At 46.1% G+C, this 144179-nt stretch overlaps 3 protein-coding genes and 2 pseudogenes across 3 annotated transcripts; 2 read left to right on the top strand and 3 right to left on the bottom strand.

The window, feature by feature from the left end:
- Window positions 1–13642: 13642 nt before the first annotated feature.
- On the bottom strand, window positions 13643–28516 carry LOC139273641 (gastrula zinc finger protein XlCGF8.2DB-like). The gene is made up of 2 exons (XM_070890647.1): window positions 28366–28516; window positions 13643–14675 (listed from the first exon to the last, which is right to left on the bottom strand). The coding sequence occupies exon 2, from the start codon at window positions 14357–14359 to the stop codon at window positions 13745–13747; it is 615 nt and encodes a 204-aa protein (XP_070746748.1). The 5' UTR covers window positions 14360–14675; window positions 28366–28516; the 3' UTR covers window positions 13643–13744.
- A 176-nt stretch (window positions 28517–28692) lies between these two features.
- Window positions 28693–35537, bottom strand: LOC139273623 (zinc finger protein 436-like). The gene is made up of 2 exons (XM_070890589.1): window positions 35486–35537; window positions 28693–30083 (listed from the first exon to the last, which is right to left on the bottom strand). The coding sequence occupies exon 2, from the start codon at window positions 29972–29974 to the stop codon at window positions 28940–28942; it is 1035 nt and encodes a 344-aa protein (XP_070746690.1). The 5' UTR covers window positions 29975–30083; window positions 35486–35537; the 3' UTR covers window positions 28693–28939.
- A 33187-nt stretch (window positions 35538–68724) lies between these two features.
- Window positions 68725–143087, top strand: LOC139274124 (zinc finger protein 84-like). Its single transcript, XM_070891167.1, has 3 exons — window positions 68725–68908; window positions 81636–82348; window positions 141266–143087. Exons 1-3 carry the CDS (start codon window positions 68725–68727, stop codon window positions 142043–142045), a joined length of 1677 nt encoding a protein of 558 aa, XP_070747268.1. The 3' UTR covers window positions 142046–143087.
- On the top strand, window positions 120386–120609 carry LOC139274338 (U2 spliceosomal RNA; annotated as a pseudogene).
- On the bottom strand, window positions 124862–125166 carry LOC139273613 (histone H4-like; annotated as a pseudogene).
- Window positions 143088–144179: the final 1092 nt, after the last annotated feature.

The raw sequence follows: 144179 nt of genomic DNA, 5'->3' as shown, positions 1-144179 counted from the left end.
GTCATATCTCCCAGAAACCTTGCTTTTTCCTAGAATATAGGGGGCACAGTTCTGATCCACATTAGTGCCAATATCAAGTAAATAAAAACATTGAGCTACAGATTAGCATGTTTAAATGTTAAAAGGATTCGATAGGTTAGATATGGAGAAACTATTTTATCATGAAGGGAAATAATCTTAAAATTAGAGGTAGGCCATTTAGGAGGGAAATCAGGAAACACTTTTTCATATAAAAGGCTGTAAAAAAAAACTGGAATTATCTCCCCAAAAGGCTGTGAATGCTGGGATAATTGGAGCTTTCAAGACTGAGATCGATAATATTGTTAGTTAATGGTATCCAGGGATATAGAGATAGAGATGGGTCCTGTGGAAAGATCCATGGATATAGAGATAGAGAGGGACCCTGTGGAAAGATCCATGGATATAGAGAGAGAGGGGTCCTGTGGAAAGATCCAGGGATATAGAGATAGAGAGGGGTCCTGTGGAATGATCCAGGGATATAGAGATAGAGAGGGGTCCTGTGGAAAGATCCATGGATATAGAGATAGAGAGGGGTCCTGTGGAAAGATCCATGGATATAGAGATAGAGAGGGACCCTGTGGAAGGATCCAGGGATATAGAGATAGAGAGGGGCCCTGTGGAAGGAGGGAGGAAGGAGGACAGTAGGAGTATGTTTGAGATTGTGTGTATGTATTGGCACATGTGGCAGAGCCTGGTCTCCAGTTGTCTTGGATCCCCTTACCACTGGACCAAGACCTTGCTCCGTCCAGTCCGTGTGGTGGCTGGTGTGCAACGGCCAGCTCACATTAAAATAATTCAGGCACAGGCATTTTAAAATGTTTAAACCGTTTAAAATGAGTTCATTGGTCACCTGGGTGCTCATCTTTGGTCTGGAAGCAAGTCATCATCGACCCCGAGGGACTGCTTATGATGATGATTTTCTGAGGAATGAAACATTACTGAGCCCCATGTTATGGGATGAAGTGCTAGACAAGTAAAGGCCCAGTGTCTGGGTGTGAATCTAATAATAACCTCAGGGACCGTATAGGTGCGATAACCAGACGGGCTTGTGGTTATAGTCTGGTCACAGATGGACAAAACTCCCGGAATTAACAGGAGTTCAGGAGACGGTCAATGGATAGGTCCAAACAATCCCATTCCCTGAATTTAAGCCATTGTCAGTTGGAACAGACTCCAGAAGATCGCCTGTGAAGCCACTGTACTTCTATTCTGCAGACTGAGGGAATTATCACAATCTATGTTCTTGTGAGCTTGATTACCTGATGTCCAAAACCCTTGGACCCTGGATCATTCAAGTCAACCTCAGTGTGTGGAAAGGGATTCACTGGGGTATCTCACCTGCTGACGCACCAGAATTTCCACATCATGACTGCAGTGGTTCAATTGCATTATTTCCAGTGCTTTTAAACACATCCAGGACTGAACACATTCAGGCAACTGGGGCTTGTTAATGTTAAGAGTCCCCAATAAGTGGGCTGGATTTAAAGATTCTTCCATGTTCTCTCTGTGCTAGTGTGCAGAGAGGAGCTGATGTTACAGAATCAGAGCACAGTAGGATGCCTTTCGGCCCATCATGCTAATGCCAGCTCTCTGAAAGAGCTACGCAATTAGTCCCGCTCCCCTGCTCTTTCCCCACAGCCCCGCAAATTTCTGCTTTCAACTATATATCCAATTCCCTTTTGAAAGTTAATATTGAATCTGCTTCTGCCAACCATTCAGGCAGTGCATTCCAAAACATAAAAACTCACTGCGTAAAAACTGTCTCTTCATTCCCCCTCTGGATTCTTTTGCCAATTATCTAAAATCTGTGTCTTCTCATTACCAGCCATCCTTCCACTGACAATATTTTCTCCTTGTTTGCTCTAAAAAAAAAAAAGCACCTCTATCACATCTCCACTTAACCGTCTCTGCTCCAAGATACATTGCCATTGTTCTGTGAATTCCTACAGCCTGAGGAATGGGACATGCTATCTTTGTGAGCAACGAGTGTCAGCATCCAGCAATCTCTGGTCAGGGACTGTTTTTTTAAACTGCCTCATGATCATTGTATAGAAATTTACGGCACGGAAGGAGGCCATTCAGCCCATCATGTCCGTGCCGGCCGACAAGCAGTTATCCAGCCTAATCCCACTTTCCAGCTCTTGGTCCATATTACTGCACTTCAAGTGCACATCCAAGTACTATTTAGAAGTGGAGAGGGTTTCTGCCTCTACCACCCTTTCAGGCAGTGAGTTCCAGACCCCCACCATCCTCTGGGTGAAAACACTTCCCCTCATAACTCCTCTAAACCTCCTACCAATTACTTTAAATCTATGCCCCCTGGTTGTTGACGCCTCTGCTAAGGGAAATAGGTCCTTCCTATCCACTCTATCTAGGCCCCTCATAATTTTATACACCTCAATAAGGTCTCCCCTCAGCCTCCTCTGTTCCAAAGAAAACAACCCCAGCCTATCCAATCTTTCCTCGTAGCTAAAATTCTGCAGTCCAGGCAACATCCTCAGAAATCTCCTCTGTACCCTATCTAGTGCAATCACATCGTTCCTGTAATGTGGTGACCAGAACTGCACACAGTACTCTAGCTGTGGCCTAACTAGTGTTTTATACAGTTCAAGTGTAACCTCCCTGGCTCTTGTATGCTACCTTGGCTAATAAAAGCAAGTACCCTGTATGCCTTATCTATCTGTCCTGCTACCTTCAGGGATTTGTGGACATGCCCTCCAAAGTCCCTCTACGCTTCTCAGTGTCCTACCATTTATTATGTATTTCCTTGCCTTGTTAGCCTTCCCCAAATGCATCACCTCACACTTCTCTGGATTGAATTCCATTTGCCACTGTTCTGCCCACCTGACCAGTCCATTGATACCTTCCTGCAGTCTACAACGCTCTTTTTCATTATCAACCACACAGCCAATTTTTTGTATCATCTGCAAACTTCTTAATCATACCCCCTACATTCAATTCTAAATCATTGATATATACCACAAAAAGCAAGGTTCCAGTACTGAGCTTTGCGGAACCCCACTGGAAACAGCCTTCCAGTCACAAAAACACCCATCAATCATTACCCTCTGCTTCCTGCCTCTGAGCCAATTTTGGATCCAACTTGACACTTTGCCCTGGATCTGACGAGCTTTTACTTCCATGACCAGTCAGCCATGTGGGACCTTATCAAAAGCCTTGCTGAAATCTACATAGACTACATCAAATGCACTGCACTCATTGACCCTGTCTCTGTCTCTGTCTTGTGGTTAATTCCAGGAACACTATTCCAGAGTCATTCTGGAATGTAAAAATAAACTCCGGCTTCTATTGTCCATGGCTAACCATCTTCTTAAACCACTCTCCTCAGTCTCCACCCTCTCCTCCGACAATGTGAGAGGAGCTCATGGCCTTCTTTGTCTCAAAGATTGAGACCATCCGTTCAGCCGCCTCTGCCACTTCCCTTCCTCCCCCTAGCCCACTGGGCCAAACTTCCTCTGAACTTCCCTCCTACCCTAGCCCTAAACTCATATCTTTTTCTAGTTTCTCTCCAATTTCCCCTCATGACTTCTCCACGCTCATCTTGTCCATGAGACCCACTTCCTGCTGCCTCGACCCTATTCCCACCAATATGCTGACTACCCAACTTCCTTTTCTGGCTCCCATGTCCGCTGCCATTGTTAATGGTTCTCTCCCCTCACGTACAGTCCCCTTTTCCCTCACATCTGTCATCACCCCGCTCCACAAAAAAACAACCCTTGACTCCTCCATTCTTGCAAACTACCACCCCATCTCCAACCTTCCATTCCTCTCCAAAGATCGTCAACATGTTGTCACCTCCCAAACCATTCCCATCTTTCCTGCAACTCCATGTTTGAATCCATCAAATTAGGTTTCCAACCCTGCCATAGTACTGAAACAGCTCTCATCAAAGTCACAACTGACATTGTTTGTGACTGTGACTAAGGTAAACTATCCCTTCTCATCCTTCTTGACTTGTCTGCAGCCTTTGATACGGTTGACCACTGCATCCTCCTCCAATGCCTCTCCACCATCATCCTGCTGGGTGGATGTGCACTCGCCTGGTTCCATTCTTATCTAATTGTAGCCAGAGAATCACCTGCAATGGCTTCTCTTCAGAGTCAGGTGACAAGTAGCAGAATGGATAGCTCGCTGGCTTCAAGACAGAAAGCAGAGAGTAGGGGTAAAGGGTAGCTATCCACAGTGGGAGAAGGTGGGCAGTGGTGTTACACAAGGATCAGTGCTGGGACCACATGTTCGCAATTTACATTAACAATTTAGACTTTGGAATCAAAAACACAATTTCTAAATTTGCGGATGACACCAAATTGGGAGCAATAGTCAATACTGGGGATGCCTGCAACAAATTAGAGGAGGACATTAATAAACTTGCAGAATGGGAATATAATTGGTAAATGTAGTTCAACACAGATAACTGTGAGGTATTACATTTTGGTGGGAAGAATAGGGAGGTCACTTATTACTGGAAGGGAGCGAGTCTGGGTGAGGTAGAGGAACAAAGAGATCTCAGAGTACAAATACACCAATCACTAAAAGTTACGACACAGGTTAGCAAGGCCATAAAAAGGCAAACTGAGCACTCGGGTTTATTTCTAGAGGTATAGAGTTGAAATGTAGGGAAGTTATGCTGAACCTGTTTTGAACCTTGGTCAGACCACACTTAGAATACTGTATACAGTTCTGGTCACCATATAAAAAGGATATAGAGGCATTGGAGAGGGTGCAGAAAAGATTTACAAGGATGATACAAGAAATGTGAGGGTATACATATCAGGAAAGGATGAACAGGCTGGGTCTCTTTTCTATTGAAAAAGGCCAAGGAGTGACCTAATAGAGGTCTTTTAAATTATGAAAGGTTTTGATAGAGTGGTCAGAGAGAGAATGTTTCTACTACTGGGGAAGAGCATAACTAGAGGCTATCAATATAAGATAGTCAACAAGAAATCCAATAGGGAATTCAGAAGAAACTTCTTTACCCAAAGAGTGGTGAGAATGTGGAACTCACTACCACAGGGAGTGGTTGAAGTGAATAGTATAGATACATTTAAGGAGAGACGAGACAAGCATATGAGGGAGAAGGGAATCGAGGGTTATGCAGATAGATTTAGATGAGGAAAGATGGGAGGATTCTCGAGTGGAGCATTAACGCTGCCGGGTCTAGTGGGGCCAAATGACCTGCTTCTGTGTCGTATATCCGATGTAATCCTATGTAATTCCTGCTCCCGCATCGTTACCTATGGTGTCCCCCAAGGATCTATCCTTGGCCCCCTAATTCTCATTTATATACTGCCCCTTGGTGATATTATCCAAAACCAAACAACAATTTCCATATGTACACTGATGACATCCAGCTCTACCTCACTACCACTTCTCTCAATCCCTCCATGGCCTCTAAATTGGCAGATTGCTTGTCCTGGATGAGCACAAATTTTCTCCAATTAAATATTGGGAAGACCAAAGCCATTGTTTTCGGTCCCCGTCACAAACTCCGTTCCCTAGCCACTGACTCCATCCCTCTCCCTGGCATCTGTCTGAGGCTGAACCACACTGTTCGCAACCTTGGTGCCATACTTATCCCCGAAATGAGCTTCCGACCACATATCCGCAGTCTAACTAGGACTGCCTATTTCCATCTCTGTAACATCGCCCGTCTCCGCCTTCTTCAGCTCATCCGCTGCTGAACCCTACATGCATGCTTTTGGTACCTCAGGACTTGACTATTCCAATTCACTCTTGGCTGGCCTCCCACTTTCTGCCCAACGTAAACTTGTGGTCATCCAAAACTCGGCTGCCCATGTCCGAACTCGCACCAAGTCCCATTCACCTATCTCCCCTGTGCTCGCTGACCGACATTGGCTCCCGGTTAAACAACACCTTGATTTCAAAATTCTCCTCATTTTCAAATCTCTCCATGGCCTCGCCCCTCCCTATCTTTGTAATCTCCTCCAGCCCCACAACCTCCTGAGATGTCTCTGCTCCTCTAATTCTGCCCTTTTGAGCATCCCTGATTATAATCACTCAACCATTGGTGGCCGTGCCTTCAGCTGCCTGGGCCCTAAGCTCTGGAACTCCCTCCCTAAACCTCTGCTTCTCTACCTCTCTTTCCTGCTTTAAGATGCTTCTTAAAACCTACATCAAATATCCTAATTTCTCCTTGTGTGGCTCAGTGTCAAATTGTTTGTGTTGCAATACTCCTGTAAAATGCCTTGGGACAATTTACTACATTGAAGGCACTATATAAATACAAGTTGTTGTTGTTAAAGGGACAGTGGGATTGTGATACATCTTGATTTCAGTGCAGAGAGGAGGGAGAGCAATTTTGGGCAAAACATAAAGAAAATGTAAGATTGAAAATTGTGTATTCTGAAATTCTCTCCTGCACTTACAGTCATTAGTAATGTCAGGGCATTACATGGAGAGGACGTGCAGAAGGGAAGATTGAAGCAAAGATCACGTCAAGATCTGACAGAGTCAGGGCCTGAATATTGTCGGCATATGGAAGTGGAAAGCAGCAATCTGAGAACGGACAAACCTTACGCGTGATCCCTTTGTGGACACTCCTTCAGCCGACCATCCAGCCTGGGGAGACACAAGTGCAGCCGTACTGTGGAGAGACCCCATCAATGTGGGGACTGTGGGACGAGAGTAAACTCTGTGTCTCAGCTAAAAACTTATCAACACAGTTACACCAGAAAATGGCCATTCATCTGCTCCGTGTGTGTGAAGGGATTTAACCACTCGTGGAAACTGCTGAGACACCAGTGAGTTCACACCGGGGAGAGACCGTTCGCCTGCTCTCACTGTGAGAAGAGGTTTACACAGTCTTACAATCTGTTGTCACACGAGTTGGTTCACAGCGAGGAGAGACCTTTTCAATGCTCTGACTGTGAGCAGAGCTTTAAATGGTCCAGCAACCCGATACAGCACCAGCGCTGTCACACTGGCCATTCATCTGCTCAGTGTGTGGGAAACGATTCACTCATTCATCCGCCCTGCTGGTACACCCTGCGAGTTCACACTGCAGAGAGGCCGTTCATCTGCTCAGTGTGTGGGAAGCGATTCACGTGTTCATCCGCCCTGCTGGTACACCAGCGAGTTCACACTGGGGAGAGGCCGTTCACCTACTCCGTGTGTGGAAAGCGATTCACTTGTTCATCCGCGCTGCTGATACACCAGCGAGTTCACACTGGGGAGAGGCTGTTCATCTGCTCAGTGTGTGGGAAGCGATTCACTTATTCATCCCCGCTGCTGGTACACCAGCGAATTCACACTGGGGAGAGGCCGTTCACCTGCTCAGTATGTGGGAAGCGATTACTCAGTCATTCAATCTGCTGACACACCAGCAGATTCACACCGGGGAGAGACCGTTCTCCTGCTCCGTGTGTGGGAGGGCATTCACTCATTTATCCTACCTGCATGTGCACCAGCGAGTTCACACTGACGAGAGACCCTATAAATGCCCCGAATGCAAGAGGAGCTTTAAAAGCACTGAGGAACTAAAGATGCATCAACCGGGAGAGGCCGTTCAGCTGCTCTCACTGCGGGAAGAGGTTTGGGAGGTCAGCGACCCTGGTGAGTTCACAGCGAGGAGGCACCGTTTAAATGTTCCGACAGTGAGAAGAGCTTCAGGAGCTCCAAAGACCGTTGACGAGAGCCCGTTCAAATCCTCTCATTGAGGTAAGACGTGTACACAATCATCTGGCCTTCTGAAACATGAGTGGCTTCACACCGGGGAGAGGCCGTTCCCCTGCGCCCTGAGTGAAAAGTGATTCACCAGTCCATCTGACCTGCTGAGACACCAGCGAGTTCACACTTCACTGCAGTGGTCTGATTCTGCAATTAATCACACCCAGGCCTGATCCATGCTAATTATGGTATTTTAGGGGGTTTGTTGATGCTGATAATAACCCAGAATAATTAGACTGGAGTTTAATATTCTGTATATACGTCTGTTGGAAGATAAATGCTCCTTTTATGCCGGAATTTCGTGCTAAACAATGAGAAAGTGGCTAACACTAGCATCATGGGTAAGCAAAGTTAGCCTGAGGTCGAACATGCAGCCAGTCTCGTGGCCCCACAAATGCTTTGCTGACACAAAAGCCTCGGGAAAACATGTTTCTGAACAAAGCGGCCAGAAGAGGAAGATCAGGTGAAGACAGAGACAGAGAGGTGATAGAAGGCACTGGAGAAAGAAAGGAGTGAACAGTCTGCAGCTTTGAGACAGTGGAAATAAGAGAGGGGTCTCTGAAGCAGCTGTGGTTCTACTGCCGTGTTCTCATGTTCACTGACCCGAGTTATACATAGACCCGAGTTATACACAGGAACAATTATATAAGTGGGGGGGGGGGGGTGGTTAAGGGGAATAAATTTGCGGATGCCACAAAATTGGGGGGGTGGGTGTAGGGAATAGTCAATACTGAGGATGACAGCAACACGCAACACATTACAAGAAGACTTTAATAAACTTGCAGAATGGACATATAATTGGTAAATGATTTCAATACAGATAAGTGTAAGATTTTGTTAAGAAAAATAAGGAGGTCACATATTGCATGGAAAATATGTATCTAAATGGGGTTGCAAAGCAAAGGGAACTTAAAAATACAAGTACACAAATCACTAAAAGTAGCGACGCAGGTTGATAAGGCCATAAAAAAGCAAACCAAGCACTAGGGTTTATTTATAGAGGGATAGAATTGAAAAGTAGAGAAGTAATGCTAAACTTGTATCGAACCTTCGTTGGAGCATGCTTGTGTATAATTCTGGTCAGCATATTATAAAAAGGTTTATAGAGGCATAGAGAGGGTGCAACAAAGATTTACAAGGATGATACCAGAAATGTGAGGTTATATTTATCAGTAAAGGATGAACAGGCTGAGTTTCTTTTTTCTTGAAAGGTGATAGCTGAGGGGGGGGTGACCGAATAGAGGTATTTTTAAATTATGAGAGGTTTTGATAGAGTAGATACAGAGAGAATGTTCCCACTTGTGGCAAAGGGCATAACTAGAGGCCATCAATATAAGATAGCCACCAAGAAATCCAATAGAGAATTTAGAAGTAACTTCATTACCCAAAGAATGGTGAAAATGTGGAACTCGCTACCACAGGGAGTGGTTTAAGCAAATAATATAGATGCATTTCAGGGGAGGCTAGACAAGACCATGAGGGAGAAGGGAATAGAGGATTATGCTGATAGTGTCAGATATCGAAGGATGGGAGGAGGTTCGAGTGGAGCATAAATGCCGGCATGGATTGGTTGGGCTGAAGGGCCTGTTTCTGTGCCGTATATTCTATGTAATTAGTTACCCATCATATTGGGAGAACGGAGCCCAGCTCCTTGACTCAGCCGAGGTTCTACCCGGGTCATGAGGGTGTAATCACTGACGGCTTGTGGTAGAGCAGGTGTCGTAGGATTGATGTCTAGCTAAGACTGTGATGCTTGGTTAAATTCGGATGGACGTTGGACAAATAAAGTTTTACACCCAACTGAAGTGTCTTTGTGAGTTTGTTGAATCAACTGACATGACACCTGGTGAGTGCGATAATGTCAAATCAGTCAGTTTTAAGAATAAAATTGTGCAGTGTTAAATTTATCCATTATAATAAACATTAAATTTAAGAAGCCTTTTTTTAAAGTTTGTTCATCTTTATTTCAGGTTCGCTGTTTCCCCATATGGGAGCCCCAATCTTTGTTTTGTTGTAACATTTTTCGAAAAAGTAAACATTTATAGAGCTTATCCACTTCTTTGTTCGTGTTGAGAATTCTGTGTTTTGATTGGCTGTTTCGGCAGCTTGTTGACATCACAGCAACTCGCGCTCGGGGATTCCCACTGCACTCTGTTGATTTGAATAACACGTCGGAAAACACGAACATCTCGACACAGAGATTGCCACATCTTTGTGGGAAGCTTACTTTGGGGCCGGGGGTGAAAGTATTTGCTTCACTGCTGACCACAAATTCCGGGCCATTATTAAACAGTTTTTGCAAAGTGACAGAGGCTGTCTCTGATACTGCAGGAAATGTGTATTTGAATAACTTATCAGGTGATGCTGATGTCCCTCTGGCCCTTTGAAAGGCCGTTCACTGTGGCTCCTCTCCCAGATTCCAGCCCCAGCTCTGTGTTCGCTGTGGCTCCTCTCCCAGATTCCAGCCCCAGCTCTGTGTTCGCTGTGGCCCCTCTCCCAGATACCAGCCCCAGCTCTGTGCTCACTGTGGCCTCTCTTAGATTCCAATCCCAGCTCTGTGCTCACTGTGGCCCCCTCTCCCAGATTCCAGCCCCAGCTCTGTGCTCACTGTGGCCCCTCTCCCAGATACCAGCCCCAGCTCTGTGCTCACTGTGGCCCCTCTCCCAGATTCCAGCCCCAGCTCTGTGCTCACTGTGGCCCCTCTCCCAGATACCAGCTCCAGCTCTGTGCTCACTGTGGCCCCTCTCCCAAATTCCAGTCCCAGCTCTCTGCTCACTGTGGCCCCTCTCCCAGATTCGAGCCCCAGCTCTGTGCTGCCTGTGGCCCCTCTCCCAGATTCCAGCCCCAGCTCTGTACTGCCTGTGGCCCCTCTCCCAGATTCCAGTCCCAGCTCTCCTCTCCCAGATTCGAGCCCCAGCTCTGTGCTCACTGTGGCCCCTCTCCCAGATTCGAGCCCCAGCTCTGTGCTCACTGTGGCCCCTCTCCAAGATTCCAGCCCCAGCTCTGAGCTCACTGTGGTCCCTCTCCCAGATTCCAGTCCCAGCTCTGTGCTCACTGTGGCCCCTCTCCCAGATTCCAGCCCCAGCTCTGTGCTCACTGTGGCCCCTCTCCCAGATTCCAGTCCCAGCTCTGGGCTCACTGTGGCCCCTCTCCCAGATTCCAGCCCCAGCTCTGTGCTCACTGTGGCCCCTCTCCCAGATTCCAGCCCCAGCTCTGGGCTCACTCAGCTGCTCTCACCTGGGGACAGCGCGTCACAATCGGCCCCCGCACACCTGAGCTGGGCACCAGGCCCCGCCCCCTTGCTGCGCCGCCATTGGTTGGAGGACCCGCCGTCAGCTCGCTCCGCCCATCTCTGCCGGGGCTCTTCCTATTGGTCCGAGCTCCCGTCAGTCAGGCCGAGCACACGTGGTGCTGGGCGGGCAGTTTGAGGCGGTTTGTTCTGGAACTTTCCTTCAGCAGGATGGTGTGATTGACGGATGGGACAAGGATCCCGCAGCCTCTGCTGTTCAGGCCTGAATCATTGGGCCGGTTAGCAGCTTATTGAGGGCCCGCGGCCGGGGGTTGAGAAGCTGCTGCGGTCCCGGGGGAACATCTTGTGGCGCCGCCCAGGTCCGTCAGTCTGGTCATCGGCGGCAACACCCGGGCTCGGCCCCGCCCACAACCAGGCTCAGCCCCGCCTCTCGCACACTCCGATTGGTTGGAGGACCAACTGCCCGCTCGATCCTCCAGCCCCGCCCCCGCTCTTTCTATTGGTCCGGAGCTGCTGTCAATCACCCGGGCAATGTGAGCTGAGCATGCGCGGTGGGGCGGCTGTGTCTGAGGCAGCAGGTGAGAGATGGGCGGAGGGAGGGAACGGGTTAATAAACCCCGTGGGGCCGGCCGCGGACTTCACACACACCGAGTGCGTGCACAGGCCCCGCCCATCCAAGAGACAACATTCCGCATTATCCGCTTCACACACACCCGCTGTGGGCCTCAGGCCCCGAACAACAACCTGCGGTTCCGGCTCAGGGAGGTTGGTTGCTAGGCACTGCAGTGATGTCATAAAGCAGGGCCATTCAGCCCAGCGGGTCCTCTCCTTGTCCCTTTAAAGGTGGAGAGCTGGGACATCCTGTCTCAACACACATCCCCCTGTTCATACTGAGAATCCCCGGGGAAGGGCCAGGGCCCAGAGTGTGTAACACAACTAAGGGGGAAAGAGGAGGCGAGACGGTGCAGTGTGGGAAATGAGGGAGGAGTCTGCTCATTCCCAGGGGCAGATCGGACAAAGTGCTTTGAGTGGTGTGTCCAGCAATGAAAGTGAAACCAAACCAGAGGGAACAAATAAAAATGCAATCCAAGGGAAGCGGGAAGAAACCACAACCAGCCCAAAAGTGGGACTAATCGCCCCAAGGTCACTCAAGACAGTTAGCAACTGCTCCTAGTGACTGTGTGGCTGCAGGACTCGGCTTCACTCCAGTGTTTAATGGCACAGAGTGCTGGCCTCACACCCAGGGGGTCAATGCGTTAGAATTCCAGGGGCAGTGAGAACATGCTTGGAAATATCCCAGAGAACATAAGAAATAGGAGCAGGAGTAGGCCATTTGGCCCCTTGAGCCTGCTCCGCCATTCAATAAGATCATGGCTGATGGGATCCTGGCCTCAACTCCACTTCCCTGCCCGCTCCCCAAAGCCCTTGACTCCGTTCTCCTTCAAAAATCTGTATCACCACCTTAAATATGTTCAAAGACCCATCCTACACAGCTCTCTGGGGTAGAGAATTCCAAAGATTCACCAACCTCAGAGAAGAAATTCCTCCTAATTTCTGTTTTAAATGGGCAACCCCTTATTCTGAAACTATGGCCCCTCGGTTCCCCCATGAGGGGAAACATCCTCTCTCATCTACCCTGTCAGGAGCAGTGAAAGCTCAATGGGCCCCAGCATATGCTCATCGCAAAACCCCGGGAAAGGAAAAAGTCAGCTCTGAAGCCAGTTTGCTGCTCCTTCTGCCCAGCACTGCCTGCACCCCCAGCACACGGAGGGGGAATTTTAGCCTCAGTATTACAGGTTTCATTTACAGGCTGGTGAGAGGAATAGTTCATACTGACACCGAGCTGTGTGTTTGGTTCAGTCTGTATATGACTGATGGGCTCTTTTAAATTTGAGTGGTCATGTATTCGAATTCCCCGTAACTCTAATGGTGGATATAAAAGAGAGATGTGTTCAAATCAAAGAGTCTCCTTGGAGATTCTCAGAGAAGGAACAGGTCAGCTTGAAATGCTGAAAAAGAGAACATTTTTTATAAGTTTTCAATCAGCAGTTTTTGACCAATATTGACTCCCACAGGGACAGAGAATTCTACAATAAGGAACTGGTCACGATTTGAAAGGTATTAAAGGATTCGAGGGGCTCTTACATTTGGGCTCTTTATTTTGTTCACTCGAGGAGTTAGACAACAGACTTCCTGCTGTCAATAAGGAGTTGGATTATTGGGCCGTGATGTATTTACTTGTTCATATTTTGTTAAATACATTTGCTGAGTGGATTTAAATTCAAGACGAGGTTTGCAGGCATGCTGCTCTATTCACACAGCGAAGGTGAGAGAGATGCTGTGAGGCACACGCTAAGTCCAGTAGCTGAACATGATTAACAAACTGTGTTTTGTGTTTAGTGATCCCGGGCATGTTACCGAGACCGTCCCTGGATACCAAGGCAAGGAGAGGCACTCTGGAAGGTAGGGGGAGCTGGGACTTGTCCCTGAGAGTAACGAACAGGTTTGAGAACTGAAATAATGTAGAGTTAGAATTGAAAAAAGGCCCAAAATAGAGCAGTCAGAAATAGGACATCAATTAATCTCCTCTTATCTTGGAGACATTAAATATCGACACACTGTTTTATTTGAAATATCAAAATATTAAACAACAGCCCAGTTACAGGGGTCATTATCAGCAGAAACAAACCCCAATTGTCAGAATGAACATGGTTCAGCCGGGATGTGCTTAACATCAGCAATAACAGTAGACTCCCACCCCTGCAGTCACTTGTGAACATGCTGGTGTGTCAGCAGGATGGATGAATGAGTGAATCCCTTCCCACACTCAGAGCAGGTGAACGGCCTCTTCCCAGTGTGAATTTGCTGGTGAGTAAGAAGTCTGGATGACTGAGTGAATCGCTTCCCACACTCCAAACAGGTGAATAGGCTCTCCCTGGTGTGAACTTGCTGGTGTGTTAGGTTAAATGAACTAGTGGATCCCTTCCCACACTCAGAGCAGGTCAACGGTCTCTTCCCATTGTGAACTTGCTGGTGTGTCAGCAGGGTTGATGATGAAGGGAATCCCTTTCCACACATGGAGCAAGTGAATGGGCTCGCTCCAGTGTGAACTTGTTGGTGTGTCAGAAGGTTGGATGACTGAGTGAAATGCTTCCCACAGTCAGAGCAGATGAACGGCCTCTCCCCAGTGTGAACTCGCTGGTGCCTCAGCAGATGGGATGACCGAGTGAATCCCTTCCCACAAATGGGGCAGGTGAATGGCCTCTCCCCGGTGTGACTGCATCGATGAGTTTCCAGCTCAGACGGGTAACTGAATCCTTTTCCACAGTCCCCACATTTCCACGGTTTCTCCATGGTGCAGGTGTCCTTGTGACTCTCCATGGTTGGATGATCAGTTGAAGCCTCGTCCACACACACAACACGTGTAATGGTTTCTCCGTGCTGTGAATGGTGCAATGTTTTTTCAGGTTGTGTAACTGGTTAAAGCTCCTTCCAGTCAGTGCACTGGAACACTCACGCGGATGTGTGTGTCTCAGTGCTTTTCCAGTCATGCCGATTTGTGAAATATTATCTCAAAGACAGAACAAGCAAATAATTCTCCTGCCACATTCAAAGGCCTGAGGAATCAAGTAACTGTCAGATCTTGACGTGATGTTTGGTTTCTGTTTCCAGTCTGAAAATCTCCCCTTCTAATATCCTGTAAAAGGAGATTACAGAACTCATCACTAAGTATAGAACAGACAATTCTAGATTCTATGGAACATTCTTTCCTCTCTTGTTCCCCCAAAGCTGTAAATCCCCATCCGACTCTTTCCCTCCTCCCTGTGCTGAAAGCCAAACACATCGCACGTCTCAAGACAGTTTGTCCTCCGCTCCCAGTTTTCACCACCAACTCTGGCTGGGTGCAGTTCTACACTCACTGGTTCCCCTCCCTCTCCTTCCCTGAAGGCGCTGACTCTGGCTGGGTTCAGTTCTACACTCACTGGTTCCCCTCCCCTGAAGGTGCTGACTCTGGCTTGGTTCAGTTCTACACTCACTGGTTCTCCTCCCCTGAAGGTGCTGATTCTGGCTGGGTTCAGTTCTACACTCACTGGTTCCTCTCCCTCTCCTCCCCTGAAGGTGCTGATTCTGGCTGGGTTCAGTTCTACACTCACTGGTTCCCCTCCCTCCCCCTCCCTGAAGGTGCTGACTCTGGCAGGTTTCAGTTCTACACTCACTGTCACCTGAAATATAAAAGAAAATAATGGAAATACTCAGGCAACATCTGTAGAGATAGAAATAGAGTTAGCGTATCAGGTCACTTTCCTTTCATCAGAACTGGAAAATAGGAGGGGTCGGCCCTCCGGCCTCTCGAGCCTGCTCCACCATTCAATAAGATCATGGCTGATCATCAACCTCAACTCCACTTTCCCGCCCCATCTCCCTATCTCTTGATTCCCCAAGACTCCAAAAATCTATCTATCTCAGTCTTGAATATAAGTTTTAAGTAAGTGCAGAGGCAGGGAAAGAGGGGAGGAAAAACAGGAGTGATTAAATGACAAAAGGGATGATGCAGCAAGGCAAAAGGAGATGGTGATGGGACAAGAAACAAAAGATGGGTCTGGAGGAGGTGTAAATGGAGATCATTACCAACAGCTGCTGTACTAAACAATGGGAGCGGTGGTTATGGTGAAATTGTGGAACTCAATGTTGAGTCCGGAAGGTGAAATTCTGTGCCTCGAGCGTTATTAGAACAGTGGAGGAGGCCGAGGAGAGAGAGGTCAGAGTGGGAGTGGTCCGGAGAATTTCAATAACAAGCGATCAGAAACTCAGAGTCACGCTTGCGACTGAACGGAGGTGTTCTGCGATGCGATCATCCAATCTGCATTTGGTCTCTCCAATGTAGAGGACACTGCATCGTGAGCAGCGAATACAGTATACTAAATTCAAAGTAGTACAATAAATCGTTGTTTCACCTGGAAGGAGTGTCTGTGGCCCTGGACGGTGGGAAGGGAGGAGGTGAAAGGGCAGGTGTTGTATTTCCTATTTTAATGTAGGAAATGTGGCAGTTAATTTGTGCACAGAAAGCTCCCACAAACAGCAATGAACAGATAACGTATTTTCGTGATGTTGATTGAGGGATATATATTGGCCAGGACGCCGAGGTAACTCCCCTGCTCTTCTTCGATATAGTTCCATGGGATCTTTTAAATCCACTCGAGTTGCAGCCGGGTTCTCGGTTTAACGTCGCATCACAAGAGACGACATCTGACAGTGCAGTGCTCCCTCAGTGCTGCACTGGAGTGCCAGCCTGGACTTTTGTGCTCAAGTCTCTGGAGTGGGACTTGAGCAGTTCAGAGAACAGGGTGATCTAAATCTGGGCCCACCTGTTACAATTCTATGGGCTGTAAACCATCTCCCCGGCAATTACCAGCACCTTCAGAAGAGATGCTGAGAAAGCCCCTGTGTGCAGAGTGAGAACAAAATCAATGAGTCAATGATTTTCTCTCCCGCCCACTCTTTGTTGCTTTACAAATATGGACAAAGAAGTTCCTTTGAACCATCCCAATTTATAACTATATTACATAAGATGTGAAATCAGTTATTTTCTGTAAAATTCTTTTTTGATCAGTTTTCATAAAAATCCTCCACATATATTGCATATGACAGGGGACAAGAGAGAGAGGGAAACCAGTCTCTATTTCTCCTTCATTTACAGACCCTCCCTGGCCTGTCACCATTTCTCCTTCATTTACAGGCACCCCCTGACCACTCCATGTTTCTGCTTCATTTGCAGACGCTCCCTGACGAGTCGCCGCTTTGTGGATCTTTCTGTTGTGGCTTTCAACAAGGTGGGGCAAACATTGCAATGTTTGGTAGTGAAATGGATTAGTTCAGGACAGACAGCAGGGATTATTTGAGGAAATAACACAGTGCAGTGAGAAAGGAAATGCAGTGGATGTTGTGTAGATGGATTGTCAAAAGGTGTTTGATAAGGTGCCGGACAGGAGGCTTGTTCATCAAATTAAGGCTCATGTTATTAAAGGGAGTGGGGCAGCATGGAGAGGAAGTTGGGTATAGGACAGAAAACAGAGAATAGTGGTTAATGGATGCTCTTCAGATCCAAGAAATGTAAACAGTGGTGTCCCCATGGTCAGTGTTGCTCTGCTCAATATAGAGAAATGATTTGGGCTTGGGTATATGGGGCACACGATCAAAATCTCCAGAGGAGACCAAAAAAGGGCCCATGGCCAACTGAAAGGACTGTACATAGTTTCAGTGTGAATACACAGGTTAGTAAATGGGGCAGGTAGATGTCAGCTGAAATGTAACAGAGAGAAATGTGAGGTGATACATTTTGGGACAAGGAAATTTTAAGAAAAGTACATTAAATGGTAAAAATGTAAAAGCAGTAGAGAAGCAGAATAGGAAAGAGGTGTTAGATTCAAGCTAATGCCTTGTCCTGTTAATTAGCAAGTCCAGTGTCAGAAACTATTACCTTAGCAAATAAATGTAAGATGAGCAGATTCTCTGTCCTCCACCGTAACTTATATTGACCCATCAATCAGAGTAAACATGCAAGTCCCGCGTGCCCACAGTAACTGACACAAGGTCAGCCCGCTGGATGGAACCTCGGGCGCCGAGAGCTTGATCTCCGGTGTCTCCAGTCCTGACTGTCCCCTTACATCAGTCTCCCCTCACTTTTATACACTGCAGTGATCCACCTCTGGCACCTGACTCTTCTGTGTCTTCTCTGCTGGGTTTGGGCAGGAAGCTGGGAAAAGACAGCTGGAACTTCTCTAATCTGTGATTTACAAGGACACTTTCCCTGGTTCCCAGCAGTTACTTTTCTTCAGTAATTTTCTCATTATCTCTAAACTACCCTGCCTGCTGATAGTTGTTATTTCTTATAGTTTCACAATTATAGGGATAAACATCACACATTATAAATCTAATCTATTGTGACACTCACTCTGGTTTCAGCTTGCATTGTGGTTACTGACAGACAAACCCTGTTCATTCCCCTGATCTGATTACAGATTCCAACAGTGGATTCAGTGAATGGAATGTCTTATCAGTGTTGCCATGGCAACCTGTCTGCACCAAATCGATTGTCGAGTTTCTAACTCAGACTAAACTTCTCTTTCACGCTATACACATTATATCAGCCAGTTTATGTCATAGAATCCATAGAAATTTACAGCACGGAGGGAGGCCATTTCGGCCCATCGTGTCCATACCGGCCGACCAAGAGCTATCCAGCCTAATCCCATCTTCCAGCTCTAGGTCCGTAGCCCTGCAGGTTACGGCACTTCAAGTGCACATCCAAGTATTTTTAAATGTGGTGAGGGTTTGTGCCTCTACCACCTTTTCAGGCAGTGAGTTCCAGACTCCCACCACCCTTTGGGTAAATACATTTTCCCTCATGTCTCCTCTATACCTCCATCCAATTACTTTAAATCTAGACCCTCTGGTTGTTGACCCCTCTGCCAAGGGAAACAGGTCTTTCCTATCTACTCTATCCAGGCCCCTCATAATCTTATACACTTCAATCAGGTCTCCCCTCAGCCTCCTCTGTTCTAAAGAAAACAGACCTAGACTATCCAATCTTTCCTCATAGCCAAAGTTCTACAGACCAGGCAACATTCTTGTAAATCTCCTCTACACCCTTTCCAGTGCAATCACATCTTTCCTGTAATATGGTGACCAGAACTGCACACAGTACTCCAGCTGCGGCCTAACCAGTGTTTTATGCAGTTCAAGCATAATGTCCTTGGCTCTTATATTCCATGCCTCGACTAATAAAGGCAAATATTCCACATGCCTTCTTAGTCACCTTATCTACCTGGCCTGCTACCTTCAGGGATCTGTGAACCTACACTCCAAGGTCCATTTGTGCCTCTACACCTTTCAATGCCGTACCAGTTAATGTGTATTCCTTTGTCTTATTAGACCTCCCCAAATGCATTACCTCACACTTCTCCGGATTGAATTCCATTTGTCACTGTTCTTCAGCTTTCTTCATTATCAACTACACAGCCTATTTTAGTGTCATCTGCAAACTTCTTAATCATACCCCCAACATTTAGGTGCAAGTCATTGATACATACCATAAAAAGCAAGGGACCCTGCACTGAGCCCTGCAGAACCCCACTGGATACAGACTTCCAGTCACAAAACACCCATCAACCATTACCCTTTGCTTCCTTCCTCTGAGCCAATTTTGGATCCAACTTGCCCCTTTACCTTGGATCCCATGGGCTTTTACTTTCATAACCAATCTGCCATGTGGGACCTTATCAAAAGATTTGCTAAGATTAATTTGCACTACAATATACGCACTGATCTTATCGACCCTCCTGGTTACCTCCTTGAAAAATTCAATCAAGTTAGTCAGGCATGACCTTCCCTTAACAAATCCATGCTGACTGTCCTTGATTAATCCATGTCTTTCCAAATGAAGATTTATTCTTTCCGATTTTTTGCAATACTTTTCCCACCACTGAGGTTAGCGTACTGGCCTGTAATAACTCGGTCTATCCCTTTCTCCCTTCTTAAGCAAAGGTCTTGGTCGGCAGGTGCAGACACGATGGGCCGAAATGGCCTCCTTCCATACTGTACATTTTTTTGATTCTATGAAAAAGTCCCGTTCATTCCTACTCTGTTTTCTGTCCATTAACCAATCCTCAATCCATGCTAATATATTACCCTTAATCCCATGAGATGTATTTTAGCCATGTTATGTTAATATCTCTAAAACCTAGAAGGGCTTCAGATACACAAACCTTTAAAAGTGGGAGGACAAGTTGATGAAGTGGTTAAAAAGCACATGTGATCCTAAGTTTTATAAATAGGGGTGTGGAGTACAAAAGGGCAGAGGTCATGTAAACCTGTACTAATCATTGGTTCGACTGTAGTTCAAATATTGTGTCAGGTTTTGGGGATCTTACACCAGGAAGGATGTCGAGGCCATGGAGAGGGTGCAGAGAGATTCACTGAGACGATACCAGGGACAAGAGCCTTTAGTTATCAGGGGAGATTGGAGAAACTGGGGCTCTTTTCATTAGAACAAAGGAGAATTGGAGATCTGAGGGAGGTGGTCAGAATGTGATCAGGTAAATGAGGAAAAACTATTTCCACCAGTCGGTGAGTCAGTAACTCGAGGACATCAAATTCAAATCATCACCAAAAGGCTCAGACCCAGGGAGGAACTATCGAGCACACTGCACAACAATGTTCGAGACACTCACTGTCCCTCTGCATCTGTGTCCAGGTGATGGGTTTCTCTTATCTTTGGGTTAAATGATGTTCTCATAGAGGTGATGGATGTCAGTGCTGGGGAATGGGGTATTCTGAGATCATATTGTCTGCCTGAAGCACTCTGCAGTCAGCTACAGCATGGGTTAGATACAGAGTAAAGCTCCCTCTACACTGTCCCATCAGCCACTCCCAGGGCAGGTACAGCACGGGTTAGATACAGAGTAAAGCTCCCTCTACACTGTCCCATCAGCCACTCCCAGGGCAGGTACAGCACGGGTTAGATACAGAGTAAAGCTCCTTCTACACTGTCCCATCAAACACTGCCAGTCCACAATGAGCAGGGCTCAGTGAGGTTGGTTGCGAGGCACTGCAGTGATGTCATAAAGCAGGCCATTCAGCCCAGCTGGTCCTCTCCGTGTCCCTTTAAAGGTGGAGAGCTGGGACATCCTGTCTCAACACACATTCCCCCTCTTCATACTGAGAATCCCTGGGGAAGGCCCAAGGTCCAGAGTGTGGAACACATCCAGGGGGAAAGAGAGAGAAGGTGTGGTAAATCAAGGAGTAGGGACTGAGGGACACCAAGCTGAAGTTTTAGAGGAAGAGTGAGTTCAGTAGTTTAAGATCCAGGGAGAGAACAAGGCATATTGCACAAATTGCTACTATTTTACCCTTCTCTTCCTCTCCACCCCTGATGGTGCTGACTCTGGCTGGGTTCAGTACTACACTCACTGGTTCCTCTCCCTCTCCACCCCTAAAAGGTGCTGACTCTGGCTGGGTTCCATTCTGCACTCACCAATACATGACCCATGTGCCCAATTTCCCTGTATGAACCTCGACAGCGAGTGTCAACAGGCTATTCCACTGTCCTCACCTGAGGCCTCACACGTGTATTTTCCAGCAGGGTCACTGGACCCTCCTCCCAATGGCTCAGTGGGTAAAGGTAACGCCCAGTGTGACTGAATCATAGGAACGGGAGGGACCCAGGTTTAATCCTGTCTGCATATCCTCTCCTTCTAATCCCCTGTAAAAGCTGTTTACAAATATCATCATGAACATAGGAACAGGAAAAGACCATTCGGCCCCTTGAGCCTGTTCCGCCATTCAATTAAATCATGGCTGATCAGTATTTTAACTCCGTCTACCTGCCTTGGTTCCATCGCCCTTAATACCTTTGCCGAAGAAGAATCTATCAACCTCAGTTTTATAATTTTCAATTATCCCCCATCCTCAGTTTTATTGGGAACAGAGTTCTGGATTTCCACTACCCTTGAAGAACATATGAGGATAAGAAATCGGAGGAGTGGGCCATGCGGTCCCTCGAGCCTGCTCCGCCATTCAATAAGATCATGGCTGATCTTCTCCCTCAACTCCACTTTCCCTCACTATCCCCGTATCCCTTGATTCCTTTAGTGCCCAAAAATCTATCGATCTCAGCCCTGAATATACTCAATGACTGAGCATCCACAGTCCTCTGGAGTAGAGAATTCCAAAGATTCACATCCCTGAGTGAAGACATTTCTCATCTCAGTCCTAAATAGCCGACCCCTTATCCCAAGACTGTGACCCCTATTTCTAGACTCTCGAGCCAAGAGAAACAGCCTCTCAGCATTTGTGTGAGGAAGTGCTTCCTGACATCACCCCTGAATGGCCTAGCTCTGACTTGAAGGTTATTTCCCCTTGTTGTGGACTCCCTCACCACTCTTTGAGTGGTCTGCACAGTGCGGTCTTAAACGGAGTGTACTTAAACAGAATGGTTTATTTGGGAACTTGGAAAGAGTGGGAATTGGGAGAAGAGGGGGAAGGAGTTGCAGCTTTTTGCCCACACTGTTTGTAATGCTTTGTGTTACAGGTAGATATTTAATGTCATTATCCATTACTCAATGCAGATCAAGTAAGAAGTCAAAGAACTAAACTGTAAAATAAGTTACTTAAATACAAATGTAATAACATTTAATTAAATAGAACATGGTGATATAGGGCTGGCAGTGCAGGTGGTGTGTCACAAATGCAGCATGTGGGAGTTTGTGGGGAGCATTGTGATCCCGGACAAACACCTTTGCAGTAAGTGCATGCATCCTGAGGAGCTTCAGCTCAGAGTTGTTGAGCTGGAGTCTGAGGTGCAGACATTGTGGGGCATCAGGGAGGGGGGAGTTATCTGGATACTTTGAAAGGGAATGTAGTTGTGTTGGGGGACAGTATAGTCAGAGAGATAGATACTGTTCTCTGCAGACGCGACCGGAAGTTTCGAAGGTTGTGTTGCCTGCCCGGTGCCAGGGCTAAAGAATCTCCTCACAGCTGGAGAAGAACTTGGAGTGAGAAGGGGGGGATCCAGTTGTCGTGGTCCATGTAGGAACCAACAACATAGGTAGAACTAGAAATGAGGTTCTGCTGAAGGAGTCGGGGTCCAAATTAAAAAGCAGAACCTCAAAGGTAATAATCTCTGGATTGTTACGTGAGCCACGCGGCAATTGGTACAGGGATAAGCAGATTGGAAAGTTAAAAGTGTGACTCAAAGAGTGGTGTGGGAGGCAAGGGTTTTGCTTCATGGACACTGGCACCAGTACTAGGGAAAGACGGAGCTGTTCCATTGGGACAGGCCCTACTTAAAACGGGCTAGAGGCTAGAACCAGGGTCAAAGTCCGAGGTCCCATGGAGGGACAAAGCCGGTGTCAGCAGGATGGGGCCGACACGGAGCATCGACGAACCGCTGTCCAAATTCAGAGACAGGTGGAGCAGGCGAGTGAAGTCCAGAGGCTATTTGAGGGGCAGAGAGTTCGAGGAGGAATGTTGTTGCCATAGGAATCAGAGTCGGTGGCGGGAAAGGAAGCTGATGGCGAAACAGATGCAAGTTGGAGGTCACCGTAGGTCAATAAGAATATAAGAATTAGGAACAGGAGTAGGCCATCTAGACCCTTGAGCCTGCTCCGCCATTCAATAAGATAATGGCTGATCTGGCTGTGGACTCAGCTCCACTTACCCGCCCTCTCCCCATAACCCTTAATTCCCTTATTGGTTAAAAATCTATCGATCTGTGACTTGAAAACATTCAATGAGCTAGCCTCGACTGCTTCCTTGGGCAGAGAATTCCAGATTCACAACCCTCTGGGAAATTCCTTCTCAACTCGGTTTTAAATTGGCTCCCCCGTATTTTAAGGCTGTGCCCCCTAGTTCTCGTCTCCCCTACCAGTGGAAACAACCTCTCTGCCTCTATCTTGTCTATCCCTTTCATTATTTTAAACGTTTCTATAAGATCACCCCTCATCCTTCTGAACTCTAAGGAGTAAAGACCCAGTCTACTCAATCTATCATCATAAGGTAACCCCCTCATCTCCGGAATCAGCCTAGTGAATCGTCTCTATACCCCCTCCAAAGCTAGTATATCCTTCCTTAAGTAAGGTGACCAAAACTGCACGCAGTACTCCAGGTGCGGCCTCACCAATACCCTGTATAGTTGCAGCAGGACCTCTCTGCTTTTGTACTCCATTCCTCTCACAATGAAGGCTAACATTCTATTCACCTTCCTGATTACCTGCTGCACCTGCAAACTAATTTTTTGGGATTCATGCACAAGGACCCCCAGGTCCCTCTGCACCTCAGCATATTGTAATTTCTCCCCATTCAAATAATATTCCCTTTTACTGTTTTTTTCCCCCCCAAGGTGGATGACTTCACACTTTCCGACATTGTATTCCATCTGCCAAACCTTCGCCCATTCGCTTAACCTATCCAAATCTCTTTGCAGCCTCTCTGTGTCCTCTACACAACTCGCTTTCCCACTAATCTTAGTGTCATCTACAAATTTTGTTACACTACACTCTGTCCCCTCTTCCAGGTCATCTATGGATATTGCAAACAGTTGTGGTCCCAGCACCGATCCCTGTGGCACACCACTAACCACCGATTTCCAACCCGAAAAGGACCCATTTATCCCGACTCTCTGCTTTCTGTTCGCCAGCCAATTCTCTATCCATGCTAATACATTTCCTCTGACTCCGCATACCTCTATCTTCTGCAGTAACCTTTTGTGTGGCACCTTATCGAATGTCTTTTGGAAATCTAAATACACCACATCCATCGGTACACCTCTATCCACCATGCTCGTTATATCCTCAAAGAATTCTAGTAAATTAGTTAAACATGATTTCCCCTTCATGAATCCATGCTGCGTCTGCTTGATTGCACTATTCCTATCTAGATGTCCTGCTATTTCTTCCTTAATGATAGTTTCAAGCATTTTCCCCACTACAGATGTTAAACTAACCGGCCTATAGTTACCTGCCTTTTGTCTGCCCCCTTTTTTTAAACAGAGGCGTTACATTAGCTGCTTTCCAATCCGCTGGTACCTCCCCAGAGTCCAGAGAAGCGGCAGAGAAAATTAAAACCACAAGCCAGCGAGCAGCAAAGCTGGAAACCGGTAGAATGATCAGTTGAAGCCTCGTCCACACACAGAACACATGTATGGTTTCTCCCTGCTGTGAATGGTGCGATGTTTTTTTCAGGCTGTGTAACTGGTTAAAGCTCTTTCCACAGGCAGTGCACTGGAACACTCTCACACGGGTGTGTGTGTCTCGGTGCTTTTCCAGTCACACTGATGTTTGAAATCTGTTCCCACAGACAGAACAGAGAAACATTTCTCCTTCCACATTCAAAGGCTGATGATATTCAAGTCTTGAGAAATCGAATAACTACATCAGATCTTGACGTGATGTTTCATTTGAGTTTCCTGTCTGCAAATCTCACCTTCTAATACACTGTGAAAGGAGATTTCAAAACTCATCATTGAAAGTACAGGACAGAAATTCAGAATAGGCATATGTACTTTCCATGGAAGATTCTTTCCTTTCTTGTTCCCATAAAGCTGTAAATCCCTGTCCCACACATTGTCCCTCCTGCTGTGCTGAAATCCAAGCACATCGCACATCTCCTAGACTGTTTCTCCTCCACTCCCAGTTTTCACTACCAATTCTGGCTGGGTTCAGTTCTACAGTCACTGGTTCCCCTCCCTTTACTCCCCTGAAGGTGCTGACTCTGGTTGGGTTCAGTTCTACACTCACCAGTTTCTTTCCACTATGTGACCCATGTGCCCAATCTCCATGTGTGAACCTCGACAGTGATTGGTGTGCAAAATTAAAGCACATGGTATTGGGGGTAATGTGCTGACGTGGATAGAGAACTTGTTGGCAGACAGGAAGCAGAGAGTCGGGATGAATGGGTCCTTTTCAGAATGGCAGGCAGTGACTAGAGGAATGCCGCAGAGCTCGGTGCTGGGACCCCAGCTACTTACAATATACATTAATGATTTATATGAAGGAATTGAGTGTAATATCTCCAAGTTTGCAGATGACACTAAGCTGGGTGGCAGTATGAGCTGTGAGGAGGATACTAAGAGGCTGCAGGTTGACTTGGACAGGTTAGGTGAGTGGGGAAATGCATGGCAGATGCAGTATAATGTGGATAAATGTGAGGTTATCCACTTTGGGGGCAAAATCACGAAGGCAGAATATTATCTGAATGGCGGCAGATTAGGAAAAGGGGAGGTGCAACGAGACCTGGGTGTCATGGTACATACATCAGTCATTGAAAGTAGGCATGCAGGTACAGCAGGGCAGTGAAGGCGGCAAATGGTATTTTGACCTTCACAGCTAGGAGATTTGAGTATAGGAGCAGGGAGGTCTTACTGCAGTTGTACAGGTGAGGCCTCACCTGGAATATTGTGTTCAGTTTTGGTCTCCTAATCTGAGGAAGGACATTTTTGCTATTGAGTGCTGCGAAGGTTCTATTGTTGAGGCCAATTCACTAAATATATTCAAAAAGGAGTTAGATGAAGTCCTTACTACTAGGGGAATCAAGGGGTATGGTGAGAAAGCAGGAATGGGGTACTGAAGTTGCATGTTCAGCCATGAACTCATTGAATGGCGGTGCAGGCTAGAAGGGCCGAATGGCCTACTCCTACACCTATTTTCTATGTTTCTATGTTCACCTGGCTGATTCCGAGGATGGCAGGACTGACATATGAGGAGAGACTGGATTGACTGTGCCTGTATTCACTGGAGTTTAGAAGGATGAGAGGGGATCTCATAGAAACATATAAAGTTCTGACGGGACTGGACAGGTTAGATGCAGGAAGAATGTTCCCGATGTTGGGAAAGTCCAGAACCAGGAGACACAGTCTAAGGATAAGGGTAAGCCATTTAGGACTGAGATGAAGAGAAACTTCTTCACTCAGAGAGTTGTTAATCTGTGGAATTCCCTACTGCAGAGAATTGTTAATGCCAGTTCATTGGATATATTCAAGAGGGAGTTAGATATGGCCCTTACGGCCAAAGGGATCAAGGGGTATGGAGAGAAAGCAGGAAAGGGGTACTGAGGTGAATGATCAGCTATGATCTTATTGAATGTTCGAAAGACCGAATGGCCTACTCCTGCACCTAGCTTCTATGTTTCTATGTCCTCACCTGAGGCCTCACACGTGCATTTTCCAGCAGGGTCACTGGAGCCTCCTCCCAATGGGTAAAGGTAACACCCAGTGTGACTGAATCATAGGAACAGGAGGGGCCCAGGTTTAATCCTCCCCTTCTAATCCCCTGTAACAGCTGTTTACAAAAGTCATCACTGTGTAGGAACAGAGGAACAGAAAAAGGCCATTCAGCCCCTTGAGCCTGTTGTGCCATTCAGTTAGATCGTGGCTGATCAGTATTTTAACTCCATCTACCTGCCTTGGTTCCATCGCCCTTAATACCCTTGCCGAAGAATAATTTATCAATCTCAGTTTTGGAATTTTCAATTAGCCCCAGCCTCAATTTTATGGGGAACAGAGTTCCGGATTTCCACTACGCTGTAAGAGCATAAGAAATAGGAGCAAGAGTAGATCGTACGGCCCCTCTCGCCTGCCGCGCCTTTCAATAAGATCAAGGTTGATCTTGTACTTCAACTCCACTTTCCCCGTATCCCTGGATTCCTTCAGTGTCCAAACATCTATCGATCTCGGCCCTGAATACACTCAATGACTGAGCATCCACAGCTCTTTGGGGCAGAGAATTCCAAAGATTCACAACCCTTTGAGTGAAGACATTTCTCCACATCTCAGTCCTAAATGGCCGTATGTTATCCTGAGACTATGACCCCTAGTTCTAGACTCTCCAGACAAGAGAAACAGCCAATCAGCATTTGCGTGAGGAAGTGCTTCCTGACATTAGCCCTGAACGGCTGAGCTCTGATTTTAAGGTTGTGTCCCCTTTTTGTGGACTCCCTCACCAGAGGAAATAGTTTCTCTCCATCCACCCCATCAACTCCTTTAATCATCTTAAACACCTCAATTACATCACCCCTTAATCTTCTATATTTCTCATAATTTACAAACTTCATCACTAAGTACAGGATCATAGAATCACAGAAGTTTACAGCACTGAGAGGCCATTCAGCCCATCGTGTCCGTGTTGGCCGACAAAGAGCTATCCAGCCAAATCCCACTTTTCAGCTCTTGGTCCGTGGCCTTGTAGATCACGGCACTTCAAGTGCACATCCAAGTTCGTTTTAAATGCTACAAGGGTTTCTGCCTCTACCACTCTTTCAGGTAGTGGTCTCCAGACACCTACCACCTCTGGGTGAAGAGATCTCCCCTCTAAACCTCCTACCACTTTATAATCTACGCCCCCCTGGTTGTTGACCCTCTGCTGAGGGAAATAGGTCCTTCCTATCCACTCTATCTAGGCCCCTCATAATTTTATACACCTCAATTAGGTCTCCCCTCAGCCTCCTCTATTCCATAAAAAAAACCCAGCCTATCCCATCTTTCCTCATAGCTAAATTCTCCAGTCCAGGTAACATCCTCCTAAATCTCCTCTGTACCCTCTCTAGTGCAATGACATCTTTCTTATAATGTGGTGACCAGAACTGCACACAGTACTCTCGCTGTGACCTAAGTAGTGTTTTATACAGTTCAAGCATAACCTCCCTACTCTTGTATTCTGTGCCGCGGCTAATAAAGGCAAGTATTCTGCATGCCTTCTTAACCACCTTATCTACTTCCTGCGACCTTCAGAAATCTGTGGACATGCCCTCTAAGGTCCCTTTGTTCTTTTACACCTCATTGTCCTACGATTTATTGTGTATTCCCTTGCCTTGTTAGCCCTCCACAAATGCATTACCTCACACTTTTCCGATTGAGTTCCATTTGCCACTGTTCTGTCCACCTGACCAGTCCATTGATATCTTCCTGCAGTCTATAGCTTTCTTTTTCACTATCAACCACACAGTCAACTTTTGTATCATCTTCCTTGCATTGAAGTATATACTATTTATCATTGCCAAACCATGGAAGAGAGCGGCTGGGACACATTTCTGACACAGCTCAAGATTAACCCGCATGGCGACTTTGTTGTCGGCGATGATAGACGAGAAAGACCAAAGTGCCATTTGGCCCCCTCAGTGTGGCCCTGAAGGACTGTGTCCAGGCTGAAGTTCTGTTCCCACCGTACAATCCTCCCCCCAGATTGTCCTCTGAGTTCGCCAGGTGATGCTAAACACTCAGGTGGGAAAGACAAAAATCCACAGCAATGTGTGAAAAGCAAAGCTGATTTATTTCCCATTCATCCAGAATATTAAACTCCAGCCCAGTTATAGGAGTCATCAGCAGAAAAATAAACCAACTGTCAGAATGAACATGGTTCAGTCCGGGATGTGATTAACAGTAGCAAGAGCAGCAGAATCCCACCTCTGCAGTCACTTGTGAACTCGCTGGTGTTTCAGCAGGATCGAAGACTGAGTGAATCCCTTCCCACACTCTGAGCAGGTGAACGGCCTCTCCCCAGTGTGAATGCGCTGGTGTTCAGTGAGGAAGGATGACCGAGTGAATCCCTTCCCATACTCTGAGCAGGTGAACGGTCTCTCCCCAGTGTGAGTGCGCTGGTGTCTCAGAAGGTCGGATGACTGAACGAATCCCTTCCCACACTCGGAGCAGGTGAACAGCCTCTCTGCAGTGTGAACTCGCTGGTGTCTCAGAAGGTCGGATGACCGAATGAATCCCTTCCCACACACGGAGCACCTGAACGATCTCTCCCCAGTGTGAACACATTGATGGCAGCTCAGTTCCGCTGAACTTTTATAGCACTTCCTGCAGTCCGGGCATTTAAAAGGTCTCTCGTCAGTGTGAATACGCTGGTGTCTCAGAAGGTTGGATGACTGAGTGAATCCCATCCCACAATCAGAGCAGGTGAAGGGCCTCTCCACGGTGTGCACTCGGTGTTTCAGCAGGTCAGATGACCGAGTGAATCCCTTCCCACACTCCGAGCAGGTGAACGGCCTCTCCCCAGTGTGAACTCGCTGGTGTCTCAGCAGGCTACCTGACCGACTGAATCCTTTCCCACACACAGAGCAGGTGAACGGCCTCTCCCCAGTGTGAGTGCGCTGGTGTATAGCGAGTTTAGATGATCGACTGAACCCAGTCCCGCAGTGAGAGCACCTGAACGGTCTCTCCCCACTGTGAACACGTTGATGGTACGTCAGTTCCCCGGAATGTTTATAGCTCTTCCCACAGTCCGGACATTTAAAAAGTCTCTCGTCAGTGTGAACTCGCTGGTGTATCAGAAGGTGGGATGAACGAGCGAATCCCTTCCCACACTCGGAGCAGGTGAACGGCCTCTCCCCGGTGTGACTGCGCTTGTGTCTCAATAGGCCAGAGATTTGGCTGAAGCCTTGTCCACACAAAGAACATGTGTACACTTTCTCCCCATTGTCAACGGTGCTTTTTGCTTCCATATTGAGAGGCCAATGATATTCGGGTCCCGATGAATCGAGTGACGCTGTCAGATCTTGATGCGGTCTGCGATTTGAGTTTCCCGTCTGCAAATCCTCCCCTTCTAATACCCTGTAAAATTAATTTAAAACAGGAAAAAGGGAGTGTGAGAGAGAAAACAAAGAGGCAGATTAGTAATTTGAACTTAATGAGCCTGCTAATTTGTGGGGCTGGCACTAGAACAAAGTGACCATGAAAGCGACCGAATTGTCGTAAAAACCCAACTGGTTCACTAATGTCTGATTCTGGCTGGGTTCAGTTCTACACTCACTGGTTCTCCTCCCCTGAAGGTGCTGACTCTGGCTGGGTTCAGTTCTACACTCACCAGTTTCTCTCCAATATGTGACCCATGTGCCCAATGTCCACGTGTGAACCTCGACAGTGAGTGTCGACAAGCTATTCCCCTGTCCTCACCTGAGGCCTCACACGTGCATTTTCCAGCAGGGTCACTGGAGCCTCCTCCCAATGGCTCAGTGGGTAAAGGCACCGACCAGTGTGACTGAGTCACATTAACAGGAGGGGCCCAGGTTTAATCCCCTCAGCGTATCCTCTCCTTCTAAACCCCTGTAAAAGCTGTTTACAAAAGTCGTCACTGTAAGTAGGAACATAGAAACAGGAATAGGCCATTCGGCCCCTTGAGCCTGATCAATTGGCCCCCAGCCTCAGTTATATGGGAAACATCGAGTTCTGCATTTCCATTACCCTTTAAGAACACAAGAAATTGGAGCAGGATTAGGCCCATTGGCCCCTCGAGCCTGCTCCACCATTCAGTAATATCATGGCTGATCTTCTACCTCAACTCCACTCTGGTTTCTGACACTGAAAATTATTTCTCCTTATTAAGAGGGTTGGCGGGCTGGAGGAGATTACAGAGATAGGGAGGGGCAAGGCCTTGGAGGGTGTCATGTATGTAACCACAATGTAACACCACTGTATTACTGTATACACTCAACCTAGATGCACACCTTGACAAGGGGTGAACTTGTGGGAGACACTCCTTACCTGATCACACAGGTGTAAAAAGAGGGGTCCCACACAGGGTCATCATCTTTGGAGTCCTGCAAATAAAGAGAGCAGGTCACAGAGTGACCTTGTCCCCAGAATGTGCCTCGTGTGGTTTCATGCTGTAGAGTAAGGACTTTACATTGGCGACAAGAAACGGGAATTCACGTGAATGGCCACCGGTAGCACAGAGGAACGGTACTGTGCTGGGGAAGACTGGGACGATTCTGTCGAGAGGCTTCAGCAAAGCTTCATTACGAAAGAATGGCTAGATGATGCAGCGGCTGACAAGCGAAGGGCTCATCTTTTGACCGGCTGCGGACCAAAGACTTACATGCTCATGAAGGACTTACCAGCACCCGAAAAGCCGGCGGACAAAACCTTTGAAGAACTTACTGAATTGATCGGGGAGCACCTCAAACCGGCGAGTAGCACACATATAGCCTGACACAGATTCTACACCCACTGACGTCATGAAGGACAGAGCATACCGGACTTCGTAGCGGACCTCTGGCGTTTGGCCAGCCTCTAAGTTCACAGACGCCTGCACGGGGATTTGCTAAGGGATTTCTTTATCGAGGGCATCGGTCATGCGGGAATTTTCCACAAATTAATTGAGACCAAGGATTTGACCTTAGAAGCGGCGGCGTTGATGGCTCAAACTTTCATGGCGGGGGAGGAAGACACGAAAATAATATACGCGCGCAACTCTGCCTCTAACGCGGTGATGGATCAGGGAGTCAACATCATCAATGTGACTCAGGCAGGCAGGGGCAGTCCAACATTCCCCAGGCAGCAATAGACCCCAGAGTAGGACTGTAACAGAGACAATGGCAGGCTGAACGGACATTCACGCCATCACAGTGGACAATGTGGCTCGGGACGGGGCCATTGACACCCACTAATAGGGTACTTAAGAGCAGTCAAAGGGACAGTCAGCGAGGAATGCCTGGCCATAGTCCCTTTGTTCCCAACAATAGAAACTTTAACTCATGCTGGAGGTGTGGGGGAAAACACTCAGCTAGATCTTGCAGATTTCAACAGTTTGTCTGCAGGAACTGTAATCTCAGTGGCCATTTAGCTCAAATGTGCAGGAAGCCTGCAACCAGACTAATATATGAGGCGATGGACCAGGAGAGGGTTCTTTGAGGCAGGATGACTTTTGGGGCGAATCGATGGATGCCGAAGCTTAGCGGGTCCATGTGGCGAATATTCACAGCTCATACACCAGAACGCCATCAATGATGATGAGCATTTTATTAAACGGCATCCCTGTACGCATGGAGCTGGACACTGGGGCCAGCCTGTCACTCATGGGCGTTCAGCAATTTGAGAAGCTATGGCCACTTAAAGCCAACAGACCCAAATTAGCACATATAGACACAATTACGGACTTACACCAAAGAAATCATTCCGGTACTAGGCAGTGCAATGTTGGCTGTCACACCTAATGGGATAGTGAATCGGCTGCCGCTCTGGATTGTCCCGGGCAATGGTCCAGCACTGTTGGGGAGGAGCTGGTTAGCCGAGATGAACTGGAAATGGGGGGGATGTTCACGCAATGTCGTCTGTGGAGCGAAGTTCGTGCTCACAAGTCCTACAACAATTCGATTCACTATTCCAACCGGGCGTCGGGACTTTCAAAGGCACTAAGGTAGTGATACACATCACCCCAGACGCCAGGCCAGTGCACCACAAAGCCAGAGCGGTGCCATATGTGATGCGGGAAAAGATCGAGAGCGAATTGGACCGGTTGTTGAGAGAGGGCATCATCTCGCCTGTTGAATTCAGCGACTGGACGAGCCCCATCATGCCCGTCCTAAAAGAGGATGGCTCTGTCAGGATCTGTGGAGACTACAAGGCCACCATCAATCTGGTGTCCCTACAAGATCAATACCCGCTCCCGACAGCAGAGGACCTCTTCGCCACGCTGCAAGCTGTTCACCAAGTTTGACCTCACTTCAGCCTATATGACCAAGGAACTGGCCGACGAATCTAAACTACTGACCACCATCACCACGCACAAGGGACTGTTCGTTTATAACAGGTGCCCGTTTGGCATTAGATCAACGGCCGCAATTTTTCAATGATTCATGGAAAGTCTGCTTAAATCCATTCCTGGAATGATCGTATTCCAGGACGACATCCTCATCACGGATCGAGACACCGAGGAACATCTCCACAACCTGGAGGAGGTGCTATGCCGACTGGACCGGGTAGGCCTGCGACTCAAGAAGTCTAAATGTCTGTTCTTAGCTCCTGAGGTTGAGTTTCTGGGCACGAGGGTTGCTGCAGATGGGATTCGGCCCACCGAATCCAAAACAGAGGCGATTCGACGAGCACCCAGGCCCTGCAACACATCGGAGTTGCGTTCATTCCTGGGACTCGAACTATTTCGGGAACTTTCTGTCGAACTTGAGCATGTTGTTGGAGCCGCTACACGTGCTCCTGCATAAAGGTTGCGATTGGTTTTGGGGGGACTGTCAGGAACGGGCTTTTGATCAGGCGCGAAACCTACTTTGTTCAAACAAGTTGTTGACCCTGTACGACCCCTGTAAAAAAATTGGTTCTGACATGTGATGCATCGTCCTATGGGGTTGGGTGCGTGTTGCTGCAGGGCAATGCTGAGGGTCAACTACAACCTGTGGCTTATGCCTCCAGGTCGCTCTCTCAAGCAGAACGGGGATATGGGATGGTCGAGAAGGAAGCGCTTGCGTGTGTCTATGGTGTAAAAAAAATGCATCAGTACCTCTTTGGTAGGAAGTTTGAATTAGAGACGGACCACAAGCCATTAACATCCCTATTGTCAGACAGCAAGGCCACCAATGCCAACACATCAGCTCACATACAGCGATGGGCTCTCACGCTGGCTGCCTATGACTACTCCATCCGGCACCGGCCCAGCACTGAAAATTGCACTGACGCGCTCAGCAGGCTTCCACTGGCCACCACTGAGGGGACAGCGGAGCAAAGTGCCGAGATGGTCATGGCTGTCGATGCCTTTGACAGCGCAGGCTCCCCCATCACAGCCTGCCAGATCAAAATCTGGACAAACAGAGATCCCCTCCTATCCCTGATTAAGAAATGTGTCCTGACTGGGGATTGGGCGCCCGCACACGGAGCATGCCCTGAGGAGGTCAGACCGTTCCACAGACGGATGGATGAGCTCTCCATCCAAGCCGACTATGGGGCAGCCGGGTAGTTATGCCCCAGAAGGGCAGGGAGGCATTCATCAGGGAACTCCACAGCGAGCACCCAGGCATTGTGCTGATGAAGGCTATTGCCGGTCACACGTTTGGTGGCCTGGAACATTGTGTTCGCAGGCACACGTGTGCCCAGCCGGGCAATGCCCCCAGGGAGGCCCCGCCCAGCCCGTGGCCCTGGCCCACCAGGCCATGGTCAAGCATTCATGTTGACTATGCGGGCCCGTTCATGGGTAAGATGTTCCTTATTGTGGTAGATGCGTATTCGAAATGGTTCGAGTGCATCATTCTGAATTCATGCATGTCATCCACCACTGTGGAAAGCCTATATGCGATCTTTGCAACCCATGGCTTGCCGGACATCCTGGTTAGTGATAACGGACCATGTTTCACAAGCTACGAATTCCGAGAGTTTATGTCGGACAATGGCATCAACCACGTCAGGACTGCGCCGTTCAAGCCGGCCTCCAATGGCTAGGCGGAACGTGCGGTCCAAATCATTAAGCAAGGGTTGCTCAGGATTCAAGGACCCTCCCTACAATGCCGTCTGTCGCGCCTCCTGCTGGCCTATAGATCCCGTCCGCACTCGCTCACGGGGGTCCCGCCCGCAGAGCTACTAATGAAACGGACACAAAACTCAGCTGTCCCTCATTCACCCAGTCCTGACCGACATAGTTGAGGGCAAGCGCAAGTCTCAAAATGAGTACCATGACTGTAATTCGAGGGGGGAGGTGTATAGAAATAAATGATCCTGTATTCGTCCTCAATCACGCCATGGGGCCCAAATGGCTTGAGGGCACTGTAATTGACAAAGAGAGGAATATGGTCATCGTGGTAAAACTCAACAATGGTCAGATATGCCGTAAGCATCTGGACCAAGTAAAAAAAAATGTTCAGCACCGACACGGAGGAACCTGAAGAAGACCATGAGATGGGTTTCACAACACCGCCAGTGAACGAGCAACAAGAGCAATCAGAAGAATGCACAGTCCCTGCGGTCAGCCCGGAGAGGCCCGAATCACCACAGGTGACAGACACTCACGTCAGTGTCCAACAACCAGAGCCCCAACTGCAGCGCTCCACGAGTGAGCGTAGACCACCTGAAAGACTAGACCTATGATCCCAATATGACTTTGGGGGGGGGGGGGGGGGTGGCGGAGGTGATGTCATGTATGTAACCACAATGTAACACCACTGTATTACTGTATACATTCAACCTAGATGCACATCTTGACCACATGGAGTGAACTTGAGAGAGACACTCCTTACCTGATCACACAGGTATAAAAAGGGAGGTCCCACACAGGGTCATCGTCTTTGGAGTCCTGTAAATAAAGAGAGCAGATCACAGAGTGACCTTGTCCCCAGAATGTGCCTCATATGGTTTCATGCTGTAGAGTAAGGGCTTTACATTCTTTACACAGGGATTTGAACAAGAGGAGTATTTTAAAGGCTGAAGTCACCAGCCATCTCTCCCAATGCAGAGTGTGACTCACTACGAACAGGAAGGATTTTTGTTTAACTACTAAAGATGCATAATGAGGGGGAAATCAATCTCTGTACCTTTAACTAACAGCAACATGGAAAGAGGGAAATGAATGACCTTTAAACACCTGGTCCACTTGGCACCGAAGTTTCTGAAATTCATAATAGGAACTCCAGGGAAACAAAATAGCTGTGTTGATAAAGGATGGAATCACTGCAATAGTGAGAGACAACATTGGCTCAAATGATCAGGATGTTGAAACAGTTTGGGTGGAGATAAGGAATAATAAGGGGAAAAAGTCACTGGTGGCCGTAGTCTATAGGCCCCCTAACAGTAGCAACTCTGTTGGTCGGAGTATAAACCAATAGTGTGTGCTTGTAAAAAGGGAACAGCAATAACCATGGGTGATTATAACCTCCGTATTGATTGGACAAATCAAATTGGTCAGGGTAGCCTTAAGGAAGAGTTCATAGAGTGCATAAGGGACGGGTTCCTTGAGCAGTATGTAACGGAACCAACCGGAGGCTGGCTATCTTAGATCTAGTCCTGTGTAATGAGACAGGATTAATAAACAATCTCCTAGTAAAGGATCCCCTTGGAATGAGTGACCATAGCATGGTTGAATTTCAAATTCAGATGGAGGGTGAGAAAGTTGGATCTCAAACCAGCGTACGAAGTTTAAATAAAGGAGACTACAAAGGTATGAGGGCAGAGTTGCCTAAAGTGGACTGGGAAAATAGATTAAAGTGTCGGACGGTTGATGAACAGTGGTGTACATTTAAGGAGCTATTTCATAACTCTCAAGAAAAATATATTCCAGTGAGGAGGAAAGGGTTAAAAGGAAAAATAGCCATCTGTGGCTAACTAAAGAAATAAAGGATGGTATCCAATTAAAAACAAGGGCATGCAAAGTGGTCAAAACTAATGGGAGGACAGAAGATTGGGAAGCTTTTAAAAACCAGCAAAGAATGACAAAAAATGATTAAGAAAGGGAAGATAGACTATGAAAGTAAACTAGCTCGAAATATAAAAACAGATAGCAAAACTAAGACAGTAATAAAAATATAACAGAACCAACCCCTAAACAATAACTAAATTTTTTTTAATACATTTTTAAAAATTATTTAAATCAAAAAAATATTTATGAAAAGTAAGGGAAAATGAGATATACGGCAGAAAGGAAACAAACAAACCACTAAGAAATTAAAACATTCGACCCCGCCTAACAAAAAATCCCCACTCCAAACCATGGACATTCAACTAGGTGAGGCATCACATACTACACACTAACAAAGAGAAGGCGGACTCTACATTTTCACCTAACAGGTAGGACAACAGACCACACAGAGAGAACACATCAGAAGGAGAAAGAAGAACCAGAAGACCAGACAAAGCAAACAATTAACACCTGATCATTGAGAGAAACAAAGGTTTAAATAGTTCTTTTCCCTCCTCACAGCCCTTCTCGTTTTGACTGACCTAGTGGAAGGTAAGGAGCTCTAAATTCTCCATAACCTCTCACTGTACGTTTTTCGATCGAAAACTCGCGTGACTCTTGAACCCCCACCACACTAACCCCCCCCCCACCCCCGCACCCGTTTGCTTTTCCTGGCCTCAGATGAAGCCCGAGTAAATGTGAAACGTTAGGACTATAGACTACAATCAGCCACCTAGACGACGGATCGTGAAGGGAGTATAAATCCTCCCCCAAAAAATCCCCCTCTGACCTTTTTCTCCCCCCTCCCTGGTGGATTTCTCTCTCACTCTATCCAGATTTCAGATCCACGGTGCTGTCTTTAAAAAAACCTCTCATTTTTCTCCGCTTCTAAAAAAAATCTTTCCTGTACCAGCTCTAATTGTACTACTAACTAGAACTAAATAAGATAATTGTCTGCTGTGGTACCGTGATTTCTCTGTTCGCCCTTGTTGTCCCCCTGACCTCACCCACCCCCAACCGATAATTATTGCCGTCGAACCGTAGTGTACACATACAAAAATAAATTGAAAAACAAGAAAAAAATGCTTCCTAAATTCCCCACCCGCCCCACGTGGTCAGTCAACACGGCACGGATCCTGATCAACCCACCAAAACCATTCACAATTTAAGGCCCATAATCCCCCTTCCCCACCCTACAGCCCAGTCATTGATAATCCCCTTCCCCACCCTACAGCCCAATCATTCATAAAAAGAACCCTCACCTAAAAATAGTTACCACAATGTAATTTTTTTTATTATTAAATAATTAAATTAAAAATCCAAAAATAAAAGTCAGTCCACCAAAGTACAAAACTAAATCTCCCCAAAGAACGTAACAACGACTTAAAATCAACCCCCTAAAAAACCCAGAGACTGATCCCTTCACCGGGAACAACAGGACCTCTGCTCCAACCCGCCTCCCTCCCGAGCCACACAGAAATCCAGCCAAGGCTGATCATCAGCACTAGGCCCAAACACACAAACCACCGATTGACCCAAGACACTATCCCACCAATCACAACAATTAACCCCAGCCACCAACGCCCCCCCACCACTGCCCAAAACACGGTAACATCCCCCCTCCACTCTCAAAACATGGTAACACCACCCCCTGTGAATGTTTAAAAATGTATAGAGACATACAAGTTGAGAACGTGGGAATTGTATAGGGACAGTGTAAGCTAACAAAGAATTCATGGAGGAATAGCCATGACATCTCAGACTCGAGACTGCAAAATGTTACAACACTAACACATTTTGAAACAAAACCCACAGCTTGCAAAACAAACCTCAAGGTCGTACTAACTCACATTGCTAACCTGAAACATTAACAGTAAGAGAATAATGGGCCTTTGTGTAAAATCAGACCATTCTTAGATCGGCTTATGAGTGGACAAAGGGAAAGAGGGATCAAAGAGGATAGGCTGAACTAGGATGTCACTCATATTGTATCTTATCATTTTCCGAAAATGTATAACCGTCGTGCCTTTACAATGTAACATCACTTTGTCCGTAGGAAGTGAGTGCGATCTATCAGAGTTGCATTCCTTCTGTCTGATAAAGTCCCCGATCGGGATTTGCTTTTGAAATAAAAGCTTGCTTTGTTTAAAGCAGAATCGGTATTCGACTGTGATTTCGCTGTACCAGATTGAGGGAAAAGAATCCACATTTACACCCCCACTGCCCAAAACACGGTAACACCACCCCTCACTGCCGAAAACATGGTAACAACACCCCCCCCCCTCCGCCACTGCCCAAAACACGGTAACACCCACCCCTAAAAACTTAAGCACAACCCAAACAACCGATGAATGAAAACCAACCCTAAAACCCAACCCTGAACTGAACTTTGTACTGGTCCCACCTCTGGGGGTGGTGAGACCAGTACAAACCGGATGATCTGCACCTGGGCAGGACCGGAACCAATATCCTAGGGGGAGTGTTTGGTAGTGCTGTTGGGGAGGAGTTAAACTAATATGGCAGGGGGATGGGAACCTATGCAGGGAGACAGAGGGAAATAAAAAGGAGGCAGAAGCAAAATATAGAAAGGAGAAAAGTAAAAGTGGAGGGCAGAGAAAGCCAAGGCAAAAAACAAAAAGGGCTACATTACAGCAAAATTCGAAAGGGGCAAAGTGTGTTAAAAAAAACAAGCCTGAAGGCTCTGTGCCTCAATGCGAGGAGTTTTGGAATAAGGTGGATGAATTAACTGCACAGATAGCAGTTAACGGATATGATGTGATTGGCATCATGGAGACATGGCCCGAGGCAGGTGGACCAAGGCTGGGAACTCAACATCCAAGGGTATTCAGCATTGAGGAAGGATAGACAGAAAGGAAAAGGAGGCGGGGTGGCGTTGCTGGTTAAAGATGAAATCAATGCAATTGTAAGGAAGGACATTAGCCTGGATGATGTGGAATCGGTATGGGTGGAGCTGCGGAATTCCAAAGGGCAGAAAACGCTAGTGGGAGTTGTGTACAGACCACCAAATAGTAGTAGTGAGGTTGGGGACAGCATCAAAGAAGAAATAAGGGAGGTGTGCAATAAAGGTACAGCAGTAATCATGGGCGACTTTAATCTACACATTGATTGGGCTAACCTAACTGGTAGCAATGATGTGGAGGAGGATTTCCTGGAGTGTATTAGGGATGGTTTTCTAGACCAATATGTCGAGGACCAACCAGGGAGCTGGCCATCCTAGACTGGGTATTGTGTAATGAGAAGGGACTAATTAGCAATCTTGTTGTGCGAGGCCCCTTGGGGAAAAGTGACCATAATATGGTGGAATTCCTTATTAAGATGGAGAGTGACAAAGTTAATTCGGAAACTAGGGTCCTGAACTTAAGGAAAGGTAACTTCAACGGTATGAGGTGTGACGTGGCTAGAATAGACTGGCAAACGATACTTAAAGGGTTGACGGTGAATAAGCAATGGCAAACATTTAAAGATTACATGGATAAACGTCAGCAAATGTACATCCCTGTCTGGAGTAAAAATAAAACTGGGAAGGTGGCTCAACCATGGCTAACAAAGGAAATTAAGGGTGGTGTTAAAGCCAAGGAAGAGACATATAAATTGGCTAGAAAAAGTAACAAACCTGAGGATTGGGAGAAATTTAGAATTCAACAGAGGAGGACTAAGGGTTTAATTAAGAGGGGGAAAATAGAGTACGAGAGGAAGCTTGTAGGGAACATAAAAACTGATTGCAAAAGCTTCGATAAATATGTGAAGAGAAAAAGATTAGTAAAGACAAATGTAGGTCCCTTCCAGTCGGATTCAGGTGAAATTATAATGGGGAACAAAGAAATGGCAGACCAATTAAACCAATACTTTGGTTCTGTCTTCACTAAGGAAGATACAAATAACCTTCCGAAGGTAGTAGGGGTCAGTGGGTCTAATGAGAAGGAGGAACTGAAGGATATCCTTATTAGGCGGGAAATTGTGTTAGGGAAATTGATGGGATTGAAGGCCGATAAATCCCCGGGGCCTGATAGTCTGCATCCCAGGGTGCTCAAGGAAGTGGCCCTAGAAATAGTGGATGCATTGGTGATCATTTTCCAACAGTCTATTGACTCTGGATCAGTTCCCATGGACTGGAGGGTAGCTAATGTAACACCACTTTTTTTTAAAAAGGATGGAGAGAGAAAACGGGTAATTATAGACCAATTAGCTTGACATCAGTAGTGGGGAAAATGTTGGAATCGATCATTAAGGACGAAATAGCAGCGCATTTGGAAAGCGGTGACAGGATCGGATCAAGTCAGCATGGATTTATGAAAGGGAAATCATGCTTGACGAATCTTCTGGAATTTTTTGAGGATGTAACTAGCAGAGTGGACAAGGGAGAACCAGTGGATGTGGTGTATTTGGAATTTTCAGAAGGCTTTTGACAAGGTCCCGCACAAGAGATTGTTGTGCAAAATCAAAGCACATGGTATTGGGGGTAATATACTGACATGGATAAGGAACTGGTTGGCAGACAGGAAGCAGAGAGTCGGGATAAACGGATCTTTTTCAGAATGGCAGGCAGTGACTAGTGGAGAGCTGGGACCCCAGCTCTTTACAATATACATTAACGATTTGGATGAAGGAATAGAGTGTAATATCTCCAAGTTTGCAGATGACACTAAACTGGGTGGCGGTGTGAGCTGTGAGAAGGACGCTAAGAGGCTGCAGGGTGACTTGGACAGGTTAGGTGAGTGGGCAAATGCATGACAGATGCAGTATAATGTGGATAAATGTGGGATTATCCATTTTGGGGGCAAAAACACAAAGGCAGAATATTATCTGAATGGCGGCAGACTAGAAAAAGGGGAGGTGCAACGAGACCTGGGTGTCATGGTTCATCAGTCACTGGAAGTGGGCACGCAGGTACAGCAGGCGGTAAAGAAGGCTAATGGTATGTTGGCCTTCATAGCTAGGGGATTTGAATATAGAAGCAAGAAGGTCTTGCTGCAGTTGTACAGGGCCTTAGTGAGGCCTCACCTGGAATATTGTGTTCAGTTTTTGTCTCCTAGTCTGAGGAAGGACGTTTTTGCTACTGAGGGAGTGCAGCGAGGTTCACCAGACTGATTCCAGGGATGAGGAGAGACTGGATCAACTGGGCCTTTATTCACTGGAGTTTAGAAGGATGAGAGCGGATCTCATAGAAACATATAAGATTCTGACAGGACTGGACAGGTTAGATGCAGGAAGAATGTTCCCGATGTTGGGGAAGTCCAGAACCAGGGGACATAGTCTTAGGATAAGGGGTAGGCCATTTAGGACTGAGATGAGGAGAAACTTCTTCACTCAGAGAGTTGTTAACCTGTGGAATTCCCTGCCGCAGAGAGTTGTTGATGCCAGTTCACTGGATATATTCAAGAGGGAGTTAGATATGGCTCTTACGGTTCAGGGGATCAAGGGGTATAGGGAGAAAGCAGGAAAGGGCTACTGAAGGAATGATCAGCCATAATCTTATTGAATGTCGGTGCAGGCTCGAAGGGCCGAATGGCCTGCTCCTGCACCTATTTTTCTATGTTTCTATGTTTCTAAAACAGATCCCTACCCGGAAACATATTAACCAAATCGGAGCCCCAATACCAAACCCTAACCCAGAACCAGACAGCCAACCAACCCTAATCTAAAACATAACCCCACAAGGATTAGTCAAGACCCAAACACCACAAAACCTAAGCCGTCAGAGCCCAAGACCAAACCCAACACAGACCTAAAACCTAAAGATACTAAATTGCATCAGTGTCTAGAACGAAACACATATGCACAGCAAGGTAGGAATAATAAAATAAAAATCTTAACTTAGAAATGAGAGACAAAACACCAATCCCTAGAAAATCCAAGAATAAACCGCCCTCCCCCCCACCGACACACACACAATTCCAAAGGAACAACATGCCCCAGGGTCCAGAACGACACAGAGGCACAGGGATTATAACATAGAACACCAGAACATAAGGAACAAGAGATAACCCAAATAAAGGAAGTGATAAGACTAAGAACAAGAAAGATCGAGTAGCATAATTTCTAAAAAAACAGCTAAACCGATTTACAGGGGAGAGTAAGGAATACAAAACTCCAAGGGGACATTACCTCTCTGTCCATAACACCAAAAATCTAAAGGACAAGCCAATGGACAAGGGCAAGAAAGGCTGAGTAGTAAACTTCGAAAAGCGTGAGCTGATCAAAAGTGACAGTAAGGAATACAAAATTCCAAAGGGGTATTACCCCCTGTCCGAAACACCAAAAGCCGGGCGATGTTACGGAGGTGGTTTTAGTTATGCTAGAGAGGGAGAGAGATATGGACAGAGGGAAAGACAGAGGGAGACAGACATAGAGACAGAGACAGCAAGACAGATGGAGTGAGTGACAGAGAGAGAGAGAGAGAGAGAGAGAGAGCGACAGTGGGAGACTAGAGACAGACAGAGAGATAGATATAGGGAGACAGAAGGAGAGAGACAGCGGGAGACGAGAGAGACAGAGAGATAGATGTAGGAGAGAGATAGAGAGAGAGACAGCGAGGGAGAGGGGGAGCTCGACCAAGGGAGACAGTGAGATCAAAATAGAGGAAAAGAGACAGATGGAGATACACTGGGAGAGAGAGAGAGTGACTGACCGAGAGAGGCAGACAGACAGAGAGACTGACAGAGAGGGTAGGGGCGGGGACACAGCGAGACACTAAGTTGGGACCCATAGGATTGGGGGCAATATATTACACGGATTGACTGTCATTTTCAGGTTGTCAGGCTGTAACCAGTGGGGTACCGCAAGGATGGGTGCTTGGGCCTCAGCTATTCACAATCTGTATCAATAACTTAGATGAGGGGGCCGAGTGTGCTGTATCCAAGTTGACTGATGATACAAAGCTCGGTGGGAAAGTAATTTGTGAGGTTAATGCAAAGAGGCTGCAAAGGGACACAGACAGGTTAAAGTAGTGGCCAAGAACATGGCAGATGGAATGTAATGTGGAGAAATGTGAAGTTACCCACTTTGGTCAGCAAAATAGAAAAGCAGAGTATTTTTTAAATGGAGAGAGATTGGGAAATGTTGGTGTTCAGAGGGACCTGGGTGTCCTTGTACAAGAATCACAAAGTTAACATGCAGGTACAGCAAGCAATTAGGAAAGCAAATGGTATATTGGCCTTTACTACAAGAGGATTTACATATAAGAATAAAGATGTCCTACTGCAATTATATAGGGCCCTGGTGAGACCACACCTGGAGTATTGTGGACAGACTGTCTGGGGAGTCTAGAACTAGGACTCAGTCTCAGAATAAGGGGTCAGCCATTTAGGACTGAGATGAGGAGAAATTTCTTCACTCAAAGGATTGTGGCTCTTTGGAATGCTCTACCCCAGGGGGTCTTATGCTTTTTTGCTTTTATGTTCAAATGACTGGCAGAGACTGGGAGCGATACAGTTGAAGCAAGCGAGACAGAGAGAGGGAGACAGAGAGAGAGGGAGGCTGAGAGAGAGAGCGAGAATGAGGGAGACAGTGAGATCAAAATCAAAGAAAAGAGACAGATGGAGATACACTGGGAGAGGGAGCGAGACAGGGAGAGAAAGCAAGACACATTGTAGAGGAAACTGTTTGATCTCTGTTTCGCCGTACACTGTCCCATCAAACACTCCCAGTGCAGGTACAGTACAGATTAGATACAGATTTAAGCTCCCTCTACATTGTTGCTTCCAAGACTCCCGGGGGCAGATGCAGCCTGGGATAGATACAGATTTAAGCTCCCTCTACACTGTCCCATCAAACACTTCCAGGGCATGTACAGCAGAGGTTAGTCTCTGGGGCAGAGAATTCCACAGATTTACAACCCTCAGAAGAAATTTCTCCTCATCTCAGTTTTAAATGAGCGGCCCCTTATTTTCAGACTATGTCCCCTAGTTTTAGTTTCCCCCCCATGAGTGGAAATAATCTCTCGGCATCCACCTTGTCGAGTTCCCTCATTATAGAAACATAGAAACATAGAAAATAGGTGCAGGAGCAGGCCATTCAGCCCTTCTAGCCTGCACCGCCATTCAATGAGTTCATGGCTGAACATGAAACTTCAGTACCCCCTTCCTGCTTTCTCGCCATAACCCTTGATCCCCCGAGTAGTAAGGACTTCATCTAACTCCCTTTTGAATATATTTAGTGAATTGGCCTCAACTACTTTCTGTGGTAGAGAATTCCACAGGTTCACCACTCTCTGGGTGAAGAAGTTTCTCCTCATCTCGGTCCTAAATGGCTTACCCCTTATCCTCAGACTGTGACCCCTGGTTCTGGACTTCCCCAACATTGGGAACATTCTTTCTGCATCTAACCTGTCTAAACCCGTCAGAATTTTAAACGTTTCTATGAGGTCCCCTCTCATTCTTCTGAACTCCAGTGAATACAAGCCCAGTTGATCCAATCTTTCTTGATAGGTCAGTCCCGCCATCCCGGGAATCAGTCTGGTGAACCTTCGCTGCACTCCCTCAATAGCAAGAATGTCCTTCCTCAAGTTAGGAGACCAAAACTGTACACAATACTCCAGGTGTGGCCTCACCAAGGCCCTGTACAACTGTAGCAACACCTCCCTGCCCCTGTATTCAAATCCCCTCGCTATGAAGGCCAACATGCCATTTGCTTTCTTAACCGCCTGCTGTACCTGCATGCTAACCTTCAATGACTGATGTACCATGACACCCAGGTCTCGTTGCACCTTCCCTTTTCCTAATCTGTCACCATTCAGATAATAGTCTGTCTCTCTGTTTTTACCACCAAAGTGGATAACCTCACATTTATCCACATTATACTTCATCTGCCATGCAGTTGCCCACTCACCTAACCTATCCAAGTCGCTCTGCAGCCTAATAGCATCCTCCTCGCAGCTCACACTGCCACCCAACTTCGTATCATCCGCAAATTATCTTCTAAGTTTCAATAAGATCACCTCTCATTCTTCTGAACTCCAACGTGTATAGGCCCAACCTACTCAACCTATTCTCATGAGTCAACTCCCTCATCTCCAGAATCAACCTAGTGAACCTTCTCTGAACAGCCTCCAATGCAAGTATTTCCTTTCTTAGTTACAGAGACCAAAACATGTGAAGGTTAAAATCACCCATGATTATTGTCATTCCTTTTTTACAAGTCTCCATTATTTCTTGATTTATGCTCCATCCAATCGTGTAGCTACTGTTAGGGGGCCTACAGACTATGCCCACCAGCAACTTTTTCCCTTTATTATTCCTTATCACTACCCAAACTAATTCAACCTCTTGATACTCTGAGCCAATATCGTTTCTCACGAACGCACTGATCCCATCCTTTATTAACAATGCTACTCCACCTCCTTTTCCTTTCTGTCTGTCCTTCCGAATTGTCAAATACCCCTGAATATTGTGTTCCCAGTCCTGGTCACCTTGCAACCACGTCTCTGTAATGGCGATCAGATCATACCCATTTGTACCTATTTGTGCCGTCAACTCATCTATTTTGTTACGAATGCTACGTGAATTTAGACAAAGAGCTTTTAAATTTGTTTTTTTTACCCTTTTTCCTGCTTGTTTCCTCTGTCCTTCAAACTCACTTTCTACATGTTTGATGGAACTTTACTCTGAATCTAACCTGTGCTGTATCTGCCCTGGGAGTGTTTGATGGAACAGTGTAGAGGGAGCTTTACAAAATCTAGGCTGACACTCCAGCGCAGTGCTGAGGGAATGCCATTCTGTTAGAGGTGTCGTCTTTTAGATGAGACGTTAAACTGAGAGGTCGTGTCTGCTCTCTCAGGTGGATGTAAAAGATCCCGAGCTTGTTACTACAGTTGTACAGGGCCTTGGTGAGGCCACACCTGGAGTATTATGTACAGTTTTGGTCTCCTAACTTGAGGAAGAACATTCTTGCTATTGAGGGAGTGCAGCGAAGGTTCACCAGACTAATTCCCGGGATGGCAGGACTGACATATCAAGAAAGACTGGATCAACTGGGCTTGTATTCACTGGAGTTCAGAAGAATGAGAGGGGATCTCATAGAAACGTTTAAAATTCTGACGGGTTTAGACAGGTTAGATGCAGGAAGAATGTTCCCAATGTTGGGGAAGTCCAGAACCAGGGGTCACAGTCTAAGGATAACGGGTAAGCCATTTAGGACCGAGATGAGGAGAAACCTCTTCACCCAGAGAGTGGTGAACCTGTGGAATTCTCTACCACAGAAAGTTGTTGAGGCCAATTCACTAAATATATTCAAAAAGGAGTTAGATGAAGTCCTTACTACTTGGGGGATCAAGGGGTATGGCGAGAAAGCAGGAATGGGGTACTGAAGCTGCATGTTCAGCCATGAACTCATTGAATGGCGGTGCAGGCTCAAATGGCCTACTCCTGCACCTATTTTCTATGTTTTGGTTTCCTTACCTAAGGAAGGATATACTTGCCATAGAGGAAGTGCAACAAAGGTTCACCAGATGGATTCCTGGGATGGAGGGGGGATTGTCCTACACACTCAAGAGTTTAGAAAATGAGAGGTGATCTCCTTGAAACGTGTAAAATTCTCATAGGGCTTGACAGGGTACATGCAGAGAGCATGTTCCCCTTGGCTGTGGCATCTAGAACCAGGGGTCACAGTCTCAGAATAAGGGGTTGGCCATTTAGGACTGAGAAGAGGCAAAATTTCTTTACTCAGAGGGTGGTGATTCTTTGGAATTCTCTACCCCAGAGGGCTGTGGAGGCTCAATCTTTGAGTATATTCAAGACAGAGATGGGTAGATTTTCGGATAATAAGGGAATCAAGGGATATGGGGATTGGATGTGAAAGTGGAGTTGAAGTAGAAGATCAGCCATGATCTCATTGAATGGCAGAGCAGGCTCGAGGGACCGAATGGCCTTCCTGCCCCTATTTCTTATGTTTCCTTGCCCAATCTTTTGGTCATCTGTCCCAACATCTCCTGGGCTTCAGGATCCCAGTGACCAGCAGAGAAAGAACTTAGAATCATAGAATGGTTACAACACAAAAGACCATTCGGCCCATCAAGCCCATGTGGGCTCTCAGCTAGTCCCTCTCCCCTGCCTACAAACTTTATCTCTTCAGATATTTATCCAACTCCTTTTGAAAGAAAAGATTGAGTCTGCCTCCACCACCTTTTCAGGCCGTGCATTCCAGATCTTAACCACTCGCCGCATAAACAAAGTTTCTGTGTCGCTTTTGGTCCTTTTGCCATCACCTTAACTCTGTCCTCTGGTTCTCGACCTTTCAACCAATGGGAACAGTGTCTCTCTATATACTGTGTCCAGATCGCTCATGATTTTGAACATCTCTATCAAATCTCTCAATCGTCTCCGCTCCAATGAGAACAAGTATTCACATAACTGAAGTCCCCCATCCATGGAGTCATTCTCATAAATCTTTTCTGCACCCTCTCCAAGGCCTTCACATCCTAAAGTGCGTTGCCCAGAATTGGACACAATACTCCAGTTGGGGCTGAACCAGTGTTTTATACAGGTTCATCATAATTTCCACACTTTTGTACTCTACCTCTATTTATGAAGCTCAGGATCCTGTCAGCCTTTTTAACTGCTTTTTCCAGCTGCCCTGCCACCTTCAACAATTTTTGCATACATACCCCCAGGCCTCTCTGTTCATACAGCCCCTTTAGGATTGTACCATTTAGTTTATATTTTCTCTCATTCTTTCTACCAAAATGTATCACTTCACACTTTTCTGGGTTAAATTTCCCCTGCCACATGTCCACCCATTTTACCAGCCCATCTATATCTTCCAGAAGTTTATCACTCTCCTCGTCACTGTTCACTATACTTCCAAGTTTTGTGTCCTGTGCAAATTTTGAAATTGTGCCCCAAGTCATTAATATATATCAAGAAAAACAGTGGTCCTAGAACAGGACCCTGGCAAACACCACTGTATACCTTCCCCCAGTCCAAAAAACAACCATTCACCACTATTCTGTTTCCTGTCACTTAGACTCTTTTGTATCCATGCTGCCACTGTCCCTTTTATTCCATGGGCTTCAACTTTGCTGGCAAGCCTTTTATGTGGAATTTTGTTGAACACCTTTTGGAAACCCGTGTACACCACATCAACCGCATTACCCTCATCACCCTCATCAACCCTCTCGGTTACCTCATCAAAAAACTCAAATTAAGTTGGTTAATCACGATTTGCCTTCTAACAAATCTGTGCTGGTTTTCCTTAATTAATCCACACCTATCCAAGTGACTATATTAATTTTGTCTCTGATCGCTGTTTCTAAAAGCTTCCCCACTACTGAGGTTAATCTGACTGGCCTGGAGTTGCTGGGTTTAATTTTACACCTTTTTTGAACAATGGTGTAACATTTACAATTCTCCAGTCCTCTGGTACCACCCCCGTATCTATGGAGGTTTGGATTATGGCCAATATTTCTGCAATTTCCACCCTCAATTCCCTCGGCGTCCTAGGATGCATCCCATCCGCTCCTGGTGATTGATCTACTTTAAGTTCAGCCAGCCTTTTTAATACCTCTTCATCAATTTCTATCCATTCAAGTTTAAACCTGTAATGGAACAGTGGTCTGCCTTTAAAGAAGAAATAGTTGAGGTACAGTTGAGTGTATTCCACTCTCCACAACTTCCTCCTTCACTGTCTATGGCAGCATCCTCTTCCTTGGTGAAGACAGATGCAAAGTACTTATTTAGTACCTCAGCCATACCCTTTGCCTCCATGCATAGGTCTCCTTTTTGGTCCTTAATCAGCCCCACCCTTTTACTATTTATATGCCTAAAAAAGAACATAAGAAGTAGGAGCAGGAGTAGGCCCAACACCCCCTCGAGCCTGCTCCGCCATTCAATATCATGGCTGATCATCGACCTCAACTCTACTTTCCTGCCTGATCTCCATATTCCTTGATTCCACTAGACTCCAAAAATCTATATCTCAGCTTTGAATATATTCAGAGATTCAGCATCCACAGCCCTCTGGGACCGCAAATTCCAAAGATTCACAACCCTCTGAGTGAAGGAATTCCTCCTCATCTTGGTCTTAAATGGCCTACCCCTTATCCTGAGACTGTGCCCCCTAGTTCCAGACACTCCAGCCGGGGGAAACAACCTCTCAGCATCCACCCAGTCAATACCCTTCAGAATTTTGAATGTTTCAATGAGATCACCTCTCATTCTTCTAAACTCCAGACTTTTGGATTACCTTTGATGTTGGTTGCCATTCTATTCTCAAACCCTCTCTTTGCCCCTCTTATTTTCTTCTTCACTTCCCTTCTGATCTTTCTATAGCCTATTCTCAGATGTATTAGCAACCTCACATCTGTCATACATGCTCTTTTTCTGCTTGATCATGTTCTCTAGGTGTTTCGTCATCCGGGGAGCCTTGACTTTAGTTGCCCTACCTTTCCCACCAGTGGGAATGTACTCAACTGTACCTCAACTATTTCTTCTTTAAAGGCAGACCACTGTTTCATTACAGGTTTAAACTAGCTTGGCAGGAGGATGAGAACCTGAAAATAGATTCAGTAGGAGAGGAGTAAAGCTGTAGTTAGAAAGCAAAAATAAAGAAAGTGAGTTTGAAAGAGAGGAAACAAGCAGGAAAAAAGGGGTAAAAAAAACAAACTTAAAGGCACTTTGTCTAAATGCACGTAATATTTGTAACAAAATAGATGAGTTGACGGCACAAATTGAGACAAATGGGTACGATCTGATAGCCATGACAGAGACGTGGTTGCAAGGTGACCAGGACTGGGAATTAAATATTCAGGGGTACTTGACAATCCGGAAGGATAGACAGACAGGAAAAGGAGGTGGGGTACCTCTATTGGTAAAGGATGGAATCACTGCAATAGTAAACGATATTGGCTCAAATGATAAGGGTGTTGAAACAGTTTTGGTGGAGATAAGGAATAATAAGGGGAAAAAGTCACTGGTGGGCATAGTCTATAGGTCCCTTAACAGTAGCAACTCTGTTGGTCATGGCATAAACCAGGAAATAGTGGGGGTTTGTAAAAAGGGAACAGCAATAATCATGGGTGATTTTAACCTCAATATTGATTGGACAAATCAAATTGGTCAGGGTAGCCTTGAGGAGGAGTTCATACAGTGCATAAGGGACGTGTTCCTTGAACAGTATGTAATGGAACCAACCAGGAGGCAGGCTATCTTAGATCTGGTCCTATGTAATGAGACAGGATTAATAAACAATCTCCAAGTAAAGAATCCCCCTGGAATGAGTGATCATAACATGATTGAATTTCAAATTCAGAAGGAGGGTAAGAAAGTTGGATCTCTAACCAGCATACTAAACTTAAATAAAGGAGACTATGAAGGTATTTGGACTATGAAGCGCATTTGGAAAGCAGTGACAGGATCGGTCCAAGTCAACATGGATTTATGAAAGGGAAATCATGCTTGACAAATCTTCTGGAATTTTTTGAGGATGTAACTAATAGAGTGGACAAGGGAGAACCAGTGGATGTGGTGTATTTGGACTTTCAAAAGGCTTTTGACAAGGTCTCACACAAGAGATTGGTGTGCAAAATTAAAGCACATGGTATTGGGGGTAATGTACTGACGTGGATAGAGAACTGGTTGGAAAACAGGAAGCAGAGAGTCAGGATAAACGGGTCCTTTTCAGAATGGCAGGCAGTGACTAGTGGGGTTCAGTGCTGGGACCCCAGCTATTTACAATATACAATAATGATTTAGATGAAGGAATTGAGTGTAATATCTCCAAGTTTGCAGATGACACTAAACTGGGTGGCGGTGTGAGCTGTGAGGAGGATGCTAAGAGGCTGCAGAGTGACTTGGACAGGTTAGGGGAGTGGGCAAATGCATGGCAGATGCAGTATAATGTGGATAAATGTGAGGTTATCCACTTTGGGGGCAAAAACACGAGGGCAGAATATCATCTGAATGGCGGCAGATTTGGAAAAGGGGAGGTGCAACGAGACCTGGGTGTCATGGTACATCAGTCATTGAAAGTTGGCATGCAGGTACAGCAGGCGGTGAAGAAGGCAAATGGTATGTTGGACTTCATAGCTAGGGGTTTTGAGTATAGCAGCAGGGAGGTCTTACTGCAGTTGTACAGGGCCTTGGTGAGGCCTCACCTGGATTATTGTGTTCAGTTAAGGTCTCCTAATCTGAGGAAGGACGTTCTTGTTATTGAGGGAGTGCAGCGAAGGTTCACCAGACTGATTCCCGGGATGGCAGGACTGACATATGAGGAGAGACTGGATCGACTAGGCCTGTATTCACTGGAGTTTAGAAGGATGAGAGGGGATCTCGTAGAAACATTAAATTCTGATGGGACTGGACAGGTTAGATGCAGGAAGAATGTTCCCGATGTTGGGGAAGTCCAGAACTAGGGGACACAGTCTAAGGATAAGGGGTAAGCCATTTAGGACTGAGATGAGGAGAAACTTCTTCACTCAGAGTTGTTAACTTCTGGAATTCCCTACCGCAGAGAGTTGTTAATGCCAGTTCATTGGATATATTCAAGAGGGAGTTAGATATGGCCCTTATGGCTAAAGGTCTCAAGAGGTATGGAGAGAAAGCAGGAAAGGTGTACTGAGGTGGATAATCAGCTATGATCTTACTGAATGGTGGTGCAGGCTCGAAGGGCTGAATGGCCTACTCCTGCACCTATTTTCTATGTTTCTATGTATGAGGGCAGAGTTGGGTAAAGTGGACTGGGAAAATTGATTAAAGTTTAGGACGGTTGATGAACAGTGGTGTATATTTAAGGAGATATTTCACATCTCTCAAGAAAAATATATTCCAGTGAGGAGGAAAGGGTGTAAGAAAAAAGATAGCCATCCGTGGCTAACTAAAGAAATAAAGGACGGTATCCAATTAAAAACAAGAGCATACAAAGTGGCCAAAATTAGTGGGAGGACAGAAGACTGGGAAGCTTTTAAAAGTCAGCAAAGAACAATTAAAAAAATGATTAAGAAAGGGAAGATAGACTATGAAAGTAAACTAGCACAAAATATAAAAACAGATAGCAAGAGTTTCTATCGGTATATAAAAAGGAAAAGAGTGGCTAAAGTAAATGTTGGTCCCTTAGAGGACGAGACCGGGGAATTAGTAATGGGGAACATGGAGATGGCAGAAACTCTGAACAAATATTTTGTATCAGTCTTTACGGTAGAGGACAAAACAATATTCCAACAGTGGATAGTCAAGGGGCTATCGGGTGGGGAGGAACTTAACACAATCACAATAAGGAGGTGGTACTCAGTAAGATAATGGGACTAAAGGCAGAAAAATCCCTGGACCTCATGGCTTGCATCCTAGAGTCTTAAGAGAAGTAGCGGAAGGGATAGTGGATGCATTGGTTGTGATTTACCAAAAATTCCCTGGATTCTGGGGAGGTCCCAGCAGATTGGAAACTGCAAATGTGACGCCCCTATTTAAATAAGGAAGCAGACAAAAAGCAGGAAACTATCGACCAGTTAGCCTAACATCTGTGGTTGGGAAAATGTTGGAGTCCATTATTAAAGAAGCAGTAGCAGGACATTTGGATAAGCAAAATTCGGTCAGGTAGAGTCAGCATGGATTTATGAAGGGTAAGTCATGTTTGACAAATTTGCTGGAGTTCTTTGAGGATGTAATGAACAGGGTGGATAAAGGGGAACCAGTGGGTGTGGTGTATTTGGACTTCCAGAAGGCATTTGACAAGGTGCCACATAAAAGGTTACTGCACAAGATAAAAGTTCACGGGGTTGGAGGTAATATATTAGTATGGATAGAGGATTGGCTAACTAACAGAAGAGAGTTGGGATGAATGGTTCATTCTCTGGTTGGCAACCAGTAAGTAGTGGGGTGCCGCAGGGATCAGTGCTGGGACCCCAATTATTTACAATCTATATTAACGACTTGGAAAAAGGGACTGAGTGTAACATAGCCAAGTTTGCTGATGATACAAAGATGGGAAGAAAAGCAATCTGTGAGGAGGGCACAATAAAAATCTGCAAAAGGACAGACAGGCTAAGTGAGAGGGCAAAAATTTGACAGATGGAGTATAATGTTGGAAAGTGTGAGATCATGCACTTTGGCAGAAAAAAATCAAAGAGCAAGTTATTATTTAAATGGAGAAAGATTGCAAAGTGCTGCAGTACAGCGGGACCTGGGGGTACTTGTGTATGAAATACAAATGGATAGTATGCAGGTACAGCAAGTGATCAGGAAGGCCAATGGAATCTTGGCCTTTATTGCAAAGGGGATGGAGTATAAAAGCAGGGAAGTCTTGCTACAGCTATACAAGGTTTTGGTGAGGCCACACCTGGAATACTGCATGCTGTTTTGGCTTCCATATTTAAGAAAGGATATACTTGCTTTGGAGGCAGTTCAGAGAAGGTTCATTAGGTTGATTCCGGGGATGAGGGGGTTGCCTTATGAGGAACAGTTGAGTAGTTTGGGTCTCTACTCATTGGAGTTCAGAAGAATGAGAGGTGATCTTATTGAAATGTGTAAGATTATGAGGGAGCTTGACAAGGCAGATGCAGAGAGGATGTTTCCACTGATGGGGGAAGACAAGAACTATAGGGCATGATCTTAGAATAAGGGGCCACCCATTTAAAACAGAGATGAGGAGAAATTTCTTCTGAGGGTTGTAAATCTGTGGAATTCGCTACCTCAGAGAGCTGTGGAAGCTGGGACATTGAATAAATTTAAGACAGAAATGGACAATTTCTTAAATGATATGGGGTTACGGAGCTGAGTCGATGATCAGATCAGCCATGATCTTACTGAATGGCGGATCAGGTTCAAAGTGCCGTATGGCCTACTCCAGTTCCTATTTGTTCCGTTCTTATAACCGGTTCCAATGCCCCAGGAATCTAAAGCCCTTCCTCCTGCACCATCTCTCCAGCCACGCATTCATCTGCTCTATCCTCTCATTTTTGTACTCACTCGCGCGGGAGTAATTCGGAGAATAGAAACATAGAAATTTACAGCACAGAAGGAGACCATTTCAGCCCATCGTATCCGCACCAGCCGACAAAGAGCCGTATTTCCCTTGGTCAGCAATCTTAAAGGTTACATGTAAACCTATGAACAATGACGGAAAGGCAAAGTGCACCTAGGCCAACCAGTCCGCCTCACACCACTGCAACACCCCTTATACTGAAAACATCTACACTTCACCCCAACCCGAGCCATGTGATCTCCTGGGAGAGGCAAAAAACAGATAAAAACTCAGGCTAATTTTGGGAGAAAAAATCTGGGAAAATTCCTCTCTGACCCATCCAGGTGATCGAAACTAGTTCAGGAGATCACCCTGGCCGTATTCTATTCCCTGCAGTACTTACCATTATATCTGCATCGTCCAACAAAAGGTCAGTCTGTCTGATCCCAATTACCAGCTCTCGATCCATAACCCTGCAGGTTACTGCACTTCAAGTGCCCATCCAACCATCTCTTAAAAGTGGTGAGGGTTTCTGCATCCATCACTCTTCTAGGCAGCGAGTTCCAGATCCCCACAACCCTATGCGTAAAGAAGCCCCCCCCCCCCCTCAAATCTCCTTTAAATCTTCCACCAGCAACCTTAAAACAATGCCCCTCATAATAGATCCCATCGACCAGTGGAAATAGACCCTTACTATCCACTATGTCCAGGCCCCTCAATATTTTGTACACCTAATGAAGTCTCCTCTCAACCTCCTCTGTTCCAATGAGAACAAACCCAGCCTATCCAATCTGTCCTCATAACTAAGATTCTCCATTCCAGGCAGCATCCTCGTAAATCTCCTCTGCTCCCTCTCTAGTGCAATTACGTCCTTCCCATAATATGGTGGGCAGAACTGTACGCAGTACTCCAGATGTGGCCTAACCAAAGTAGTATACAATTTAAGCATAACCTCCCTTTTATATTCTATGCCTCGGCCAATAAAAGCAAAGATTCCGTATGCCGCCTTAACCACCTGGCCTGCTACTTTCAGGGATCTGTGGACAAGCACTCCAAGGTTCCTTTGTTCATCTACACTATTAAATGGCCTACCGTTTAATGTGTATGCCCGTTCCTTATTAGCCCTCCCAAAGTGCATCACCTCACACTTCACTGAATTAAATTCCATTTGTCACTGTCTGCCCACCTGACCAGTAGATTGATATCCTCCTGCAGCCCATGACTTTCCTCTTCATTATCAACCACACAGCCAATTTTATTGTTGTCTGCAAACTTCTTAATCATACTCCCTATATTCAAATCTAGATAATTGATATATACCACAAAAAGTAAGAGACCTAGTACTGAACCCTGTGGAACCCCACTGGAAACATCCTTCCAGTCACAAAAACATCCATCAATCATTACCCTTTGCTTCCTACCTCCAAGCCAATTTTGGATACAACTTGACACTTTGCCCTGTATCCCATGGGCTTTAACCTTCATGATCAGTCTACCATGTGGGACCTTATCAAAAGCCTTGCTAAAGTCCATATATACTACGTCGTATGCACTACCCTCATCAACTTTCTTGGTTACCTCCTCAAAAAAATTCAATCAGTTTAGTCAAACACAATCTTCCCTTAACAAATCCGTGCTGACTGTCCCTAATTAATAATTGCCTTTCCAAATGCAGATTTATCCTATCTTTCAGGATTTTTTCCAATAATTTTCCCACCACTGAGGTTAGGCTGACAGGCCTGTAATTACTCGGCCTATCCCTTTTTCCCTTCCGAGGTCCTTTTTTTATAAAAATCTCTTTTCTAACTCCCTAAAATCTGCCTATAGGACCTCATCCCTCTTTGTACCTATGTCGTTGGTACCAATATGGACCATGACCTCTGGCTGTTCACCCCTCAGAATGTTCTGCAGCCGCTCAGTGACATCCTTAACTCAGGCACCAGGGAGACAACACAACATCCTGGAGTCACGTATGCGGCCGCAGAAATGCCTGTTGGTTCCCCTAACTATCGAATCCCCTACCACTATTGCTCTCCCACTCTTCTTTACCCCCCCCCACCCCCCCGCCCCCTCAGTACAGCTGAGCCACCTGTGGTGCTGTGGATTTGGCTCTGGCTTTACTCCCCAGAGGAATCATCACCCTCACTGGTACTCAACAGAATATTGGTTGGAGAGTGAGATGCACTTAGGGAACACCTGCATGACCTGCCTATCTGATGGAATAAAAGCCCACAGACTCAATAACAGTCCGCAAGTCCCGTGTTTGCCCGGGGTAACTGGCCGCCATCTTGGACAGAGGGATCAGGGTGCCTGCGCGGCCATCTTGCTCGTGGCTTTCTCCCCGACAGGCTTGGGTTACAGCACCTCCACGGCCATCTTGGTACAGGAGCAGCGAGTGAGTGGGGCTTCAACGTCCCAGTGACCAGGAGAGAAAATCATTGCCTCATTGATTTTATTCTCACTTTGCACACAGTGGGTGAAGAACTGAACCCAACTAGAGCAAAGGGAGGGAGAAAACTGAGGATGGAGGAAATAAATGTTGGAGATGGTGTGATGGGTTTGGATTTCAGCACAGGGAGGAGGGAGAGTGTGTGGGATGGGGATTTACAGCTTTGGGGAAACAAGAGAGGAAAGAATGTTCCATAGCAATTAGAATTGTCTGTCCTCAATTTCTATCCTACACTTCCAGTGCTGACTTTTGTAAACCCATTTTACAGGATATTAGATGAGCATTTGCAGATGGGAAACTCGAACCAAACATGATGTCAAGATCTGACAGAGTCACTCCATTCATCAGGACTTGAATATTATTGGCCTTTCAAAGTAGGAGAAATGTTTGTTTGTTCTGTCTGTGGGAAAAGATTTCAAACATCAGTGTGACTGGAAAAGCACCGAGACACACAAACCCGAGTGAGTGTGTTCCAGTGCACTGACTCTGGAAAGAGCTTGAACCAGTTACACAGCCTGAAAAACCATTCACAGCAGGGAGAAACCGTACACATGTTCGGTGTGTGGACGAGGCTTTAACTGATCGTTTAACCTGGAGAGACACAAGGACACCCGCACCACAGAGAAACTGTGGGAATGTGGGGACTGCGGGAAGCGATTCAGATCCCCCTCCCGGCTGGAAACTCATCGGCGCATTCACACTGGGTAGAGGTCGTTCACCTGCCCCATGTGTGGGAAGGGATTCACTCGTTCATCCAACCTGCTGATACACCAGCAAATTCACAGTGGGGAGAGGCCGTTGATCTGCTCCATGTGTGGGAAGAGATTCACTCGTTCATCCCACCTTACTTCACACCAGCAAGTTCACACCAATAAGAGGCCATTTAAATGTTCTGATTGTGAAAAGAGCTTTAAAAGCAGAAATGATCTGATGAAACACCAACGAGTACACACCGGGGAGAGGCCATTCACCTGCTCTGAGAGTGGGAAGGGATTCACTCAGTTGTCCAACCTGCTGAGACACCAGCGAGTTCACAAGTGACTAAGGGGTTGGATTCTGCTGTTATTTTTGCCATTAATCACATCCAGGACTGAACCATGTTCACTCGGACCATTGGGGTTTGTTGCTGCTGATGTAATTAATCCTTATAACTGGGCTGGAGTTTAATTTTCTGGATATCACAGAATCATAGAATGGTTACAGCACAGAAGGAGGCCTTTCGGCCCATGCCGGCTCTCTGCAAGGGCACTTCAGCTAGTCCCCCGCCCTTACCTCGTAGCCCAGCTTCAGGGACTTATCCAATTCCCTTTTTGAAAGCGATGATTGCGTCTAGCTCCACCACCCTTGCAATCAGTGCTTTCCAGATCCTAACCACTCGCTGCACAAAGTTTTTTCTCATGTCGCCTTTGGTTCTTTTGTCAATTATCTTGAAGCTGTGTCCTCTGGTTCTCGACCCTTCCGCCAATCGGAACAGTTTCTCTCTACTCGGTCCAGACCCCTCATAATTTTGAACACCTCGATCAAATCCCCTCTCAACCTTCTGTTCTAAGAAGAACAACCCCAGCTTCACCAGTCTATCCATGTAACTGAAGTCCCTCATCCCTGGAATCATTCTTGTAAATCTTTTCTGCACCCTCTGTCAAACAACTGTTAAATAAATCAGCTTTGTTTCCTACATACAGTGAGTCGATTCCTTGATTTCTCCAAGAGGAGACTAATTGATGTCCTGTTACCGACTGTTCCATTTTTGAACCTTTTCTCCTTTGTTAAAGGAAGACTTGTATTTATAAAGTGCCTTTCACCACCTCAGGAATTCCCAAAGCCCTTTACAACCAATGAAGTAACTTTTAAATGCAGTTGCTGCTGTAGTGTCGGAGATGCAGCAACAAATTTGCACACAGCAGGCTCCCACACACAGCAATGTGATAATGACCAGATAATCTGTTTTAATGATGTTGGTCGAGCGATAAATGTTAGCCAGGACACCAGGGAAAATTCCCACTTACTTGGAAATAATGTCATGAGATATTTTACGCCCACTTGAGGGGTCAGATGGGGTTGAATGTCTCATGTGAAAGACGGCACCTCTGACAGTGCAGCGCTCCCCCTCTACTGTATTGGAATGTCGGCCTAAATTTTATGCTCCAGGCTCTGGAGGTGGACTTGAACCGACTGACTCAGAGACTAGTGTGCTACGCCTGAGCCACGACTAACAGCTCATTGCTCTGGAATATTTCAGTTCTCTTACCATCGGTTACTCTCCTGGACAAGTCCGAGCTTCCCATACCTTCCACAGTACCTCTCCCAGCCTCAGGATCCCGGGAAGGTATTGGTAACATACCTGTGTACCTGCCCTGGGAGTGTTTGATGGGACAGTGTAGGGAGATCTTTATTTTGTATTTAACCTGTGCTGTTCCTGCCCTGGGTGTGTTCAATGGGACAGTGTAGAGGGAAGCTTTCTCTGTATCGAACCCCTGCTGTACCTACACTGGGGTTTTTTTGAGACAGAGTAGAGGCATCTTTATTCTGTATTTAACCAGTGCAGTGTCTGCCCTGGGAGAGTGTAGAGGGGGCTTTACTCCATATCTAACCCGTGCTGTAGCGTCCCTGGGAATGTTTGATGGGACAGTGCAGAGGGAGCTTTACTCTGTATATAAATCATGCTGTACTAGCCCTGGGAGTGTTTGATGGGACAGTGTAGAGGGAGTTTTATTCTGTATCTAACCTGTTCAGTCCCTGCCCTGCGAGTGTTTACATAAGAACTCGGAGCAGGAGTAGGCCATTCGGCCCCTCGAGCCTGCTCTGCCATTCAATGAGATCATGGCTGATCTACCTTAACTCCACGTTCTTGCACTATCTCCATATCCATTGATTCGCTTAATATCCAAAAATCTAGCGATCTCTGCCTTGAATGTACTCAACAACTAAGCATCCACAGCCTTCGGTGTAGAGAATACCAGAGATTCACCAGTGAAAAAGTTTCTCCTCTTCTCTGTCCTAAATGGCTGACCCCTCATTCTGAGACTATGACCCTTTGGGTTCAAGACTACCCAGCAAGAGGAAAGATCCTCCCCCTGTATCTACCCTGTCAAGCCCTGTAAGAATTTTTTTATGTTTCAATGAAATCACACCTCATTCTTCTAAACTCTTGAGAATATATGCCTTGTCTACTCAATCTCTCCGCATAGGACAATCCCCCCCATCCCAGGAATCAGTCTGGTGAACCTGGCCGTGAATATGGGTTGAGGAATTCACATGGAGGCTTCATTTAAGGTTTCATTTCCCCTGAACAAAGTTTCCATCAGGGCCTCGATGCAATCATCCACGATAAGCTCATGGGTGGGAAGGGCCTTGTTTGCAAGCCAACGGACATTCTGGAGGGAGATGTGGAAGGGTTCGGTGATGGCTGCCCCACTATCTACGTCCACAGGGTCAGCGCTGGGGGCGGGGGGTGAAGGGGGAGTTGGACGGGGAGGAGATTGGCAAGATTAGCCCCCAGTGGCCCACTGGGTGGGAAGGTCGGCAAGAGAGTAGGATGGGACTGTTGGTCTTGCTGCTCCTGAGGAGGCAGCGATGAGTGTCTCGATGGGCCCTTTGGAGGATGCTGAGAGGGGCACCATGGGAAGCTGCAGGCTTGTTTAGGAGGGAGTCAAGCCTGGGACAGCGGCAGGAGAGTAGGAAGGTCAAAGAGTAATGAAGGATTGGGTAGGGATTTGGGAGGGCAGAGTATCCAAAAGAGAGGACATGAAAGGAGGTGCGACAATAGGAGAGCGCGGTCAGGCAGGGATAGAGAGAAAAGGAAAAGGGGAAAAAGTTGAAAAGTATTGAATGACTCTGCCCGAGCAGCAGCCAAAGTGCACACATGAATGGACACGGGAAAAGCTCAGGTTACATCGGCCTTGTTACATGTGATAATTAATGGGATACATATTTCCTGGCAGCAGGTTGGAGACAATAGTGGGGAGACCAGGGTCAAAGTCCGAGGTCCCATGGAGGGACAAAGCTGGTGTAAGTAGGATGGGGCCGGCAGGGAGCATTGCCAGACCGCTGTCCAAATTCAGAGACAGGTGTAGCAGGCGAGTGAAGTCCAGAGTTTGAGGAGGGAGGTTGTTACTGTAGGAACGAGAGTCGGTGGCGGGAAAGGAAGCTGATGGCGAAATAGACGCAAGTTGCAGGTCACTGTAGATCAAAGTGGTGGAGAAAAAGTAAAACCACAAGCCAGCGAGCAGCAAAGCTGGAAACCAGTAGAACGAGTCACCGGACAGCGAGTGAAACAGCTTAGTTATAGGCCAACAGCGCTGAAAAACCACTGGAACCAGTTCAGCAGACACACAGCCGCAGTATCAATTTTAAAACTTTTTTTTTTAGCAGCAAAGAGAGAGAGAGACGAAGCAGATAAATCTTACAATGTAGACCAGTTGTGGCCACGGCAGGGGGTGGTAAGAAAGGACTTAATTGATCAAGATAAGGTTCACACATAGTAAGGAAGACTCCACTTGGTAATAACTCTTGGAAGCAAGAGACAAGTTGAGATAACAGCAGAATGTCTCTGTGTCTTGTAGAAACAAGCAGGCAATTAGTAGCAACACACATGGTTAACTGAGGGACAAAAAAGGTATAAAGATAGACAAGTTCGGACAGTCCAGAGCAAGAATCCGGGAACAACACTCAACAGAAGCACAGACCAGGGAGCGACCCTTGAAGGAACAGTGTCAGGACCGGATTGATCACCCGGGATGTATTGGATAACAGTGTATTTTGAGTGGCAAGGAACACCTTTTGTAATGCTTTGTCTGCAGAGTTGAGTTAAGCAGAGTGTTGTACTTTTCAAGTATTAAACAAACATTAACGATACTGTCATTTGTCTAGTGTGTAATTTGATATTTAACTCAGGCACTACTAGTCACATGACTAGCGAAATTGCCATTTGCGCAACAGTGGAGAGCACTGGTTCATACAATCACAGGACAGAGAGTGGAGAGCATCAGTTCATACAATCACAGGACAGAGAGTGGAGAGCATCAGTTGATACAAATCACAGATCAGAAAGTGGAGAGCACCAGTTCATACAATCACAGGACAGAGAGTGGAGAGCATCAGTTCATACAATCACAGGACAGAGAGCGGAGAGCATCAGTTGATACAATCACAGGACAGAAGTTGGATCATTGGTCTTTGAAATGATTACTTCTCATTGTGCCTTTTGATCTACCCAAGAATTGATTTAATGATTTACTGAGACAGCTAGAGACTGATTTAACTTTTCAATTACTCAAGTTCTGATTTTAAGTTTACTTATAATTAATCTATATATGAATCAATTTTGTTTCAATATAATTGATCTTGATTATACTGAGAGTACTATCATAGAATCCCTATTCTAGTATTCCCTATTCACTGTGTAAACTGAGTTTTTCCTGTGTCTATTTGCTGCCGCTTCAGACCCGAGCCATTCCCTTCTATTTCCACTTCCTTCTCCCGCTTTTTCTTTTCTCTCTATCCCTCCCTGACCAATCTCTTCTGTCGTCATGTCGCCTTTCATCTCTCCTCTCTAGGAAAATCTGCCCTCCCAAATCCCTCCCCTAACCCTTCATTACTCTCCGACCTCCCTACTCTCCTGCCACCGTCCCAGGCTCGACTCCCTTTGAGACAAGCCTGCAGCTTCCCTCTGTGCCTCTCTTGGCATCCGCCGAAGGGCCCAACGTGGCTCTCGTCACTGTCTCCTCACGAGCAGCAACCCCAACTGTCCCATCCTCCTCTCACCGACCTTGCCACCCAGCTTGGGGAGGGGGGGGGGGTGGCTAACCTTGCCAATCTCCTCCCCGTCCAACTCACCCCTCCAATCCCTGACCCTGTGGATGCTAGCAGTGGATCAGCCATCACCGATTCTCTCTGCATCTCCTTGCAGAATGTCCGTTCACTTGCGGACAAGGCCCTTGTCATCCATGAGCTTATCGTGGATGATTGCATCGACATCATGGCCCTGACTGAAACTTGGCTGAGGGATGATGACACATTATCTTTAAATGAAGCCGCCCCTCCCTTCGGTGGTGTGGCTCTCATCATCAAATCCCACCTTGGTCTGTCCCCCTACTCCTCCGGCATTTTCTCCTCCTTTGAACATCTCACCTTATTCCACCCCTCTCACCTCATTTAAATTTCTCGTTCTCTATCGCCCTCCCAAGTAAGATTAAAATATTATCGCGGATATATCCTCACTGCTCTCCGCCCTCAGCACCAAGTGACTTCTCATCCTCGGTGATTTCAACCTCCATCTCAATTCAAGTGAACTCCTCAACCCATACTCACGGCCTCCCCCTTGACCTTGCCATTTCTCGTGGCCTCGATATTCCTACCGTGTCAATTACAGATAAGGCCATCTCTGACCATTTCCTTGTATCGCTCTCCACCCACATCCCCCGTCCCCCACCCAAATCTACTTCCTTCTGCATCCTCCCCGGGAAAATACTTTCTTCAAACTCTCTTACAACTGCACTTATCAACTCCAACTGTCCAGCCTTTGGCCCTCCTTTCACCATGACATTTCTGTAGCCACCGATCTGCTCACCCACACCCTCACTACCACCTTTGATGCCCTAGTCCCTGTTATTACTCTCTCTCTCACCCTGGCCATTCCCCCCGGTACAGCTCTTACCTTTGCTCCAAGTCCAAAGAGCGCAGACTTGAACAGATGTGGCAGACAAGTTGTTTAGCCATTCATCACGAGATCTGGCTCGACCACATAAAGCATTTTCAGGTCCTACTCTTGTCTGTAAAAACTGCTCACTGTTCCAGGATCATTCTGGAATGCAAAGCTAACCCCCAGCTACTATTCTCTACTGCTAACCGTCTCCTTAAACCCTTCTCCCCTGTCTCCACCACACTCACCTCCAACAAACTCATGGACTTCTTTGTCTCAAAGATTGAGACCATCCGATCATCTGCCTCTTCCAGTTCCCTTCCTTCCCCTCGCCCATGGGGGCAATGTTCCTCTGAGGTGCCCCCTTGCCCTAATTCTAAACTCGCATCTTTCTCTAGTTTCTCTCTGATCTCTCCACGCTCATCTTGTCCGTGAGACCCACTTCCTGCTCCCTTGACCCTATTCCCACTAAACTGATGACCACACAACTTCCTTTTCTAGCTCCCATGTTAGTTGACATTGTTAACGGTTCTCTCTCCTCAGGTACTGTCCCCTTCATGGTCTACAGAGCAGTAGTGAAAGCCGCCTTCCTATATGCTTCAGAGAATGGACCATGTACAGCAGGCACCTCAAAGCACTGGAGAAGGACCAATGCTGCCTCCGTAAGATCCTGCAAATCCATTGGCAGGAAAGGTGCACCAACGTCAGTGTTCTCGCTCAAGCCAACATCCCCAGCATTGAGGCATTGACCACACTCAATCAGCTCTAATGGATGGGCCACATTGTCCACATGCCCGATACTAGACTCCAAAACAAGTGCTCTACTCGGAGTTCCAACACGGCATGTGAGCCCCAGGTGGGCAGAGGAAACACTGCAAGGACACCCTCTGTGGAAGAAAGAATCTATGAATCTATGGCTTATGGTAAAGGGAAGGGTTAAATTCTGTTTTTGCTATATTTGAAGAAATAATAGGACTAGAACAACACCCACACTTTTTAGCCTTGAAACTTAGAAATGTAATTAAATGACTATCCGGTATTAAAAGGGAGTCTCCTGATATTCTGCTTATCAGACTGTGAACAGGGAGAAACTATGCCAGGACAGATAGAGTGTGTGCCTCCCGAGACGACCTTTGTACTCACGGAACTAATGAATAAGATTCCTTTTCTATTTCTGTATAAAGATAGGGACAATTTGCTTGTACAGGAGAGTTTTCTGCCTTGCTACGGTCCAAGCAGGCTCTCCGAGATATCTCGCTTTTTAAAAATAAAATTCTCTCGAAGCACGACTCTGAAAGCCTCCGCCTGAGTTAATTTAACTTAGAAATTTCCTCAAAACCTCCTTGAAAAAGTGCAACATCCCCATTGACAACTGGGAATCCCTGGCCCAACACTACTCAAAGTGGAGGAGAAACAACTGAAAAGGCGCCGAACACCTCGAGTCTCTTCGCCGGGAGCAAGCGGAGATCAAATGCCAACAGCAGAAGGAGCGCGCGGCAACCCAAGCACTCCACCCACCCGTCCCTTCAACCACTATCTGCCCCACCTGTGACAGAGACTGTAGGTCCCGCATTCGACTTCATTCACCTGAAAACTCATATTAATGTGGAAGCAAGTCATCCTCGACTCCGAGGGACTGCCTAAAAAGAACTGTCCCCCTCTCCTTCAAATCTGCTGTCATCACCCCTCTCCTCAAAAAAAAAATAGCTCTTGACTCCACTGTGTTTGTTAGCTTCCACCCCATCTCCAACTCCCTTTCCTCTCCAAAGTCCTTGAATGTGTTGCCTCCTCCCAAATTCATGCCCACCTTTCCCAGAATTCCATGTATGAATCCCTTCAATCTGGTTTCCGCCCTTGCCACAGTACTGAAACTTCTCTCATCAAAGTCACAAATTACATTCTTTGTAAATGTGACGAAGGTAAACTAACTCTCCTCATCCCCCTCAACCTGTCTGCAATCTTTGACACAGTTAACCACTCCATCCTTCTTCAACGCCTCTCCACCATCATCCAGCTGGGTGGACTGCACTCGCTTAGTTCCATTCCTATCTATCTAATCATAACCAGAAAATCTCCTGCAATGGCTTCTCTTCCCGCCCCCGCATCATTACCTCTGGTGTCCCCCAAAGATCTATCCTTGGTCCCCTCCGATCTCTCATCTATATGCTGCCTCTTGGCGATGTCATCCGAAACATAGAAAATAAGTGCAGGAGTAGGCCATTCAGTCCTTCGAGCCTGCACCTCCATTCAATAAGATCATGGCTGATCATTCCCTCATACCCCTTTCCTGCTTTCTCTCCATACCCCTTGATCCCCTTAGCCGTAAGGGCCATATCTAACTCCCTCTTGATATATCCAATGAACTGGCATCAACAACTCTCTGCGGCAGGGAATTCCACAGGTTAACAATCCTCTGAGTGAAGAAGTTTCTCCTCATCTCGATCCTAAATGGCTTACCCCTTATCCTTAGACTGTGACCCCTGGTTCTGGACTTCCCCAACATTGGAACATTCTTCCTGCATCTAACCTGTCCAGTCCCGTCAGAATTTTATATGTTTCTATGAGATCCCCTCTCATCCTTCTAAACTCCAGTGAATACAGGCCGAGTCAATCCAGTCTCTCCTCATATGTCAGTTCTGCCATTCCGGGAATCAGTCTGGTGAACCTTCGCTGCACTCCCTCAATAGAAAGAACGTCCTTCCTCAGATTAGGAGACCAAAACTGAAAACACGGAGTCAGGTTCCACATGTATGCTGATGACACCTAGCTCTACCTCTTCATCATTTCTCTCGACCCCTCCATGGTCTCTAAATTGTCAGACTGCTTGGCTGACATCCAGTACTGGATGAGCATAAATGTTCTGCAATTAAATATTGGGAAGACTGAATCCATTGTCTTTGGTCCACGCCACGAACTGCGTTCCCCAGCCACTGACTCCATCCCTTTCCCTAGCATCTACCTGAGGCTAAACCAGACAGTTCACAACCTAGGCATCATATTTGACCCTGAAATGAGCATATGGCCACATCCGCGGCATAACTAAATCCCATCTATTTCCACCTCCGTAACATTGCCCGCATCTGCCCTGCCTCAGCTCACCTCCTGCTGAAACTCTCATCCATGCCTTTGTTACCTCTACTTACCTTGACTACTCCAACGCACTTCTGAATGGCCTCCCACATTCTACCCTACGTAAACTTGAGGTAATCCACAACTCGACTGCCCGTGTCCTAACTCGCTCCAAGTCCCGATCACTGATCATCCATGTGCTCGCTGACCTACATTGGCTCCCGGTTAAGCAACGCCTCGATTTCAAAATTCACATCCTTGTTTACAAATCCCTCCATGGCCTCGCCCCTCCCAATCGCTTATCTCTTTCAGCCTCACAACGCCACGTGATATCTGTGTTCCTCAAACTCTGCCCTCTTGAGCATTCCTGATCAGAACTGTTCCACCATCGGTGTCCGGGCCTTCAGCTGCCTGGGCCCGAAACTCTGGAACTCCCTCCCTAAACCTCTCTGCCTCTGGACATTTCTTTCCTCCTTTAAAGACTTTGCTTAAAATCTACCTCTTTGACCAAGCTTTTGGTCATCTGCTGTAATTTGTTCTTATGTGCCTCGGTGTCAAATTTATTTGCTTTGTCTTGTAACACTGCAAGCACCTTGGGACATTTTACTATGTTAAAAGTGCTATAAAAATAAAGTTGTTGATGTTGTTGATAGCAATGGGAGCTCGTACAACCGGAGCTCCCATTATTATCAATGAGAATACTAGATGTTCATTGGTGGTCCAGGTCCACGTTATCCCAGGATATGAATATATACCTGGAAGACCATGTTCCTGTACATTGCACTGCGAAAATAGGACTCCGATCACAATCCTATGTTCCTCAGAGTCCACCAGTTAATTTTGATTAAAAAATTCCGGTCGGAGGCATTCGCCCGAAAGAAGCCTCCGACCGCAATTTCCTCCCCAAAGTATTTGTTTAATTTCTCTGCCATTTCCTTATTCCATATTATAATTTCTCCTGTCTCAGCCTGTAGGGGACCCACATTTACTTTTGCTAATCTTTTCCTTTTTAACAATACTATAGAAGCTTTTACAATCTGTTTTTATGTCTCTCGTTAGTTTACTCTCATTCTATTTTCCCATTTCAGTTTCTTGGTCCTCCTTTGCTGAATTCTAAAATGCTCCCAATCCCCAGACTTACTGCTCTTTTTGGCAACATTATAAGCCTCTTCCTTTGATCTACAACTATCTTTAACTTCTCTTGTTAGTCACAGTTGGACCACCTTTCCTGTGGGGTTTGTGTGCCTTAAAGGAATGTATGTTTGCTGTAAATTATGTATTAATTCTTTAATGCGAGGCATTGCTTATCTACTTTCATACCTCTTAATGTAGTTTCCTAATCTATCTTAGGTAACTCACCCCTCATAGCTAAAAAGTTTGCTTTGTTTAAATTTAAGACCCTAGTTTTGGATTTAATGAAATCACTTTCAAACTTAATGTAACATTCTATCATATTATGGTCATTCTTCCGTTACCAGAACATCCCATGTACAAATAAACAAGACTCACGGTTAAAAGTTGTTGCTGTTAATAATCACAAATCACTTTTTACAAATCACTCCATGGCCTCGCCCCTCCCGATCTCTGGAATCTGTTGCAGCCCACAAGATGTCTGCACTCCTCAAATTCTGCCCTTTTGACCATCCCTGATTATAATCGCTCCACCATCGGTGTCCGGCCCTTCAGCTGCCTGGGCCCCGAGCTCTGGAGCTCCCTCCCTAAGCCTCTCCGCCTCTTTCCTACTTTCAGATCCTCCTTAAAACCTACCTCTTTGACCCAGCTTTTGGTCATCTGCCGTAATTTCTTCGTTTGTAGCTCGATGTCAAATGTATGTGTTGTGTCCTGTAACACTGCTGTGAAGCGCCTTGGGACGTTTTACTACGTTAAAGGCGCTCTATAAAGAAAAGTTATTATTAATACTGCAGGAGTGAGGGATTCAGTGAGCTGGGAGTCCGGCGCAGGCGCACTGCGAGTGGTACCGCCCCTCAGCACCGACGCGACCAGGAACGTCGAGGGCGATATGGGCGGGGCTGTGACGTCACCCGCTCGGCGTGCGTTGAGGCGGCTTAACGGTTTTCAAATCAGGAGCCACGTGACCCCCGAGCTGCCCAGCGCGCCTTCAACACAGTGGGCGGGGCTCTGTGGCGCTGCCGACTCCTATTGGTGGGCGTGGCTGACAATCTGCTGCGTTCAGCCAATAGACGGTCCGGACTCTCTAAGGGTCATTAATTTATGCAGCGAAGGCGCTCCGTGGCGGCACTGCCCATGCTTGGTGCCGCCCTCTCCACCCCCAGTCCCCGGATGCCAAGCAGTTTGCTATAACCAGCAGTTGGACAATGTGGGGAACCGGGGGCCGCAGGGAACCGGACTGATGGTGGGTGGCTGGGGCCGGGGCAGAGCGCTCGGCCGGCGGGCAGGGAGGGTGCGGTGAGTCTGTGAGGGAAAACACCGGACTGAACACAGCCCCGGAGCTCAGGGTTTGGGGACATGCGGGAGATAGACTGAAACTTCCAGTGAGCTCAGACAGTGTGTAACCCGGGGGCCCAGTGAGCTCAGACAGTGTGTAACCCGGGGGCCCGGTGAGATCAGACAGTGTGTAACCCGGGGGCCCGGTGAGATCAGACAGTGTGTAACCCGGGGGCCCAGTGAGATCAGACAGTGTGTAACCCGGGGGCCCGGTGAGATCAGACAGTGTGTAACCCGGGGGCCCAGTGAGATCAGACAGTGTGTAACCCGGGGGCCCGGTGAGATCAGACAGTGTGTAACCCGGGGGCCCGGTGAGATCAGACAGTGTGTAACCCGGGGGCCCAGTGAGCTCAGACAGTGTGTAACCCGGGGGCCCAGTGAGATCAGACAGTGTGTAACCCGGGGGCCCAGTGAGCTCAGACAGTGTGTAACCCGGGGGCCCAGTGAGCTCAGACAGTGTGTAACCCGGGGGCCCAGTGAGATCAGACATTGTGTAACCCGGGGGCCCAGTGAGATCAGACAGTGTGTAACCCGGGGGCCCGGTGAGATCAGACAGTGTGTAACCCGGGGGCCCGGTGAGATCAGACAGTGTGTAACCCGGGGGCCCGGTGAGATCAGACAGTGTGTAACCCGGGATCCCGGTGAGATCAGACAGTGTCTAACCCGGGGGCCCGGAGAGATCAGACAGTGTGTAACGCGGGGAGGATGGGCCCAGTGAGATTAGTCAGTGTGTAACCCGGGGAGAATTCTGGTGATTTTCTGTAAGTCCAGACGGGCGGGACAGGAATCTGAAGAATAGGATAAAATCAAACAGAAATACTGGACATATACTTTTCTGAAACATTGGAAAAACACTTTACACTACATTCCACTTCACAACATTAATATTCTTCTAATTTTCTGCCCTGCCAGAATTAGATCTCCCGGTGAATGGCGGAGTGATTGAGAAAGTTCCACAGCTGGAAGGAAACAGGGATTGTGGACTGAGGAACAACAGCAGGTGAACCAGCACAGGATTGTGAGAGCACCAACCAGTGAGCCCCTTCCGATTGAAAGCGCTTCAATAGATCGACTGGGGAGGAAGGTAAGAGAAAGTGCCATTTACTCAGATACACACCGGTCCTGTAGACAGTACACACAGGTTACAAGGTAAGGCAGGAAATGAGACTGGGAGAGTCTGACCACCGAGCACAATTATCCAGCATGAGGCCGTGCAATGGGATGTGAAGTGAGATCACTTTCTGTCTCTAAACACACAGTCACAGTGAATCTTGTGTGTGTTTTAGAGTAAAGGGCTTTGATCTAAGAGGTGACTCCAGTTTGAGGCAGAGCCCAGCAGATGGACCCGTCTCTGTACATTCGGTGGGGCTGAACTCACACCGACACCATCAGATCTCAATGTTCAAATATTTCCCATCTGGTGAGAAAGCCATTGGAAAGATTGAACTGGAAGCATCATAGTCAATTCATTGATCACGATGCACAGACCAATCTGAAAGACCAGCACGGCCTATCACTGACAGAATCAGTTATTCATTCATGAACATTTGGAATTAACAGAAAATATATTGATAAGTACTACTATTGAAGCATTGATCACTCGAGGTATGTAGTATTCTAATAAAGTGAAACACAGATGAGGAGAGTTGCAATTTATTGATTGGCGTCGTACTTGACTCCGAGATAAGTTTCCGAACCCATATTCTCTCAATCACCAAGTACGTTTACTTCCAGCTCCATAACATCGCCGGTCTCTGCCCCTTCCTCAGCTCATCTGCTCAAACCCTCATCCATGCCTCTGTTACCACGACTTTGGACTATTCCATTGCTCTCCTGATCGGCCTCACACCTCGCACTCTCCGCAAACTTAAGCTTATCAAAAACACTCCTGACCGTATCCTTACTCAAGAACACAAGAAGTAGCAGCAGGTGTTGGCCATACGGCCCCTCCTGTCTGCTCCGCCATTCAGTAAGATCTCTATTCGATAGAGAATTTCAAAGATGCACAACTCTTAAGTGAAGAAATATCTCATCTCAGTCTTCAATGGCCGATCTCTTATCCTAATGCTAGGACCCCTAGTTTTAGACTATCCAGCCCGTGACAATTCTATGTTTCAATGATATCACCTTCCATTCTTCTAAACTCCAGAGAATATAGGCCTATTCTACTCAATCTGTCCTCAGCCCTCTCATCCCAACTTGTACCAATTTCCGTTCACCCATCACCCCTGTGCTCACTGAACTACATTGGCTCCTGCTCCATCGATTTCAAAATGCTCTTCCTTGTTTTGAAATCCATCAAGGACCTTGCCCCTCCCTATTGCTGTAACCTCCTCCAGCCCTACAACCCTCAGAGATCTTTGCATTCCTCCAATTCTAGCCTCTTGAGCAGTCCAATTTTCATCGATCCAATATTGGTGGCAATACCTTCAGCTGCCGAGGCCATAAGCTCTGGAATTCCCTCATTAAACCTCTGCACCTTCAAAATGCTCCTTAATACCTACCCTTTTGAACAAGCTTTTAATCCTGTGTTAATATTTCCTTACGTGACTGGGTGTCAAATTCTGTTTGCTAACGGTCCTGTGAAGTGCCTTGGGACATTTTACGATGTTTAAGGCACGATATTAATGCAATTTGTTGCTGATAACAGGCATGGGGAATTGCAATAGATTGATAACTGCAGAGGAAGAGGATTGTTATGTATTGCTAACAGCGTGAATTATTTTAATGTGAGATGGCCCTTGCACATTAGCTACCACACGAGCTTGGCAAAGCAAGGTCTTGGTCCAATGGCAAGGGGATCCAAGACGACTGGACACCAGGCTCTGCTGCATGTTTCCTCTGGCACTGACTCTCACTGGGGTACAGTTTCCTCTGACTCTCACTGGGGTACAGTTTCCTCTGGCACTGACTCTCACTGGGGTACAGTTTCCTCTGGCATTGTCCCTCACTGGGATACAGTTTCCTCTGGCTCTGACTCTCACTGGGGTACAGTTTCCTCTGACTCTCACTGGGATACAGTCTCCTCTGGCACTGACTCTCACGGGGGTACAGTTTCCTCTGGCACTGACTCTCACTGGGGTACAGTTTCCTCTGTCACTGAACTCACTGGAGTACAGTTTCCTCTGGCACAGATTTACTGTGTATCTAATTCGTGCTGCCCCTGCCCTGGGAGTGCTTGATGGGACAGTATAAAGGGAGCTTCGCTCTTTACCGAACCCGTGCTGTACCTATCATGGGATTGTTGGGACAGTGTAGAAAGAGATTTGCTCTGTATCTAACCCGTGCTCTGCCTGCCCTGTGAGCTTTGATGGGTCGCTGTAGGAGAAGCTTTCCTCTGAATCTAACCTGTACTCTACCTGTCCGAGTTGTATCTGATGGGACAGTGTAGAGGGAGGTTTACTCTGTATCTCATCATCATCATTGGCAGTCCCTTGGAACATAGGAAATAGGTGCAGGAGTAGGCCATTCGGCCCTTCGAGCCTGCAACATCATTCAATATGATCATGGCTGATCATGCAACTTCAGTACCCCATTCCTGCTTTCTCTCCATACCCCTTGATCCCTTTAGCCATAAGGGTAACATCTAACTCCCTTTTGAATATATCTAATGAACTGGCCTCAACAACTTTCTGTGGTGAAGAATTCCACAGGTTCACAATTCTCTGAGTGAAGAAGTTTCTGGTCCTAAATGGCTTAGCCCTTATCCTTTGACTGTGCTCCCTGGTTCTAGACTTCCCCAACATCGGGAACATTTTTCCTGCATCTAACCTGTCCAATCCCGTCAGAATGTTATATTTTTCTATGAGATCCCCTCTCATTCTTCTAAATTCCAGTGAATATAAGCCTAGTCGATCCAGTCTTTCTTCATATGTCAGTCCTGCCATCCCAGGAATCAGTCTGGTGAACCTTCACTGCACTCCCTCAATTGCAAGAATGTCCTTCCTCAGATTAGGAGACCAAAACTGTACACAATATTCAAGGTGTTGCCTCACCAAGGCCCTGTAGAACCGCAGTAAGACCTCCCTGCTCCTATACTCAAATCCTCTCGCTATGAAGGCCAACATGCCATTTACCACCTTCACCGCATACTGTACCTGCATGTCAACTTTCAATGACTGATGTACCATGACACCCAGGTCTCGTTGCACCTCCCCTTTTCCTAATCTGTCACCATTTAGATAATATCCTGCCTTCCTGTTTTTCCCAAGTGGATAACCTCACATTTATCTACATTATACTGCATCTGCCTTGCATTTGCCCACTCACCTAACCTGTCCAAGTCACCCTGCAGCCTCTTAACATCCTCCTCACAGCTCTCACTGCCACCCAGCTTAGTGTCATCTGCAAATGAGGATGACTTGCTTCCACGCCAAAAAAGGATGAGTTCACAGGTGCTTCAATGAAGGGCCTAATATTCCAGATCCTGAACTACATCCTGAAGGGTGGAAGATGCCTGTGCGTGGCTTTTTTTAACATGTGGTGGCCGTTGCACGCCAGCCACCACATGGGAAACTCAGTATCTAATCTGTGCTGTGCCTGCCCTGGCATTGTTTGATGGGATAGTGTAGAGGGAGTTTTACTCTGTATTTATCCAAAGCTGTACCTGCCCTGGGAGTGTCTGATAGGACAGTGTAGATGGAGGTTTACTCTGTATCTAACCTGTACTGTACCTGCCTTGGGAGTGTTTGACGGGACAGTGTAAATTGGGCTTTATGCTGTATCTAACGTGTACTGTACCTGCCTTGGAAGTATTTGATGGGACAGTGTCGAGGGAACTTTACGCTGTATCTAACCCGTGCTATACCTGTCCTGTGAGTGTTTGATGGGACAGTGCAGAGGGAGCTTTACTCTGTACCTAACCCGTGTTGTACCTGCACTGGGAGTGTTTGATGGGATAATGTAGAGAGAGGTTTACTGTGTATCTAACCTGTGCTAACCTAGCAAGTTGTGAGGAGGACGCAAAGAATCTACAAACAAATATAGATAGGCTAAGTGAGTGGGCAAAGCTTTGGCAGATGGAGTATAATGTGGAAAAATGTGAGGGTATCCACGTTAGTAGGAGTAATAAAAAAGCAAATTATTTAAATTGTGAGAGATTACAAAATGCGGTGGTACAGAGGGATCTGGGGGTCCTTGTACATGAAACACAAACATTTAGCATGCAGTTACTGCAATTGATTAGGAAGGCAAATGGAATGTTGGCCTTTATTGCAAGGGGGATGGAGTATAAAAGTAGGGTAGTCCTTCTCCAACTGTACATGGCATTGGTAAGACCACAACTGGAGTACTGCGTACTGTTTTGGTCTCCTTATTTCAGGAAGGATATACTTGCACTGGAGGCAGTTCAGAGAAGGTTCACGAGGTTGATTGCTGAGATGAAAAGGTTGTCATAATGAGAGAGGTTGAGCAGGTTGGGCCTGTACTCATTGGAGTTTAGAAGACGTAGAGGTGATCTTATTGAAACGTGTAAGATTCTGAGGGGGCTTGACAGGGCAGATGAAGAGAGGATGTTTCCCCTCATGGAGGAATCTAACACCAGGGGGCATAGTTTCAGAATAAGTGGTCGCTCATTTAAAACGGAAATCAAGAAGAATTTCTTCTCTGAGGGTTGTGAATCTTTGGAATTCGCTACCTCAGAGAGCTGTGGTGGCTGGGTCATTGAATGTATTTAAGGTGGGGATAGACAGATTTTTGAAAGATAAGGGAGTCAAGGGTTATGGGGAGTGGGCAGGGAAGTGGAGTTAAGGCCTGGATCTGATCAGCCATGATCTTATTGAGTGGCGGAGCAGGCTCGAGGGGCCAAATGGCCAATCCTGCTCCTATTTCTTATGTTCCATACCTGCCCTTTGCATGTTTGATGGGACAGTGTGGAGGGAGATTTGCTCTGTATCTAACCCATGCTGTACATGCCCCAGGAGTTTTTGACAGGACAGTGTACAGAGAGCGTTACGCTGTATCTAATCAGTGCTGTACCTGCCCTGGTAGTGTCTGATGGGACAGTGTAGAGAGAGCTTTACTCTCTGCATAACCCGTGCTGTACCTGCCTTGTGAGTGATTGATGGGACACTGCAGAGGGAGCTTTTGCTCTGTATCTAATCCATGCTCTACCTGACCTGTGAGCTTTGATGGGTTGGTGTAGGGGAAGCTTTCCTCTGTATCTAACCCGTACTCTACCTGCCCTAGTTGTGTTTGATGGGACAGTGTAGAGGGAGCTTTAGGCTGTATATAATCTGTGCTGTACCTATCCTGGGAGTGTTTGTTGGAACAGTGTAAAATGAGGTTTACTCTATATCTAATCCTTGCTGTACTTGCCCTTGGGAGTGTCTGATGGGACAATATAGAGGGAGGTTTATTCTATCTAATCCGTGCTGTACCTACCCTGCAAATATTTGATGGGACAGTGTAGATGAAGCCTTACTCTGTTTATGACCCGTGCTGTACCTGTTGTGGGAGTGTTTGATGGGACAGTGTAGAGGGAACTATACTCTGTATCTGACCCATGCTATTACATGCCCTGCGAGTGTTTGATGGGGCAGTGTAGAGGGAGCTTTACTCTATATCTGACCCATGCTATACCTGCCCTGTGCGTTTTGGATGGGACAGTGTAGATAGATGTTTATTCTGTATCTAACACGGGCTATACCTGCCCTGACATTGTTTGATGGGACAGTGTAGAGGGAGCTTTACTCGGTATCTGACCTCTACTGTACCTGCCCTGGCAGTGTTTTTGGGACAGTGCAGAGGGAGCTTTACTCTGTATCTAACCTGTGCTGCACCTTCTCTGGCAGTGTTTGATGGGACAGTTAGAGGGAGCTTTAATCAGTACCTAACCCATGCTGTATCTGCCCTGAGAGTATTTGATGTGACAATGTAGAGGCAACTTTACAATGTATCTAATCCATGCTGTACCTGTCCTGGGCGTGTTTGATGGGCTAATGTAGACAGAGATTTGCCGTGTACTGAACCTGTGCTAACCTAGGAAGTTGTGAGGAGGACGCAAAGAATCTACAAAGAGATATGGAGGGGCTAAGTGAGTGGGCAAAAAATTGGCAGATGGAGTATAATGTGGGAAAATGTGAGGTTATCCACTTTGGTAGGAAAAATAAAAAAGCAAATTATTATTTAAATGGGGAGAGATTTCAAAATGCGGTGGTGCAGAGGGATCTGTGGGTCCTTGTACATTAAACACAAAAAGTTAGCATGCAGTTACAGCAAGTAATTAGGAACGCAAATGGAATGTTGTCCTTTATTGCAAGGGGGATGGAGTATAAAAGTAAGAAAGTCCTTCTACAACTGTACAGGTCGTTGGTAAGACCACACCTGGAGAACTGCGTACAGTTTTGGTCTCCTTATTTAAGGAGGGGTATATTTGCACTGGAGGCAGTTCAGAGAGGTTCCCGAGATTGATTACTGAGATGAAGGGATTGTCATATGAAGGAAGGTAAAGCAGGTTGGGCCTATTCACATTGGAGTTTAGAAGACTTAGAGGTGATCTTATTGAAACATATAAGATTTTAAGGGGGCTTGACAGGGTAGATGCAGAGAGGATGTTTCCCTTCTTGGGGGAATGTAGAACTAGGGGGCATAGTTTCAGAATAAGACTGTTTAAAACTGAAAATGCGGAGGAATTTCTTATCTGAGTGTTGTGAATCTTTGGAATTCTCTACCTCAGAGAGCTGTGGAGGCTGGGTCATTGAATGTATTTAAGGTGGGGATAGACAGATTTTTGAATGATAAGGGAGTCTAGGGTTATGGAGAGCGGGAGGGAAAGTGGAGTTGAGGCCAGGATCAGATCAGGCATGATCTTATTGAATGGCAGAGCAAGCTCGAGGGGCCAAATGGCCTACTCCTGCTCCTATTTCTTATGTTCTATATCCGCCCTTTGAGGTTTTGATGGGACAGTGGAGAGAGAGATTTGCTCTGTATCTAATCCATGTTGTACCTGCCCTGGGAGTGTTTGATGGGACAGTATAGAGGGAGCTTGACTCTCTGTCTAACCCATTGCTGTACCTGCCCTGGGAGTGTTTGATGGGACAGTGTAGAGGGAGCTTGACTCTCTGCCTAACCCATTGCTGTACCTGCTTTGTGAGTGTTTGATGGGACAGTGTAGTGGGAGCTTTCTGCTATATCGAATCCGGGCTGTACCTGCCCTGGCATTATTTGATAGGGGAGTATAGAGGGGGCTTTACCCTCTGCCTAACCCATGCTTTACCTGCCCTTGGAGTGTTTGTTGGCCGGTGTAGAGGAAGCTTTACTCTGTATCTAACCTGTGCTGTACCTCCCCTGGGAGTGTTTGATATGGGAGTGTAGAGGGATTTTTACTTTGTATCTAACCTGTGCTGTATCTGCTCTGGCATTGTTTGATGGGTCAGTATAGAGGGAGCTTTACTCTGTATCCAATCTGTGCTGTGCCGGCCCTGGGAATATTTGATGGGACAATGTAGAGGGAGCTTTACTAAGTCCCGAGGTTGCAAGCCATCGGGTCCAGGGGACTTTTCCACCTTTCGTCCCATTATTTTACTGAGCACTTTTTCTTTAGTGATTGCTTTAAGTTCCTCCCTCACTACAGCCCCTTGATTATCTATTATTGGGGTGTTTTTAATGTCTTCTACCGTGAAGACTGATACAAAATATTTGTTCAAAGTCTCTGCCATTTCCCTGGTCCCCATTATTAATTCCCCAGTCTCATCCTCTAAGGACCAACATTTACTTTAACTACCTTATCCTTTTTACATACCTGTAGAAGCTCTTTTTATATTGCTTGCTAGTTTACTCTCACAATCCACCTTCCCTCTCTTTATTATTTCTTTAGTCATCATTTGCTGTTTTTAAAAACATTTGCCTCCCACTAATCTTGGCCACTTTGTGTGCCATTGTTTTCAGTTTGATACCATCCTTTACTTCCTTCATTAACCGCGGATAGTTCTCCCGTCGCTTAAAGTCTTTCCTTCTCACCGAAATATATTTGCTCGTGGCTCAGGTAGTAATCCAGAGATTATTGCCTTTGTGGTTCTGCTTTTTAATTTAGCCCCTAGCTGCTCAAAATTCTTCAGCAGAACCCCTTTCTTTGTTCTAGCTATGTCATTGGTACCTACGTGGACCACGACAACTGGATCTTCCCCCTCGTACTCCAATCCCTCTTCAGCCCAGAGGAGATAGAAACATAGAAAATAGGTGCAGGAGTAGGCCATTCGGCCCTTCAAGCCTGCACCGCCATTCAATGAGTTCATGGCTGAACATGCAACTTCAGTACCCCATTCCTGCTTTCTTACCATACCCCTTGATCCCCCTAGTAGTAAGGACTACATCTAACTCCTTTTTGATGTCCTTAACCTTGGCACTGCGCAGGCATCACAGCCTTCGGGACTCACACACTCGGCTGCAGAGAACAGTATCTATCTCTGAAACTATACTGTTTCCGAACACTACAACATTTCTTTTTACTCCCCCCCCCCACTTGAATGGCCTCCTGTACCACTGCGCTGTGGTCAGTTTGCTCATCCTCCCTGCAGTCCCTGCCCTCATCCAAACAGGGAGCAAGAATCTCGTACCTGTTGGACAATTGCAAGGGCTGAGGCTCCTCCATCACTACCTCCTGGGTCCCCACAGCTGCCTCGCTCGTAGTCACACCATTCTGTCTCTAACCACGGACCAAATTTGAATTAATTAATCTAAGGGGTGTGACTGCCTCCTGGAACACAGGGTCCAGGTAACTTTCCCCCTCCCTGATGTGTCGCAGTGTCTGCAGCTCGGACTCCAGCTCATCAACGTGGAGCTGAAGTTCCTCGAGCAGCCAACACTTACTGCAGATGTGGTCGCCGTGGACCTCAATGGGGTCAACCAGTTCCCACATGCAGCAGCAGTAACACATTGCCTGCCCTGCCATCTCGAATGTATTTAGTTAAGTTTTCACATTTTGAAAGTTTAGATTTTTAATCCCATGCCCAAGAAAAGAGAGAAAAACTGACCAACCAATCACTTCCCTGCTTTCCTATGATGTCACATTTTGAATCTTTTTACTTCTTCTCCTCCCAGGTCACTTGGTGCTGTTTCGGCTGTCTGCTCGGCTGACTCACGCCCTTTGTAGGCTTACCGCTGCTCCCACTCTCGCGCCCTTTCCGAAGTCCCGCTGCTCGGCTGACTCACACCCTTTGTAGGCTTACCGCTGCTCCCGCTCTCGCGCCCTTCATGAAGGGATGGGCATAAGTTGGGTTTTCCCCTCGTGTTGGTTCTCTCGCCCCCTGCTGCTGGCCCAGTCTGGCAGCTATGTCCTTCAGGACTCGGCCAGCTCGGTCAGTAGTGGTGCTACCGAGACAGTCTTGATGGACATTGAAGTCCCCCACCCAGAGTACATTCTGTGCAGCTTGCTACTCTCAGTGCTTCTTTCGAGTGGTGTTCAACATGGAGGAGCACTGATTCATCAGCTGAGGGAGGGCGGTAGATGGTCATCAGCAGGAGGTTTCCTTGTCCATGCTTGACCTGAAGCCACGAGACTTCATGGGGTCCGGAGTCAATGTTGAGGACTCCGGGCCACACCCTTCCGACTGTATACTACTGTACCACCACCGGTGGGACAGGACACACCCAGGGATGGTGATGGAGGAGTCTGGCTGAAAGGTATGATTCTGTGAGTATGACGATGTCAGTCTGCTGCTTGACTAGTCTGGGACATCTCTTCCAATTTTGGCACAAGTCCCCAGATGTTGGTGAGAAAGACTGGGCTGGGTGGGCCGTTGTCGGGTCCGTAGCCGGTGCGGAGGTCGATGCCGGGTGGTCCGTCCGGTTTTATTCTTATTATTGTTTTTCGTAGCGGTGGATCAATTGATGAATCAATATGATCTTATTGAATGGTGGAGCAGGCTCAAGGGCCAAAGGGCCTACTCCTGCTTCTAATTCTTATGTGCTTATTCCCTAGCCCAGACCCTGTCTCTATATTAAGAGCAATGGTCCCAACACTGACCCTGGGGACACCACTGTTTACATCCCTCCAGTCTGAAGAACATCCATTAACCACTACTCTCTGTTTTCTGCCCTTTACCCAACTTCCTCTCCACACTGCCCCACTCCCTTTAATACCATGAGCCTTAATTTGATCAACAAGCCTCCTGTCCGGCACCTTATCAAACACCTTTTGACAATCCATCTACACAACATCCACTGCATTTCCTTTCTCACTGCACTGTGTTATTTCCTGCAATAATCCCTGCTGTCTATCCTGAATCAATCCATTTCACTACCAAATGTTGCAACATTTACTTCTGTAGCCAGAATCCCCCGCGCAGGGGTAAAGTGCTCTATCAATGACACCAGGAGCCCAGACACGGGACCGGGCTGTGCTCTGAGTAGGCGCAGTGTCAGTGGTGGAGGTGGTCTGAGGTGGAAGAGACATTCCGCGAGTCGGTCGGAGTTTGTGGGCTCAGCGGAGCAATTAGACCCCTGGGTGGGCTGTGCAGCTTCATAAACACCTGGTGTAGGCCCCAGGCACCTAATATGAGCTGGCAGGACCCATGTTTGACCCGCGGTGATAGACCCGACCGCTCGGGGTAACTAGCCGAATTCTTAGACACTATCAGCGTGCCTGGGCGGCCATCTTGGTACAGGAGCAGAGGGCGGGCAGGGCTTTAGGGTCCCAGTGAACTCGAGAGAAAATCATTTCCTTACTTATTCTCAGTCTGCACACTAGGGATGTAGAACTGAACCCAACCAGAGAAGAGGGAGTGAGAAAACTGCAGATGGAAGAAAGAAATGATGGAGGTGGTGCGATGAGTTTGGATTTCAGCACAGGGTGGAGGGAGAGTGTGTGGGATGGGAATTTACAGCTTTGGGAAACAAGAGACGAAAGAATGTTCCATAAAAAGTAGGATTGTCTGCCCTCAATTTCTATCCTGCACTTCCAGTGCTGACTTTCGTAAACACTTTTTACAGGATATTAGAAGAGGAGGATTTACAGACAGGAAACTCGAACCAATCAAGATCTGACAGAGTCACTCGATTCACTTGAATATCATCGGCCTTTGAATGTGAAAAGAGAAACGTTTGTCTGCTCTGTCTGTGGGAAAAGATTTCAAACATCAGTGTGACTGGTAAAGCACCGAGACACACACACCCGAGTGAGAGTGTTCCAGTGCCCTGATTGTGGAAAGAGCTTTAACTAGTTACACAGCCTGAAAAAACATCGCACTATTCACAGCGGGGAGAAACCATACACGTGTTCTGTGTGTGGACGAGGCTTCAACTGATCGTCAAACCTGGAGAGACACAAGGACACTTGCACCATGGAGAATCTGTGGAAATGTGGAGACTGCGGGAAGGGATTCAATTGCTCCTCTGCGCAGTCACACCGGGGAGAGGCCGTTCACCTGCCCCATGTGTGGGAAGGGATTCACTTATTCATTCAGCCTGCTGATACATCAGCGAGTTCACACTGGGGAGAGACCGTTCACCTGCACTGTATGTGAAAAGGATTCACTTGTTCATCCAGCCTGGTGAGACACCAGCGTGTTCACACTGGGGAGAGGCCGTTTACCTGTCCTGTGTGTGGGAAGAAATTCACTGCATCTTCACAGCTCATTGAACACAAGCGTGTTCACACTGGGGAGAGACCGTTCGTCTGTTCCGTATGTGGGAAACAGTTTGCTAAATCATCTCATCATCTGAGTCACCAGCGAGCTCACACAGGAGAGAGGCTGTTCATCTGCTCTGTGTGTGGAAAGGGATTCACTAATTCATTCGAGCTTCATGCTCACCAGCGTATTCATACCGGGGAGAGACCTTTTACCTGTTCTGTGTGTGGGAAGGCATTCACTCGTTCATCCCACCTCACTGAACACCAACTTGTTCACACCAGTAAGAGACCGTTTAAATGTTCTGACTGTGAAAAGAGCTATAAAAGCAGAAATGATCTGATGAAACACCAACGCACTCACACTGGGGAGAGGCCGTTCATCTGCTCCGAGTGTGGGAAGGGCTTCCCTCTTTCATCCAACCTGCTAACACACCAACGCACTCACACTGGGGAGAGGCCGTTCATCTGCTCCGAGTGTGGGAAGGGCTTCCCTCTTTCATCCAACCTGCTGACACACCAACGCATTCACACTGGGGAGAGGCCATTCATCTGCTCCGAGTGTGGGAAGGGCTTCACTCGTTTATCCAACCTTCAGTCACACCAGCGAGTTCACAAGTGACTGCAGGGGTTGGATTCTGCTTTTATTGTTGCCGTTAATCACATCCAGGACTGAACCATGTTCACTCGGACAGTTGGAGTTTGTTGCTGCTGGTGTAATTAATCCCTATAACTGGGCTGGAGTTTAATTTTCTGGATATCATAGAATCATAGAATGGTTACAGCACAGAAGGAGGCCTTTCGGACCATCGAGCCCATGCCGGCTCTCTGCAAGAACACTTCAGCTAGTCCCACTCCCCGCCCTTTCGCTGTAGCCCTGCAAATGTTTTATTTCAGGTACTTATCCAATTCCCTTTTTGAAAGCCACGATTGAATCTGCCTCCACCAGCCTTTCAGGCAGTGCATTCCAGATCCTAACCACTCGCTGCTTAAAGAAAAGTTTTTTCTCATGTCGCCTTTGGTTCTTTTGCCAATCACCTTGAATCTGTGTCCTCTGGTTCTCAACCCTTCCACCAACGGGAATATTTTCTCTCTACTCTGTCCAGACCCCTCATGATTTTAGAGCACCTCCATCAAATCTCCTCTCAACCTTCTCTGTTTTAAGACGAACAACCTCAGCTTCACCAGTCTATCCATGTAACTGAAGTCCCTCATCCCTGGAATCATTCTTGTAAATCTTTTCTGCATCCTCTGTCAAACAACGATCAAATAAATCAGCTTTGTTTCCTACATGCAGCGAGTCGATTCCTTGATTTCTCCAAGAGGAGACTAATTGATGTCCTGTTATCGACTGTTCCTTTTCTCCTTTGTATTTATAAAGTGCCTTTCACGGCCTCTGTTTTAGTGATGTTGGTTGAGGGATAAATGTTAGCCAGGACACCAGAGAGATTTCTTCGAAATAACGTCATGGAATCTTTTATGCCCACTTGAGAGGTCAGATGGTTCTGATTCTCAGAAGATCAAGATGTAGAATCAGTTTGGGTGGAGATAAGAAATAATAAGGGAAATAAGTCACTGGTGGGAATAGTCTATGGGCTCCCTATCAATAGCTGCACTGCAGGACAGCATATAAATCAAGAAATAATGGAGGCTTATAAGAAAGGTACTGCAATAAGCATTGATGATTTAAATCTTTATATTGATTGGATATATCAATATAAAGATTAGGTAGCCTTGAGGAAGAGTTCATAGAGTGTATTCGGGATGTTTTCTTAGAACAATGCGCTGTGGAACCAACCAGGGAGCAGACTATTTTAGAATTGGTAATGTGTAATGAGACTGGGATTAATTCATGATCTCATAGTAAAGGATCCTCTTGGGAAGAGTGATCATAGCATGGTAGAATTCCAAATTCGGTTTGAGGGTGAGAAACTTGGGTCTCAAAATAGAGCCCTGAAAAATAAAGGCAATTACAAAGGAAGGGTAAGACAGTAGATCAGGAGTGGCAGACATTTAAGGAGTTATTTCATAACTCAGCAAAAAAATTCCAGTGAGAAAGAAAGACTCTAAGAAGGATGAACCATCCGTGGCTAACTAAGAAGTAATGGGTGGTATCAAATTGAAAACAAAGGCATACAATGTTGCGAAGATTAATGAAAGGCCAGAAGAGGGAACTATTTAGAAAATAGCAAAGGACAACGAAAAAAAAAAGGGAATAGATTGAGATTAAACTAGCAAGAAATATAAAAACAGACAGTAAGAGCTTCTACGGGTATATAAAAAGGAAGAGAGTAGCTAAGTTGGTCCCTTAGAAGATGAGACTGGGGAATTAATAATGGGAAACAAGGAAATGGCAGAGAATTTGAATAAATATTTTGTATCGGTCTTCACTGCAGAAGACACTGAAAGCATCTCACTAATTGATAATAAAGGGGCTGTTGGGAGGGGAGAACTTAAAACTATCACTAGGGAGAAAAGGTACTCGGCAAACTAATGGGACTAAAGGTGGACAAGTCCCCTGGTCCCTAATAGCCTGAATCCTCGGGTCTTAAAAGAAATGGCTGCAGAGATGGTGGCCACATTGGTTGTAATCTACCAAAAATCCCTGGATTCTGGAGAGGTCCGAGCAGATTGGAAAATAGCAAATGTAATTCCCCTATTTAAGAATGGAGGGAGACAGAAAGCGGGAAACTGCAGACCAGTTAGACTAACATGTCATTGGGAAAATGCTGGAGTCCATTATTTAGAAAATCATAATGCAGTCAAGCAGAGTCAGCATGGTTTTATGAAAGGGAAATCATGTTTGACAAATTTGCTGGAGTTCTTTGAGGATGTAACGAACAGGGTGGATAAAGGAGAACCAGTAGATGTCATGTATTTGGATTTCCAGAAGGCATTTGATAAGGTGCCACATAAAAGGTTACTGCACAAGATAAGAACTCACGGGATTGGGGGTAATATATTAGTATGGATAGAGGATTGGCTAACAAACAGAAAACAGAGAGTAGGGATAAATGGGTCATTTTCAGGCTGGCAAACTGTAATTAGTCGGGTGCTACAGGGATCAGTGCTGGGGCCTCAACTATTTACAATCTATATTAATGACTTGGATGAAGGGACCGAGTGAATGTAGCTAAACTTGCTGATGATACAAAGATAAGTGGGAAAGCAAGTTGTGAGGAAGACGCAAATAATCTACAAAGGGATATAGATCAGCTCAGTGAGTGGGCAAAAGTTTGGCAGATGGAGTATAATGTGGGAAAATGTGAGGTAATCCACTTTGGTAGGAAAAATAAAAAAGCAAATTATTATTTAAATGGGGAGAGATTAGAAAATGCTGCAATACAGAGGGGTCCTTGTACATGATACACAAAAAGTTAGCATGCAGGTACAGCGTAATTAAGAAGGCAAATGGAATTTTGACCTTTATTGCAAGGGGAATGGAGTATAAAAGTAGGGAAGTCCTGCTACAACTACACTGTTGGTGAGACCACACCTGGAGTACTACGTACAGTTTTGGTCTCCTTATTTAAGGAGGGATATACTTGCATTGGGGGCAGTTCAGAGAAGGTTCACAGGGTTGATTCCTGAGATGAAAGGGTTGTCTTATGAAGAAAGGTTGGGCCTATATTCATTGGAGTTTAGAAGAATGAGAGGTGATCTTATTGAAATGTATAAGATTCTGAGGGGGCTTGACAGGATAGACGCAGAGAGGATGTTTCCCCCTGTGGAGGAATCTAACACTAGGGGTCATAGCCTATTTAAAATGGAGATGAGGAGGAATTTCTTCTCTCCGAGGAACATGAACCTTTGGAATTCTCTGCCCCAGAGAGCTGTGGAAGCTGGGTCATTCAATATATTTAAGGTGGAGATAGACAGATTTTTGAACGATAAGGGAGTCGTGGGTTATTAGGAGTGGGCAGGGAAGTGGAGTTGAAGGCAAGATCAGATCAGATCAGCCATGATCTTATTGAAGGATGGAGCAGACTCAAGGGGCCATATGGCCTACTCCTGCTCCTATTTCAAATGCTCTTATGGGGCCTCATGTGAAAGACGGCACCCCTGACAGTGCAGCGCTCCCTCTGCACTACATTGGAATGTCGGCCTAGATTTTATGCTCCATGCTCTGGGGGTGGACTTGAACCCACAACCTACTGACTCAGAGACTACCACTGAGCCACGACTAACACCGCATTGCTCGGGATTATTTGAGTTCTCTTGCCGTCTGTTACTCCCACAGACAAGTCCGAGCTCCCCATACCTTCAAGAGCGTCTCTCCTAGCCTTGCGATCAGAGAATCATAGAAATTTACAGCACAGAAGGAGGTCATCATGTCCGTGCTTGCTGACAAAGAGCTTTCCAGCCTGATCCCTCTTTCCAGCTCTTGGATTGTAGCCTTGTAGGTTGCGGCACTTCAAGTGCATATTCAAGTACTTTTTAAATGCTATGAGGGTTTCTGACTCTTCCATTCTTTCAGGCAGTGAGTTCCAGACCCCCACCAACCTTGGTGAAAATATTTCTCCTCAAATCCCCTCTAAATCTCCTACCACTTACTTGAAATCTATGCCCCCTGGTTATTCAACCCTCTGCTGAGGGAAATAGGTCTTTCCTATATGCTCTATCTAGGCCCCTCATAATTTTATACACCTCAATTAGGTCTCCTAAGCCTCCTCTGTTCCAAAGAAAACAACTCCAGCTTATCCAATCTTTCCTCATAGCTAAAATTCTCCAGTCCAGGCAACATCCTCGTAAATTTCCTCTACCCTCTCAGAGGCAGTCACATCTTTCCTGTACTGTGGTGACCAGAACTGCACGCAGTACTCTAACTGTGGCCTAAGTAGTTTTTTATACAGTTCAAGCATAACCTCCCTACTCTTCTAGTCTATGCCTCGGCTAATAAAGGTATGTATCCCGTATGCCTTCTTAACTACCTTATCTACCTGTCCTGCTACTTCTGGAATCTGTGGACATGCACTCCAAGGTCCCTTTGTCCCTCTACACTTCTCATTGTCCTACCATTTATTGTTTATTCCATTTCCTTGTTAGCCCTCCCCAATTACCTCACACTTCTCAGTATTGAGTTCCATTTGGCACTGTTCTGCCCAGCTGACCAGTCCATTGATATCTTCCTGCAGTCTACCGCTTCTTCATTATCAAGCACAGGGCCAATTTTTGTATCATCTGCAAACTTCTGAATCATACCTCCTACATTCAAGTCCAAATCATTGATTTTATATATATATATATATATCACAAAAAGCAAGGGACCAGCTACTGAACCCTGCGGCAGCCCACTGGAAACTGCCCTGGGAGGGTGTAGAAGGACATTTACTCTGTATCTAAACCAGGCTGTAGTTGGCCTGGGAGTGTTTGATGGGGAGTATAGAGGGAGCTTTACTCTATATATGTAGAGGGAACTTAACTCTGTACCTTGCCCGTGCTATATATAACCTGGGAATGTTTGATGGGACAATGCAGAGGGAGCATTACTCTGTCACTAACCCGTGTTGTCTATGCCCTGGGAGTGTTTGAAGGGTCAGTGTGGAGGGAGCTTTACTCTGTATCTAATCCGTGCTGTACTACATGTCTTATTACATTAATATACTTGCAGAATTGGCATATAATGAATTTCAACACTGATAAATGTGAGGTATTGCATTTTGGTAACAGAAATAAGGAGGTCACATATTAGTTGGAAAACCAGAATCTAAATGGGGCAGAAGAGCAAAGTGATCTCGGAATACAAATGCAAAAATCACCAAGAGTAGCAACACAGGTTAATAAGGCCGTTAAAAAGAGCAAACCAAGCACTCGGGTTTATTTCCAGGGGGATTGAATTGAAAAGTAGCTAAATTATGCTGAACTTGTATCGAACCTCGGTTAGATCACATTTGGAGTACTGTGTACAATTGTGATCTCAATATTATAAAAAGGATATAGAGGCATTGGCGAGGATGGAAATAGGATTTACAATTATGATACCAGAAATGCGAGGTTATGCCTATTAGGAAAGGATGAACAGGCTGTGTCTCTTCCTCTTGAAAAGAGAAGATGACTTTTGTTTTAATTCGTTCATGGGATGTGGGCTTCGCTGGCAAGGCCAGCATTTATTACCCATCTCTAATTGCCCTTGAGAAGATGGTTGTGAGCCACCTTCTTGAACCGCTGCAGTCCGTGTGGTGGAGCGGTGAGGTCAGGGCGAAGGAGCGGCGAGAGATTGTAGCGGGACATGATCGGGACCTAGGTGAGGCGTGAGTTTGGGGACCAGAAGAGGCGAGGGCCCAGGGGCAGCACGGGCAGTCCACACTGCGACATACGTGAGCATTAGGTCCGTGCAGCAGAGCTGGTCTCCAGTCGTTTGTACATGGGACGTGCTGGCAACGGAAGAATGACCATAATATGATAGAATGTTACATTAAGTTTGAAAGTGATTTTGTTAAATCCGAAACTGAGGTCTTAAATTTAAACAAATTTAGGTATGAGGGGTGAGTTGGCTAAGGTAGATTCGGAAACTACATTAAGAGGTATCAAGATAGATAAGCAATGGCTCGCTTTGAAGAATTAATACATAATTTACAATAATTACATTCCTTTTAAGGCACAAGACCCCCACAGGAAAGGTGGTCCAACCGTGACTAAGAAGTGAAGTTAAAGATAGTTTTAGAACAAAGGAAGAAGCTTATAATGTTGCCAAAAAGAGCAGTAAGCCTGGGGATTGGGAGCATTTTAGAATTCAGCAAAGGAGGACCAAGAAACTGAAATGGGAAAATAGAATGAGAGTAAACTAGCGAGAGACATAAAAACAGACTGTAAAGTCAGTCGAGGAGGCGGGAGCTCGGAGCAGCGCGAGTCCGGGGTCGGCGAGAGGCCTATAAAGGCCAGCGGGAGTCGAGCAGTTCGAGCAGTCAGTCGAGGAGGCGGGAGCTCGGAGCAGCGCGAGTCCGGGGTCGGCGAGAGGCGTGCCGGTGCAGCTACAGGGAGAAGGCAAAGAAAGAAACAAAGGTGACGTCACAGCCTAGGGGGTAAGTGATTGGCTGGTGATTGGTGAGTTCTTTTTCTTCTTACATTAGTCAGTAACTTTTAACATTGTTGTTGCCAATTTAAGTGTATCTAAGGGTTCAGTCATGGCAGGAGAGCTCGGTCGGGTGTTATGCTCCTCCTGTACCATGTGGGAACTCAGGGACGCTTCTGGTGTCCATGACGACTACGTGTGCGGGAAGTGTATCCACCTCAAGCTCCTGACGGTCCGGGTTACGGAATTGGATCTGAGGGTGGATTCACTCTGGAGCATCCACGATGCTGAGAATGACGTGAGTATCACGTGTAGTGAGTTGGTCTTACCGCAGGGAAAGGGTCCACAGCCAGATAGGGAATGGAAGACCAGCAGGAAGAGTAGTGCAAGGAAGGTAGTGCAGGGGTCCCCTGTGGTCATCCCCCTGCAAAACAGATACACCGTTTTGAGTACTGTTGAGGGGAATGACTCATCAGGGGAGGGCAGCAGCAGCCAAGTTCATGGCACTGTGGCTGGCTCTGCTGCACAGGAGGGCAAGAAAAAGAGTGGGAGAGCAATACTGATAGGGGATTCAATGGTGAGGGGAATAGATAGGTGTTTCTGCGGCCGCGACCGAGACTCCAGGATGGTATGTTGCCTCCCTGGTGCAAGGGTCAAGGATGTCTCGGAGTGGGTGCAGGACATTCTGAAATGGGAGGGAGAACAGCCAGTTGTCGTGGTGCACATTGGTACCAACGACATAGGTAAAAAAAGGGATGAGGTCCTACGAAACGAATTTAAGGAGCTAGGAGCTAAATTAAAAAGTTGGACCTCAAAAGTAGTAATCTCGGGATTGCTACCAGTGCCACGTGATAGTCAGAGTAGGAATCGCAGGATAGCGCAGATGAATAAGTGGCTTGAGCAGTGGTGCAGTAGGGAGGGATTCAAATTCCTGGGGCATTGGGACCGGTTCTGGGGGAGGTGGGACCAGTACAAACCGGACGGTCTGCACCTGGGCAGGACCGGAACCAATGTCCTAGGGGGAGTGTTTGCTAGTGCTGTTGGGGAGGATTTAAACTAATATGGCAGGGGGATGGGAACCAATGCAGGGAGACAGAGGGAAACAAAAAGGAGGCAAAAGCAAAAGACAGAAAGGAGATGAGGAAAAGTGGAGGGCAGAGAAACCCAAGGCAAAGAACAAAAAGGGCCACTGTACAGCAAAATTCTAAAAGGACAAAGGGTGTTAAAAAAACAAGCCTGAAGGCTTTGTGTCTTAATGCAAGGAGTATCCGCAATAAGGTGGATGAATTAATTGTGCAAATAGATGTTAACAAATATGATGTGATTGGGATTACGGAGACATGGCTCCAGGATGATCAGGGCTGGGAACTCAACATTCAGGGGTATTCAACATTCAGGAAGGATAGAATAAAAGGAAAAGGAGGTGGGATAGCATTGCTGGTTAAAGAGGAGATTAATGCAATAGTTAGGAAAGACATTAGCTTGGATGATGTGGAATCTATATGGGTAGAACTGCAGAACACCAAAGGGCAAAAAACGTTAGTAGGAGTTGTGTACAGTAATAGGGATGTTGGGGAGGGAATCAAACAGGAAATTAGGGGTGCATGCAATAAAGGTGTATCAGTTATAATGGGTGACTTTAATATGCACATAGATTGGGCTAGCCAAACTAGAAGCAATACGGTGGAGGAGGATTTCCTGGAGTGCATAAGGGATGGTTTTCCAGACCAATATGTTGAGGAACCAACTAGGGGGGAGGCCATCTTAGACTGGGTGTTGTGTAATGAGAGAGGATTAATTAGCAATCTCATTGTGCGAGGTCCCTTGGGGAAGAGTGACCATAATATGGTGGAATTCTGCATTAGGATGGAGAATGAAACAGTAAATTCAGAGACCATGGCCCAGAACTTAAAGAAGGGTAACTTTGAAGGTATGAGACGTGAATTGGCTAGGATAGATTGACGAATGATACTTAGGGGGTTGACTGTGGATGGGCAATGGCAGACATTTAGAGACCGCATGGATGAATTACAACAATTGTACATTTCTGTCTGGCGTAAAAATAAAAAAGGGAAGGTGGCTCAACCGTGGCTATCTAGGGAAATCAGGGATAGTATTAAAGCCAAGGAAGTGGCATACAAATTGGCCAGAAATAGCAGCGAACCTGGGGACTGGGAGAAATTTAGAACTCAGCAGAGGAGGACAAAGGGTTTGATTTGGGCAGGGAAAATGGAGTACGAGAAGAAGCTTGCAGGGAACATTAAGGCGGATTGCAAAAGTTTCAAAAGGTATGTAAAGAGAAAAAGGTTAGTAAAGACAAACGTAGGTCCCCTGCAGTCAGAATCAGGGGAAGTCATAACGGGGAACAAAGAAATGGCAGACCAATTGAACAAGTACTTTGGTTCGGTATTCACTAAGGAGGATACAAACAACCTTCCGGATATAAAAGGGGTCAGAGGGTCTAGTAAGGAGGGGGAACTGAGGGAAATCCTTATTAGTCGGGAAATTGTGTTGGGGAAATTGATGGGATTGAAGGCCGATAAATCCCCAGGGCCTGATGGACTGCATCCCAGAGTACTTAAGGAGGTGGCCTTGGAAATAGCGGATGCATTGACAGTCATTTTCCAACATTCCATTGACTCTGGATCAGTTCCTATGGAGTGGAGGGTAGCCAATGTAACCCCACTTTTTAAAAAAGGAGGGAGAGAGAAAACAGGGAATTACAGACCGGTCAGCCTGACATCGGTAGTGGGTAAAATGATGGAATCAATTATTAAGGATGTCATAGCAGTGCATCTGGAAAATGGTGACATGATAGGTCCAAGTCAGCATGGATTTGTGAAAGGGAAATCATGCTTGACAAATCTTCTGGAATTTTTTGAGGATGTTTCCAGTAAAGTGGACAAAGGAGAACCAGTTGATGTGGTATATTTGGACTTTCAGAAGGCTTTCGACAAGGTCCCACACAAGAGATTAATGTGCAAAGTTAAAGCACATGGGATTGTGGGTAGTGTGCTGACGTGGATTGAGAACTGGTTGTCAGACAGGAAGCAAAGAGTAGGAGTAAACGGGTACTTTTCAGAATGGCAGCCAGTGACTAGTGGGGTGCCGCAAGGTTCTGTGCTGGGGCCCCAGCTGTTTACATTGTACATTAATGATTTAGACGAGGAGATTAAATGCAGTATCTCCAAATTTGCGGATGACACTAAGTTGGGTGGCAGTGTGAGCTGCGAGGAGGATGCTATTAGGCTGCAGAGTGACTTGGATAGGTTAGGTGAGTGGGCAAATGCATGGCAGATGAAGTATAATGTGGATAAATGTGAGGTTATCCACTTTGGTGGTAAAAACAGAGAGACAGATTATTATCTGAATGGTGACAGATTAGGAAAAGGGAAGGTGCAACGAGACCTGGGTGTCATGGTACATCAGTCATTGAAGGTTAGCATGCAGGTGCAGCAGGCGGTTAAGAAAGCAAATGGCATGTTGGCCTTCATAGCGAGGGGATTTGAATACAGGGGCAGGGAGGTGTTGCTACAGTTGTACAGAGCCTTGGTGAGGCCACACCTAGAGTATTGTGTACAGTTTTGGTCTCCTAACTTGAGGAAGGACATTCTTGCTATTGAGGGAGTGCAGCGAAGATTCACCAGACTGATTCCCGGGATGGCGGGACTGACCTATCAAGAAAGACTGGATCAACTGGGCTTGTATTCACTGGAGTTCAGAAGAATGAGAGGGGACCTCATGGAAACGTTTAAAATTCTGACGGGTTTAGACAGGTTAGATGCAGGAAGAATGTTCCCAATGTTGGGGAAGTCCAGAACCAGGGGTCACAGTCTGAGGATAAGGGGTAAGCCATTTCGGACCGAGATGAGGAGAAACTTCTTCACCCAGAGAGTGGTGAACCTGTGGAATTCTCTACCACAGAAAGTAGTTGAGGCCAATTCACTAAATATATTCAAAAGGGAGTTAGATGAAGTCCTTACTACTCGGGGGATCAAGGGTTATGGCGAGAAAGCAGGAATGGGGTACTGAAGTTTCATGTTCAGCCATGAACTCATTGAATGGCCTGCTCCTGCACCTATTTTCTATGTCTATGTTTCTAAATCCTTTTGTAGGTATGTTAAAAAGGAAAAATTAGCAAAAGTAAATGTGAGTCCTCTGCAGGCTGAGAAATTATAATGCGGAACAAGGAAATGGCAAAGAAATTAAACAAATACTTTGGGCGGAAAATTGTGGTTGGAAGCTTCTTTTGGGTGAACGCATCTGACCAGAATTTAAAAAAAAATTGCCTGGTAGTCTCAGAGGAACATAGTTTGTGGTCGGAGTCCGAGTTTCGTAGTGCAGTGTACAGGAACATGTCTTCCAGGTATGTATTTGTATCCTAGGATCACGTGGGCCTGAACCATCAATGGACATCGAGTATTCTCATTGATAATAATGGGAGCTCTGGTTGTATGAGCTCTCATTGCTTTCAACAACAACAACTTTATTTATATAGTGCTTTTAACGTAGTAAAATGTCCCAGGGCACTTCAGTGTTATAAGACAAAGCAAATAAATTTGACACCAAGCCACATAAGAAATTACAGCAGATGACCAAAATCTGGTCAAAGAGTAGCTTTAAGGGGCATCTTAAAGGGGGAAAGAAATGTCCAGAGGCAGAGAGGTTTAGGGAGGGAGTTCCAGAGCTTAGGGCCCAGGCAGCTGAAGGCATAGCCACCGATGTTGAACAGTTCTAATCAGGAATGCTCAAGAGGGCCAATTTTGAGGAACGCAGACATCACGTGGCATTGTGAGGCTGAAAGAGATTAGAGATTGGAAGGGGTGAGGCCATAGAGGGATTTGTAAACAAGGATGAGAATTTTGAAATCGAGGCATTGCTTAACTGGGAGCCAATGTAGGTCAGCGAGCACAGGGGTGATGGGTGATCGGGACTTGGTGCAAGTTAGGACATGGACTGCCGAGTTTTGGATGACCTCAAATTTACATAAGAACATAAGAAATAGGAGCAAAAGTATGGCCATAGGGCCCCTCGAGCCTGCTCCGCCATTTAATACGATCATGGCTGATCTGATCTTGGACTCTAGTCTAATTCCCTGCCCGCTCCCCATAACCCCTTATTCCCTTCTCGGTTAAGAAACTGTCGATCTCTGTTTTAAATTTATTCAATGTCCCAGCTTTCACAGCTCTCTGAGGCAGTGAATTCCACAGATTTACAACCCTCAGAGAAGAAATTTCTCCTCATCTCTGTTTTAAATGGGTGGCCCCTTATTCTAAGATTATGCCCCCTAGTTCTAGTCTCCCTTATCAGTGGAAACATCCTCTCTGCATCCATCTTGTCAAGCCCCCTCATAATCTTATACGTTTCGATAAGATCACCTCTCAATCTTCTGAATTCCAATGAGTCGAGGCTCAACCTACTCATCCATTCTTCATAAGTCAACCCCCTCATCTCCGGAATCAACCTCGTGAATCTTCTCTGAACAGCCTCCAAAGCAAGTATATCCTTTCATAAATAAGGAAACCAAAACTGTATGCAGTATTCCAGGTGTGGCCTCACCAATACCCTGTAGAACTGTAGCAAGACTTCTCTACTTTTATACTCCATCCCCTTTGCAATAAAGGCCAAGATTCCATTGGCCTTCCTGATTACGTGCTGTACCTGCATACTAACCTTTTGTGTTTCATGCACAAGTACCCCCAGGTCCTGCTGTACTGCAGCACTTTGCAATTTTTCTCCATTTATAAAATAACTTGCTCTTTGATTTTTTTTTCTGCCAAAGTGCATGACTTCACAATTTCCAACATTATACTCCATCTGCCAAATTTTTGCCCACTCACTTAGCCTGTCTATGTCCTTTTGCAGATTTTTTGTGTCCTCTTCACACATTGCTTTTCCTCCCATCTTTGAATCATCAGCAAACTTGGCTACGTTACACTTGGTCCTTTCTTCCAAGTTGTTAATATAGATTGTAAATAGTTGGGGTCCCAGCACTGATCCCTGCGGCACGCCACTGGTTACTGATTGCCAACCAGAGCATGAACCATTTATCCCGACTCTCTGTTTTCTGTTAGTTAGCCAAGCCTCTATCCATGCTAATATATTACCCCCAACCCTGTGAACTTTTATCTTGTGCAGTAATGTTTTATGTGACACCTTGTCAAATGCCTTCTGGAAGTCCAAATACATCACATCCACTGGTTCCCCTTAATCCACCCTTCTCGTTACATCCTCAAAGAATTCTAGCAAATTTGTCAAACATTACATTCCCTTCATATGTGCAAATATGTTTGATTAACGTGAAAATATAAATTGTGTTCACCGCCCCACCAGCCTCTCTTTGTCTGTCTCTCTCTCCTCCTAAACTGAGGGACATTTAACAGTGATCTATCCATCCCATCCTCATCACCCAGAGATGGCTATCAGAGTGAGCGGCAGAGAGACAGGCATAGTATCAGTCTTAAACCCCCTAACTGTCTGCATATTAGGGTCAATACTAGTATCACACATTCATGTACAACACCAGTGGGGGGAGAGAGACACACACATTATCAGTCTTACACTTGGCATCAGTGTCTCCATATTACGCTCAGTAACAGTGCCACACTGTCATGTGTAGCACCAGAGAGAGAAACAGTGTCTGACATATCAAGAAAGACTGGATCAACTGGGCTTGTATTCACTGCAGTTCAGAAGAATGAGAGGGGATCTCCTAGAAACGTTTAAAATTCTGATGGGTTTAGACAGGTTAGATGCAGGAAGAATGTTCCCAATGTTGGGGAAGCCCAGAACCAGGGGTTACAGTCTAAGGATAAGGGGTAAGCCATTTAGGACCGAGATGAGGAGAAACTTCTTCACCCAGAGAGTGGTGAACCTGTGGAATTCTCTACCACAGAAAGTTGTTGAGGCCAATTCACTAAATATATTCAAAAAGGAGTTAGATTTAGTCCTTACTACTAGGGGGATCAAGGGGTATGGTGAGAAAACAGGAATGGGGTACTGAAGTTGCATGTTCAGTCATGAACTTATTGAATGGCGGTGCAGGCTTGAAGGGCCGAATGGCCTACTCCTGCACCTATTTTCTATGTTTCTATGTGCCAGTGTTGTACTCACAAGTGTGTCCACATCACGTGAAATAACAGTATCCCGCCTTCACAAACAGTACGAGCGCGAGAGAGAGCCATGCACAGTATCAGTTCCAGACTGACCTGTGAAGTCTGCTTTTATCCTTGGGGGGGACAGAAGTTAAAGTCTCTCTCTGATATTGTACCACAGACAGACACACTATTAATCCCACACTGCGGGACAGTGTCAGAGAATGAGAGAAACAACGTCCCACATTTAACCCTCGCTTGCCTGTTGTACTCTCTGTAATCTTGTAGCTCAGGGCCGTTAGGTATTACTCTCAGTGACCGAGTGTTTCACTATGATTAAATTTACAGCACGGAAGGAGGCCATTCGGCCCATCATGTCCGTGCTAGCTGACAGAGCTTTCCAGCCTGATCCCACTTTCCAGCTCTTGGATCGTAGACTTGTAGGTTACGGCACTTCAAGTGCATATCCAAGTACTTTTTAAATGCAATGAGGGTTTCTGCCTCTACTACCCTTTCAGCCAGTGAGTTTCAGACCCCCACCAACCTTGGTGAAAATATTTCTCCTCAAATCCCTAATAAACCTCCTACCACTTACTTTAAATCTATGCCCCTTGAGGGAAATAGGTCCTTCCTATCTGCTCTATCTAGGCCCCTCATAATTTTATACACCTCAATTAGGTCTCCTAAGCCTCCTCTGTTCCAAAGAAAACAACCCCAGCCTATCCCAATCTTTCCTCATAGCTAAAATTCTCCAGTCCAGGCAACATCCTCGTAAATTTCCTCTACCCTCTCTGGGGCAGTCACATCTTTCCTGTACTGTGGTGACCAGAACTGCACGCAGTACTCTTAACTGTGGCCTAAGTAGTTTTTTACATAGTTCAAGCATAACCTCCCTAATCTTCTATTCTATGCCTCGGCTAATAAAGGCAAGTATCCCGTATGCCTTCTTCACCACCTTATCTACCTGTCCTGCTACCTTCTGGAATCTGTGGACATGCACTCCAAGGTCCCTTTGTCCCTCTCCACTTCTCAGTGTCCTACCATTTATTATGCATTCCATTTCCGTGTTAGCCCTCCCCAAATGCATTACCTCACACTTCTCCGGATTGAGTTCCATTTGGCACTGTTCTGCCCACCTGACCAGTCCATTGATACCTTCCTGCAGTCTACCGCTTCTTCATTATCAAGCACAGGGCCAATTTTTGTATCCTCTGCAAACTTCTTAATCATACCTCCTACATTCAAGTCCAAATCATTGATTATATATATATCATATATATATATCACAAAAAGCAAGGGACCAGCTACTGAGCCCTGCAGAAGCCCACTGGAAACTGCCCTGGGAGGGTGTAGAAGGAGATTTCCTCTATATATCTAAACCAGGCTGTAGTTGGCCTGGGAGTGTTTGATGGGGAGTATAACGGGAGCTTTACTATATATATATATATATATATAGAGGGAACTTAATTCTGTACCTTGCCCGTGCTATATATGACCTGGGAATGTTTGATGGGACAGTGCAGAGGGAGCATTACTCTGTCACTAACCCGTGTTGTCTATGCCCTGGGAGTGATTGATGGATCAGTGTGGAGGGAGCTTTACTCTGTATCTAATCCGTGCTGTACTACATGTCTTATTACATTAATATACTTGCCGAATTGGCATATAATGAATTTCAACACTGATAAATGAGGTATTGCATTTTGGTAACAGAAATAAGGAGGTCACATATTAGTTGGAAAACCAGAATCTAAATAGGGCAGAAGAGCAAAGTGATCTCGGAATACAAATGCAAAAATCACCAAAAGTAGCGACGTAGGTTAATAAGGCCGTTAAAAAGGAGCAAACCAAGCACTCGGGTTTATTTCCAGGGGGATTGAATTGAAAAGTAGCTAAGTTATGCTGAACTTGTATCGAACCTCGGTTAGACCACATTTGGAGTACTGTGTACAATTGTGATCTCCATATTATAAAAAGGATATAGAGGGATTGGCGAGAGTGGAATTTAGATTTACAATTATGATACCAGAAATGCGAGGTTATGCCTATTGGGAAATGATGAACAGGCTGAGTCTCTTCCTCTTGAAAAGAGAATGTGACGTTTTTTTTAATTCGTTCATGGGATGTGGGCCTTGCTGGCAAGGCCAGCATTTATTACCCATCTCTTAATTGCCCTTGAGAAGATGGTCGTGAGCCACCTTCTTGAACCGCTGCAGTACGTGTGGTGGAGCGGCAAGGGATATCACCGAGGCCCAGGAGAGGCGTGAGTTTAGGCCCCAGTGGCAGCAAGGGCCGTCCACACTGCGACATATGTGCGCATTAGGTCCGTGCAGCAGAGCTGGTCTCCAGTCGTTTTGGTTAATCCTTGCCACTGGACCAAGACCTGGCTCTGTCAAGCCCGTGTGGTGGCTGGTGTGCAATGGTCACCACATGTTAAAAAAAATCCACGCACCGGCATCTTCCACCCTTCAACATGTAGTACGGGACCTGGAATTTTAGGTCCTTCATTGAAACACCTGTGAACTTTTTGACGTGGAAGCAAGTCATCCTCGATTCGAGGGACTGCCTATGATGATGATGATGAGGGAGGAAGTGCCAGGATTTTGACCCAGCGACGAAGGAACGGTGATATTCTTACATATCAGGATGGTGTGTGACTTGGAGGGGAACGTGCTGGTGGTGGTGTTCCCATGTGCTTGCTGCCCTTGTCCTTCTAGATGGTAGAGGTCGAGGGTTTGGGAGGGGCTGCCGAAGAAGCACTCTCATATCTCCACCTGTTTCTTTCTCAATTTCTCTCTCTCCCCCACCTTGTTCTCTCTGTCTGTCTCTCTCTCTCTCTCTAATTCACATTTGCTCTATTAAGAACATAAGAAATAGGAGCAGGAGTAGGCCATTTTGCCCCTCGAGCCTGCTCCGCCATTCAATAAGAGCTCGACCTCTCTCATTTCTCTCTGCCTCACTGTCTCTCACTCTTTCCACCTTTCTAATCTCTGCTTCTCTGTCCCTCTTTCTGCTATGCTCTCAGTCTACCTCTCTCTGCCTCTTTCACCCATCTCTCTTCTCTCTACCTCATTCTCTTCTCTCTTGCCATCCCGGCCAATACCTTCTCTTCCTTTCCTCTCTTTCTCTGCCTCATTCTGTCTCTCCCACTCCCCCTTTTGGATTTAAGTCTCTCTCTGTCTTACTTACTTTGCTGTCTGTTTGATCTCACTCTATACAGCTCTCTCTCCCTTCTGTGTCAATCTTCCTCTCACTCATTCGCTCTCTCTCCCTACATGCGAATTGGAAGGTACCAAATATAACCCCACTATTTAAGAAAGGAGGGGAGAGAAAACAAAGAACCACAGACCAGTTAGCCTGACATCAGTAGTAAGAAAAATGCTAGAATCTATTATAAGGATGTGGTAACAGGGCACTATTAAAAATAATAATAGGATTGGGCAGAGTCAATACGGATTTATAAAACTGAAATCATGTTTGACAAATCTGTTAGTGTGTTTTGAGGTGGTAATTAGCAGAATAGATAAGGGGGGTACCAGTGGATATGGTGTATTTGGATTTTCAGAAGGCATTCGATAAGAGATAATTAAACAAAATTAGAGCTCATAGGATTGGGGGTAATATACTCACATGGATTGAGGATTGGTTCTCAAAGCATAAAATAGTAGAGGACAATATAAGCTTAAACCAGAGTGAGTAATAGAATAGGTTAGATTGTAATGTGTGATGTTTATACCTATAATTATGAAACTATAAGAAATAACAACCAACAGCAGGCAGGGGAGTTTAAGGATAATGGGAAAATTACTGAAGAAAAGTAACTGCTGGGAACCAGGGAAAGTGTCCTTGTAAATCACAGATTAGAGAAGTTCCAGCTTCTTTTCCCAGCTTCCTGCCCAAACCCAGCAGAGAAGACAAAGAAGAGTCAGGTGCCAGAGGTGGATCACTGCAGGATATAAAAGTGAGGGGAGACTGATGTAAGGGGGCAGTCGGGACTGGAGACACTGGAGATCAAGCTCAGGGTGCCCGAGGTTCCATCCAGCGGGCTGACCTTGTGTCATTTACTGTGGACACGAGCATGGATTAAGGATTGGTTAACGGACAGAAAACAGAGTAGGAATAAACGGGTAATTTTTGGGTTGGCAGGCTGTAACTCGTGGAGTGATACCGTAAGCATCAGGGCTTGGGCCCCAGCTATTCACAATCTATATCAATGATTTGGATGATATCCACATTTGCTGATGATACAAAGCTAGGTGGGAATGTAAGTTGTGAGGATGATGCAAAATGCAAAGAAACTTCAAAGGGCTAAGTGAGTGGGTAAGAAGATGGAAAATGGAATATAATGTGAAGTTATCCACTTTGGTAGGAAAAATAGAAAAGCAGAGTAGTTTGTAAATGCTGACAAATTGGAAAATGCTGTTGTTCAGAGAGTCCTGGGTGTCCATGTATATGAATCACTGAAAATTAACCTGCAGGTACAGGAAGCAATTAAAGAAAATGGTTTGTTGACCTTTATTATAAGAGGATTTGAATATAAGAGTAAAGATGTCTGACTGCAATTGCATACTGCCCTGGTGAGACCACATTTGGAGTATGTGTACAGTTTTGGTCTCCTTGCCTAAGAAAGGACATACTTGCCATTGAGAAACGAAGGTTCACCAGACTGATTCCTGGGGTAGTAGGACTGTCCTATGAGGAGAGATTGAGTAGACGAGGTCTATATTCTCTGTAGTTTAGAAGAATGAAAGGTGATCTAATTGAAACATGCACAATCCTTACAGGGCTTGACAGGGTTGATGCAGGAAGGATATTTTCTCTGGCTGGGAGTCTAGAACCAGGAGTCACAGCCTCAGAATAAGTGGTCGGCCATTTAGGACTGAGATGAAAATAAATAGGGTGGTGAATCTTTGGAAGTCTCTACCCCAAAGGGCTATGGATGCTCAATCTTTGAGCATATTCAAGACAGAAGTTGATACACTTTTTTGAATATTAAGGGATGAAGGAATATGAGGAAAGTGGAGTTGAGGTAGAAGATCAGCTATGATATTGAATGGCGGATCAGGCTCGAGGGGTCGAATGGCCTGCTCCTATTTCTTGTGTTCTTATAACGCAACATAAGTGGATTGGAGTCACTGTTAATCTAGTGGAAAACTTGCTTTAGGTTCTAACCTCTGCTGCACCTCTGACACAGTTGACTACTCTATCCTCCTCCAACACCTCTCCACCAGTGTCCAGCTCGGTGGGACTGCACTCGCCTGGTTCCATTCTTACCTATCTAATCGTAGCCAGAAAATATCGTGCAATGGCTTCTCTTCCCACTCCTGCATTGTTACCTCTGGTGTCCTTGTTTCCCTCTTATTTCTCATCTATATGCTGCCCCTTGGCGATATCATCTAAAAACCCGGAGTCAGTTTCTACATGTACACTGACGACACCCAGCTCCACCTCTCCCCCACTTGTCTCGACCCATGCTTGGTATCTAAATTGTCAGATTGCTTGTCCAACATCCAGTACTGGATGAGCAGAAATTTTCTCCAATTAAATATTGGGAAGACCGAAGCCAATATCTTTGGTCCCCGCCATAAATTGCGGTCCCTAACCACAGACTCCATCCCTCTCCCTAGCATCAATCTGAGGGAGAACAAGATTGCTCACAACCTAGGTGTCATATTTGACCCTGAAATGAGTTTCCAGCCACATATCCGTGGCATAACTGAAACCGCCTTTTTCCACCTCCGTAACATTACCCACCTCCGCTCCTGCCTCAGCTCTTGTGCTGCTGAAACCCTCACTCATGCCTTTGTTACCTCTAGACTTGACTACTCCAATTCACTCCTGGCCGGTCTCCCACATTCCTCACTACGTAAACTTGAAGTCATCCAAATCTCAGCAGCCCATGTACTAACCCGCATCAAGTCAAGATCACCCGTCACTCCTGTGCTTTCTGACCTACATTGGCTCCCAGTTAAACAAAGCCTCGATTTCAAAATTCTCATCCTTGTTTACAAATCATTCCGTGGTCTTGCTCCTCCCTATCTCTGTAATCTTTTTCTGCCTCACAACCCCACAAGATGTCTTGCTCCTCAAATTCTGGCCTCTTGAACATCCCTCATTATAACTGCTCAACCATCATTTTCCAATCCTCTCTGGCTTTAGATATGGTGCTGGAGGACTACTAATGTGGTACTTTTGTTTAAGAAGGGAGAAAGGGATAGACCGAGTAATTACAAACCAGTCAGCCCAACCTCAGTGGTGGGAAAATTATTGGAAAAAATCCTGAAGGACAGGATAAATCTTCACTTAGAAAGACACAGATTAATCAAGGACAGTCAGCACGGATTTGTTAAGGGAAGGTCGTGTCTAACTAACTTGATTGAATTTTTCGAGGAGGTAATAGGGTTGCTAAGGGCCAAGCATATGATGTTGTGTATATATCTTTTAGCAAAGCTTTTGATAAGGTCCCACATGGCAGACTGGTCACAAAAGTAAAAACCTTTGGGATCCAGGGCAAAGTGGTAAGTTGGATCCAAAATTGGCTCAGAGGCAGGACGCAAAGGGTAATGGTTGATGGATGTTTTTGTGACTGGAAGGATGTTACCAGTGGGGTTCCGCAGGGCTCAGTACCAGGTCCCTTGCTTTTTGTGATATTCGTTAATGATCTAGACTTGAATATCGGGGGTATGATTAGGAAGTTTGCAGATGATACTAAAATCGGCTGTGTGTTTGATAATGAAGAAAGCTGCGGGCTGCAGGAAGATATCAATCAACTGGTCAAAACACTGGCAAATGGAATTTAATCCAGAGAGGTGTGAGGAAATGCATGTGGGGAGGGCTGACAAGGAAAGGGAATACACATTAAATGGTAGGACACTGAGAAGTGTAGAGGAACAAAGAGACCTTGGAATGCATGTCTCAGTACAGGTCGATAAGGTGGTTAAGAATGCGTACGGAATGCTTGCCTTTATTCGCTAAAGCACAGAATACAAGAGCAGGGGTTTATACTTGAACTGTTTTTAAAAAAAAACCTGGTTAGGCCACAGCTGGAGCACTGCATGCAGTTCTGGTCACAGTATTACAGGAAGGACGTGATTGCACTGGAGAGGGTACAATGGAGATTTACGAGGATGTTGCTGGGAGTGGAGAATCTTAGCTACGAGGACAGATTGGATAGGCTGGATTTGTTTTCATTGGAACAGAGACTGAGAGGAGACCTCATTGAGGTGTATAAAATTATGAGGGGCCTAGATATAGTGGATAGAAAGGGTCTAGTTCCATTAGCAGGGTGGTCAACAACCCGGGGGCATAAATTTAAAGTAATTGGTAGAAGGTTTGGAGGGGATTTGAGGGGAAATTTCTTCAAGCAGAGTGTTGTGGGAGTCTGGAACTCTGCCTGAAAGGGTGGAAGAGCCAGAAACCCTCACCACATTAAAAAAAAAGTACTTGGATGTGCACTTGAAGTGTCATAACCTGCAGGGTTATGGACCTAGAGCTGAAAAGTGGGATTAGGCTGGATAGCCTCTTGTTGGCTGGCATGGAAACGATGGGCCAAAATGTGCTTCCGTGCTGTAAACTTCTATGATTATATTTCCAATATAAATAGCTGTGACGTGGTGCATTTTGGTAGGTGGAATAAGGAGGCCACGTACTCAGTGTCAGCTGTGGCTCAGTGAGTAGCACTCTCACCTGAGTTATAAAATTGTGGGTTCAATTCCCACACCAGGGATTTGAGCACAAAACCTCGGCTGACAATCCGGTGCAGTGCTGAGGGAGTGCCGTCTTTCAGAAGTGATAAACCGCAGCCCCGTCTGCTCCCTCAGGTGTATGTAAAAGGTCCCATAACACTATTTCGAGGAAGAGCAGAGGAGTTATTCCCAGTCTCCTGGCTAATATTTATCCTTCAACATTACAAAAACAGATTGTCTGGTCGTTATCCCTAGAGGATGAGACTGAGGAATTAATAATGGAGAACAGGGAAATCGCAGAGACATTGAACAAATATTTTGTATCGGTCTTCACGGTAGAAGACACGAAAAACATCCCAATAGTGGATAATCAAAGGGCTATAGGGAGGGAGGAACTTAATACAATCACTATCACTAATGAAGTAGTGCTCAATAAAATAATGGGACTAAAGGTGGACAAGTCCCCAGGACCTGATGTCTTACATCCTGGGGTCTTAAAAGAGGTGACTGCAGAGATAGTGGATGCATTGTTTGTAATCTACCAACATTCCCTGGATTCTGGGGTGGTCCCAGTAGATTGGAAAACCGCAACTGTAATGCCCCTATTTAAAAAAAGAGACAGACAAAAAGCAGGAAACTATAGACCAGTTAGCCTAACATCTGTCGTTGGGAAAATGCTCGAGTCCATTATTCAGGAAGCAGTAGTGGGATATTTGGTAAAGCATAATTCAATCAAACAGAGTCAGCATGGTTTTATGAAAGGAAAATCATGTTTGACAAATTTGCTGGAATTCTTTGAGGATGTAACGAGCAGGTTGGATAAGGGGGAAGCAGTGGATGTGGTTTATTTGGATTTCCAGAAGGCATTCGATAAGGTGCCAGATAAAAGATTACTGCACAAGATAAATGTTCACTGGATAGGGGGTAATATATTAGCATGGAAAGAGGATTAGCTAATTAACAGAAAACAGAGGGTCGGGATAAATGGATAATTTTCCGGTTGGCAAACAGTGACTAGTGAGGTGCCACAGAAATTGGTGCTAGGTCCTCAACTATTTACAATCTATATTAATGACTTGGATAAAGGGACCGAGTGTAAGGTAGCCAAGTTTGCTGATGATACATAGATGGATGGGAAAGCAAATTGTGAGGAGAACACAAAAAATCTGCAGAGGGATATAGACAGGCTAAGTGAATGGGCATAAAATCTGGCAGATGGAGTATAATGTGGGAAAATGTGAGGTTATCCACTTTGGCAGTAAAAATAGAAAAGGAAATTACAATTTAAATGGAGAAAAATTGCAAAGTGTTACAGTACAGAGGGACCTGGGGGTCCTTGTGATGAAACACAAAATGTTAACATGCATGTACAGCCAGTAATCGGGAAGTCTAATGAAATGTTGGCCTTTATTACAAGGGGGATAGAGTATAAAAGCAGAGAAGTCCTGCTCCAACTGTACAGGGTATTGATGAGGCCACACCTGGAGTACTGCGTACAGTTTTGGTCTCCGTATTTAAGTAAGGATATACTTGCATTGGAGGAAGTTCAGAGAAGGTACACTAGGTTGATTCTGGAGATGAGAGATTGACTTATGAAGATAGGTTGGGCCTATACTCATTGGAGTTCAGAAGAATGAGAGGTGATCTTATTGAAACATATAAGATAATGAGGGGGCTCGACAAGGTGGATGCAGAGAGGATATTTCCACTCATTGAGGAAATTAAAACTAGGGGACATAGTCTTAGAATAAAGGGCCGCCCATTTAAAACTGAGGTGAGAAATTTCTTCTCTGAGGGTTATAAATCTATGGAATTCTCTGCCCCAGTGAGCTGTGGAGGTTGGGTCTTTGAATATATTTAAGGCGGAGATAGACAGATTTTTGAGTGATAAGGGAATACAAGGTGATGGGGAGTTGGCAGGGAAGTGGAACTGAGTCCATGATCAGATCAACCATGATCTTATTAAATGGTCCTCTCCTGCTCCTATTTCTTATGTTCTTATCACATTGCTGTTTGTGGGAGCTTGTTGTGTGCAAATTGGCTGTTGCATTTCCCACATTCCAACAGTGTCTACACTCCAAAAGTACTTCATTTGCTTTAAAGCGTTTTGAAATGTTTGGTGGTCGTGAAAGGTGCAATATAAATGCAAGTCTCCCATTTTTGGAAAAAAAGTGTCTAAATGCTGTTGAGGAGCAAAGAGAGCTTGGGCAGGGGGGGCAATTATTTGGGCTGGAGGACCACTTAACAAAGTTTTGGTGAGCTGTTGAGTGCCGCCCACCAATATTCCACCAATCGCTGGGTCCCACACAGACCGATCCCCAGCTCCTGCCACTGGAAGAGACACTGCGCATGTGCAGCTGCATCGTGCCCGGCTGTGCAGCAAATTTAAAGGGACTGTGCGCAAAAATTTTAGAACATTGCATAAACATAAATTCATGTAGTAGTCATGCTATCTTACATACACAACATGTATCTGATACTGCTTAGAAATGAATCAAAGATAAATGTTGAAAATGTTGTAGTATCTTCTGGTCTCTGTAAATCAGTGCTGTGAAATAGAACTGTACCCTCTTCAGAGTCTGTGTCAGCATCAATGTCCCACCTCAGTCATCATTATGTCCCTCTGCAAAGATTACTAATGCTGTCCCAATTGGTGCGAGATGAGAACTCCCCTGCCATTGTACCGGGAGAGGAAAGATGCAGCACCAGTCACCCTCTTCGGTAAAAGATTTGTGGAGATGAGCAGCCATGACTCCGCTCTAAATTGGATAGGGCATATTCTAGTACGCACTGCATTCTGGGTACCGACATCTGCCATTGGAGTCTAGAATTACGGAACGGATCCTGTTAAGATCGGGCCAGAGAGAATCGCTTTGGCGATTTATTAATTTGAATTTATTACTATGTTTTTTCCTTGTCTGCAGTTCGGTTCTATCACTGACTCATGAGAAGTGAAAGTGGAAAGACGAATGTGCAGCTCGAGCTCCGGCTCGCGTTCGATTTCTGTCCCATCCAGCGGGCCGGTTAGAATGTCTTGGCAGGCCGAATATGGTCCATGGGCCATATTTTGCCCACCAGTGATCTAGGGGGACAGATGCACAAATCATTAAAAGCAATGGAAATGTAAATAAAGCACTGGGTCTCATTTCTCGAGTAAGATAATTGCAAAGCAGAGAAGTTTTGTGAAACGTATATAGAACCTTGTTTAGACCACACTTGGAATACTGTGTTCAGTTTTGGTCTCCATATTATGAAAAAGATATACAGGCACTGTGGCTGTTGCAAAAAAGATTTTCAAGGATGACACCAGAAGTGAGAGGTTATAAGTATCCAGAATGGCTGAATATGCTGGGGCTCTTTCTCTAGAAAAGAGAAGGCTTATAGAGATCTTTATAATTATGTAGCTGTTTGTTGGGGTCGATGTAGAGAAGATGTTATCACTTGTGGGGAGTCCAAAACTAGGGACATAAATATAAGATAGTCACTAATAAATCCAATAAGGAATTCAGGAGAAACCTCTTTACCCAGAGAGTGGTTAGAATGTAGAGCTTGCTAGCACATGGAGTTAAGGTGAATAGCTGAGCGCCTTTAAGGAGAAGCTAGATACGTACATGAGGGAGAAAGGAATAGAAGGATATGATAGGGTGAGGTGAACTAAGGTGAGAGAATGCTTGTGTGTATAAACAGAGTCATGAACATGTTGGGCCGAATGGCCTGTTTCTGTGCAGTAAATACTATGTAATTCTGTAGTGAATTCTGAAAAGACATGGTACAGCACTCGAAACAATCTTCAGCAATGGGCTGGGTGTCACAGAGGGTCAAAACGCTGAGCTTTCACTCCTACCAATCTGAAGGACTTGTGTAAAATGAATGTGGGGAGTTCAAACACAGTCCTTGGTGAGAGGTCAGATTTGTACCAAACCAGGCCCAAAATCGGCTGACGGACTGATGAACAAGTGCCTTTAAAAGTCTGCTTAAACCCTTTCAGTCCACCTACACCCTTAACCCATGTGTGTGTTTCAGCATGTCTGTGTGTGTGTGTGTGTGTGTTTGTCTTTGTGTGTCAATACACAGACACACAGAACCTAACCTAACAAAAATCAGTCAGTCTGAGTCTTGAACGTTTCAGTTGAGCTCCAGCTTTTTGGGGGAGAGATTTCCAGATTTCTACTAACCTTTGTGTGAAAAAGTGCCTCCTGGCCTCACCCCTGAACGGCCTAGCTTTAACTTTTAAGTTTATTCCCCTTGTTCTGGATCTCCCACCAGATGAAATAGTATCTCTCTATCATCTTAAACATGTCAATGATATCATCCTTCATTTTCTATCCTCAAGGAAGTAAAAGACTTGTCTATACCACCTGTCCTCATAAATTAACCCTTTTTGCCCCGGTATCAATCTGCTGAATCTGTGCTGCACCCCCGCCAAAGCTAATACATAATTCGTGAGGTCCAGAACTGAACACAATTCTCTCGATGGGCTCTTCCTTTGCATGGTTTATTTTGCGCGGATGCAATTCATCCAGTCCTGAGGATTTATCGTTTCTACGTTTTCCTAGTTTATAAATTCAGGAACAGAAATGGTTTGGAGTAGGGCTGGGGACAGAGTGACAGTAGTAATGCCAAGGTAATGTAGAGGGTGCTCAGTATTGTATGTGCCCTTGGAGTGCTTGATGGTGACACTGGAGATAAAGTGGAGGAACGAACATTGGAACAGGAACAGGCCATTCAGCTCCTCGAGCCTGTTCCCCCATTCAATGAGATCCTGGCTGATCTGCGACTTTACTCCATATACCCACCTTTGACCAGATCCTTTAATACCTTTAGTTAACAAACAGCTATCAATCTCCAATTTAAAATTAACAACTGACCTAGCATCAATTGGTGTTTGAGGAAGCAAGTTCCAAACTTCTACCACCCATTATATATAAATGTGTTTCCTCATTTCACTGCTAAAAGTTCTGGCTCTAATTTTTAGACTATGCCCCGAGTCCGAGAATCCCCAACCAGCGGAAATAGTTTCTCTCGATCTACCCCATCTGTTCCGCTTAATATCTTAAACTTCGATCAGATCAGCCCTTAACCTAAATTCTAGTGAATACAGTCCTAATTTGTGTAATTTTTCCTCATACCTTAAACCTTGGAGTGAGTATCATTCTGGTAAATCTACGCTGCACTCGCTCCAAGGCCAATATAACCTTCCTAAGGCATGGTGCCCAGAACTGCTCTCAGTGCTCCAGGTGTTGACTAACCAGGGCTTTGTATAGCTGCAGCATAACTTCTACCCCCTAGTATTCTAGTGCTCGAGATGTAAAAGCCAGCATTCCATTAGCCTTTCTGATTATTTTCTGTACTTGTTCATGACATTTTAATGATCTATGTACCTCGACTCCCAAGTCTCTGTGGACCTCCATTGTTTTTAGCTTTCCACCATTTACAATGTACCCTCTTGTATCTTTTTTATGTCCAAAGTGTCTACATTGAAATCGATTTGACGCAGTTTTGCCCATTAACTTAATCTATCGCTATCCCTTTGTAATTTGATGCTTTCAACTACACTGCCTGCAATGCCGGCTATCTTTTGTGTCAGCGGCAAATTTCGATATATGTCTTTCTATGCCATCAACTAAGTCATTAATAAATACTGAGGATAGTTGAAGCCTCAAAATAGATCCCTGTGGGACACCACATCCTGCCAACTTGAGAACCAACCTTTGTCCCTACCCTCTGTCTCCTACAGCTCAGTCAATTTCCTAACCAGGTCAATAATTTGCAATGAATTCCTACTATCACCACATTCCTCCACCCTGCTTGTGATCCACTTATCTGTGATGTTACAAGACAAAAGCTAAATTCCAATCTGGTGATTATTTACCTTACTCACCGAATACCTACCAGTGAATTCGTACTATCACCAAATTAATCCACTCGGCTTGTGTGAACGATCCAGTGATGGATTCCCACCAGCCCGAGCTCTCTCTCTAAATCTACTGGGCCTTGTTTTTCATTATTTTTGACAGCCTGTGTCTGTTTTTGAAGCAGTTTGTGCATTTTGTGCATTTATCTGAAACTTTTGACTAATTGGCAATAGATTCGTACTGATCTGCTGAGTGTATTTCCAGAGGACACCAATGCCGCGAGGGAGCAGAGTTCATAGCCAGGTTAAAATAGAATAAACCCAAACTCACATTCCAGAGATTGACAGGTACAGAAAAAAACCTACACTCACAAATTAGAAACTGACAGGTACAGAGTAAAATGCACACTTTCACAACATAGACTGACAGGTACAGAATAAAACCTACACTCTCCCACCATAAACTGAGGATAAAAACCCACACTCGCATACTGGAAACTGACAGGTTCAGTAAAACCCGCACTCGCATCGCAGAGGCTGACAGGTACAGAATAAAACCCACACTCACAGAGCAGAGACTGACAGGTACAGAATAAAACCCACATTCCCATAGCAGAGACTGACAGGTACAGAATAAAACACACACCCAGTTATCAGAACAATAATATGCAGCAAGTAAAACCCATAGTCCCCTATCAGAAATGACAGGGGCACACTCACACACCAGAGACTGACGGAAAGAGTAAAACTCTTCAGGAAATCCCACTCCAGTGTCCGGCTCACTGAATCATTTTGTTGGTAATTCGGATTATAATTAAAATCCTCTCAATGTGGCCTATTTAATTAGAGATAAAATCAACTTATGAAACAATCCCATTTTTGCACATTTAATTTGTGACAAAAAGATGGTCTAAGCATGTGCTAAATACATGCTGCTCCTCCCCTCCCCACACAGTGTTTAAACCGACGGGAAGGGCCCAGACGAGCTCCGCTCCCCCAGCTCTGTCAGCGGCTGCCGTTTCCTCTGTGCTCGGCTGATGATCGTTGAACACATCAGGGAGCGGAGATATCCCGGGCCCGAGTAAGGGAGCAAACAGCAGCCTCCTTCCAGCAGCTCATCGCATTGGCACTGTGTCCGCAGATGGGCTTTGAGTCGGGGTAAGTTCAGCTTCAGTCGGGGGCTGTCTGTGAGGGGCAGAGTGCAGCAGGAACTAGTTTTGGAACATAGAGTGAGTGGGGGAAGGGAGAGGCCATTCTCGGGCTGTGTGTGTACGGTGTAAGGTAACAGAGAAAGTAAATCACCTCGCTCTTTCAAATCAGTGCTGCTTTCTTTCCCCAAATCAGTAGTGAATGTTCCTGATTCAGTTCCAATCTCACAGTGTCTGTTCTTGGACAGTGAACAGTGGAAACACAGCCTGACAGTGAGGATTTGAGGAGTGTCACAAAGTACATCTATTGCAGGCACCAGGAGAGGAGTGTGACAGGAGACATTTCAATAATCGGTTATTTTGTTTCGGTGCGTTGAATTCTCTAGAACCGTGTTGCTGGTGATCGAGAGATACATTGTCGCTCCCTCAGATACATCTGTGACATTCTGTTAACTGTACAGGCTCTCAGCTCTGTTTCATTAGACTGAAAACAATTGTTGTACAGCCCAGATACCTGTGGTTATAATCCAGGAAGCGATTCAGAATTGTACAGGTAGTTCCATGGAAGTGGGAGATATAAACCTGGACTGTGCCAATCGGGTGTTCCCATTCATGGACCAGTGCTGGGTTTGGGTTGTGTCTGGATGCTGATAACTTACTATAGAACCGTCTGACACAGCTGGTGTGGGGAATCTGATCACTCACCACACCTCCACCACGACCGTCCCGCTCCTCTGCTCATGGTCGTGGCAGAGGTGTGGTGAGTGATCGAGGCGGAGGAGCATTGAAGGATCATGGCTGAGATTCGGTGGGTGATCGTGGCGGAGGTTCGGCGAATGTTTGGTGTGGATGTGCGGTGGGAGATCATGGCGGAGGTGCGGCGAGTGTTTTGTGGTGGAGGAGCGCTGAGAGATCGTGGCGGAGATGTGGCGAATGAGGGTACAGGGCCCAGAAGAGCCGATGGCCCAGGGGCAGCACAGGCCAGCCCACACTGGGTCTGTGCGCACTAGGTCCGTGCAGCCGAGCAGGTCTCCAGTCCTGGTCAATCCTTGCCACTGGATAAAGTCCTAGCTCTGTCAAGCCTGTGTGGTGGCTGATGTGCAACGGTCACCACACGTTAAAAAAAATCCACGCACAGGCATCTTCCACCCTTTCAATTGGAGTTCAGGACTGGAATATCAGGTCCTTCATTGAAACATCTGTGAACTCACGTGGAAGCAATTCATCCTGGTTCGAGGGACCGCCTATGATGATGATGATGAGAGAATCTGAATGCCGCTGTATTGCAGTGAGGTCAGACAATGTCACTGTTTGTATCGCGCATTCCTTTCTCCAGATACTTTACTTTATTATAAAAATACACATTAATTATAACTTTATTGTTATAGTCTACGGGCACCTGTCCATGACTTGTACCTAATATTTTTCTCATATTCTAGGAGCAAAATACTTCACCCCCAGGATAAATGTGATCTTTCCTCCACCTGGAACACAAGGAACAGTGCAGGCAGCTCCTTCTCACACAGTAAGTACATTATCACTCACAGCGTGCAGAGATACAGAACTGACCTCAATCATATTGTCACAGGCAGCAGAAGCTGTCAGTCCCACAGTGATCCAAATCCCAAAGGTACATTATGAATCCTACAGTCACTTGGAACAGTACAATAAGTCCAAACATATCGCTCTGAGAGACAGATCCATTTTCACCCCCTTACTCACACACAAGGACTGACTGACACGGTGTCAATCCACACTGGTGTCTGTACACTGACTCTCAAACCCAGCAACTAACATACAAGAGCAGAGAAACGGAGGTAATGGACTGAACCAAACCTCCTCCTGAGACAATCACAGATAATCGCAAACTAGCATAGGCCTAAAGAAGGAACCGAATCCAACAGTCACACAGAGCAAGAATAGCACGTACAAGAGACTGTCAATTACATAATGAATCTTGCACTCTCACACATCACCATTCTAACAGAGGCAGAGTGAATCTCTCACTCTCAAACAGTAGCAAAAACTGACAGCTACAGAATGAACCACACACCCACCAACAGTGCCAGAGACTGAGAGACACAGAATGGACCCCACACCTACAAACAGTGCCAGGGACTGAGAGACACAGAATGGACCCCACACCCACAAACAGTGCCAGGGACTGAGAGACACAGAATGGACCCCACACCCACAAACAGTGCCAGGGACTGAGAGACACAGAATGGACCCCACACCCACAAACAGTGCCAGGGACTGAGAGACACAGAATGGACCCCACACCCACAAACAGTGCCATGGACTGAGAGACACAGAATGGACCCCACACCCACACGCAGTGCCAGGGACTGAGACACACAGAATGGGCCCCACACCCACACGCAGTGCCAGGACTGAGAGAGACAGAATGATACATACTCTCGGGCACAGTGAATGACAGATTGAGATTGAATCACAATCACATATGGTAACAGACTGACTGACTGGCAGATATAGGTTAAAATCCACACTCACATATTAGAAAGTGACTGGTACAGAGTAAAATGGATATTCACATAACTTTTATTCTGTACCTCTCAGTTTTTGTTAACACATTCTGTAAACCAATAGATACAGAATAAAATACACACTTGCATTCCAGAGTCAGACAGCTATAAAGTAAAACACACACTCACATACCAGAGACTGGAAGATATGACTAATATCCACACTCCTGTACAAGAAACTGGCAGGTACTGATTAAAATACACAATCACATACTGGAAACTAACAATTGGAGAGTAACAACAACAGACAAATACCAGAAACTGACAGGTAAAGATTAAAACCAAACTCACTTTCCAAAGACTGACAGATACAGAGTAAAGCCCACACTGACACCACAGAGAGTGACACATACAGTCTATAACACACTCACACATGAGAAAATGACAGCTACAGAGTCAAACCCACGTTCACATCCCAGAGAGCGACAGCTACAGAGTAAAATCAACAGCCACATAAAAGACACTGACCGATGCAGAGTCAAACGAACGCTCACATCCCACAGCCTAACAGGTACTGATTAAAACAGACTCACACATCAGAAACTGATAGTGCTGCATTTGTGCTGTATCTATCACAGCAGAAACTGACAGGTATAGATTAAAACCCCTATTCATATACTAGAAACTGACGGGTACAAAATAAAACCCAACTCAGATTTGAGAAAATGAAAGTTACAGAGTACAACCCAGACTCGCGTCGCAGATATTAACATACAGAGTAAAACTCACACTTTCATCCCAGAGCCTGAATGATAGAGGAAAACCACACTTGCATACCAGAAACTGACAGATACAGAGTAAAACTCACACTCTCACATCAGAGACTAACAGATACAGAGTAAAATCCACACTTGCATCACACCGACAGACAGCTATAGAGCAAAATCCACACTCCCATACCAGAGACTAAGCTATACAGAGTAAAACTGACACTTACATAAAAGACAAATAGAGATACTCACTCTCTCATATCATAAACTGACAGATACAGGCTAAAATTCACTCTCACATATCAGAAACTGGTTGGTACTGATTAAAGCCCACATTAACATACCAGAAAATGACAGATACAGAATAAAACCCCACTCACATACCAGAGTCTGACAGATACAGAGTAAAACGCACACTCACATCCCAGAGACTGAGAACTACAGAGTTTTACCTACATTCCCATACTGGAAACAGACAGGTACATGCAAAAAAAATCACACTCACATCCCAGAAACTGGCAGATACAGAGGAAAACCCATGTTACAAATTTAGAAAATGACAGGTACAGAATAAAACTCTCATAACAGAAACTGACAGGTTCAGAATAAATCCCCAATCACATACGAGAAACTGACAGGTACAGGGTAATACCCACATTGACATACCAGAGACAGACAGATACAGAGTAAAATCCACACTCACATCCCGGAGACAGGCAAAAACAGAGTGGAACTCGCAGTCACATTCTAGAAGCTGACATAGTGTATAATAAAACCCACTTTCGCCCACCAAAAACTGAAGAAAGAACAACACTCACGTATCAGATACTGACAGCTGTAAGAGAATAAGAAATAGAAGCAGGCAGTAAGGCCCCTTGAGCCTGCTCCACAATTCATTACATTCATGGCTGAACTTCACCCTGAACTCCTGCCTGATACCCATTTCCCTTGATTCCCTTTGTTCTCTGTCTTGAATATACTCATTGACTGAGTGTCTCAGACCTATGTGTATAGAATTCCAAAGATTCACATCCCTCTAAGTGAATACATTTCTCCTCATCTCAGTCCGAAGTGTCTGATCCCTTATCCTGAGACTATGATCCCTAGATCCAGACTATCCAGCAAAGGGAAACATCCTCACAGCATCTACCCTGCCAAGCCTTCTAAGATTTTTTTTTAGGTTTCAATGAGTTCAGCTCTCATTCTTCTAAACTCCAGAGTGTATAGGTGCATTTCACTCAATCTCCCTATCCCAGGATTCAATGTTGCACCCCCCTCTAATATCCTTCCTTGGGCAATGAGACCAAAACTGTGCCCAGTAATCCAGGTGTGGTCTCACCAAAGCCCTACATAATTGCAGCCACACTTCTTTACTCTTATACTCCAAACCCCTTGTAATAAAGGCCAACATATACTTTACCTTCCTAATTGCTTGCAGTAGCTGCAAGTTAACTATATGTGATCCGTGTACAATGACACTCTTATCCCGCTGAATAACTACATTTACTAGTCTCTCTTTTAAACATTCTGCTTTTCCATTCATATAAAAATGAACACACACTCACATCCCAAAGTCTGAACAATACAGTGTAAAACCCACACTCACATCCCATAGTCTGAACTATACAGTGTAAAACACACACTCACATCCCATACTCTGAACTATACAGTGTAAAACACACACTCACATCCCATAGTCAACAATACAGTGTAAAACACACACTCACATCCCATAGTCTGAACTATACAGTGTAAAACACACACTCACATCCCATAGTCTGAACTATACAGTGTAAAACACACACTCACATCCCATAGTCTGAACTATACAGTGTAAAACCCACACTCACATCCCATAGTCTGAACTATACAGTGTAAATCCCACACTCACATCCCATAGTCTGAACAATACAGTGTAAAACACACACTCACATCCCATAGTCTGAACTATACAGTGTAAAACACACACTCGCATCCCATAGTCTGAACAATACAGGGTGACAGGTTGAGCAGAGACCGTGGCTTCTGAGCTTCCAGATCCACCTCCAGGCTTCACGCTCCAGCATTGAAATACTTGCCTGCCCCCGCCACCCCTCCCCCCTCTCCCCACCCAGTATTTAAACCGATGGGAAGGGCCCATGCGAGCTCCCCACCCCCAGCTTTGTCAGCAGCAGCCATTTCCTCTGTGCTGGGCTGATGATCGTTGAACACATCAGGGAGCGGAGATATCCCGGGCCCAAGTAAGGGAGCAAACAGCAGCCTCCTTACAGCAGTACATCGCTTTGGGAATGTGTCTGTAAATGGGCTTTGTGTCGGGGTATCGGGGGCTGTTTGTAAGAGGCAGAGTGGAGCAGAAAGTAGTTTGGGAACATGGAGTGAGTGGGGGAAGGGAGAGCATGTGTACAGTGTAAGGTAACAGAGAAAGTTAATCACCGCACTCTTTCAAATCATTGCTGCTTTCTTTCACCAAATCAGTAGTGAATGTTCCTGATTCAGTCCCAATCTCACTGTGTCTGCTGTTCTTGGACATGAACATGGAAACACAGCCTGACAGTGAGGATGTGAGGAGTGTCACAAAGTGCATCTATTGCAGGCAGCAGGACAGAAAGTAGACATTTCAAATTTGGTAATTTTGTTTCAGTGCGTTGAGTTCTCCAGAACCATGTAGAAGGTGATCGAGAGATACATTGTCGCTCCCTCAGATACATCAGGATCTGGGCTCTGTGACATTCTGTTGCCTGCACAGGCACTTAACTCGGTTCCAATAGACTGAGAACAATTGTTGTACAGCCCAGGTACCTGTGGTTATAATCCAGAAAGCGATTCAGAATTTTACAGGTAGTCCTATGGGAGTGGAAGATATACACCGCGACTGTATCAATCAGGTGATCCCATTCATGGACCAGTGCCGGATTTGTATTGTGTCTGGATGCTGATAACTTTCTGTAGAACCGTCATACACACCTGGTGTGGAAAATCTGAGTGCCGCTGTACTGCAGTGAGCTCAGACAAGGACCCTGTTTGTATCACGGTTTCCTCTCTTCAGATACTTTACTTTATTATAAACATAAACATTCATTACTACTGAAGGATATCCTTATTAGGGGGAAAGTGTATTCGGGAAATTGATGGGATTGAAGGCCGATAAATCTCCGGGGCCTGATAGTCTGCATCCCAAATTACTTCAGGAAGTGGCCCTAGAAATAGTAGCTGCATTGGTGATCATTTTCCAACAGTCTATCGACTCTGGATCAGTTCCTATGGACTGGAGGGTAGCTAATGTAACACCACTTTTGAAAAAAAGGAGAGAGAGAGAAAGCGGGTAATTATAGACCAGTTAGCCTGACATCAGTAGTGGGGAAAATGTTGGAATCAATTATTAAGGATGAAATAGCAGCACATTTGGAAAGCAGGGACAGGATCGGTCCAAGTCAGCATGGATTTATGAAAGGGCAATCATGCTTGACGAATCTTCTGGAATTTTTTGAGGATGTAACTAGCAGAGTGGACAAGGGAGAACCAGTGGATGTGGTGTATTTGGACTTTCAAAAGGCTTTTGACAAGGTCCCGCACAAGAGATTGGTGTTCAAAATCAAAGCACATGGTATTGGGGGTAATGTACTGATGTGGATAGAGAACTGGTTTGTAGACAGGAAGCAGAGAGTCGGAATAAACTGGAATATCGCCGCCGCCGATCGGATTCCAAACGGGCATCTGTTATAAACAAAAAGACCTTTGTGTGTGTGTGTTGATGCAGGTGAGGGCGTTTGATGATTCCTCCAGTTCCTGCGTCATGTAGGCTGAAGTCAGATCCAGCTTTGTGAACGTCTTTCCTCCCGCCAGCGTTGCAAAGAGGTCATCGGTCTTTGGTAGTGGGTATTGGTCCTGCAGGGAGAAACGATTGATAGTTACTTTGTAGTCGCCTCAGATTTTGACTGTGCCATCTCCCTTGAGGACTGGGACGATAGGACTGGCCCATTCATTAAACTCGATCGGTGAAATGATGCCCTCTCCTTGCAGCCGATCTAGCTTGATCTCTACCCTTACTCTCATCATGTACGGTACTGCTATCGTCTTGTGATGGATGGATCATGCCCCCGGAATTAGATGGATCTGCACTTTTGCTCCTTGGAATTTCCCGATGCCTGATTCGAACAGCAAAGGAAATTTGTTTAAGACCAGAGCACACGAAGTGTCGTCAGCGGGCGATAGCGCTCAGACGTCGTCCCCGTTCCAGTGTATCTTTCCCAGCCAGCTCCTGCTGAGCAGCGTGGGACCATCGCTCGGTACCACCCAGAGTGGTAGCTTGTGCATCGCTCCATCGTAGGAGACCTTTATGGTAGCACTGCCGATTACAGGAATCGGTTCTTTCGTGTAAGTTCTTAGTTTCTTACGAACTGGAGTTAAGACTGGCCTTGAGGTCTTGTTGCACCACAACATTTCAAAAGTATTTTTGCCCATGATGGACTGGCTTGCACCTGTGTCCAGCTCCATTAACACTGGGTGTCCATTTAGTTCAACATTTAGCATTATCGGGGGACAATTTGTGGTGAATGTCTGCACTCCATGTACCTCTTTCTCCTCGATCTGAGGCTCTGGTTCGTCGTGATCCTCTGTGGATCTGTCCTCTTCTGCAACATGGTGGTTTTAGGTTTAATATTCTTTGCAGCTCGCCTGCACAGTCGTTGGAGGTGTCCCATTGTTCCACAGCCCTTGCAAATGTACTCTTTGAATCGGCATGAATGGAAACAATGATCACCCCCGCAGCGTCAACAAGGTGTTAATGGCCTTGCATTCATCACCCTTGATGGTGGACTCTGAGACATCTGCAGACGTGTATTTGCAGGTATATGTGATCAGCCCTTTGCATTACGATTCAAAAACAACATCACTTTGTTCACAGTACTTGTAGCAGCACTTGTGTGCTGAGAGATTTGCTTTATATTGTCACTGGTGGCAATGAATGCCTGGGCTATTGCTATGGCCTTACTCAAGGTTGGAGTCTCTACAGTCAAAAGTTTGCGAAGTATGGTTTCGTGGCCAATGCCAAGTACGAAAAAGTGTCTGAGCATGTGCTCCAAATGTTCTTCAAATTCGCAATGTCCTGTAAGGCATCTTAGCTTGGCGACATAACTCGCCACTTACTGGCCGTCAGACATTTTGTAGGTGCAAAACCGGTACCTCGCCATCAGAATGCTTTCCTTCGGGTTCAAATGCTCTCAGACAAGTGTGCACAAATCATGGTATGATTTCTCTGTGGGTTTTGCTGGAGTGAGCAGTTTCTTCATGAGGACATACGTTGGTGCCCCACAGACAGTGAGGAGGATCGCCCTTCATTTGGCAATGCTTTCTTCCCCATCTAACTCATTGGCCACAAAGTATTGGTCGAGTCACTCCGCAAAAGTTTCCCAATCATCTCCCTCCGAGAATTTCTCCAGGATGCACACTGTGCTCTGCATCTTTGGGTTCGCTATCTGTATCTCATTGCCAGTTGTAGTAGATGGAGAACGAGTCAGATTGAACACTGTGAACTCAAAGTAAAGTGTGACCGTAGTCTTTTGTTGCAAGTCTCCAGAGTGCCTCTCCAACCTGTGAAGCCTCCTTAAATATCTGTGCTCCCTTGGGACTCCAGGGGATGAGCCCTTTGGTGGGTGTACAGAGTAAATACAAGTATACATAAATAACAGTAAAGAGTTGGGGTCCCAGCACTGATCCCTGCGGCACCCCACTGGTTACTGATTGCCAACCCGAGAATGAACCATTTATCCCGACTCTCTGGTTTCTGTTCGTTAACCAATCCCCTATCCATGCTAATATATTACCCCCAACCCTGTGAACTTTTATCTTGTGCAGTAACCTTTTAGGTGGCACCTTGTTAAATGCCTTCTGGAATTCCAAATACACCACATCCACTGGTTCCTCTTTATCCACCCTGTTCATTACATCCTCAAAGAATTCCAGCAAATTTGTCAAACATGACTTCCCCTTCATAAATCCATGCTGTTACATCCATGTTACAGCAGTGACAGATAAGAAAGGTGTTGAATTAAACGATGGGTGGAAGCTAGCATCAGGGCGGAAGGACAGTGAGGGGCTCTTGCCTTCACAGAAGGACTCCCATGTCCTGATCAGAAGTGACCCTCAGGCAATCTCGGTTACAAACCGGTTAATGACTCGAACATGTAGAAATGTAGATCGACAAACATAGCTGTTCAGATTATAGAATATATACAGGAAAAAACGTGAGTGAACCTTCCTCATAAGTCCGGCCATCATTAACCATTTTTGCCTGAGAGCAGAATGAAACATAAAGAACAGATTTAAAATCGGAAGGGGATGTCATTGATGACCTAATTCAAGAATTTGAGATTTTGGCGAGCAATAAATCTGATTGGATGTTTAAAGATACCAATCAGAGAGATGCAGAACAATGGAAATTGACAACGTGGCCAATGAACCAATTACAGTCATTGCCTTCACCCATCCCTCATTAGCATAGGGCTGTGGGCGGAGTGTGGGGCTGCCTATATAATGCGAGCCCGGAGCAGAATTTCCTTTATAGCTGTACCTGACTGAACAAGACGATGCCTGAGGAAAATAAATCGCTTCTTGGCCTTTTGGTTAAGATCATGCGTAACTGACCTGACAGGGGAGTAACCATGACCCCAAAGTGGTTCTCCCTGGATCAGGAAGGTAGCTTTCCTATGCTTTTTGGAAATAGGAGGTGGGTGGGGTGGCTTGACGGAAGTGGATGGGGTTGCTGACCCATCCACCTCCATGGCACGAACCTGGTATTGCAGTACTTCCAGGAACGGTGCTTGGGCTCTAGGCCTTTTGGCTAAGAGCATTAGCGTAGGGTGATCCTTGATGTGTGCAAGGTGACCTCTGGCGTTTGTGATCTGACAAAGAATTGGAAAGATTGGCTACGATTCAAAAAAAAAAGAAACCAGCTTCGAAAAAGGGTGCCAAGAAAGTAATCAAGAAAACACCACCGAAGGGTGGCAAGAAGCGCAGAAAGTCGAGGAAGGAGAGTTACTCCATTTACATCTACAAAGTGATGAAGCAAGTTCACCCCGACACCGGCATCTCCTCCAAGGCCATGGGCATCATGAACTCGTTTGTGAACGATATTTCCGAGCACATTGCGGGTGAGGCTTCCCGCCTGGCCCATTACAACAAGCGTCGCACCATCAGTTCCCGGGAGATCCAGACCGCCGTGCGCCTGCTGCTATCCGGGGAGCTGGCCAAGCATGCTGTGTCGGAAGGGACAAAGGCGGTGACCAAGTACACCAGCTCCAAGTAAAACTCCACGCTGTCCTGACGGAACAAATCCCAAACACAATGGCTCTTTTAAGAGCCACCCACAACATCATTGAAAGAGCTGCACAAACACATCACCCTTTAGACTGAATTTACTGTAATTATTTCCCGAACAATTGTGTTTGAGACCCTTTACAATTCCAGCTGTAGATTTAGTTTTGAATTCTTATAAGCAGCTTCACTGACGGGTTCGACCTTGGCGTCGCTGGAATTTCCCGCAGTGAGTAAACTACAAACACGGTCCCTGGTCGCTTTCCCTTTGCTTCCAGACCCGTTCATTCACAGCGCCTGCCGACGAATTTATTTTGGGAGGGCGGGGAAACTCCGATTTCAGTCACACGTTCTCACTCAAGCCCTTTTCACGTTTTGTTTTTATTCCGTTGCGGCTCAGTCCGTTTATTAACCCGAGACTCCCCGCAGTGTAACAACCCAGAATGGGAGTTCTTAGAGACTAGAACAGGGGCAGTTTGAACACCTCTATTTTTACAGAAGGACTCTCAGTTCTGGTCTCACTCCCACAGCAGCTCCTATGAAAAAAAGTTCACTTTTACAACGATGGAGCTGGAATGTGTCCCGTTACAGAATCAGTGGGGACTGAGTCCCGCCCGTTACAGACAATTTGAACCTGAAGCCGAATTTAATGCTGATTATAACAGGCTGGAATTTGCAAAGGAAACATGGAATCAGACAAAAGGAAACAAAAAGTATTTTGAAGTATTTGGCTAATGGTGAAGTTACTAACATAATTCACAATTTTAACAATTATTGGCGGGATTTTTGAATTTAAAAAATCGTTAGGTTCTGACTTTGAGAACCAATCATTTTCGCCCTACTTTCATTGGTGGACTAAACAGGCTGTGATTGGTCATGGGAACCGACCAATGAAATTCACCACAGAGTGACCAATCACAAGGTCGCTCCCTGCATCCCTCCAGAATGTATAAGAAGGGCAGATGTGGGAGGAGTTTCTCATTCTTTCTCTGAGCTTGTGAATTGTGGAAATGTCTGGAAGAGGAAAAACCAGCGGTAAAGCTCGGGCCAAGGCCAAGTCTCGCTCCTCCCGAGCCGGACTGCAGTTCCCTGTGGGCCGTGTTCACAGGCTCCTGCGAAAGGGGAACTATGCTGAGCGTGTGGGTGCCGGAGCCCCGGTCTATATGGCTGCTGTGCTCGAGTATCTGACCGCTGAAATCCTGGAGCTGGCCGGCAATGCGGCCCGCGACAACAAAAAGACCCGCATCATCCCCAGACACCTGCAGTTGGCCATCCGCAACGACGAGGAGCTCAACAAGCTGCTGGGAAAGGTGACCATCGCTCAGGGTGGAGTGCTGCCGAATATCCAGGCTGTGCTGCTGCCCAAGAAAACCACCACTTCGTCCAAGACCAAGTAAAGCGGACAAGATTTAATCTAATAACCCAAAGGCTCTTTTCAGAGCCACCCACAAGATCTGTGAAAGGGCTGCTTACTGTCTTAATAGAGTCATGTGTCGTTAGATTGGCCTGTTTTAGACCTGTAAACATAGAAAATAGGTGCAGGAGTAGGCTATTCGGTCCTTCGAGCCTGCACCACCATTCAATAAGATCATGGCTGATCTTTCACCTCAGTACCCCTTTCCTGCTTTCTCTCCATACCCCTTGATCTCTTTAGTTATAAGGGCCGCATCTAACTCCCTCTTGAATATATCTAACGAACTGGCATCAACAACTCTGCGGTAGGGAATTCCACAGGTTAACAACTCTGAGTGAATAAGTTTCTCCTCATCTCAGTCCTAAATGGCTTACCCCATATCCGAATGGGGGAGTTTTCAGTTCCCAGTCACTGCATTACGGTTCTCTGCTCACAGATACACTCTTCCAGTTAACAGCGAATAATTGAACTACAGTTGTCACTCAACAATTGTATAAATACCGCCACAGGTTCCTTAAATGTTCTTTAATCTGTCTGAAAACTAGAGTCGGCGGTGATGAATTAATGTAGCAATAAAAGGGTCTAGTTTAATTTTGGTCTGGTTTGAGATAGTTTGAATGCTGCTTCTGTTCTCGGGAGCTCCGGCCGTTCCCGGGCTGTGTATTTCTCTGCTAAGCCAGTCAGTTTAGACCGCACTGGAGCAGCGAGCGATGTACACACACAGAACCCGGGTCAATTGCAGTGCTTCCCAGATCTGCCTGTCCCCATTCTCCGGCAACACCGAATGGGGAAATCTGTGTTCTGCCCCGGGGAACTCGAGGTCAGAGCGACGCAAAGCCGATGTCAGTTTCTGAAAATATTAAAGGGCTCATTAGTTAATCGTCAATAACTCCCATGTGAACGGAGTTGGTATATGAACACACGATCAGTAATCAGTCCCACACCCTCTGCCCCGTCCCTACAATGGGTTAATGAACAACACGAAGCTCTGGTTACAGGTGATCGCAGCTCTTTCCTTTGCTGATTTGGTGGCTCTGAAAAGAGCCGTTGTTGCACTTGGTGGTGAATCTTGGAGCCGAGGCAGGGGGAGTCTAGGCGCGCTCCCCGCGAATGCGGCGGGCAAGCTGGATGTCTTTGGGCATGATGGTGACTCGCTTGGCGTGAATGGCGCACAGGTTGGTGTCCTCAAACAGCCCCACTAGGTAAGCCTCGCTGGCCTCCTGCAGGGCCATGACGGCCGAGCTCTGGAAGCGCAGGTCGGTCTTGAAGTCCTGAGCGATCTCCCGCACCAGGCGCTGGAAGGGCAGTTTGCGGATCAGCAGCTCGGTGGATTTCTGGTAGCGGCGGATCTCCCTCAGAGCCACGGTGCCGGGTCTGTAGCGATGAGGCTTCTTCACTCCGCCTGTGGCCGGAGCGCTCTTCCGGGCCGCTTTGGTCGCCAGCTGTTTGCGAGGAGCTTTCCCTCCGGTAGATTTGCGCGCTGTCTGCTTGGTCCTGGCCATTTTCTGAACGAATCTGGGACACAAGGATTATTAATGCGGAGCCTCCTCTGGGGCCTCCTTTTAAAGTGTGTGAGGGTCCGCCCCGGGGCTGTGATTGGCTGCAGCCCGGCGCCAATCAAGTTTGAACCAAGCACCGAGAGTGAAAATGAAGGGCGGGGATTTCTGGACCCTGATTGGCTGAACTGAAACTGACAGTTGGTCAATTTCAAAAAGCCCGCCAATTTCACAGTATCAACCAAGAGATTAAATAACCTCTAATTTCGCGCCAGCAGTTTAAGAATCCCGCTCTTTATAACGGCGATTGTGCCCCATTATAAGTCACCAAGTCCATTTCTCTGTAACATTCCGGTTTAAATTCTGTTCCATTCCCTGATCGGTCTGTACCGGGCGGGAATAAATCCCCGGTCACTGCTTCCTGTAAACATAAAGTCCCGCATCGATCCCGCCAGTGCCGTCCCGTTTAACCGATTCTCACAGAAACCTCACATGACAGGAATTATCTGTGAGGGGAGACTGTAATGTCTGGGTAAAGGGGACTGTGTATCCCACCCGGTAATTGTGACTGTCAGCCGAAGTTTCTGATCTCTCAATTTACAATAGTTGTAAAATATTTAATAATTCCCATATTCCTACAGCGACTACACTCCAAAAGTACTTGATTGGTCTTGAGGCGTTCGGTGGTCGTGAAAGGCGCTATATAAATCCAAATATTTCTTTCCATTAATTAAACAGCCGAAATCATTTCCCAACCAAACTGCCCCATCCCCAGGTCGCTGCTCTCTCTGTGAGGCGGTGGGTGGCTCTTAGAAGAGCCTTTGTGTTGTGTTTCGGGGGGAAAGGGTCAAGTTATTCAGCCGCCGAATCCATAGAGAGTGCGGCCCTGCCGCTTCAGAGCGTACACCACATCCATGGCAGTGACCGTCTTGCGCTTGGCGTGCTCAGTGTAGGTGACTGCATCCCTGATCACATTCTCCAGGAAAACCTTAGGCGGGTCTCCTCGTAGATCAAGCCTGAGATGCGCTTGACACCACCACGGCGAGCCAGGCGGCGGATAGCTGGTTTGGTGATGCCCTGGATGTTATCACGGAGCACTTTACGGTGCCGCTTGGCTCCGCCTTTACCCAGTCCTTTGCCTCCTTTGCCTCGACCAGACATGATGACGGTTACTCACTGAAACAGCCGCTGAATGAGAAGGAGCTCCTCCCGGCTCCTTTTTATAGAGCCGGAGCCGACCTGACTGAGAAAGTGCAGAGTGAGAGAGGCGGGAAGGGGAGGAGACAGAGTCAAGATTGACAGACAGAGCAGAGAGCGGCCTCTGGTCTTCCAGCTCCGCCTCCAGCTTTCTGCAGCCGCCAATTTCAAACTGTTTTCCCACAATAGAACCGAGACACAGCGCTCTGCACAAACCCTTAAAGACTCGGAATTCATCTTCAAGGCTTCCATGAACCAGAAGCTTTTAAATAAAGTCCCGTTACAATGTAAATGGGGACTTTTCAGAATGGCAGGCAGTGACTAGTGAGGTACCGCAAGGTTCTGTGCTCGGGCCCCAGCTGTTTACACTGTACATTAATGATTTAGACGAGGGGATTAAATGTAATATCTCCAAATTTGTGGATGACACTAAGTTGGGTGGCAGTGTGAGCTGCGAGGAGGATGCTATGAGGCTGCAGAGCGACTTGGATAGGTTAGGTGAGTGGGCAAATGCATCGCAGATGAAGTATCATGTGGATAAATGTGAGGTTATCCACTTTGGTGGTAAAAACAGAGAAACAGACTATTATCTGAATGGTGACAGATTAGGAAAAGGGGAGGTGCAAAGAGACCTGGGTGTCATGGTACATCAGTCATTGAAGGTTGGCATGCAGGTACAGCAGGCGGTTAAGAAAGCAAATGGCATGTTGGCCTTCATAGCGAGGGGATTTGAGTACAGGGGCAGGGAGGTGTTGCTACAGTTGTACAGGGCCTTGGTGAGGCCACACCTGGAGTATTGTGTACAGTTTTGGTCTCCTAACCTGAGGAAGGACATTCTTGCTATTGAGGGAGTGCAGCGAAGGTTCACCAGACTGATTCCCGGGATGGCGGGACTGACCTATCAAGAAAGACTGGATCAACTGGGCTTGTATTCACTGGAGTTCAGAAGAATGAGAGGGGACCTCATAGAAACGTTTAAAATTCTGATAGGGTTAGACAGGTTAGATGCAGGAAGAATGTTCCCAATGTTGGGGAAGTCCAAAACCAGGGGACACAGTCTAAGGATAAGGGGTAAGCCATTTAGGACCGAGATGAGGAGGAATTTCTTCACCCAGAGAGTGGTGAACCTGTGGAATTCTCTACCACAGAAAGTTGTTGAGGCCAGTTCACTGAATATATTCAAAAAGGAGTTAGATGAAGTCCTTGCTACTAGGGGAATCAAGGGATATGGTGAGAAAGCAGGAATGGGGTACTGAAGTTGCATGTTCAGCCATGAACTCATTGAATGGCGGTGCAGGCTAGAAGGGCCGAATGGCCTACTCCTGCACCTATTTTCTATGTTTCTATTAACAATCGCGAATATTCCCGCCGATATACAGCCCCTTCCCTGTCAATCTCAGACCTTGTTCCATCTCCCCACACTTCCTCTCACAGACGGGTTTAGCAGTTTACAAACACCTTATTCCAGCTGATTTGGAGAATGTGGTGCTTGGGGTTTGAGTTGTGAGGCGAGGTATCTCCGCCAGTATCACCGTCTCACAGAATCTGTGAAATGACAATGACCGGGAACTGAGACTGGAGCCGAACACATTCCCAGTTACAGTGAGGCCCGGGCCGGACATCCAATTCTCTGTGTGTTTTATTGGAGACACTGGGGGATGGGTGAGTGCAGCCAATGTCAGCGAGTCACCAGGGATCCTGGCTTCATGTTCAATGATTTCTGTCTGAAATCTGAGCCCGGCCCCGGGACAGGGATCATTTGATTCGGGGATCAGCTCTTTTCTGAGAGGCGTGGGTGGCTCTGAGAAGAGCCTTTGGGTTCAGATGTTTACAAGTTGCACTTTTTATTTACTTTTTGGGCGCTGCTTTCTTGGGTTTTGCTGATTTGGCTATGGCCCTCAGTTTTTTCACCTTTTTGGCCGCCTTTACCTTTGCGCCTGAGGCCTTCTCGGGGCTCTTGGGCTTCGCCGCCGCCTTCTTCCCAGCCGCTGCTTTCGCTGTCTTTTTTATTGTTGGCGCCTTCTTGGCTGCTGGTTTCTTGGTTGGAGATTTCTTGGCTGCTGATTTCTTGGCTGGAGATTTCTTGGCTGCTGGTTTCTTGGTCAGAGATTTCTTGGCTGCTGGTTTCTTGGTCAGAGATTTCTTGGCTGCTGGTTTCTTGGCTGGAGATTTCTTGGCTGCTGGTTTCTTGACTGGAGATTTCTTGGCTGCTGGTTTCTTCACCTTCCTTCCCACTTTCCCCTGGTTTTCCTTCTTAGCGACTTTGAAGGAGCCCGAGGCGCCCGTGCCCTTGGTCTGCACCAGGAAGCCATTTGTCACATTCCTCTTGATACTGAACCTGATCTGGGACCCGCGCTTCTCCACATCCACGCCTTTGGCCGCCAGAGCCTTCTTTATCGCGGCCAGGGACATCCCCTTGCGATCGCTGCCATCGGCCACAACCTTGAGGATCTGTTCGCCCATCGTGGGACCGGCTGGCTCGGAGCGGGGAGCCGCCTTCTTCTTCTTACTGGGAGCCTTGGTTTGAGCGGCGGCGGCAGGAGGAGCGGTTTCGGCGGCTGCAGTGTCAGTCATGTCAGCGGCTCTGTAGAAAATCTCTCTGACAGTCAGAGCTCGGTCAGAAATGAAACGGGAGGCGGCGGCACAGAGCAACTTAAAGGCAGCGAGCGGACGGGGCGGAGACTTCCTGCTGTCAGCTCCCCGCCCCTCCAGCCTCTCTGTGTTTCTCTCTCCTCATTAACTGTCCGATTCCAATTCAACCCGGGCCCTCCAGATTCCCAGACTGGCCTCTTTCTGTCCCGAACACCGGGCTGTTTGTTGTCGAGAAAGTTTCATCCGAACTGAAGGCAGCAATTTGGATTTAAACCCGTTTCATTGCTGCACTGATCGCGCTCTCTCACGCGATCGCGGACATTTTCTCTGTTTTTCGACTGAAATTTGAAATCACTTCAAACTTGACGTTTAATTCCCACTTTAGACCTGAGCAGGGCAGCAGGGCGATCCTGTGACAGGGAAATCTTTGAATTTTACACAAGAGGGACTCTGGAATCCGGCAATGAGACGGACACACAAACACAGTGACATTAGTCTCACCCGGCCGCCCCTTTAACACACTCTCGCTCACACAATGTTCACAATCTGCACATTCACAGCACAAACTGTCCCAGATTTACAGCTCCCAGCACAGGGTTTCCTCTCCGCTCGGCCTGTGCTGCCGATTCTCGGGATTAGTTGTAGTTTCCCAGCTCAGTAAGTGTTAAACACTCTGAGACCGGCGCCCCTCACAGTGCCAGTTCCAGATTCAGGGGCAGGAGCCAATCACAGCAGAGGCTGGCTTAACCCATATCTGCTGTTAAGTTGTTATATTGTTCGCACGCAGAAATATGTTTGCTTAACGTGAAAATATAAATTATGTGTTCACCGTCGCACCAGCCTCTTTGTGTCTCTCTCTCCTCCTAAACGGAGGGACATTTAACTGTAACTGGTGTCCTATCCATCTCATACTCAACACCCAGAGATGGCTATCAGAGAGAGCGACAGAGACACAGTACCAGTCTTAAACTCCCTAACTGTGTCTGCTTATTACGCTCTATGATACTATCACATATTCATGTACAGCATCAGCGGAAAAGAGAGAGAGACAGGCACAGTATCAGTCTTACATTGTATATCAGTGTCTCCATATTACACTCAGTCACAGTGCCACACCGTCATGTATTGCACCAGAGAGAGAAACAGAAACATTCTCAGTGTTGTACTTCCAACAGTGTTTCCACATCGCGCTAAATAACAGAATCCCGCCTTCACAGACAGTTCAAGAGAAAGGGGGATAGCGGCAGAGAGAGAGTGGACTGAGAGAGAGAGAGACAGGGGAGGCAGGGCGGTGAGACACAGAAACATGCACAGTATCAGTTCCAGACTGACCTGTGAGGTCCGGTTTTATCCTGAAAGATCCCATTGGAGAGACATAAGATGCAGTCCCCTCTGTCACTTATATTGTACCACAGACAAACACATTATTAATCCCACACTGCGGGACAGTGTCAGAGAGTGAGAGAAACAAGGTCCCATATTTAACCCTCGCTTGCCTGTTGTACTCTCTGTAATCTTGCAGCTCAGGGCCGTTCGGTATTACACTCAGTGACCGAATGTCTCACTCTGATTAAATTAATCTGGGACAGTTTCTGTCAGATATTAACTCCTGCACAGTCCCAACAAACACTCCTACTCCCCCGTCCCTCCGATGTTTCTGCAGGATTGCTTTGTGAAGACGGGCTCACGAAGTGAAAAACACACTGCACGGAATGATCCCAAATTGAGCATCTCAAAGGGGCAAGGCCCCCATCTTTAAACATTTTCTGCCCTTGCCCCCCAGGCCCAGTTCCTTTGCTCAGATTCTGATAAAAGTAAATCGGGAAAAGTGCACTTTGATTTTTAAAGGCTGAATTATTACAGCGAGCTGCGCATGCGGGGATAAGCCCCGCCCCCGTGTCGATTTCCAGTGAGCAGAAGAGCGCATGCGCTCTCCCCTCCCCCAGCCCTGCCTGTGAGCGCTATTCACTCAGTGAGCGGAAGAAGATGGTTTAAACAACCGGGAATGGAGACACCACAGCCCCGGGGTAAGGCAGCGAGCAGTAGCCTCCTTACAGCAGCACATCGCTTTGGGAGCGTGTCCGCAGATGGGCTCAGAGATCGGCACTGAGTCCGGGGGAAGTTCAAGGGGAGTCGGGGTCTGTGTGTAACAGGTGGAGTGGAGCAAGAACTGGTCTCAGTGCGTGGAGTGAGTGGGGGAAGGGAGAGGCCATTCTCGGGCTGTGTGTGGACAGCGTGTGTCCCGGGTAAGGGAGACAGAATGGGAAGGATCTGCTGTTTACAATCATTGCTACTTTCTTCCTGCAAGCCAGTAGTGAACGTTCCTGCTTTCGTTCCAGTCTCACTGTGTTTGTTGTCATTGGACAGTGAGCAGTGGAAGCAGAGCCGGACAGTGAGGATTTATACAAGGAGCATCTATTGCAGGCACCGGGTGAGAAATGTGAAAGACACGTTTTAAACAGCGGCTCTTTGTTTCTGGTTGAACGGTTAGTGCCCTGGGAAAGGGGAGTAGCAATCTGAGCTGTGTAAAAGTCCGTGCTCCATCGGGTAGTCCCATTCCTGAAGCAGGGCAGGGGTTGGGTTGTGTCTGGATGTCAGTAAATTGCTGTAAATCTGCCCAACACACTTGGTGTGCAGAAGCCGAGTGCTGCAGTACTGCAGTGGAGTCAGACACTGACACTGTTTGTCTCACTGGCTTCCGTTTGCGAATGTTCATAATGAATATTAATTGAACGATTACATTCATCACTTTCGTCTTTTTTCTACCTCTCCTATTCTTGAATGATCAGAGATACCTTCTCCTACAGGCAAGGAATTGAAGGAACCGGAACAAATGTGAAGTTTCCTCCACCTGAGACATAAGGAACAGTGTAACCAGCTCCTTCTCACACACAGTAGGTACGGTACCTATCACAGTGTGCGGGTACGCAGACAGGTTATCCGAATTAAACATGTTTGTGGTGCTGAATGGCTTCCTCCTATTCCTGTGCAACAGGCCTGAGGGGGCTGATGGCCACCTCCTGTTCCAATTTAACAGACTGGAGATACTGAGTGGCCTTCTCCTGTTCCTAATGTAATAAACATGAGGGGCTTAATGGCCTCCTCCTGTTCATATGTAACAAGCTCTAGGGGCAGAATGACTTCCCCCTGTGCCTATGTATCAGGCTAGAATGGGATGAATGGCCTCCTTTAGTTCTTATGTAACAGGTTCCAGGGGCTGAATAGCCACTTCTATTCCAGTGTAACAGACTCCAGGGACTGAATGGCCTCCTCCAGTTCCGATATAACAAGCTCGCGGATCTGAATGTCCTCCTCCCGTTCCCATAAACAGTCCCGTGGGGATGAATGTCCTTGTCCTATTCCTAATGTAACAGACCTGAGGGGCAGAATTGTGTCATCCTATTGCTTTCTAACTCCAATTGCTGAATGGCCCTCTCCAGTTCTTAATGTAATATGCTCGAGGAGCTGAATGGCCTTCTCCAGTTCCAAATGTAATAGGCTCAAGGAGCTGAATGACCCTCTCCAGTTCCAAATGTAATAGGCTCAAGGAGCTGAATGGCCCTCTCCAGTTCCTAATGTAATAGGCTCGAGGAGCTGAATGGCCTCCTCCTGTTCCTATATAACATTCTCGAAGGGTTGACTGGCTTTCTCCTGCTCCCATGTCACAGGGCCAAAGGGCTGAATGGCCTGCTTATGATCCTAATTTAACATGCTTGAGAGGCTGAATGTCCTCCTCCAGTTCCTATATAACATGCAGGAGGGGCTGAAAGGCCTCCTTCAATTCCACTGTAACAGACTCGAGGGACTGAATGGCCTCCTCCTGTTCCTTATGTAACAGGCTCGAAGGGATGATTTGCCTCCAAGTTCCATGTGCTGAAAGGCCTCCTCAAGTTCCCAGATCCAAGGACTGTTCTTCCCCGTTGTTTTGGAAATAGCATCGGGCAGTAAACGGGAGCTCAATGCTTCTTGCCCGCCAGCTCTCTGATCAGGCTCCTCGCGCTGATTATGTTTTCTCATCTCACTCAAACATCCCCAAATGTTGCTTTCTTTTCCATCACCTCTCGAGTTATTAGCCAAGTTTGCATCGAGCAAATCGTGATCTCACCAGTAACAGCACTTTGCCGACGGTTATCCACGAGGCTGCTTCTGACATTTTCTTCTGCGTAAATGTTAACCACCGTAAGTAACTGAAAAGCTTCATTTCTATACCAACAACAAACACTTGCATTTATGACAGATACAGAATAATTCTCACATTCACTCACTGTACCCCTGACTGACAAATGCAGAATGAATCCCACACTCACTCACTGTACCAGAGACTGACAGATACAGAGTGAATCCCACACTCACTCACTGTACCAGAGACTAACAGATACAGAGTGAATCCCACACTCACTCACTGTACCACAGACTGTCACATACAGAGTGAATCCCACACTCATTCACTGTACCACTCACTGACAGACACAGAATTAATCCCACACTCGCTCACTGTACCACAGACTGATAGATACAGAATGAATACCACACTTACACACTGTACCACTGACAGTTATGGTTTATATAATGTACTAATAGCTAGTCTCTACTCCAAATATTTCTGAATCGCATTTGTCCAATATAATGAAAAACTTTTGTCTGTTGGGTTCATCTCTGATCTGTAAATTTCACAGATATAGGATAAAACACACTCTCACATACCAGAAACTGACAGATACAGAATAAAACTAACACACAGATACAAAAACTGACAGGTGCAGAATAAATCCCACACTCACATACCAGAAACCGGCAGGTATAGAGGAAACACACACTCACACACCCCAGAATGAGAGATGCAGAATGAATCCCACATTCACATTGCACAAACTGACATATAAAGGTAAAAATCCACACGCAGATACCAGAAACTGACACCCCACACTTCTGCCACAAACTGACAGGTACAGAAAAAAACACAATGAATCTCAGAAACTGACAGGTACATATTAATTCCTACACTCACACAGCAGTAACTGACAAGTACAGAATAAAACCCACATTCACATAGCAGAAACTGACAGGTACAGAATGCAATCCACACTTAGATACCAGAAAGTGACCGCTACAGATTAAAACCACAGTCACTCATCAGAAAATGACAGGTATCGATTAAACCCCATACTCCCATACCGGAATCTGACAGGTACAGAATAAAATCCATACTCCAATCTGAAAAACTGATGGATACTGGTCAATATCCACACTCACATACCAGAAGCTGACGATACAGGTTAAAGTACACACACTCATATCAGAAACTGACAGGTACATGATAAAACACACACAGACATAACCGAAACTGACCGATACAGATAAAGACCACACTCATCAGAAACTGATAGATATAGAATAAAACGCACACTCACACATATCAGAAACCGATAGGTACACAATAAAACCCACACTCACATATAAGAAATTGACAGGTATACAACAAAACCCAAACTCACATCTCAAAATTTGACAGGTACACAATAAATCCCAACTCACATAGCAGAGACTGACAGGTACAGAATAAATCTCACATTCACTTCACAACAACTGACAGGTACAGAATAAAACACACACTCAGATACCAGAAACAAAGAGGTACAGTATAAATCCCACATTCACATCGCAGAAATGGACGGGTACAGTATGAAACCCACACCCATGTATCTGAGCAATAATATGCAAGTAAAACCCATACACGCCTGTCAGAAACTGACAGGGAAACACATGCCAGAGGCTGACGGAATGAGTAAAACAGTTTAGGCACTCGTACTCCAGTGTCAGGCTCACACAATCATTTTTTCAGTAATTCGGATGATAACTAACATGCTCGCAATGTGGCCCATTTAATTAGTGATAAAAGCAACTTGTGAAATAATCCCATTTTTGCTAATTTAATTTGTGACAAAAAGATGGTCTGAACATGCGCTAAATACACGCTGCTCCTCCCCTCCCCACACAGTGTTTAAACCGACGGGAAGGGCTCATGTGAGCTCCCCTCCCCCAGCTCTGTCAGCGGCTGCCGTTTCCTCTGTGCTGGGCTGATGATCGTTGAACACATCAGGGAGCGGAAATATCCCGGGCCCGAGTAAGGGAGCAAACAGCAGCCTCCTTACAGCAGCTCATCGCATTGGGACTGTGTCCACAGATGGGCTTTGAGTCGGGGTAAGTTCAGCGGCAGTCGGGGGCTGTCTGTAAGAGGCAGAGTGGAGCAAGAAGTCGTTCCAGAACATGGAGTGAGTGGGGGAAGGGAGAGGCCATTCTCGGGCTGTGTGTGTTCCGTGTAAGGTAACAGAGAAAGTAAATCACCTCGCTCTTTCAAATCATTGCTGCTTTCTTTCCCCAAATCAGTAGTGAATGTTCCTGATTCAGTTCCAATCTCAGTGTCTGTTGTTCTTGGACATTAAACAGTGTAAACAGAGCCTGGATGTGAGGAGTGTCACAAAGTGCATCTACTGCAGATACCAAAAGAGGAATGTGATAGGAGACATTTAAAAAATGGGTTATTTTGTTTCGGTGCGTTGAATTCTCCAAAACCATGTTGCTGGTGATCGAGAGATACATTGTCGCTCCCTCAGATACATCAGCATCTGGTAACTGTGACATTCTGTTAATGACACAGGCCCTCAGCTCGGTTTCAATAGACTGAGAACAATTGTTGTACAACCCAGGTACCTGTGGTTATATTCCAGGAAGCGATTCAGAATTGTACAGGTAGTCCCATGGGAGTGGGAGATATAAACCTGGACTGTGCCAATCGGGTGTCCCATTCATGGACCAGTGCTGGTTTTGGGTTGTGTCTGGATGCTGATAACTTTCTATAGAACTGTCCTACACACCTGGTGTGGAAAATCTGAGTGTCGCTGTACTGCAGTGAGGTCAGACAAGGACTCTGTTTGTATCACGGTTTCCTCTCTCCAGATACTTTACTTTATTATGCACAAACACATGAATTATAAATTTATTCTCTCCATTGCCTGTCCATATCATAACTAATAGTGTTCTCCTATTATTATTCTCAGAGCAAAATACTTCACCAAGCCAGAATAAATTTGATCTTTCCTCAACCCGGAACACAAGAAACAGTGCAGGCAGCTCCTTCTCACACACAGTAAGTACATTATCACTCAGAGCGCAGAGACACAGAACTGACCGCAATCATATTGCCACAGATAGCAGAAGCTGTCAGTCCCACAGTGATCCAAATTCCCAGAGTTATGCTATGAATCCCACAGTCACTTGGAGCAGTACAATAATATGTTGTTCCAAAGTCCAATCATATTGCATTGAAAGGCAGATCCTTTACTCAGACACATGAACAGATAGACACTGACACGGTGTCAATCCACACTGGTGTCTGTACACTGACTCTCAAACCCAACTGCTGTCATACAAGAGCAGAGAAACAGAGGTAATGGCCTGAACCAAACCTCCTCCTGAGACAGTCATCGGTAATCGCAAACTATCATCCGCCTACAGCAGGTGGAGAAGGAACCAAATCCAACAGTCACAAAGAGCAAGAATAGCTCAGTACAAGAGACTGTCAATTACATAATCAATCCCACACTCACACACATCACCAGTCTAACAGATACATAATCAATCCCACACATTCACACATCACCAGTCTAACAGATACATAATCAATCCCACACTCTCACACGTCAGCAGTCTAACAGATACATAATCAATCCCACACTCGCACACATCACCAGTCTAACAGATACATAATCAATCCCACACTCGCACACATCACCAGTCTAACAGATACATAATCAATCCCACACTCACACACATCACCAGTCTAACAGATACATAATAAATCCCACACTCTCACACATCACCAATCTAACAGATACATAATCAATCCCACACTCTCACACATCACCAGTCTAACAGATACATAATCAATCTCTCACTCACACACATCACCAGTCTAACAGATACATAATCAATCCCACACTCTCAAACAGTAACAGAAACTGACAGCTACAGAATTAATCCCACACTCTCAAACAGTACCAGAGACTGGGATTAACATAATGATTCATACACTCAGACACATTGAATGACAGATTGAGAAAGAATCACAATCACCTCCAATACCTGAGATTGACTGACTGATTGAGAGTGAAACCCACACTCCCCTACCAGGCCCTTACAGCTACAGACAAATACTCACACTCACATACCAGGGACAGATAGTTAGAGAGTGAACTCCAGTCACTCATCAGAAACTGAGAGGTACAGAAAAAAAACACTTCTGCATTCCAGAGACCGATAGATACAGAGTAATACCCACACTCGCTTTCCAGAGACTGATAGATAAATACCCACACTCACATTCCAGAGACTGATAGATACAGAGTAATATCCACACTCACATTCCAGAGACTGATAGATACAGAGTAATACCCACACTCACATTCCAGAGACTGATAGATAGAGTAATACCCACACTCCCATTCCAGAGACCAATAGATACAGAGTAATACCCACACTCACATTCCAGAGACCAATAGATACAGAGTAATATCCACACTCACATTCCAGATACTGATAGATAGAGTAATACCCACACTCACATTCCAGAGACCAATAGTTACAGAGTAATACCCACACTCTCATTCCAGAGACTGCTAGTTACAGAGTAATACCCACGCTCACATTCCAGAGACTGCTAGTTACAGAGTAATACCCACGCTCACATTCCAGAGACTGATAGATACAGAGTAATACCCACACTCACATTCCAGAGACTGATAGATACAGAGTAATACCCACACTCTCATTCCAGAGACTGCTAGTTACAGAGTAATTCCCATGCTCACATTCCAGAGACTGCTAGTTACAGAGTAATACCCACACTCACATTCCAGAGACTGATAGATACAAAGTAATACCCACACTCACATTCCAGAGACTGATAGATACAGAGTAATACCCACACTCACATTCCAGAGACTGATAGATACAGAGTAATACCCACACTCACATTCCAGAGACTGATAGATACAGAGTAATACCCACACTCACATTCCAGAGACTGATAGATACAGAGTAATACCCACACTCACATTCCAGAGACTGATAGATACAGAGTAATACCCACACTCACATTCCAGAGACTGATAGATACAAAGTAATACCCACACTCACATTCCAGAGACTGATAGATACAGAGTAATACCCACACTCACATTCCAGAGACTGATAGATACAGAGTAATACCCACACTCACATTCCAGAGACTGATAGATACAAAGTAATACCCACACTCACATTCCAGAGACTGATAGATACAGAGTAATACCCACACTCACATTACAGAGACCGATAGATCGAGTAATACGGACACTCACATTCCAGAGACTGACAAATACAAATTAAAAACCACACTCCCATAACAGAAACCTACAGGTACTGATTAAAACCCTTACTCAAATATCAGAAACAGATAGCTACAGAATGAAACGCACACTCACTTCCCAGTGATGGACAGATACAGAATAAAACACCAGAGAGTGACAGATAGATAGTAAAATCAACACTGACCTGAAAGTGACTGACTGATTCAATGTCAAACCCCCAATACCACAGCTGTACCAGACACTTAAAGGCACAGAATGAAATCAACATTCATATAATAGCAACTGACGGGTACAGAAAACATACACACATTAACATACCAGTGACAGACAGGTAGAATGTGGTAAACTCCACACTCGCATAACAGAAACTGTGACCTATAGAATATAACCCCATTCATAACAGAAACAGACAGGTACAGATAAAAAGTGCCACATTCACACACAAGAGACTGACAGATACAGAGTGAAATCCACATTCACCCACTTGAATAAAACACACATTCGCATAACAGCAACTGACAGGAGTAAAACCCACATACACATCCCAGAGACTGACAGCTGTAGAGTAAAATCCACATTCTCATAAAAGTGACTGACAGATAAAGAATAAAACGCACACTCACATCCCAGAGAGTGAAAGATACAGACAAAAATACACATTTATGTTACTGAGATTGACACTTGCACATAATACCCAAACCCATATACCAGAAACTGACAGATACAGAGAAAAATTCACACTCAAATCCCAGAGACTGACAGATGGAGTAAAACCCACTCTCACATACCATAGACTGACAAATACAGAGTAAAATACACACTCACATACCATAGACTGATGGATACAGAATAAAACCCACACTCACATACCAGAAACTGACAGGTACAGATTAAAGCCCATATTCACATCAGAAAAACTGAAAGGTGCAGAATGAAGCCCCATTCAAATACCAGAAACAGACAGGTACAGACAGAAGCACACATTACCTGAAACTGACCGAGAGTAAAACCCACACTCACCTACCAGAGATTGAAATTTACCGATACAATCCACACATATAACAGAGACTGACAAGTATAGTGTGAAATCCAAACTCACACTCCGAAAACTGTTATATACAGAGTAAAATTCACACTCACATACCATAGTCTGAGAGATAGAGTAATACCCACACACAAATATCAGAAACAGACACAGGTAAAACCCACACTCACATATCAGAAAATGACAAGGACTGTGTTAATCCAACACTCACATACCAGAGAATGAAAGATACAGAATGAAACCCACACTCACTTACCAGTAATTGATAGGTACAGAGTGAAAACCTCCCTTCCATACCATAAACTTACATGTATAAAGGAAAAGCCACATTCGCTAACCAGAGACTGACAGATACAGAATAAATACTACACTCACTGGTGGGCGTAGTCTATAGGCCCCCTAATAGTATCTAAACTGTTGGATGGAGTATAAATCAAGAAATAATGGAGGCTTGTAAAAAAAGGAACCGGAATAATCATGGACAATTTTAATCTTCATATTGATTGAACAAATCAAATTGGCCAAGATAGTCTTGACGAAGAATTCAGAGTGTATCTGGGATAGTTTCCTTGACAGTACTTTGTGGAAACAACCAGGGAGCAAGCTATCTTAGATCTGGCACTATGTAATGAGAACATAAGAACATAAGAAATAGGAGCAGGAGTAGGCTACTTGGCCCCTCGAGCCTGCTCTGCCATTTAGTAAGCACATGTCTGATCTGATCATGGACTCAGCTCCACTTCCCTGCCCGCTCCTCATAACCCTTAATTCCCTTATCGCTCAAAAAATCGGTCTATCTCCGTCTTAATTATATTTAATGGCCCAGCCACCACAGCTCTCTGGGGCAGAGAATTCCACAGATTTACAACCACCTGAGAGAATAAATTCCTCCTCATCTCAGTTTTAAATGAGTGACCCCTAATTCTGAGACTATGTCCCCTAGTTCTAGTTTCCCCTATGAGTGGAAATATCCTCATTGCATCCACCTTGTCGAGCCCCCTCATTATTTTATATGTTTCAATAAGACCACCTCACATTCTTCTGAACTCCAATGAGTATTGGCCCAACCTACTCAACCTCTCATCATAAGTCATCTCCGGAATCAACCGAGTGAATCTTATCTTATCCAGTGCAAGTATATCCTTTCTTAAATAAGGAGACCAAAACTGCATGCAGTACTCCAGGTGTGGCCTCACCAATACCCTGTAAAGTTGTAGCAGGACTTCTCTGTTTTTATACTCCATCCCCCTTGCAATAAAGGCCAACATTCCATTTGCCTTCCTGATGACTTGCTGTACCCCATACTAACTTTTTGTGTTTCATGCACAAGGACCCCCAGATCCCTCTGTACTGCAGCACTTTGCAATTTTTCTCCATTTAAATAATAATTTGCTTTTTTATTTTTTCTGCCAAAGCGGACAACCTCACACTTTCCCACATTATACTTGGGACGGACTCCACTTGGAATGTGCTGGGGTTCGGGTCCTGGCGAACCGAATAACTAGGGCTGCAGAGAGAGCTTTAGTAATCAGTGGTGGGTAGGGTTCAGGTGAGCAGAAACCTAAAAGCTCAAAGAATAAGGTGAAGGCAATAGAGCAGTGTAGCATTGGGGGAAACAAAAACGGAACAGGAAGGGACAGAATCTATAAACATAAACGTGTATCAGAAGCTGGGGCCATAGCAGGATAAAAACCATGCTAACTCTGCTTGACTGAATTATGCTTTTCCAAATGTCCTGGGACAAATGTTAGGTGAACTGGTCTTGTGACACTATTGTGAAGTGCCTTGGGACATTGTACTACGTTAAAGGTGCTATATAAATCAAAGTTATTATTATAGGAAAGCTGCAGGTTTATGCGTCGCCACCGAGATTCATCGAGACGTAGAGCGCATGTGTGGCGATCTTTGCAAAAGAGCAAAGTATGGGCGGGGCTACAGGATCCCAGTGAACCCAGCCAGAGTCAGCACCTTCAGGGGAGGAGAGGGAGAGGAACCAGTGAGTGTAGAACTGAACCCAGCCAGAGTCAGCACCTTCAGGGGAGGGGAACCAGTGAGTGTAGAACTGGACCCAGCCAGAGTCAGCACCTTCAGGGGAGGAGAGGGAGGGGAACCAGTGAGTGTAGAACTGAACCCAGCCAGAGTCAGCACTTTCAGGGGAGGGGTACCAGTGAGTGTGGGACTGAACCCAGACAGAGTTGGTGGTGAAAACTGGGAGCAGAGGATACGCTGTCTTCAGACGTGCGATGTGTTTGAATTTCAGCACAGGGAGGACGGAGAGTGCATAGGACAGTGATTTACAGCTTTGGAGGAAGAATAAGGGGTAAGCCATTTAGGACTGAGATGAGGAGAAACTTCTTCACTCAGAGAGTTGTTAACCTGTGGAATTCTCTATTGCAGAGAGTTGTTGATGCCAGTTCATTAGATATATTCAAGAGGGAGTTAGATATGGCTCTTAAGGCTAAAGGGATCAAGGGGTATGGAGAGAAAGCAGGAAAGGGGTACTGAGGTGAATGATCAGCCATGATCTTATTGAATGGTGGTGCAGGCTCGAAGGGCCGAATGGCCTACTCCTGCACCTATTTTCTATCTTTCTATGTAACAAGAGAGGAAAAAATGTTCCATGGAATCTAGAATTGTGTGTTCTGAATTTCTGCCCTGTACTTGCAGTAATGATTTTTGTAAACTCCTTTTCCAAGGTATTGGAAGGGGAGGATTTGCAGATGAGAAACTCAAACCAAACGGAATCACTCGATTCCTCCGGACCTGAATATCATCGGCCTTTGCATGTGGAAGGAGAAATGTTTGTCTGTTCTTTCTGTGGGAATAGATTTCAAACATCAGTGTGACTGGAAAAGCACCAAGACACACACACCCGAGTGAGAGTGTTCCAGTGCATTGACTGTGGAAAGAGCTTTAACCAGTTACACAGCCTGAAAAAACATTGCACCATTCACAGCGGGGAGAAACCGTACATGTGTTCTGTTTGTGGCAAGGCTTCAACTGATCATCCAACCTGGAGAGACACAAGGACACCTGCACCATGGAGAAACCATGGGAATGTGGGGACTGTGGGAAGAGATTCATTTCCCCGTCTGATCTGGAAATTCATCGACGCAGTCACACCGGGGAGAGGCCATTCACCTGCTCTGATTGTGGGAAGGGATTCAGTCGGTTATCCCACCTTCTAACTCACCAGCGAATTCACACAGAGGAGAGACCATTCACCTGCTCTGAGTGTGGGAAGGGATTCACTTGTTCATCCAACCTTCTAACTCACCAGCGATTTCACACTGGGGAGAGACCGTTCACCTGCTCTGAATGTGGGAAAGGATTCACTGTGTCATCCCGCCTGCTGACACACCAACGAGTTCACACTGGGGAGAGACCGTTCATCTGCTCTGTATGTGGGAAGGGATTCACTATCTCATCCATCCTGCTGATACACCAGCGAGTTCACACTGAGGAGAAGTCGTTCACCTGCTCCGTTTGTGGGGAGCGATTCGCTTGGTCATCCCACCTGCTGGTGCATCAGCGAGTTCACGCTGTGGAGAGGCCGTTCATCTGCTCACTGTGTGGGAAGGGATTCACTCAGTCATCCCACCTGCTGACACACCAGCGCATTCACACTGGGGAGAGGCCATTCACCTGCACTGAGTGTGGGAAGGGATTCACTCAGTCATCCCACCTGCTGACACACCAGCGCATTCACACTGGGGAGAGACCGTTCACCTGCTCTGTATGTGGGAAGCGATTCACTCGATCATTCCACCTGCTGAGACACCAGCGAGTTCACAAGTGACTGCAGGGTTTGGCTACTACTGTTATCCCAGACTGAATCGTGTTCATTCTGACCGTTGGGGTTTCTTTCTGCTGATATTGATTACCCTATAACTGGGCTGGAGTTTAATATTCTGGATATTTGACCAATTAATCAATGGAAAATGGGTCAGATAAAAATAATACTAATTGTGTTTGCATCTCATCATCATAGGCAGTCCCTCGGAATCGAGGAGGACTTGCTTCCACTCCCAAAGTGAGTTATTTGATGGCTGAACAGTCCAATATGAGAGCCACAGACCCTGTTACAGGTGGGACAGACATTCGTCGAGAGAAGGGTTCGGTGGGGCTGGTTTGCCACTGCCTGTGCTTGGCCTCTTCATGCTCTTTGCGTTGAGACTCGAAGAGCTCAACGACCTCCCGGATGTACTTTCTCCACCTCGGTGGTCTGCCGCCAGGGTCTCCCAGGTGTCAGTGGTGATGTCGCACTTTAACAACGAGGCTTTGAGGGTGTCCTTATAACGTTTCTGCTGTCCTCCTTTGGCTCGTTTACCATGAAGGAGCTCGGCATAAAGCATTTGCTTAGGGAGTCTCGTATCTGGCATGCGCACTATGTGGCCTGCCCAGCGAAGCTGATCGAGTGTGGTCAGTGCTTCAATACTGGGGATGTTAGCCTGGTCAAGGACACGGCTGTTGGTGCGCCTGTCCTCCCAGGGGATTTGCAGGATCTTGTGGAGACATTTATACTTCACTCTTTAAAGGGATTTCTTCAAGTACTGAAAGCTGCAACAAATTGAGCTAAACTTTGTTCAACAATTGATAAAATTAATGGAATCTGCAGTTTGGCTTTGAATTTCTTTGGGATGGCGCTGGACATGATGTGCCTTGAAATACCTCCTGTGTCCAGTAGATGACGCTGTCCCTCCAATTAACTCCGACTGAGAGGTGCGTGACTCAAGCAGGAGGAACGAGGGCAGCTCAGGTTAGACACTGCACCCCACAGGGACATCACACATTGCCCCCTCCCTGGGGCAGCTCAGGGTCAGACACTGCACCCCACAGGGACATCACACATTGCCCCCTCCCTGGGGCAGCTCAGGGTCAGACACTGCACCCCACAGGGACATCACACATTGCCCCCTCCCTGGGGCAGCTCAGGGTCAGACACTGCACCCCACAGGGACATCACACATTGCCCCCTCCCTGGGGCAGCTCAGGGTCAGACACTGCACCCCACAGGGACATCACACACTGCCCCCCTCCCTAGGGCAGCTCAGGGTCATCACACATTGCCCCCTCCCTGGGGCAGCTCAGGGTCAGACACTGAACACACTGCACCCCACAGGGACATCACTCACTGCCCCCCTCCCTGGGGCAGCTCAGGGTCAGACACTGAACACACTGCACCCCACAGGGACATCACACATTGCCCCCTCCCTGGGGCAGCTCAGGGTCAGACACTGAACACACTGCACCCCACAGGGACATCACTCACTGCCCCCCTCCCTGGGGCAGCTCAGGGTCAGACACTGCACCCCACAGGGACATCACACATTGCCCCCTCCCTGGGGCAGCTCAGGGTCAGACACTGCACCCCACAGGGACATCACACATTGCCCCCTCCCTGGGGCAGATCAGAGTCAGAACTTGGAGTGGGAAAGGGAGGATGCAGTTGTCGTGGACCATGTAGGGACTAATGCATAGGTAGGGCTAGGTTCTGCTGAAAGAGATGGAGGAGTTGGGGTTCAAATGAAAAAGCTGAACCACAAAGGTAATAATCTTTGGATTGTTACTTGAACCCCACACCAATTGTTACAGGGAGAAGCAGATTCGAACATTAAATGCATGGTTCAAAGAGTGGTGTGGGAGGCAGGGGTTATGCTTTACAGACACTGGCACCAGCACTGGGCAAAGAGGGAGCTGTTCCCTTGCCATGGGTTTCACTTGAGCTGGGCAGGAACCAGTGTCCTGGCGAATTGAATAACTAAGGCAGTAAACAGGGTTTTAAACTATTGAAGGCGGGGTGGGGAGATCCAGGAAAGTACAGCACGGTTTAGATTCAGAGAAAAAGCAAAAGAGACATGTCAAGGATCTAAAGCAGAGTTTTGGATAATAATAAGCAGAGTGGGTCAGGAAGAGACAGAGAGAGTAACAAA

This window comes from Pristiophorus japonicus, chromosome 9 (genome assembly GCF_044704955.1).
Source record: "Pristiophorus japonicus isolate sPriJap1 chromosome 9, sPriJap1.hap1, whole genome shotgun sequence".
In the NCBI taxonomy this organism is placed as follows: domain Eukaryota; kingdom Metazoa; phylum Chordata; class Chondrichthyes; family Pristiophoridae; genus Pristiophorus; species Pristiophorus japonicus.
The sequence above is the reverse complement of the archived record's forward strand: the minus strand, read 5'-3'. Positions and strand labels throughout refer to the sequence as shown.

Excerpts from the sequence above, each read along its gene's own strand:
- LOC139274124 (XM_070891167.1), top strand. The coding sequence starts at position 68,725 with ATGGGCGGGGCTGTGACGTCACCCGCTCGGCGTGCGTTGAGGCGGCTT. Across the intron at positions 68,909-81,635 it reads CTGCGTTCAGCCAATAGACG|GATTCACTTGTTCATCCAGC; the intron begins GTCCGGACTCTC and ends GTATGTGAAAAG. Across the intron at positions 82,349-141,265 it reads TTCAGTCACACCAGCGAGTT|AGACACAAGGACACCTGCAC; the intron begins CACAAGTGACTG and ends TCCAACCTGGAG.
- LOC139273623 (XM_070890589.1), bottom strand. The coding sequence starts at position 29,974 with ATGGAAGCAAAAAGCACCGTTGACAATGGGGAGAAAGTGTACACATGT.
- LOC139273641 (XM_070890647.1), bottom strand. The coding sequence starts at position 14,359 with ATGGAGAGTCACAAGGACACCTGCACCATGGAGAAACCGTGGAAATGT.